Consider the following 121,140-nt stretch of genomic DNA (forward strand, 5'->3'; position numbering starts at 1 on the left):
TGAAAACAGAGGGGATACTCTGTAGTGTGCAAGTCCATCTAAGGAACTCCAGAAGTCTTTGCTCTCCACGCTAAAACTTCACAGAGAAGAACCAGCGCTTCCGCACATCAACACAACTAAGTTAAAGTCTCATCTTGCTTTTAATGGCAGATAATAGGCAACAGTTTTGTCCACATCTAACATGGATCTCCGTGTGGAGTTACGCAGCTCATGTTAGGCCTAGTCTGTGTAGTTTTAAAGCTCATGTTAGGCCTAGTCTGTGTAGTTTTAAAGCTCATGTTAGGCCTAGTCTGTGTAGTTTTAAAGCTCATGTTAGGCCTAGTCTGTGTAGTTTTAAAGCTCATGTTAGGCCTAGTCTGTGTAGTTTTAAAGCTCATGTTAGGCCTAGTCTGTGTAGTTTTAAAGCTCATGTTAGGCCTAGCCTGTGTAGTTTTAAAGCTCATGTTAGGCCTAGTCTGTGTAGTTTTAAAGCTCATGTTAGGCCTAGCCTGTGTAGTTTTAAAGCTCATGTTAGGCCTAGTCTGTGTAGTTTTAAAGCTCATGTTAGGCCTAGCCTGTGTGGAGTTACGCAGCTCATGTTAGGCCTAGTCTGTGTAGTTTTAAAGCTCATGTTAGGCCTAGTCTGTGTAGTTTTAAAGCTCATGTTAGGCCTAGCCTGTGTGGAGTTATGCTGCTCATGTTAGGCCTAGTCTGTGTGGAGTTACACAGCTCATGTTAGGCCTGTGTGCGGCAGGGCCTGTAACAGTGAGTTAGTGAGTGCTGAGGGACAATGTCTCTCAGACAATATATCAAGTGTTCTATGTCTATGGTGTGATTAATTATGTGATGTAACGGTGGGGTGGGGGGTTCTGGATCCACAGCCACCTGGGACCGTGTGCATTACCAGACCTGAGGACACACAGCCCCACAACCCCCAACTTACTGTAATGTAGGGCCCACAGGGTCCTCTTCTCTCACCCCGAGCCTCACCAACAATGCAGCCTCGTATCAAAATCTGACGCTCCCTTATCACATAGGTTCATGTCTGAAATCAGCAGAATGGGCCAAATCATCCGAAGTGTCTGGAAAACAAGTGTCATTGTTGCGGCTCCACTGCTGCTGTCCTTGTTGCCACCGACTGAGGTCTGAGTGGAGGCCATAGAGAATGATAGAGGCCTCTTGTGGCCAAAAGGCCGTATTAGTATGGGAAGCATCCTTGAGGGCTTCCGCCATTTTAATGTAGTCAACTAGGTGTGACTTCCAACTTCATTGGCTGGATCCCTCCTGGTGACCCTGTCGGAGTCATGTCCAACCGTGTCATCAGGAGGGATCAGCCAATTGTGAAGATGAAAACGATGTGAAGATGAAAATGATTACTTTAGAATGGAGATAGCTTCAATGGCGCTGCCCATGCTGTCACAGATGCTATAATTGCACAGATAAATAGATGAGTCCTCTATCTATCTCTATGGTGGAGGCCGGTGTCTGCTGAGGACGTCTCCAGCCTTCTTGGCAGCACAGCGCCATGACAACACTAGCTTCTTCTTTCTTCTTCAGGCATCGTCTTTTCTCTTCCACTCTGTTAGATCACCGCTTTAAGTCGTTTGCTCTCTTGCTTCCTCTCTCTCTTCCTCTCTCTCTCTCTGTTTACTGCAGATGTCCTTGTTTTTGTGTTGCTTGAAGCGTGGCGGCGCCCTCACTGAGGTGGCCGTTTTGTTGCAGTACATTGGGTAAATACTTGGAGACAGATGGGAGGTGGTGGTGGTGGTACACATGGCAGGTTCAGGGAGAGAGGAGGTCTCTCCGCCCTCTGCTAACAGACTGAGGAGTGGCCGTCAGCCCAAACATACTGCTCAGCCCGCAGGCACTCCATCAAACAACCCCAGCTTTATTTTGATCTCCTTATTTATTTTGATATTCATTTGTGCCTGTGGTCATGCTGTGAGCCATATATCCAATGCTAACAAATTGAAGAGATAACACTACATGGCCAAAAGCATATGGACACCTGGTCATTGAACTTCTCATTCCGAGAGGTTGCAAGATCGAATCCCCGAGCTGACAAGGTAAAAATCTGTCTTTCTGCCCCTGAACAAGGCAGTTAACCCACTGTTCTTAGGCCATCATTGAAAATAAGAATTTGTTCTTAACTGACTTGCCTAGTTAAATAAAGTTAAAGGTTAAAAGAATAATAATAATCATGGGCATTAATATGGTGTCGGCCCCCTCTTTGCTGCTCCACTCTTCTGGGAAGGCTTTCCACTAGATGTTGGAACATTGCTGCGGGGACTTGCTTCCATTCATTGAATGCATTCAGTTGTACAACTGACTAGGTATCCCCTTTTCCCTTTCCATTCAGCCACAAGAGCATTAGCGCACTATGCATTGGGACAGGTAGTGTTCTCCTGGCATCCTCCAAACCCTGATTCGTCCATCGGACTGCCAGATGGTGGAGTGTGATTCATCACTCTAGAGGCCGGGTTTCTACTGCTCCAGAGTTCAATGGAGGCGAGCTTTATGCCACTCCAGCTGAAGCTTGGCATTGTGCATGGTGATCTTAGGCTTGTGTGTGGCTGCTTGGCCATGGAAACCTATTTCATGAAGCTCCCGACGAACAGTTATTGTGCTGACGTTGCTTCCAGAGGCAGTTTGGAACTCGGTAGTGAGTGTTGCAGCCGAGGACCAGTGGCGATTTTAGCATGTAAATCTTGGTGGGGCAAACTCCACCCCAAACATTGATTTATGCATGCCAGCAAAGCCACTACACAACACTAAACAATACATTCATTGTTAACAGTATAACAGTATAACATTAGTTGTTAACAATATAACAGTGACAAACTGTGCCTACAGACTTTTAAGGCCTACATAAAGCTGTTCCAACAGCAGAGCTTTCTTTTCAGCACCATGGAGTGAATCCTTACCACTGCTACACCTGGTTATCAGCGGAGCCTTGTCTGGCAGCAAAACAGTTCATTCAGACACATTTACTGCCTTTTTAAAACCATAGCTGATATGGCTGACTTGCTTAAACAAATGTGGTTTCTACTGACAATTGATATGTACAAACTATAGCATAAGGGACCAACGATGAGTGGATAAGTGGCAATCTGTCATTTTAATTAAGACTTTAATGAGCTATCTAGGACGGACGTAGTCAATATAACTATTTATTCAGCACCTTTGAAATGTACAGCAACAGAAATCAGAGCATTGGCCATTCTTACAGTATTCTACCTGTATACCAAGTCAGAACTATAGGATAAATAAAGGGGGAATATAAGCACACAATGAAAGCTCTTACAATATTTGATGATTACGTTTCTCTAAAACAGGTTCTAGGCTACATGTGCACCACCAAGTCAGAACAGTAGGCTAAGTTATGACAGGAAAAGGAACCAAATTATTAGGGTGAGGCACATGGGCTACTAACAGTTTACTACACAACATACACTTAGTACTACTTTCTTATCTACAGTATACATATCTCCCTGGCATATTACATCATTTATGCAGCAGCATACATTATACTTTTGGACTCACCTTGTGCTGTGCTGACTTGAACAGGTCCTTCTTATGGGCAAATTTTGTAATCAAAGTCTGTCATTCTCTGGATTGGACCACGCAGCAGTCATACCGCTCAGGAAGGAGACGTGTTTGGTCTCCTAGAGATGATAGTACTTTTGTGCGAAAAGTGCAAATCAATCCCAGAACAACAGCAAAGGACCTTGTGAAGATGCTGGAGGAAACAGGTACTAAAGTATCTATATCCACGGCAAAACAAGTCCTATATCGACATAACCTGAAAGGCCGCTTAGCAAGGAAGAAGCCACTGCTTCAAAACTGCCATAAAAGAGCCAGACTACGGTTTGCAGCTGCACATGGGTACAAAGATCGTACTTTTTGGAGAAATGTATTCTGGTCTGATGAAACAAAAATAGAACTGTTTATTGGACAATGACCCAAAGCATACTTCCAAAGTTGTGGCAAAATGGCTTAAGGACAACAAAGTCAAGGTATTGGAGTGGCCATCACAAAGCCCTGACATCAATCCTATAGAACATTTGTGGGCAGAACTGAAAAAGCATGTGCGAGCAAGGAGGCCTACAAACCTGACTCAGTTACACCAGCTCTGTCAGGAGGAATGGGCCAAAATTCACCCAACTTATTGTGGGAAGCTTGTGGAAAGCTACCAGAAACGTTTGACCCAAGTTAAACAATTTAAAGGCAATGCTACCAAATACTAATTGAGTATATGTAAACTTTTGACCCACTAGGAATGTGATGAAAGATTAAAAGCTGAAATAAATCATTCTCTCTACTATTATTCTGACATTTCACATTCTTAAAATAAAGTGGTGATCCTAACTGACCTAAGACAGGGAATTTTTACTAGGATTAAGTGTCTGTAATTGTGAAAAACGGAGTTTAAATGTATTTGGCTAAGGTGTATGTAAACTTCTGACTTCAACTGTATATTTTTTACATTGTTTACAAACGGTTATGTGACACGTATTAATGCCAAAATAACATGCAAAACAGCCCAAAAAAGTATAATATACAATATATTAATAAATAAATAAATTGTAGCTAAAGAAGTGGGGCTCAAAACAGGTGGGCCCCACCTGCCCTGAATGACGGGTCGCCACTGCTGAAGACAGATGATTTTTAGGTGCTTCAGCACACAGTGGCCCCATTCTGTGAGCTTGTGTGGCCTACCACTTCGCGGCTGAGCCGTTGTTGCTCCTAGACGTTTCCACTTCACAATAACAGCACTTACAGTGTACTGGGGCGGCTCTAGCAGGGCAGATATTTTACAAACGGACTTATTGGAAAGGTGGCGTTCTATTACGTTGCCACGTTGAAAAATCACTGAGCTCTTCAGTACAGGCCAGTCTACTCCCAATGTTTGTCTACGGAGATTGCATGGACATGTGCTCGATTTTATACACCTGACAGCCGGGGATGTTGCTAAAATAGCTGAATCCACTAATTTGAAGGGTTAGGGGTTGGGTGTATTTTGGCCATGTAGTGTAGCTTATAAATTGGCCTTAATACCAGGCTGTGTCCATATGTCGCAAAACAAGACTATCGATATTACTGGGAAATTGTGTTTTTCTAGATAGCACTTGTGAGTTACGAGCGAAGCTGACATTTCCGCAGTAATAGAGGAGCGAGATTGGAAAACATGAGAGTGATAACCATGATTCTCCTGTGTTATGTGTAGCAGCAGCTGTCTTTGTCTGGGGACTTATTGTAGAGTTCAGTTTTTCAGTCCTGAAAGGGCCATCCCAACAAAACCTGCTCATTCATATTTCACCTAAAATTAGGACAGTCACATAAATTCTTAAACCTCTGAGAAAACCCATTTCATCCTTGAGATCTTCTAATCCCTACCACTTCCTCCTCAAACCCCATATATATATTTTCTCTCTCTCTCTCTCTCTCTCTCTCTCTCTCTCTCTCTCTCTCTCTCTCTCTCTCTCTCTCTCTCTCTCTCTCTCTCTCTCTCTCTCTCTCTCTCTCTCTCTCTCTCTCTCTCTCTCTCTCTCTCTCTGTCTCTCTCTGTCTCTCTCTGTCTCTCTGTCTCTCTCTCTCTCTCTTTCTCTCTCTTTCTCTCTCTTTCTCTCTCTTTCTCTCTCTTTCTCTCTCTCTCTCTCTCTCTCTCTCTGTGTCTCTCTCTCTCTCTCTCTCTCTCTCTCTGTCTCTCTCTCTCTTTCTCTCTCTCTCTCTCTCTCTCACTCACTCACTCACTCACTCACTCACACACACACACACACACACACACACACACACACACACACACACACACACACACACACACACACACAGCAGAGTATAAGCAGTCTACCCCTACAGCATCCATATTATTACACATCACCTAATCCTGTTTCACAAATCCAAGTACCTAAGGTTCCAGAGAGAAAATCCTATTGCCTCTGTACATTTTTCCATCTGTTTACCACAGAACAGTCCTCCACTCCAGACACTCTGTCTTTCTGCAGCTTCCAAATGCTCTCAGAAATCTACCTCATCCATGTTGTCCAACTCTACACCTTATTTGTCCTGCTGTTCAGTGTCTGCCTTGCTCACCCACATAGGCTTTGTGTGAGTCTGTGTGTTTGCTGTAACTAACTTGCCTGTTTTTTTTATTTCTCTGTTCATTTATTGATGCAGGTAGTTAAGTATTTATGCGTCTTTATTCCGACCTGTGTAATATGAGTCCGTCTCCTAATTTGGAAATGGACAGATTTTTCAATAGCCAGATATTGCCATCTTCAGCCTAAGTGGAAGAACAGCTGTGAAAGGACTGCTGTGCCAACACGATTGATTAAGTAGAGTGTGTGTGTGGGTGGGCATGTGACCATGTAATTGTGTCTGCGTGCGCCAGTCATTCTGTCTGCCTGTTTACCTGTGTGTGTGTGTGTGTGTGTGTGTGCTTGCGTGTGTGTGTGTGTGAACTTGAGGACTGTTTTTGGCATAGTCTATAATAGGCATGGTCTTGAAGTGTTACGCTCTTGAAGTGTTACGGTCATGGTCTAGAAGTGTTACGGTCTTGAAGTGTTACAGTCATGGTCTTGAAGTGTTACGGTCTTGAAGTGTTACGGTCTTGAAGTGTTACGGTCTTGAAGTGTTACGGTCTTGAAGTGTTACAGTCATGGTCTTGAAGTGTTACGGTCATGGTCTGGAAGTGTTACGGGCATGATCTTAAAGTGTTACGGTCATGGTCTTGAAGTGTTACAGTCATGGTCTTGAAGTGTTACAGTCATGGTCTTGAAGTGTTAAGGTCATGGTCTTGAAGTGTTACAGTCATGGTCTTGAAGTTTTACGGTCTTGAAGTGTTACGGTCATGGTCTTGAAGTGTTACGGTCATGGTCTTGAAGTGTTATGGTCATGGTCTTGAAGTGTTACGGTCTTGAAGTGTTACGGTTATGGTCTTGAAGTATTACGGTCTTGAAGTGTTACGGTCTTGAAGTGTTACGGTCATGGTCTTGAAGTGTTATGGTCATGGTCTTGAAGTTTTACGGTCATGGTCTTGAAGTGTTACGGTCTTGAAGTGTTATGGTCATGGTCTTGAAGTGTTACGGTCATGGTCTTGTATCAGTATTTCACAGAGGTTATAGCTGTTCCACATTTTCAGTTGTACTCTTCATCTTTGAGAGTTAAGCATAAGAACATGAACATTTCAAGCTTAGCCTATAGTACTAATAATAGACTGTGAATTATGATAAATACATTGCTTCTAAAGTAGCTATATTGTCTGATTAATATTTTTGTGCACCTTGTTGACTTAGTGGATTAAAGAGCTTTGTTGCTGTCGAGCTTCAGTAAGTTAGTTATAGCTTAGCTTGCTCTCTGTGCTGCGGTGGCGATCAGGATAAAATATTTTGCTACCACTAAAAGGACAATCCATTTACCGCAGAAGAGTTGATGGTTCTTTCTATGGTGCTACTGTGCTATGATCCCCTCATAGACATGTCACAATATGATCCCCTCATAGACATGTAATAATATGATCCCCTCATAGACATGTCACAATATGATCCCCTCATAGACATGTCACAATATGATCCCCTCATAGACATGTCACAATATGATCCCCTCATAGACATGTCATAATATGATCCCCTCATAGACATGTCACAATATGATCCCCTCATAGACATGTCACAATATGATCCCCTCATAGACATGTCATAATATGATCCCCTCATAGACATGTCACAATATGATCCCCTCATAGACATGTCACAATATGATCCCCTCATAGACATGTCATAATATGATCCCCTCATAGACATGTCACAATATGATCCCCTCATAGACATGTCACAATATGATCCCCTCATAGACATGTCACAATATGATCCCCTCATAGACATGTCATAATATGATCCCCTCATAGACATGTCACAATATGATCCCCTCATAGACATGTCACAATATGATCCCCTCATAGACATGTCACAATATTTACAGGTTTGGAGTGTGTGTGCGAGACTAGAGCCACACTTCTCTGCTAAATGAGTAGGTCTGGCAATACATACAGTCTGACAATTCATACAGTCTGACAATACATACAGTCTGACAATTCATACAGTCTGACAATTCATACAGTCTGACAATACATACAGTCTGACAATTCATACAGTCTGACAATACATACAGTCTGACAATACATAAAGTCTGACAATTCATACAGTCAGACAATTCATAAAGTCTGACAATTCATAGTCTGACAATTCATAGTTTGACAATTCATACATGGTTCTACACCTGCATTGCTTGCTGTTTGTGGTTTTAGGCTGGGTTTCTGTACAGCACTTTGTGACATCAGCTGATGTAAGAAGGGCTTTATAAATACATTTGATTGATTAATGATACAGTCTGCAGTGCTTACAGTCTGCAGTGCTTACAGTCTGCAGTGCTTACAGTCTGCAGTGATTACAGTTCGCAGTCTGCAGTTTTTACAGTCTGCAGTGTTTACAGTCTGCAGTGTTTACAGTCTGCAGTGTTTACTTTTACATAATTCCATAATGTGCTTGACTGAGGCACGGCAGCTGTGTGAGGTGTGGGAGTAACTTAACGTGCATGGTGGAGAATCATTTTCAGCACACATGATTACGTCTTCTTCAGCCAATATGAATGACCAGTGATACATTCTGTAGCATGCACATGTAGACTAGATGGCTCTAGTCTACATGGTACAGATGGGTCATTTTGATGTAGAATTGTCGAATTGAAATAGAGATAGAGAGAACCAGATTGAGACATATAATGGCAGTGGTGTAAAGTACTTAAGTAAAATTACTTTAACGTACTACTTAAGTAGATTTTTGGGGTATCTGTACTTTACATTTTTGACAACTTTTACTTTTACTTCACTACATTCCTATAGTAAATTATGTACTTTTTACTCCATACATTTTCCCTGACACCCAAAGTACTCGTTATATTTGGAATGTTTAGCAGGACAGAAAATGGTCTAATTCACACTTATCAAGAGAACATCCCTAGTCATCCCTACTGCGTCTGATCTGACGGACTCACTAAACACATGCTTCACATGTGAATGATGTCTGAGAGTTGGAGCATGCCCCTGGCTATCCGTAAATAAATAAAAACTAGAAAATGTGGCCTTCGGCTTTGCCTAATATAAGGAATTTGAAATTATTTATACCTGTACTTTTACTTTTGATACTTAAGTACATTTTAGCAATTCCATTTACTTTTGATACTTAAGTATATTTAAAACCAAATACTTTTAGACTTTTACTTAAGTAGTTTTTTACTGGGTGACTTTCACTTTTACTTGAGTCATTTTCTATTAACGTGTCTTTACTTTTACTCAAGTATGAAAATTGGGTACTTTTCCCACCACTGCATAAAGTGACAAAGATGATAGTCGTACATCATTTTCTATCACAGAAGTATTCAATAACACAATTGTTTTATTTTATATTTAACGAGGCAAGTCAGTTAAGAAAAATATCTTATTTACAATGATGATGAATGGTGGCAGAACAACAGAATTTGACCTTGTCAGCTCCGGGATTCGATCTAGCAACCTTTCGGTTACTGGCCCATCATCAGCACAGTAAACAATCTGAACACTCACACAGGATGGTTCACCTGGACCCGCGTTAGTGCATGGAGAGGAATGTGTTTTCGTCTGACATGTTTATTAAAAAAATCTGAAATTATTTATGAAAAAAAAGTAGTTTATATATGCAACATCTATATGTTATAAATGATTGTTGATTTTTGCTCCCATGATATTTCAGTGTGAGATAGCAACTCATCATGTTATTATATAGCACGATTCCATACCATTATTTTCAACAATAGATTCCTTATAAATCAATGGAATTGCGGTAATAAATCATTCTCCCTGTATCGATCAATGATCTGTCACTTTAATGGGTTGTAAGCAAAAAATTAACAACCCTTAACAGTAATCTCAAAAATAGATGATACCGGTATTAATTTACTGATTATGATCAAGTTTAACACCAGTAATTCACTGTACTGACATGTTCATTGTATCGACGTGCATTATAAAAAGGAGGAAGCGGAGACACTTCAGAAATACCGTTGATATCCTCGGACTGCTTCGAGAAGTTGATTCCATGGATGAAGACATCAATCAATCAATCAAATGTATTTATAAAGAATTTTTGACCATGTTTTTTTCCAATGCACGTCAACATGGAAACAACCAGGAGTCACGTTGCTCATGCTTCATTCATTCATACTGTTTAGTGAAGTTTTCATGTATTTAGTTGTTTTCAGGGGGAAAAGCTTCAGTGCTTCAGCATCTGCAAGGGGAAGGAGGGGCAGATTGACCGCAGGGAGCGTTGATCCAGGCTGGGCTGCAGGGCTGCATCCAAGGCAGCCCTGCAAGGCTGTAAGCCTCACCAGATAGCCCCATTAAAAAGCACCCCTCTGTCGGCACCATCTAGTTAATGCGGAGGAAAGACATAACATTGTCTGGGCGTAGTAGGAGATTTACTGCCAGCCTACCTGCCTGCCTGACCTCGTCATGTATCTGTAGATGTTTGTGGATAGCACCTGATCTCCAGAGGCAGTCAGAGACGGCCCATTACGAGATGATTTTTCCGCTGCTGTGCCATTTTTCAGGTACACTGCTTCACTTCCTGAAGGCCTCGTACCATAAAAGCCCGGTGATAGAGGCTGTGGTGTGTGCTTTTCAGTGGTGGGAGTGGCTTGTGTTGTCAGAATAGTGAATGGCATGCAAATGGTGGCCCTGGCTGAGAACAGATGGGGAGGGGAAAGGGGGATACCTTATTAGATTAATCTGAGAGGTGCGGAGGGCTAATTGACATCCACGTCTTCGGCGCCCGGGGAACAGTGGGTTAACTGCCTTGCTCAGGGACAGAACGACAGATTTTTATCTTGTCAGCTCGGGGATTCGATCCGGAAACCTTTTGGGTACTGGCCCAACGCTCCTCCCTGCTATGCTTCCTGTCGCCCTGAGGAGGGAGATGGGGAAAGAGGTGAGGAGGGAGGAAACCGACCCCCTGGGAGACCACATCTATTAATGAATGATGAGACTGGGACGGTGGGCGAGACCGAACCCTAGATGGCTCACAGTTAGCTCACCAGCTAATGCATGCACTTATCATGTTGTTCATCCAGCCCTCTTCTTCTCTCACACGTCACACATCATCAGCACAGCTAAAATTATTTATGGAAAAAAGTTGTGTATCTATGCAACATCTACAGTTGAAGTCACAAGTTTACATATACCTTAGCCAAATACATTTAAACTCAGTTTTTCAGAATTCCTGACATTTAATCCTAGTAAAAATTCCCTGTTTTAGGTCAGTTAGGATCCCCAATTTATTTTAAGAATGTGAAATGTTAGAATAATAGTAGAGAGAATGGTTTATTTCAGCTTTTATTTCTTTCATCACATTCCCATTGGGTCAGAAGTTTACATACACTCAATTAGTATTTGGTAGCATTGCCTTTAAATTGTTTAACTTGGGTCAAACGTTTCTGGTAGCCTTCCACAAGCTTCCCACAATATGTTGGGTGAATTTTGGCCCATTCCTCCTGACAGAGCTGGTGTAACTGAGTCAGGTTTGAAGGTCTCCTTGCTCGCACATGCTTTTTTTTTCTTTTTTTTCTTTTTTTAAATATTTGTACCCCCTTTTTCTCCCCAATTTCGTGGTATCCAATTGTTAGTAATTACTATCTTGTCTCATCGCTACAACTCCCGTACGGGCTCGGGAGAGACGTAGGTCGAAAGCCATGCGTCCTCCGAAACACAACCCAACCAAGCCGCACTGCTTCTTAACACAGCGCGCATCCATCCCGGAAGCCAGCTGCACCAATGTGTCGGAGCAAACACCGTGCACCTGGCGACCTTGGTTAGCGCACACTGCACCTGGCCCACCACAGGAGTCGCTGGTGCGCGATGGGACAAGGATATCTCTACCGGCCAAACCCTCCCTAACCCGGACGATGCTAGGCCAATTGTGCGTCGCCCCACGGACCTCCCGGTCGCGGCCGGCTGCGACAGAGCCTGGGCGCGAACCCAGAATCTCTGGTGGCACAGCTAGCGCTGCGATGCAGTGCCCTAGACCACTGCGCCACCCGGGAGGCCCCGCGCACATGCTTTTTCAGTTCTGCCCACAAATGTTCTATAGGATTGAGGTCAGGGCTTTGTGATGGCCACTCCAATACCTTGACTTTGTTGTCCTTAAGCCATTTTGCCACAACTTTGGAAGTATGCTTGGGGTCATTGTCCATTTGGAAGACCCATTTGCGACCAAGCTTTAACTTCCTGACTGATGTCTAGAGATGTTGCTTCAATATATATACATAATTTTCCTGCCTCATGATGCCATCTATTTTGTGAAGTGCACCAGTCCCTCCTGCAGCAAAGCACCCCCACAACATGATGCTGCCACCCCGTGCTTCACAGTTGGGATGGTGTTCTTTGACTTGCAAGCCTCCCCTTTTTCCTCCAAACATAACAATGGTCATCATGGCCAAACAGTTCTATTTTTGTTTCATCAGACCAGAGGACATTTCTCCAAAAGTACGATCTTTGTCCCCATGTGCAGTTGCAAACCGTAGTCTGGCTTTTTTTATAGCGGTTTTGGAGCAGTGGCTTCTTCCTTGCTGAGCGGCCTTTCGGGTTATGTCGATATAGGACTCGTTTTGCTGTGGATATAGATACTTTTGTACCTGTTTCCTCCAGCATCTTCACAAGGTCCTTTGCTGTTGTTCTGGGATTGATTTGCACTTTTCGCACAAAAGTACTATCATCTCTAGGAGACAGAATGCGTCTCCTTCCTGAACGGTATGACGGCTGCGTGGTCCCATGTTTATACTTGCGTACTATTGTTTGTACAGATGAACATGGTACCTTCAGGCGTTTGGAAATTGCTCCCAGGGATGAACCAAACTTGTGGAGGTCTACAATTTTTTTCTGAGGTATTGGCTGATTTCTTTAGATTTTCCCATGATGTCAAGCAAAGAGGCCCTGAGTTTGAAGGTAGGCCTTGAAATACATCCACAGGTACACCTCCAATTGACTCAAATTATGTAAATTAGCCTATCAGAAGCCAGGACATCATTTTCTGGATTTTTCCAAGCTGTTTAAAGGCACAGTCAACTTAGTGTATGTAAACTTCTGACCCACTGGACTTGTAATACAGTGAATTATAAGTGAAATAATCTATCTGTAAACAATTGTTGGAAAAATGACTTGTGTCATGCACAATGTTGATGTCCTAACTGACTTGGTTCCCTTCATAGATAAACGTCTCCAATGGGTTTGGTTCCCTTCATAGATAAACGTCTCCAATGGGTTTGGTTCCCTTCATAGATAAACGTCTCCAATGGGTTTGGTTCCCTTCATAGATAAACGTCTCCAATGGATTTGGTTCCCTTCATAGATAAACGTCTCCAATGGGTTTGGTTCCCTTCATAGACTAACATCTCCAATGGGGTTGGTTCCCTTCATAGATAAACATCTCCAATGGTTTTGGTTGTCATCATATTATCATGAGGATGATATCTCACAGGCACCCACTCTCTTCTCTGTAATGTGCCTCAGACCAGGGCTGTGTCCCAAATGTCACCCTTTTCTCTATGTAGGGCACTACTTTTGAACAAGGCCCATAGACTCTGGTCAAAAGTAGTGCACTACATAGGGCCTATAGACTCTTGTCAAAAGTAGTGCACTACATAGGGCTCTGGTCAAAAGTAGTGCACTATATATTGGATAGGGTTCCATTTGGGATGCAGACCAGCTCTCTTTAAAGGGGTCAATAGTTTATAGCTCTCTTTAAAGGGGTCAATAGGTTACAGGTCTCTTTAAAGGGGTCAATATTAAATGTAAAAAGAGTGACTGATGCGCTGTCTGGCCCCTTGACCTCGCCTGTAATGACATGAAATAGATTCGGCACAGAAATTACGTTAAAGACCGGGTACGGTAAATAAACACTCCTTAATATATATACGGTATATAAACGGTCCGAGAATCCCAAGTTAGGCTTAAGAAGTTGATTTTATTAATGAAATCCTTTATTCATGCATGTGCTACAGCAGATTTTTCCATGTTGTCGTTTTCATTGAGCTCTTGAATTTCTGTCATGTGATGATTTGACATTGTCATGTCTCAATATTCAGGGATCAAAATCCTTCCAAAATCATAATGATCCCTAATCTTCTAACAGGTGACTGAGAAGTCTTTCATAGTTCCGGAAACAAACACATTTCATCCATGAATTGCTATCCTGTGTGAAATAAAAGTCACTGGGAATGCTCCATGCTTGTCCACCTCTGGCACATAATCACGACACTGGTGACCTTCAGCTCCTCAGAGCGCTGTCATCCTCCACGAGTGATCTATTCTGCCCTGGGTGAGCCTCACCACAGCTCCTCAGTGCTCTGTGATCCTCTCTTCAGCCTTGGGAGGGCTTGGCCACAGCTCCTCAGTGCTCTGTGATCCTCTCTTCAGCCCTGGGTGAGCCTCACCACAGCTCCTCAGTGCTCTGTTATCCTCTCTTCAGCACTGGGTGAGCCTCACCACAGCTCCTCAGTGCTCTGTGATCCTCTCTTCAGCCTTGGGAGGGCTTGGCCACAGCTCCTCAGTGCTCTGTGATCCTCTCTTCAGCCCTGGGTGAGCCTCACCACAGCTCCTCAGTGCTCTGTTATCCTCTCTTCAGCACTGGGTGAGCCTCACCACAGCTCCTCAGTGCTCTGTGATCCCCTCTTCAGCCTTGGGAGGGCTTGGCCACAGCTCCTCAGTGCTCTGTGATCCTCTCTTCAGCCCTGGGTGAGCCTCACCACAGCTCCTCAGTGCTCTGTGATCCTCTCTTCAGCCTTGGGGAGCTTGGCCACAGCTCCTCAGTGCTCTGTGATCCTCTCTTCAGCCTTGGGGGAGCTTGGCCACAGCTCCTCAGTGCTCTGTGATCCTCTCTTCAGCCTTGGGGGAGCTTGGCCACAGCTCCTCAGTGCTCTGTGATCCTCTCTTCAGCACTGGGTGAGCCTCACCACAGCTCCTCAATGCTCTGTAAACCTCTCTTCAGCCCTGGGAGAGCTTGGCCACAGCTCCTCAGTGCTCTGTGATCCTCTCTTCAGCCCTGGGAGAGCTTGGCCACAGCTCCTCAGTGCTCTGTGATCCTCTCTTCAGCCCTGGGAGAGCTTGGCCACAGCTCCTCAGTGCTCTGTGATCCTCTCTTCAGCCCTGGGAGAGCTTGGCCACAGCTCCTCAGTGCTCTGTGATCCTCTCTTCAGCCCTGGGAGAGCTTGGCCACAGCTCCTCAGTGCTCTGTGATCCTCTCTTCAGCCTTGGGGGAGCTTGGCCACAGCTCCTCAGTGCTCTGTGATCCTCTCTTCAGCCCTGGGTGAGCTTGGCCACAGCTCCTCAGTGCTCTGTTATCCTCTCTTCAGCACTGGGTGAGCCTCGCCACAGCTCCTCAATGCTCTGTGATCCTCTCTTCAGCCCTGGGAGAGCTTGGCCACAGCTCCTCAGTGCTCTGTGATCCTCTCTTCAGCCCTGGGAGAGCTTGGCCACAGCTCCTCAGTGCTCTGTGATCCTCTCTTCAGCCCTGGGTGAGCTTGGCCACAGCTCCTCAGTGCTCTGTGATCCTCTCTTCAGCCCTGGGTGAGCTTGGCCACAGCTCCTCAGTGCTCTGTGATCCTCTCTTCAGCCCTGGGTGAGCTTGGCCACAGCTCCTCAGTGCTCTGTGATCCTCTCTTCAGCCCTGGGTGAGCTTGGCCACAGCTCCTCAGTGCTCTGTGATCCTCTCTTCAGCCCTGGGTGAGCCTCGCCACAGCTGGGCCCCCCTGATTATAGCCCAGAGAGAGAGCGAGAGAGCGTGCTTGTATCTGTGTGGGTGTGCGGGGAGGGGACAGATATGACAGTTGTGACCCATACCCTCAGGATCAGGTGACAGGGGTGGTGGTAGGCAGGGAATGAGGCGGGGTGATGAGCAAGGAGCTTTGTCTCGCTGGGTGTCCAGAGGGGCTGTATTCCAACAGAGGAGAGGGGCCAGATGGCTTGGCTTTAGTTTTTGCTCGTCACACAAAATATGTGATTACCTCCAGGTAATCCCTGGAAGTTGGAATGATGATTAATAATGAGTTGTAATGCGTAGTAAATATTGCACAACAGCACCAGGCAAAGTAAGGTAGGTACCCAGTATAGCTAGCCAGGAAAATATCAGCCTTGGAATTGATGCCAAGTTCAAAATCATTTCCCAACATTGAAAAACAATACGCCTTGACAAATAAGGTTTTTAAAACTTGATGTTGATGAAACTCTTCATACCAATGTTTAATTTCACTTTCTTCTTTCTTCAATCACAAGGTGATTGAATCCAAGGTCAAGGATACAGTATTTTTTCACAATATGCCTATGAGATAAACGTAGTAAACATGGAAACCTTTGGCCATGAAGAGACTGCGGAATCAATTTACAGCGTTGTGCTATGTCAGAGCACACAGCTGCTAAGCTGGTGAATCACTCTAGCCTATGAAAACATGCGGATTCTGGCTAAAAACAAGCTTTCTTCATCGTTTCCCCAGAGAAGGTGTATGATGACCTTGAACGAGGAGACTTTCCGGCCCAGCTCAGTGATAATGTCTGGAGCCCAGTTAGAAGGCGCTGGAGCAGGACTGGGGACAGCCCACACCGGCCCATCTGACAGCCAGGAGTCAAACACCACACACCCACAGCAAGTCTGGGGACAGAGACATCAGACAAGGCCTGATAGCAGAGGGGATGTCATGTGTGAAGATGCAACGAGTGATTCCCATTCATGTGGATCTGTTTATACAGGACTCTGCGACTGAGAGACCTGGACAGATTCCATTTTACAACTAGTTATTTATGACTGCTGTTTGTTGTGTTGAAATGTCTGTCAGTTTGACATAATTACACTTTATGTAAGTGCAAACCACAAGTGTCTGACCATTGGCCATGTTCCCTATTGGGTCTTGTGTAAATTGGGGAGTTTGTTTGTGCCAAATTTGTTTGCAGACAACATTTTTCTATCTAACAATCTAAGGTTTGCAGTAGGCAGTTGTGAATATTTTTATGGTTCCGTCTGATTCAAGGCAAGATGTTTATCTGTGTTTGTGCCAAATCAATCAGACCAGCTCCAACTACGTGTCTGAATCTCAAATGGCATCAATGACCGGCCTTGTTGGTAGGCTTTCGGACAAGACAGATGGATGAATGACCGGTTCTCCTTGACTTTAATAGCATGCCAGCTGATTTTAATAGTCCTTTGTCACACCTTCCATTTCACCTTGTGCTACCGTAGCCTTGAAGGTACCATGCTTGTGACACATTCATTAATAATTTCCATGGGTGTTTGTCAGTGTACCTTACCTTTCTATCTGATGCAACTCTGTGAAAGTGCAAGAGCAGGGCAACACATTGTACCAAATTAATATATAATGATACTTCATATAATCAAAAATAAACCATAGAACAATGAAGACAAAAATAGATCTGGAAATCAGAGAAATGTGTCTGTAGGAAATGGAACTTTGGCAACCAATTTGCAGTTATGTGATAACTTTCACACTTAAATGTGTCACTTTAATCTTGTGTTAGTTGTTCCGTAGAGTTACAGTGAGGGGAGAGTTTCCCCGCATCGCTTATTCGATCTCTCACTCTCCCTCTCTCACTCTCCCTCTTCTATACAACAGGAAAGGAGTCAGTGGCCAAACTGCTTCTTCTAGCCATACTATACAAACCCCTAACAACACCTAACAACATTCAGTCACACTTTATCTGAGTAGTCATCATAATGCCAACTGACATTGGGATGACTGACAATAGTCCCAGTCACGCCAGATGACGCCAGAAATTAGATTTATATCTGACTACAGATACGTTCAAATACACTGTGCACAAAACATTAAGAACACCTGCTCTTTCCATGACATAGACTGACAAGCTGAATCAAATCAAATCAAATTGTTTTTGTCACATGCGCCGAATCTTACAGTGAAATGCTTACGTACAAGCCCTTAACCAGCAATGCAGTTTATAAAATGTACTTTTTTTTTTAAAATACGAAATAAAAGTAACAACTAATTAAAGAGCAGCAGTAAAATAACAATAGCGGGGCTATATACAGAGGGTACTGGTACAGAGTCAATGTGCGGGGGCACCAGTTAGTCAAGGTAATATGTACATGTACAGTAGGTAGAGTTATTAAAGTGACTATACATAGATAACAACAGAGAATAGCAGAGAACAGTCTATGACTAGGGTGGTTGGAGTCTTTGACACTTTTTAGGGCCTTCCTCTGGCACCGCCTGGTATAGAGGTCCTGGATGGCAGGAAGCTTGGCCCTAGTGATGTACTGGGCTGTACACATTACCATCTGTAGGGCCTTACGGTCGGAGGCCGAGAAGTTGCCAAAGGGGGTGATGCAACCAGTCATCATGCTCTCGATGGTGCAGCTGTAGAACCTTTTGAGGATTTGAGTACCCATGCCAAATCTTTTCAGTCTCCTGAGGGGGAATAGGTTTTGTCGTGCCCTTTTCACGACTGTCTTGGTGTGCTTGGACCATAATAGTTTGTTGGTGATGTGGACACCAAGGAACTTGAAGTTCTCAACCTGCACCACTATAGCCCCATCGATGAGAATGGGGGCGTGCTCGGTCCTCCTTTTCCTGTGGTCCACAATCATCTCCTTTGTCTTGATCATGTTGAGGGAGAGGTTGTTGTCCTGGTGTAACATAATAACTTTAGTCCGTCCCCTCGCCCCGGGCGAGAACCAGGGACCCTCTGCACACATCAACAACAGTCACCCACGAAGCATCGTTACCCATCGCTCCACAAAAGCCGCGGCCTTTGCAGAGCAAGGGGAACCACTACTTCAAGGTCTCAGAGCAAGTGACGTCACCGATTGAAAGGCTATTAGCGCGCACCACCACTAACTTGCTAGTCATTTCACATCCGTTACACTCACCCCCCTTTCGACCTCCTCCTTTTCCACAGCAACCAATGATCCGGGTCAACAGCATCAATGTAACAGTATAACTTTACGTCCGTCCCCTCGCGAACCAGGGACCCTTTTCACACATCAACAACAGTCACCCACGAAGTATCGTTACCCATCGCTCCACAAAAGCCGCGGCCCTTGCAGAGCAAGGGGAACCACTACTTCAAGGTCTCAGAGCAAGTGATGTCACCGATTGAAAGGCTATTAGCGTGCACCACCGCTAGCCATTTCACATCCGTTACACTGGCACCACACGGCCAGGTCTCTGACCTCCTCCCTATAGGCTGTCTCATCATTGTCGGTGATCAGGCCTACTACTGTTGTGTCATTGGCAAACTTAATGATGGTGTTAGAGTTGTGCCTGGCCGTGCAGTCATGAGTGAACAGGGAGTACAGGAGGGGACTGAGCACGCACCCCTGAGGGGCCCCCGTGTTGAGGATCAGCATGGCGGATGTGTTGTTACCTAACCTTACCACCTGGGGGCGGCCCGTCAGGAAGTCCAGGATCCAGTTGCAGAGGGAGGTGTTTAGTCCCAGGGTCCTTAGCTTAGTGATGAGTTTGAGGGCACTATGGTGTTGAACGGTGAGCTGTAGTCAATGAATAGCATTCTCAATGAATAGGTGTTCCTTTTGTCCAGGTGGGAAAGGGCAGTGTGGAGTGCAATAGAGATGGCATCATCTGTGGATCTGTTAGGGCGGTATGCAAATTGGAGTGGATTTAGGGTTTCTGGGATAATGGTGTTGATGTGAACCATGACCAGCCTTTCAAAGCACCTCATGGCTACAGACGTGAGTGCTACGGGTTAGTAGTCATATAGGCGGGTTACCTTAGTGTTATTGGGCACAGGGACAATGGTGGTCTGCTTGAAACATGTTGGTATTACAGGCTCAGACAGGGAGAGGTTGAAAAAGTCAGTGAAGACACTTACCAGTTGATCAACGCATGCTCGGAGTACACATCCTGGTAATTCGTCTGACCCTGCGGCCTTATGAATGTTGACCTGTTTAATAAAGGTCTTACTCACATCGGCTGCAGAGAGCGTGATCACACAGTCAACGGAACAGCTGATGCTCTCATGCATGTTTCAGTGTTACTTGCCTCAAAGCGAGCATAGAAGTAATTTAGCCCGTCTGGTAGGCTCGTGTCACCGGGCAGCTCTCGGCTGTGTTTCCCTTTGTAGTCTGTAATAGTTTGCAAGCCCTGCCACATCCAACGAGCATCAGTAGGTGTAGTATGATTCAATCTTTGTCCTGTATTGATGCTTTGCCTGTTTGATGGTTCGTTGGGGGGGCATAGAGGTATTTCTTATAAGCTTCAGGGTTAGAGTCCCGCTCCTTGAAAGCGGCAGCTCTCCCCTTTAGCTCAGTGCGGATGTTGCCTGTAATCCATGGCTTCTGGTTTTGGTATGTACGTACAGTCACTGTGGGATGACGTCATCGATGCACTTGTTGATGAAGCCAGTGACTGATGTGGTGTACTCCTCAATGCCATCGGAGGAATCCCGGAACATATTCCATTCTGTGCTAGCAAAACAGTCCTGTAGCTCTGCTTCATCTGACCACTTTTTTATTGACCGAGTTACCGGTGCTTCCTGCTTAAATTTTTTGCTAGTATGCAGGAATCAGGAGGATAGAATTATGGTCAGATTTGCCAAATGGAGGGCGAGGGAGAGCTTTGTACGCATCTCTGTGTTTGGAGTAAAGGTGGTCTAGAGTTTTTCCCCTCTGGTTGCACATTTAACATGCTGGTATTAACTTGGTAAAACATATTTAAGTTTCCCTGCATTAAAGTCCCCGGCCACTAGGAGTGCCACTCTGGATGAGTGTTTGCTTATGGCGGTATACAGCTCATTGAGTGCGGTCTTAGTGCCAGCATCAGTCTGTGGTGGTATGTAGACAGCTACGAAAAATACAGATGAAAACTCTCTAGGTAGATAGTGTGGTCTACAGCTTATCATGAGATACTTTACCTCAGGCGTGCAAAACCTAGAGACTTAGTTAGATATCGTGCACCAGCTGTTGTTTACAAATATGTATAGACCGCCAACCCTTGTCTTACCAGATGCTGCTGTTCTATCCTGCCGATACAGTGTAAAACCCGCCAGCTGTATGATGTTCATGTCGTCGTTCAGCCACGACTCCGTGAAACATAAGATATTACAGTTGTTAATGTCCCGTTGGTAGTTTAATCTTGCTCGTAGGTCATGGATGTTATTTTCCAATGATTGCACGTTTGCCAATAGAACAGATGGCAGTGGGGGTTTACTCGCTGACCTACGAATTCTCAGAAGGCAGCCCGACCTCCGCCTCTTTTTCTCCGTCTTCTCTTCACGCAAATGACTGGGATTTGGGCTTGTTCCCGGGAAAGCAGTATTACCTTCACGTCGGACTGGTTAAAGGAAAAAGCTTCCACCAGTTATGAACTTGGCGCACACCATACCCATGTTTCCCGTTAAAAAGACCTATCACAAAACTGTGCATGCTTGAACGAGCATTATAACTCCGCCGAAAAAACGCACGTCATTCACCTTTTATGGTGACAATAACACCCTTATTTGCTGTATATTTGGGAAATATTGGAATTAGGCCAAGACAGTATCTAAAGGAAATAGCAATGGCAAACTTGATCAAGATGTTTTTAGAGGTGTTGGCAGAATTTTTTCAGTGACATTTGCTATAGCCTAACTGACCGTTTCTGAAAGACAAAAACAATTGAAATTGTTGTGGACCTGTAAACAGATCGTTTTAATTCAATGTTTTGCTTTTTTGGGGGGAGGGGCAAAATATGCTCCACTACACGCAAATTCTGAAACATTCTAAATGTTTTGTTTTACTACATAAGGCTATGCAAAATATCCGCTGTCTGTTCACATGTTAAGTTCTACTGTATGTTATAAACAACGCTTCCTTTCGGGGAGCAAGGAGAGCAATAACTTAAAATGATAATAGCCTGTCTAATAGGGGTGAACTGTATGTTCTACCATTAATATTCCCATTACCATGCACATCAATCATTTAATGGAACCTAGTAGCCTACTAAATAGATAGGCTATGTATTTCAAGTTTTGCAATATCATAGGCAGCAGGGTTTATAATACCAGTATACGGTCAAATTTAACAGTTGATCTGTTACACCAACCCGGTCTCAGATTATTTCATATTATTCTGTACGTAAATCCGAGACAACGCATTTATTCTGCATTGTTAAGTTTGGTATGGTTACATAGGACAGAAACGAAAGGAGGGTGGTTGATCAGGGTGGATGGGTGTTTCGAGCAATCCAAAGGCGGCAAGTTCGAATCTCATTACGGAGAACTTTAACATTTCATATAATTAGAAACTTGTCAACTACTTACTACTTTTGAGATACTTTGCAACTACATAGCATGCTAGCTAACCATTCACCTAACACTAACCTTAACCCTTTTTGCTAACCCTTCCCCTAAGCTTAACCCTTTAACCTAACTCCTAAAATTAACCCTAACCCCTAGCCTCGCTATTGTTAGCGAGCTAGCTAACGTTAGCCACCTAGCCACCTCTTTGGAATTTGTAACATATCATACATTTAGAAAATTCATAACATTTTGTACGTTTTGCAAATTCTTAACATATTGCACATTTTGCAAATTCAAAACATATAGTATTAATTGTAATTCGTAACATATCTTAAGAAATGGATGAGGGAGACCCACAAATGATTACATACCATACGAAATGTACCATATCATACTGAATGGAGTGACCCCGATTTATGTACAGAATAATACGAAATGCTCTGAGACCAGATTGTTTACATTGAAGTAAGCCTACAGTGCATTCAGAAAGTATTCAGACACCTTCACTTTTTCCACATTTTGTTACGTTCCGGAGTGGCGCAGCCGTCCGCGATCAGGAGACTGCGCACAATTGGCCCAAAGCAAAAACATTTAAAAAAAACTTCACACAAAGCGTCATACAAACCTGTATTTGGGGAGTTTTTCCCATTCTTCTCTGCAGATCCTCTCAAGCTCTGTCAGTTTGGATGGGGAGCATCGCTGCACAGCTATTTTCAGGTCTCTCCAGAGATGTTTGATTGGGTTCAAGTCCGGGCTCTGGCTGGACCACTCAAGGACATTCAGAGACTTGTCCCGAAGCCACTCCTGCATTGTCTTGGCTGTATGCTTAGGGTCGTTGTCTTGTTGGAAGGTGAACCTTGGCCCCAATCTGAGGTCCTGAGCACTCTGGAGCACGTTTTCATCAAGGATCTCTTTGTACTTTGCTCCGTTCATCTTTCTCTCGATCCTGACTAGTCTCCCAGTCCCTGATGCTGAAAAACATACAGTACCAATGGGAGAAACTCCCCAAATACAGGTGTACCAAGCTTGTAGCGTCATACCCAAGAAGACTCGAGGCTGTAATCGCTGCCAAAGGTGCTTCAACAAAGTACTGAGTAAAGGGTCTGAATACTTAATACATTTGCAAAAAAAAAACTTAAATGTACTTTGTCATTACTGGGTATTGTATGTAGATTGATGAGGGAAAAAAACAATTTCATCCATTTTAGAATACGGCTGTAACGTAACAAAATGTAGAAAAATTCAAGGGGTCTGAATACTTTCCGAATGCACTGTAAACTACAGAAAAAGGATCTTCCTTTAATCATGACAGTGTTGCGAGGACATTGTTCTGCTCCCTGTCAGGGTTTACATTCCCAGAGGATTACCCCTGCTCTCTTAGCTTCAGGCAGTCAGTTACTCCCAGTCCCAGGCACTGGCTTTTGAGTGAGGGGAAGGACCATGTCCAAGTCCCCCTGCTCTGCACCACTCTGCTCCCTCACGTCACCCATGGGCTTTGTTTTAATCCCACTGCCATCCATTATGCTCAGTCACCTCTTAAGCCCTCTGTGTCCTCAAGATCTTTCCTCTCCTCTCCTCATTCACACAGCACATTCCCCTCTTCCCACAACCATGACCGCAGAATGATGTCTTTTGGTGGGGGTGCTGTCGAGTAAAGGGGGGGGTTCTCCGCTCATACAGGAGTAATAAAGTTATTTGTATATACAGTACCAGTCAAATGTTTGTGAAGACATCAAAACTATGAAATAACACATATGGAATTATGTAGTTACCAAAAAAGTGTTAAACAAATCAAAATATATATCATATTTGAGATTCTTCAAAGTAGCCACCCTTTTCCTTGATAACAGCTTTGCACACTCTTGGCATTCTCTCAACACACAATACCAATATGATACATAAACGACAACAAACCAATGGTCATGACCATCAAAGGGGCCATTGGTTGTTCATGACTCGATGAACTGTGCTAATTTGGAAGAACAGTCAGAGAGACGTTATTGTACTGTACAGTCTTTTGGCTGAAACCGTGGACCAGTGGCAGGGAGTGTCACACATAGTAAGAGGATGTGGGTCATTATACGACATGTATCAGTAGTGAGAACTGATAGCTGGATGAGAGGTCAAGGATTACTCCACTAAGCTTGTTGTGACCACAGATTGTGGGGCAGCAGCAATCAAAAAGAGCACAGAGCCTTGCCAGTAGGGATTAGAGAGAGATGTGGTGGGGAGGGTGCTGGTACGTTTACTGGCAAACACCGGAGCTATCGAGACGTCCCGTTGCTATGTTACAGTAGATCACTATCCAAACAGAATTCCCATTGATTTTTTTTATAACACACGGCGAATGTCATTACTGTGCCTATTTTTGTTTGTCCATTATCAGAGGAATATACATTATCTTACATTATATTTGGATACATTGTCATTTTGTATCCAGCAATGGGCTGTGAGCACTTTGTGTTGTTTTACGAGGTCCCACTAATACTGACAACACTCTCTCTCTCTCACCGTGTCTGTTACCCAGAAAGCTTTGTTGTCCCTCAACCAACATGTATCTGCTTAACTGGTTTAACAAAGACACGTAGTACATGCACAAGATACTGTTTGCTGTGGCGATATGGAGCTTTCCCTGTCTCTTTTTTAACCTACTACGGAAATGAGCTTAGTCAGTGATCAATGTAAAACTAGCTATATCATGATTGTGGACTTATTCTGCCCTCTAACACTGCCTGTGTTACTATAAGAGCTGTGAAAATGTGACTCAGAAGTACCACAAAGGTGAACAAACAATACATGATTGTGAGAGGACAAGGACCGTTAATGTTAGAATCATATCCTTGTAATCTAATCTCCACACATATCATAAAGGGGATGATTAACGACTCCAACCTGTAAACCAGAGAATGGTTAAGACTGATGCCTATCAGCCTGTTGTTTATTCACGTTGAAATGCCGCAAACAATTCACCAAAGATCTTGGAACAGAAAAGTTGTTTTAAAGTGCTTCCTCTTAAAGGCCTACTTGTCACATTCCTGACCTGTTTTCCTTTTTCTTGTATTTATTTAGTTGGTCAGTGCGTGAGTTGGGTGGGTTTGTCCATGTTTGATTTTCTATGTTGGGAGGTTTTTGTTCGGCCGGGTATGATTCTCAATCAGAGACAGCTGTCAATCGTTGTCCCTGATTGAGAATCATACTTAGGCAGCCTGGGTTTCACGTGTGTTTTGTGGGTGTTTGTTTCCGTGTCTGTGTTTGTTGCACCACACGGTACTGTATCGGCTTATGCACTTTGTTTATTTGTTTTGTTAAGTCAGTTTCAGTTTCGTTATAATAAATCATTATGAACCCTAACCACTCTGCGTATTGGTCCGATCCGTCTCGCCTCTCCTCGTCCGAGGAGGAGGAAGAATATGACGATAGCCGTTACACTACTCTTAGCCTAAATATGATATAAAGCCATAAAACTCTTAATCTTCTAACCATATTGAGGATGTTAGCAGCGTTTGCCCATAAGTTAAAATCATTTTTATCTGTTCAGGTGTACTAATATCAGAGCGAGCATCTTTATTTCAAGAATGTTTTGTTCTTAAATCAAGGAAACGCAACCATCTCCATGACATGAATGTATTTTTTTATTACATTTTGCATTTATTAAAGAGAATTTTTCTCGACAACATACATTAAGCTGTGAATCAGATGTTAAGGAAGGAAGTAGTGTGACATCACAATATCTTACAGTTCAAAGGGAGTTGAGAGTCTCTGATGCATCTGTCAGTGTGTATATATATAGAGCAAGGGTGGAAGACAAAGGCACACACCACAGAGACTCACTGTCCACAGTAACCATGGATACCGCGGCCAGAGATGCAGTCTGCACTATCGGGGTTCAAATGACCTCCCCTTTACTAAGCCTAGTCTCATGATGATGCACTCATTGCAATCGAACCCTATGTGCATCTGTGTACATGTCAGTTCAATTAACACATACTATATATGCCTCTGACGTGGGAATGTTCTACACGTTCCTCCTGCATTGGCTGTGGATGATAAATAGTTGGCTTTTCTCCATTGTAAATCAAAATCTGCTCGAGATCAAGAAACTCCCCTATCTACATAATATACCAAGGGAGTGCTCTGTTCATTTGGGGAGACGTGGTCAATTAAAATGAATATAAAGCAAAAAAAATAAGAAAATAAGTGTCAAACATCAGATTGTTCGGTTAAACTCTCATTCACCTTGATAAAGGGAGTTAGTACAAATTAAATGACTTGAATCCTCCTGGAACATGTGTTTTTAAAAAACTGGTTAAATACATCTCCTAATAGTTATGAAACGCTTCTCTATCACAGGAACCAGCCTGCTTTTCACTGTTTAGAGTGTACACTAGGAACCAGGTGTCATGTCAGCACAGTATGTTGCTGTGTTTCTCGTTCGTTAGTGTTAGATTATTGCTGTGCACCAGCAAGACCCAAAGTGGCCCTCTCAAGAACAAACATGAATCACTCCAATCAAACAGCAAAATAAAAGACAATACCAGGACTTATTGTATGAAGAAGAAAAACCATCACACACACAACATCGTTGACACTGGCAGCACAACAAAAGGGTTGCTTTAAGCGCATCATTGGCACAATCAGAAATGAACCACAAATAAGAATGTGGGGGTCTCCACCCCCGGTATATTTCTAGGGACCAGAATTACAACAAGGACACCTACATTCTATATTTGCCTTTATCAAACCAGGGAAAAGATGACATTAGAAAAATACCACAAAGAAACATAGTTAACAGCTAAAGAAATTGTCACTACTCGGGGTGTAAGGCACAAATGTACATGTGGAAGAGAAGCAGGCTATCAACAGATGTAATCCAGTCAGAGGCCTGCATGACGCGCCTAGAGAAAATGGGACGTTTCAGAACCTGCCAAAATGGCCACTCTCCACACCTGGCAGAGGGCCCAACATCCACACACTTCTCTTTTTCATGTGTGGACTTCCATGTTTTTTTCCCCCTTTGCACTTTACATGCAAGAATGAGGCTTGTTGACACGCAGTGAGCTAGCAGCCAACCCGGGAGAGAGAGAAGTTACTGACTGCAAAGCCACAGTGCAGAACGTATGTAGATAGATGCCCATGTAGGAGTGATTTAGGGAGTGAGTTTCAGGAGTTGTGTGGGTAATTTTTCTGACTGCTATGGGAGGTTCTGCTCCAACATGTAGGTTCCATCTAGCACAGTTAAATAAATATCTCCTCCTCAGACAGAGGTCACATATAACTCAAGCTTCAAAAACCAAAGGACCTAGTGGACCTTTTGTGTCAAGAAAGTGGTACTGGCTCCAGTTGAATGACTTAAAATAATTTCACACGATTAATTCATATTAAAAGATTTTCTCTCTGAGCCTAAAAAGTCAGTATTTTCAAAAGCACTTATTAAAAATAAATACAACAAGCTATTAGTATTAACAGTCATGTGTTATTCAGTAACCAGTGCAGGAGATTCTCAGACCAAGGCTTTTTTAACCAGAACTTGATTGCTGTGTCCAGTTGCTGTAACACTGAGAGGCGTTTCACAGTTTTCCACGTAAACTCAAGCTGTCGTTCCAGTCGGAGCTCACTGTGCCCAAGTGCTTGCTGGGAGAACGCTCCAGTCCTCACTATACAATTGATCCACTTTTCTCCCGCTGTCTGCTTTTGGCAGTCGGTTAAGAAAACAAAACATCAGTCAAGTCATGGTGTTCAAATGTCCAGCACAACCACATCTTGAATGCTACAACGGTGACATGTTGCTCGTCAATGAAATGTTCATGAAAGTCATTTTCTTCTCAGTAGCAAGTGTTCTGTGTTTCTGAGGAACTGGGAGTCAACAGCCTGAGCTCAACAACAACAACAACAACCATTTGTAGAATATTTACATATATATATAAAAGAAAGATCTTTTAAATGTGTGTTGCATTTGCTGTACATAGACCAAAGACTAAAGGAGATGCAATCGTGTTCCCTGTTTTGTTTTCTGAGCGTGCTGATTATGTGCAGGAGTCATTGGACTTGACTTTCGTCGAGAGGGACACTAAAGAGGGTTTAGGCGGGACGTCGGGCTTGAGGTGTTTGACCCCGGTCCGGGGCAACGAACCGTAAGAGCTTATGCTGGGTTGTCGGGAGAGGGACATCCCCTGGGAAGTCATGTGCATGGAGTCCACCCTCTGTGGGGCGGGGGGTGGCATCTCCACGCGGTTAAAACTGGGGTTTCTGGACATGTGGGAGGAGTTGGACGAGTTGGTGTTGTGCTTTTTGAGGGCAGATCCTTTCTGGGCGCTCATCGGGTAGCCTCGCTTGAACTCGTGGCCGTAGACAGAGGAGTGGACCTCCAGCCGCTTGCCCATCTGCGGCACGGCGGGGGGGATGGTGAGGGAGGCCTCCCTCTGGGGCACGCGAGGCGGCAGCCCGTCGCTCTCCACCAGGTTAAGGCCGTGGCAGGGGCTCTTCAGGGCCTTGTACTCCAGCGTGGCCCCCTGGTCGTCCAGGCTCATCTGACTGAGGTCACTGCGGTGGGGCTGCTCCACGTACTCATGCTGGTAGGCCTTCTGGTGCTGGTGCTGGGGGAGCACCACCACACTGGGGATGTGGCCCGGGGAGGCCCTCAGAGCCAGGTCAGGGGAGATGACTGGGGAGCCCATGGGCGGCAGGTCCTTGGTGCAGGCGTTGATCAGGTTCTGGTTCCTCTCCCACTCGCGACTTCCCCAGCTGGGCTTGCGCCTAGGCTGCATGGGGGTGGACTCTGGAGTGGGCATGCCGGCAAGGTCCAGGTGGTGCTGGTCGGCTTTGATCAGCATCTTGCCATTGGTGAGGCGGCCGTTGTGCATGAGCGGGGTGAGGATGGCCTCTGGGTGACCGTCCTTGACCCCGGTCTCAAACAGACCCGTCAGCTTGGTCACGCTGTTCATGGATCCCCTCCTATCGTGAACGTGGTCCTTGTCTTTACGCCTGGTCAGCTCAACATCTCGCCGGCGGTGGTCACACACACAGTACACGAGGATACCCGATAAGATGGCGCCCATGGCGAAGGCCAAGATGACAGCGATGGCCAGCAGTGTGACAGGGACCAGCTGGTCACGCCCCTTCTGGTAACTCTCACGAATAACCCCTGCAAAGACAAGGATTCAATTATTTCAAATATATGAGTGATCAATGACTTAGCTGAAAATCTAAATGGTTAAATTAACTGACGAATGAAGCACAAATAATGAGGAAACATTTGTCACATCCAATTTGTACTATTTGCAGCAATACTGTAGCCTACTGTCAGGAAATGTTATCAGTTTAATTCCAGCCTTACACTTGGCAAAAATGAGCTTATGGTTCCTACAATGAATTCAAAGATTAAACCTTGGCAGTTGAAATGAAAAAGATATATTAGATAAATGAACGTTCAAAAGGAAAGCTTTTTTTCCTCGATGCAAATGGGACTCGTTTCATATGGCTACGATACAATCTCATATCAGAGAATAACAGTAAAAATCTCTGATTAGACCTCCAAATCAAAGGAGTTGTGTCATACATTTCTTAGAGGCCACTTTCCAGCTGTAAAGAAGAAGAAAAAAGAGGGGGTTGGTTTCCGGCCAACTAAAGAGATGATTCAATAAAAGTGCAGCAAAACATGATGACGAGAATCTTGGCAAAGGAAGGGAGAGAGAGAAGATATTGGATGGAATGAAACAACAGTAGGTTGTTTTTAATTAAATGGGCACAGCTCCGGCATTAGGAGTCCTCATCACTGTAAACACAGACAGAAGTGATAACCTCCAGCTCCTTGATAAATGTGTTATCTAATGCCCATCCATGTTCCTAGAGTTACATAGAAAAATACAGTCCTCACCAAGTACAGATGTATTATGCATGTAACACACAAGACCTATGCAGAGGTGGTGATGAGCTACTTTAAAGGGGAGGATGAGGCAGTTGGCTTCCATCAGACCTATGCAGAGGTGGTGATGAGCTACTTTAAAGGGGAGGATGAGGCAGTTGGCTTCCATCAGACCTATGCAGAGGTGGTGATGAGCTACTTTAAAGGGGAGGATGAGGCAGTTGGCTTCCATCAGACCTATGCAGAGGTGGTGATGAGCTACTTTAAAGGGGAGGATGAGGCAGTTGGCTTCCATCAGACCTATGCAGAGGTGGTGATGAGCTACTTTAAAGGGGAGGATGAGGCAGTTGGCTTCCATCAGACCTATGCAGAGGTGGTGATGAGCTACTTTAAAGGGGAGGATGAGGCAGTTGGCTTCCATCAGACCTATGCAGAGGTGGTGATGAGCTACTTTAAAGGGGAGGATGAGGCAGTTGGCTTCCATCAGACCTATGCAGAGGTGGTGATGAGCTACTTTAAAGGGGAGGATTAGGCAGTTGGTTTAAATCGGGTGTGCCGTACTACAGTATACAATACATACACAGTATGTCATACGTCATTAGGAGTACTATAAAGATCTGAATAATGTAATTCCTGTATCCCAAATGGCACCCTATTCCCTATTTAGTGTGCTACGTGTATCTATGGCCCTTGGGGCACTCTTTAGGTAATAGGGTGCCATTCGGGATACAGTCCCAGTTTATGTTTCCAGCTTGGCCACGTCACTGTGGTGCTGGATGGAGAATCACGGTTCCCATAACACAGATAGACACTGATCTTTCGTGGGATGAAAAGGCGAGCCTGTTGAGTGTCTGTAAAACGAACATCTAGAATCCTGCTTCAGTCGTCCTAAAACTGGAATGTAAAAAGAAACAGCATTTTTCCTCATTCCGCCCAAATGAAGTGCTTATCATTGGAGTTGTCTTACTGAATGATTTCTGTGAGGAGTAACAAGTTTTATCTAGTGTGTGGTATTAATTGATGACGTGTGTTATGTGGAGGCCTCTGATGACTAAATGACCTGCCTCCATGTGAAACATCTGTTTCTCATCTGAAGTTGGTAACATCAGAGAGTCTTTCATTTCTTCGACTTCCTTCTTGTTTCACACGCCTCAGCTGCCATTTGTAAGCGTTCAGCTTTCTCTTCTATGCCAGCATGGCACACTGTAATTTAGGCCTGTGTTTTCTGTCAGTTATTGTCTTGTGACTGAAATTACATCCAGCTATAGGTTTTATTTAAAAAGTGTTGAACTGAAACGTTTGACTTTATACATAAATAAAAAGGATTGAATGTGTAACCAAACAGCACTTGAGGTTAGCAGCTCTAAAATCTTTTGTGGAAAGAAATGTGTTCCGTACGTGAATTGTTTTCTGGCAGTACTGGTCCATTCCATTTCAAACCTTCTAAAACATAAATATATCAGTCTCTGTCTCGTTTGTTTTATTATGGGAGATCATGGACAACTTTGGTACAAAATCTTTGTGACATTGAATTTAAGCATATTAATCATCCACAATGGTGCAGTTCAAATACTGTCAGGTGGATTTGAGAACAACACAGTCGGAGGGGTTGAGCATGTCAGAGCTAAGCGTCCATAAAGAAAAGAGAGCTATGGAGCTGGCCGTCTGTCTTCTCCCAGGGTAAGAGGAAGGTTAATGCCTCTGAACCAACAGTGACTGGGTCTCCCTCAAACATAGTTCCCCTGCCTCGAGCACCTGGTGGTGGTGGTGGTGGTGGTGGGGGGGGGTTCAAAACCAACCCAAAAGCCTCCCCAGACCTTTCATGTATGAAGTCAATTTTTTCTCAAATTAACTTCAAAGAGGGTGCAACAAAAGGACAATAGGCCTCAGACAAATCCCAAGACAGCAGGCTTTTAAATCAAGGTGGCTTCCCTCATTTGAAGGGCTCATTCATCAAGTAAACTAATGTTCAACTTTTTAATACTTGGATGTTCTTGGTTGACATTGAGAATCCCAGAGTATCTAGGACAGCGTGTTGAGGCTTAACATTTAAAGAAAGCAATTTTAATTATTTGTTGCCTCATAACGATGTTATCTTGTGTGAGGTAATAAACAGTGATTTATATCGTCCAGTTTTGACTCTTCTCAGACTGCAGAGTGAAAGGCCACCAGAATACATTTAATAGCCAACAATCTAATTTGAATTTCATACCTCCAAAAGCCTTGTCACACCGATATTTAATCCAGATTTCAGATATTCTTCCTACGTGTCAAAACAACCCAGCACTTCCTTGTAAATGAGAAACACTGTCATGAGTGACAGAGATGTGTGAACATTCACACAGACAGTCTTTAATCTGTGAAGTTAGTGGATCCTGTTGTTGCTTGCCTGCTTGGTGACTGAGGCTATAACCTCTGACTGAGGCTAGAACCTCTGACTAGGGCTAGAACCTCTGACTAGGGCTATAACCTCTGACTGGGGCTATAACCTCTGACTGGGGCTATAACCTCTGACTGGGGCTATAACCTCTGACTGGGGCTATAACCTCTGAGTGGGGCTATAACCTCTGCGTGGGGCTATAGCATACACAGGCATAGTCTGAAAATGATAAAATCTCAATCACGTTGAAATGCGTTCAGTGATGTGTCCCTACCACAGTCTTTCAGCATAAGGGCTCTATTCAGTCTGTATCGTCGAAGAGTTACAGATTTTGCGATATAAATGTTTTGGTCATTTTGAATTGAGTCGACATGTGCAGCGTTCACAGTGAATGCTGTCTCTGCCAACATGGGAACATTGCCTTAAATTTCAATTGGGCTTTTTGCGCCGAATTTCCACGATACGGTTTGAATAAAGCCCTAAATGGTGCTAACACAAAACACAATATGGACCCAGCTGACTGGAAGGGAGGATGAATGGAAATGCCTTGAGGTTACATCTACCGTGCCTTGGAGAGAACCCCATTTTTGTGTTCAAAGATTGTGGTCGCCTTTTCAACTTGGAGGACGAGGTAGACCATCACTTAGAGGAAGCTATGTGCCGCAGAGAAAACCAATCTCTGTGTTCAAAGATCATGGTTGTGGTCATGATCATCTTTTCAACTGAGAGGAAGAGGCAGACCATCATTAAATGTAGCTATAGCTACAGTGGGTATCAGAAGTATTTACCCACCTTGGATTTGATCACATTTTGTTGCATTACAAAATAGGATTGAAATAGATTTAACTGTGATTGTTTGTCATTGATCTAGACAAAATACTACATAATGTAAACGTGAAAATGTTTTGACAAATGTAATAACTATAATATAGTTGTTGCATAATATTCACCCCCTTTTGTTTAGGCAAGCCTAAATTAGTACAGGAGTAACATTTGGCTTAACAAATCACATAATAAGTTACATGGACTCACACTGTGTAAAATAATAGGGGTTGACATGATTTTTTATTGACTACCACTTCCTCTGTCCCCCATACATTCAATTCTTGACTGAGGGACATATGTTGATATGTAAGGTCCCTCAGTCAAGTATTGAATTTCAAGCACAGATTCAACTACAAAGACCAGGGAGCTTTTCAAAAGCCTCATAAAGAAGGGCAGTGATTGGTAGATGGGTAACAATAACAAATCAGACATTGAATATGTCTTTAAGCAGGCTCAAGTTAATAATTATGCTGTGGATGATGTATTAAGCCACCCAGACACATTAAAGATGCAGTCGTCCTTCTGAACTGAGATGCAGGACAGGAAGGAAACTGCTTAGGGATGTCACCATGAGGCCATTGGTGATTTTAAAACAGCTACAGAGTCTGTGATGGGAGAAAACAATGTCTAGTTGAGTTGTCAACTCATGTGAAATCAATAAAACATTTCACCATGTCATTGGATTTAGGTTAAAAGTTGGATGAAAAAAATGTGAAATGCCCTGACGTTGATGACTTTGACGACAATTGTTTTCCCCAGTGAGCGTTGTATGTTCATACCATTAGGATCTATTCTGTATCTGCTAGCATTATATGGATGAATCAGTATAGGCTAGTTAATGCCATTATCTATTAACCCAACTCAGGCATGGCTAATTTAATGACCCTTTCCACTTCCATGCATACCCTCAAGACATGCTTTGTTCACCAAGAGTCAATGTCAGAGGGAATGCTTGACAATAAAACGATTAATGAGTTATGGACATATTGGATACTTCACTGAATTTAAACACATTTACTGTACACATCTACAGATATGAATGTATTTGCATAGTCTCTCTGCTCAGTTACAACATGTATATGTTCTGTAACTCTTTAGTCAGAGGCTCTGAGAGAATATTTCTATTTGATTGGGCATATACACCGAGTTATGAGCTATGATCCCTTATTGATGTCACTTGTTAAATCCACTTCAAATCAGTGTAGATGAAGGAGAGGAGACAGGTTAAAGAATAGTTTTTAAGCCTTGAGACAATTTAGACATGGATTGTGTATGTGTGCCATTTAGAGGGTGAATGGGAAAGACAAAATATTTAAGTGCTTTTGAACGGGGTATGGTAGTAGGTGCCAGGCAGGCGCACCGGTTTGAGTGTGTGAAGAACTGCAATGCTGCTGGGTTTTTCATGCTCAACAGTTTCCCGTGTTTATCATGGATGGTTCATCACCCAAAGGACATCCAGGCAATTTGAGACAACTGTGGGAAGCATTGGAGTCAACATGGGCCATGATCCCTGTGGAACGCTTTGGACACCTTGTAGTCCATGCCTTGACAAATTGAGGCTGTTCTGAGGACAAAAGGGGGTGCAACTCAATGATAGGAAGGTGTTCTTAATGTTTTGTCAACTCAGTTTTTTGTACTCTGTTTGAGTCATGGTTACTTAAGAACCTTTTAGGACTCTATTTTAATTTTTTATTATTTACAATTATCGCTTAAAGCCCCACCTATTTAAGATGGAGAACACTGTGCTCAAGCTAAACATGTGGAGATGTACTCAGATCAAACTGTGGAAATTAAAATCACTTATTTTAATTGCTACGCATTTTACGGTGAATGGATTGAATAGAGCACCTTGGGTTTAAAATATATGAACACCTCTGAAAGACACAAAGAGGAAGACCCATGTGGATCCTGTGAAATGCAGACATACTGCACTGTATGTGTTCTCTGAGGCAGAGGAAAAAGACAACCTAGCAGGGCAACACAATGCAAGCTCATGGGGAGGAAGGAAGCCTGTTGCTTGAAGCTCGATATAAATGGCGGAAGTACGCAATAGTAAAAGTAACAGGTCTGATTATTTTTCTGACCTCTGCAAACATTACTACTAAACAGTCTAAATAGATTAAACATACTTAGAATCAATAGGAGAGGACATATCATCGTTTCTCTCGGTTCACCTTAACATTACAGGGTATGTAATCAAAGGCTTCCTGAGTAATCAGATCGTTGTCCTCATTTCTGTTATTCCCTTTATTCAGACTCCCCCACAGACTTTCCAGCCTGATAGTGGTGTATTCAAACTTAAATGACATATTGGCACAGTAATTGTCTCCACTCTGAGGTTGTGCTTCTATCATGCCACACAGGTGCCAGGGAACTGAAGCTGAAAATAACCCTCTAGAGACAATTCCAAGTGTAAAATACCAGCACTGAAGGTAGTGTTTTCTATGACAACCAGAAGGTTGAGTGTTTGCTTTGACAACCAGAAGGTAGAGTGTTTGCTTTGACAACCAGAAGGTAGAGTGTTTGCTTTGACAACCAGAAGGTAGAGTGTTTGCTATGACAACCAGAAGGTAGAGTGTTTGCTATGACAACCAGAAGGTAGAGTGTTTGCTATGACAACCAGAAGGTAGAGTGTTTGCTTTGACAACCAGAAGGTAGAGTGTTTGCTTTGACAACCAGAAGGTAGAGTGTTTGCTTTGACAACCAGAAGGTAGAGTGTTTGCTATGACAACCAGAAGGTAGAGTGTTTGCTATGACAACCAGAAGGTAGAGTGTTTGCTATGACAACCAGAAGGTAGAGTGTTTGCCTTGACAGCCAGGAGGTAATTATAAAAATAAAAATAACTTTATTTAACTACGCAAGTCAGCTAAGAACAAATTCTTATTTTCAATGATGGCCTAGGAACAGTGGGTTAACTGCCTTGTTCAGAGGCAGAACGACAGGTTTTTACCTTGTCCGCTTGGGGATTCAATCTTGCAACATTTCGCTTAAACAATGATGAAATGAAATATACATATGGAATACACATGTAAACATGCAATATTGAAAAGCAAAACTGTCCGGGGAAAACAGACACGTTTGTTGATTTACGTCCATTTCATTAATAGTGGACAAAAGGGAAGAAATTAGAAGAAACACACTGAGAATGGTTTCCAGCATAACAAAATATGTTCCCATGTCCTATACACATCTACCCTTCATAGTACACAACCAGATGATTTATTTTCATAAACACAGATGCCATTCAAACCTGAGCCAGGGAGTAAAGTGAGAGTTAGTTGTGGACATACCGTTCAGGCATTAGAAAAGTGACTCTACGTGGAACAGACGACATAGGCCACAGAGCAACGGGAGAGAAAGCCGCCTTTCCCTCCCTCCCTCCCTCCATCTGGATAGCTTTTGTAATGAACCCATAAATTGAAGAGACACACAGAGATGGCCACAGGTCGGCGGGGTGGAGGAGGGAGAGAGGGGGAGCGCAGGACTCATTCCCTCAGACAGGGCAGGGGACAGATAGATAGGTATAACTCCAGTTGGTAGGGGGTAGGATGCTCCATAAATACGGTTAGTAATTCATTTGCACTACAATAAGGTACAGCCTTGGAACATTCCATCTGGACCAATGAAAGGTCCTGTGGAAGGGAGACTGTTCACAATGGTAACAGACGGTGGTGTGCAGGGAGGGAGGGAGGGTCGTGGGGGAGAGGTGGGATATCACACAGATAGATGAGCCCAGACACAACGGTGCTCAAATGTACTGTGAAAGCCAGAAATGGTCACCAAGCAACAGTGGTGCTCTCATCTGGTAGATGGGGAGTTACTAAATATCCACTGTTTTACCATTCTAATTATTCCAATGTGTTGCCCTAATACATATTGATACTGTCATATTCATTAACAGATAAGGATCCCAAAATGAGTGAGCTGCAAAGAGGAAGTTGGAATGTCATGTAATTTTAATTGCTAGCAGGGATAAATCTGGGGGCTAAGAATTTGGGGAGTTATATGTCTTCAATATTTAAAGCTTAATTTATTTCAAAACATCTTCTGGTGATGCTGAATTCAGATTTCCCTGTACTGTATGTACAGTATTCATATTGATGTGGCTAAGAGGGAGGTTTGATGTCTATGGTTATGCTAAGAGATAGAGGCTGTCAGGACCTATAGCCTTGATGTATTAGATTGGCTCTCCTGTTGTGTTTTCACAGTACATTCGGCACCTAGAGCTAGGAATGAGAAGAGAAGTGCACCTGCACAGGTGAAAGAGGGATAAAGTAGAGGTCTTCACGGTTTCAACAGACACAAAATGCAGAGATCCGACCCGAGACACGAGCGGATCCTGGTCCTAAATTCTGACTTTTGTCTCGAATCTGGGACTGGTCTGATATAATTGCCACGGGTCTCGGGTATGGGCAATTAAAATGTATTTACCGACTGGACCCGATTGGACCTATCCTCTGTTAATTTAGTGTTTGTGTAATGAGAACTGTGCGAGCTTGTTATCTGGGTCAGCTAATTGCAACTCAATAAAACGTATAGCTAATATCCTGCTGAAACTGGAACCTTGGCCTAGGCTACTGTTGATTGTGAAGTTGGAGTCCTTTTTCATTAAAGTAAAATGAAAGTTAGAGGAGAAAGAGTATAGTGAATAGGAGCCGACAAGGGGAATGTCCTCGGGGACAAGTTTTAATATTGTAGTGGACAAAGATTAGAAGAACATTGGTGCAGCCGAATGGACTGTGTGCAACTCGCTATTGAGGTTTGATGCACTTTTCTGGACTGTGTGCAACTCGCTATTGAGGTTTGATGCACTTTTCTGGACTGTGTGCAACTCGCTATTGAGGTTTGATGCACTTTTCTGGACTGTGTGCAACTCGCTATTGAGGTTTGATGCACTTTTCTGGACTGTGTGCAACTCGCTATTGAGGTTTGATGCACTTTTCTGGACTGTGTGCAACTCGCTATTGAGGTTTGATGCACTTTTCTGGACTGTGTGCAACTCGCTATTGAGGTTTGATGCACTTTTCTGGACTGTGTGCAACTCGCTATTGAGGTTTGATGCACTTTTCTGGACTGTGTGCAACTTGCTATTGAGGTTTGATGCACTTTTCTGGACTGTGTGCAACTTGCTATTGAGGTTTGATGGACTTTTATGGACTGTGTGCAACTTGCTATTGAGGTTTGATGCACTTTTCTGGACTGTGTGCAACTTGCTATTGAGGTTTGATGCACTTTTCTGGACTGTGTGCAACTTGCTATTGAGGTTTGATGCACTTTTCTGGACTGTGTGCAACTTGCTATTGAGGTTTGATGCACTTTTCTGGACTGTGTGCAACTTGCTATTGAGGTTTGATGCACTTTTCTGGACTGTGTGCAACTTGCTATTGAGGTTTGATGCAATTTTCTACCTTTGATTTATTTTTTGTATTTATTATCAATTGTTTAGTCATTATTATTATTATTGTAAATTATTATTATTATTATTGTAGGCCAATTTAACCATCTAAACAAGTTATTTAAATAGCCTATGCAAAAAGTGTTGAGTGTTTCAAAAAGTGTTTCATTTTGTTGAGATATTTTTGTTGGCTAAATGAACTTTTGTCTTTAATGTTGTGCTCCATATTTACACTGAACAAAAATATAAACACAACATGCAACAATTTCTAAGATTTTACGGAGTTACAGTTCATATGAGGAAATCAGTCAATTGAAATCAATTCATTAGGCCCTAATCTATGGATTTCACATGGCTGGGAATAGGTATGCATCTGTTGGTCAGAGATACCTTACAAAAATGGCCCTCAGGATCTCAGCATGGTATTTTTGTGCATTCAAATTGCCATCGATAAAATGCAATTGTATCGTAGCTTATGTCTGCCCATACCATAAGCCCACCTCCACCAAGGGCCACTCTGTTCACAGCGTTGACATCAGCAAACCACTTGCCCACACAAAGCCATACACGTGTTCTGCGATTGGTATTTGATATTTTATTAGGATCCCAATTAGCTGTTGCAAAAGCAGCAGCTACTCTTCCTGGGGTCCACACAAAACATGAAACATAACATAATACAGAACATTAATAGACAAGAATAGCTTGTGAGGCCGGTTGGACGTACTGCCAAATTCTCTAAAATGACGTTGGAGGAGGCTTATGGTAGAGAAATGAACATTCAATTCTCTGGCATCAGCTCTGGTGGGCATTCCTGCAGTCAGCATGCCAATTACATGTTCCCTCAAAACTTGAGACATCTGTGGCATTATGTTGTGTGACAAAACTGCACATTTTAGAGTGGCCTTTTATTGTCCCCAGCACAAGGTGCACCTGTGTAATGATCATGCTGTTTAATCATCTTCTTGATATGCCACACCTGTCAGGATAATCTTGGCAAAGGAGAAATGTTCACTAAAAGGGATGTAAACAAATTTGTGCACAACATTTGAGATATGCTTTTTGTGTATATGGAACATTTCTGAGATATTTGATTTCCTCTTATGAAACATGGGACCAACACTTTACATGTTACGTTTATATTTTTGTTCAGTGTATTTTAAGGTTAAAATTAGGCCTGTCGTAAAATAAATAGCATTAGCCTATTGGTGTCATTTGTTGGGTAGGCCCTACGGTAGGCAATCACCTTTGTTCATAATTAATTTAATGACGCAATTTAATAACCTGTTAATATTTTCCATAGAAACAATTACTTTAATTCATTTTTAAAGTTAAGCAACTTTGTGAAGGTTTGGTGTAGCATGGCTATTATTTGTCTAACCTACTGCCGGCCTATGAAGGCAGTATACACCAGCTGGCTATTATTAGGCTTAGCTACTGCCGACCTATGAAGGCAGTATACACCAGCTGGCTATTATTAGGCTTAGCTACTGCCGGCCTATGAAGGCAGTATACACCAGCTGGCTATTATTAGGCTTAGCTACTGCCGGCCTATGAAGGCGGTACGCACCAGCTGGCTATTATCAGGCTTAGCTACTGCCGGCCTATGAAGGCAGTATACACCAGCTGGCTATTATTAGGCTTAGCTACTGCCGGCCTATGAAGGCAGTATACACCAGCTGGCTATTATTAGGCTTAGCTACTGCCGGCCTATGAAGGCGGTACGCACCAGCTGGCTATTATCAGGCTTAGCTACTGCCGGCCTATGAAGGCGGTACGCACCAGCTGGCTATTATTAGGCTTAGCTACTGCCGGCCTATGAAGGCGGTACGCACCAGCTGGCTATTATCAGGCTTAGCTACTGCCGGCCTATGAAGGCAGTATACACCAGCTGGCTATTATTAGGCTTAGCTACTGCCGGCCTATGAAGGCGGTACGCAGCAGCTGGCTATTATTTGTCTTAGCTACTGCCGGCCTATGAAGGCAGTATACACCAGCTGGCTATTATTAGGCTTAGCTACTGCCGGCCTATGAAGGCAGTATACACCAGCTGGCTATTATTAGGCTTAGCTACTGCCGGCCTATGAAGGCGGTACGCACCAGCTGGCTATTATCAGGCTTAGCTACTGCCGGCCTATGAAGGCAGTATACACCAGCTGGCTATTATTAGGCTTAGCTACTGCCGGCCTATGAAGGCAGTATACACCAGCTGGCTATTATCAGGCTTAGCTACTGCCGGCCTATGAAGGCAGTATACACCAGCTGGCTATTATCAGGCTTAGCTACTGCCGGCCTATGAAGGCAGTATACACCAGCTGGCTATTATCAGGCTTAGCTACTGCCGGCCTATGAAGGCAGTATACACCAGCTGGCTATTATCAGGCTTAGCTACTGCCGGCCTATGAAGGCAGTATACACCAGCTGGCTATTATTAGGCTTAGCTACTGCCGGCCTATGAAGGCGGTACGCACCAGCTGGCTATTATTAGGCTTAGCTACTGCCGGCCTATGAAGGCGGTACGCACCAGCTGGCTATTATCAGGCTTAGCTACTGCCGGCCTATGAAGGCGGTACGCACCAGCTGGCTATTATTAGGCTTAGCTACTGCCGGCCTATGAAGGCAGTAAACACCAGCTGGCTATTATTTGTCTTAGCTACTGCCGGCCTATGAAGGCAGTATACACCAGCTGGCTATTATTAGGCTTAGCTACTGCCGGCCTATGAAGGCGGTACGCACCAGCTGGCTATTATCAGGCTTAGCTACTGCCGGCCTATGAAGGCGGTACGCACCAGCTGGCTATTATTAGGCTTAGCTACTGCCGGCCTATGAAGGCGGTACGCACCAGCTGGCTATTATCAGGCTTAGCTACTGCCGGCCTATGAAGGCGGTACGCACCAGCTGGCTATTATTAGGCTTAGCTACTGCCGGCCTATGAAGGCGGTACGCAGCAGCTGGCTATTATTTGTCTTAGCTACTGCCGGCCTATGAAGGCAGTATACACCAGCTGGCTATTATTAGGCTTAGCTACTGCCGGCCTATGAAGGCAGTAAACACCAGCTGGCTATTATTAGGCTTAGCTACTGCCGGCCTATGAAGGCAGTATACACCAGCTGGCTATTATCAGGCTTAGCTACTGCCGGCCTATGAAGGCAGTACGCACCAGCACTCCAACTGACTCCAACAGTTGAGCTTGAGGTGGGAAAGAATGTTTCAGCTCTACCAGAGTTACTCCTTTAATCTAACAATATAATCCTTATCTTTATCAAATATATTCTGATAGAAAATGTACGAATGAGCCTCCTTCTGTATGCCTATATCTGTATTGCAGTAGTAGCCTCTAAGAAATACATGTTGATGTCGGGAACATGGCTAGCTTGTCTCCTTTAATATATGCTTTAATATTCAATGTCATACAGTGGATGACTAGGCCTATATGCATGCAATGCCCTGATGCATTTATTGCTCAGATCTCCGACAACTTAACAGTGAAGTGGACAAGTAAAAACCAATAGACTATGATGTTTGGAATATGCTACACATCGAAACACAATGAATAGGTTTCCTGTAATTTGTTCTAGTCAGTTTTTAAGGACACGTAACTGTGGATCATTTGGCCAATATGGCTTGTTTATTGATGGCGCTAGCAGCGCAAAGTTGGAGGTTTCTTTCTCTCCGTCTTTCTCTCGACTGTCCTCGGGTCCATTCGGAACGGTTCTCCGTTTAAAAAAATATATATTTATGCATATCGCGAGTCGGGTGGAAAAGCCACGGATCCATTTGGGAATGATTCCAACTTTTTGGACCCCTGAAGACCTCTAGGATAAGGACATAAGGAGATGAGTACTGCAGACAGTGGCGCTCAATTTGCCATGCAGGGACGCTTTAAGCTGCATGGAGGCAAAATGGTGCTTTAATACAATCAAAGCAGGGAAATAAATAGTCAAGCAAGAGTTGAAAACAAGCCATGCAAATACAGTCAATCACACAACCAAAACAGGCAATATTAGAGCTCACTTTAAACACAAAAAAGCAACATGAGCTGAAATTGAACTGATAATACTGAGACAAGCTGCAAAATTGTTGTTGAAAAGAAAAACACTGAGAAGCTTGGTTTGAATGTGAGCCCTTGTTGCTGTGAACTGGGTTGCCATGACGGTTGCCATGATGGACGGGGCCAGTCAGGTCCCAGGTAACAGCAACGAGGGTAGCAACACCACAGTGATGCTGTCTAAGCATGCTGTAGTCTCTGCCACCATTGTGTCTGTCTGGTCTGGCTACAGTTGTCTGGTTCCAGCTCCCAGAGAGGAAAGAGCGAGAGGAGAGCAACAGATAGCTCACTGAGATTCATCTAGACTGCATTCCCATTCTCCACCTTTCTCCCACATTAAACTTCCTAGCATAGATTTAGCAAAGCTAGAATTCTGTCCAGTCAATGTTTTCACCAATCCAATGCGTTTAAAATCCACAATGGGAAGTGCTCACTTCTGGAGAAGGGAATGGCAGAGAATTGGGATGCAGCCATAGAGTACCACCCAGGAGACTTCACACACTGCCACGCCCCAGAGAGAGATATGATGACTTCACCCTAACACACACACACACACACACACACACACACACACACACACACACACACACACACACACACACACACACACACACACACACACACACACACACACACACACACACACACACACACACACACACACACACACAGCTGCACTCCTCGTTGGTGTGTGTGTGAGTGTGTAAGTGTGTGTGTGGGAGTGTGTGCGTATGTGTGTGCGAGCGTGTTTTCTATGGATGTCTACGTTCACCTCTAATCATCCTTATTGATTATCAATATCTACTCACGGCAGCCAGTCATCTAATAAGATGACTTCGGTAATGTACCAGGGAGACATTACATTTGATGTAATGGAACTTCTAATGGTTTATCTTTTATTACAGGACAGGGCATTGATCAGTGTAATCACAGCTGTGTTTTCTCTGGTTGTCTTTATGTGTCTGGGCTTAAAGTGACCTTGAGCCAGCTGGGATGTTAACACGGCAAAAAGGGCCGTCCATATCATGCTCCTGCACAAGATAAAGCTGGGGCCATCTTCTTGTGAAAATAAATACATTGCAATCTTAATTTTTTTTCTTCCTGAAGTGTAATGGTGTGTATATTACATCTTCTCAGGGACATTAAACTCTTTGTTTAATAAATCTCTCTACGGGGTGAGGCAATTTGTTCTCTCCTGACACTGTTACAGTTCTGGGCTGGTCAGCTGGAAGCAGACACGGTAAACTTCATCCCTGCCACAGGATAAATGGACTCTTCTATTCCAAGGCTTACCAGTGGCGTCCTGCTGGGTCTGAGAGGGCACCGCCATATAGGGGTCCCTCTTATCTGAGGGCATGGGGGGGTCCGCCTGCTCCACCATGCCGCCCCGACCCAGGGGTCCTCCTGCTTGGGGGTGGGCCGTGGTGGGGAATGGGAGGGTGGGATGGCCTGCCGGACACAACACAGGTTAACTCTCCTCACACTCTCTCTTACACACACATATACGCATGCACACAAACACACTCTTTCGGGGGGCAGATGGGCTGTGCGAAGTTACAAAGCAGTGTGTGTGTCCCTTCCTGCCTTCCTGCCTCCCTGGTGAGGTGATCCTGGGCAGCTCATTACTGGGCCCTGTATCTCCAGAGAGCTGTGACTTGAGAGAGAGAGAGAGAGAGAGAGAGAGAGAGGGGGTATGTGGCTCAGGAGAGGTGAAACTCTCCTGTTCTCACTTACATGTCACGCTGCCGCTGGCTCAGACTAAAAAGCCTCTCACAAAATCACCTCAGGGAGGCTTACCTTTGATATGAAGAGCAAGAAAAAGTCCTCATCCCTCCCTAACAAACCTGTCTTCTGTTTTTGTTCTCTGCTCTCCTCTAACCGCTACATTTCAATGTCAATCCATCAGCTATATTTAGCAGAGTGCTTTGAAAAAGCCCAACAACATGACCAAATTAATCATGAGGGGTAATTAAGATATTAATGTCCTTTAACCTAAATTGCCATACCGATTACACTCATCAATGACACTGGCCTGCTTGCCACATTTACAGCTGGACTAAAACAAAACTAGTCCATACCATACTCTGTTATTTGTCTATGTTGTATCAATATCCAAATTCATTCTCCTTCACTTGGTTCCAGTCTGTATCTTTTTGTGGCTCCTCTATCAAGAATGTCCAAATAAATCCCATTATCAGTGTCCATCCTCACGTCTCTCCTGTTTAGAGCAATAACTTGAGTCTCCTTTCAGGCGACCAGCAGCCATACTGTAATCAACAGCTCGTATGTTAATCAGGCCAGCTCCCAGTAAACCATTTTAACACGCTTTCCCATGAGGGGGTGATGGTTGCTGAGAGGCTGGTGGTGGGGGTAGGGAGAGGAAGGGAGGTGGTAGGGGGCTGGGGGCTGGGATTGTTGCCGTTTGTCTACCATGCACAACAGCCCCCAAGCCTCCGCGTGGCAATCATTAAAATGATTTATTTAACAATGCACCGTGGGCTGAGAGATTAGTGTGACAGGACTATTTTATAATTCATTTTCTTCGGCCAAGGGAAGTGCAATTCAGTCAGATGACACACATACAGAGGCAAAGTACCAGCTCCTTGGAAAAGAAATTCCTAAACTGCCAACTTGTGCAGATTCCTTTTTAAAAAAGTTGAACAGAGGAGGGCTTGTCTAGGGGGAAAGAAAGGGCATTCGTCTTCAGCACTGTATCAACAGTCTGTGTCTGAAACGCTTGGGTTTGACTGCCTCAAATACACAGCAATACCTACAGGGAGAAACAAACACTCACAACTGCAGGGCTGCATTTAAAAACAAATGCTTTGTATTTCACCTGAAATCTGACAGGAACAAATGGGGGAACACAGTAGGGTGAAAAGGGATTATATCTGGAAGGTTATCACCCCCCAAAAATTGCTATTCTTGTCATTCCATATGGGAGTGTGAATGCTTGGTCTTGTATAGATGAAGTGTGACGTGCTATGGAGGACTGTGACATCGTTGCAGGCTAATCAAGAGTGTTTATCATTCTTCTTCATAAGCCTGGAGGGAAAATTGTTTAATCAACCAGCACCAAGAATCGAGCATAAACACATTCAATAGATGTAAGTGTGGAATTGAATTGTGCTGTCTGTCTGTGTGTGTATGCTTGCTGTAAGCTAGTGGTACCGTATAGCAGTGCTGTGGGTTTGTATGGAAAATGTTGGAGCTTCTAGAGCAGTGAGCTTGTGTTAGCCTCTGTCAACAACCTCCATCATTTTCATGCACCTTGATGAGTCTGGTGAACCACAGTGAACCATGGAGGCTTTTCTATTAACAACAAGATCCATCCAATTAGGGAAACAAAGGTTAGGACAAATCAATGCTATTGCATCGCAGTCTAGAGGTCCTTCACAGCAGAGCAGAACAGGGCAGGAGGAGGGGTGGAGGGGAGGGAAGATCTGGACTCGGAACACTGAGGAGTGGATTAGGAAAGGTTCTAGATGCTAGAGAATGACACTATATATGACAAACTGGGGGGAAACAAAAGTAAACTGACCATGGCGAGGCCTTTCATGACTGTGAGGACTGGACTGAACGTCTACAGAAAGAAAAGGAACGGAAAAAATAAAGAAAATGAAACATTTCAATTAAAGCTCAGCTTGTTTGGCTTCTCGTGAAATAGTGGGCGGGGTTTCATTATGATGAGAGCAAAGAATTGATTGAACGGAAGAGCTGAAAATAAATACGTGTGAGGGGAGGTATCATCTCGTTACCTCAGGTTTGGTACTTACCGTTGAGGGCCACGAACGCATCTAAAAAATCAAAGGAAAAATGTGTTAATTCGTTTTTTTCAAGGAGCAAAAGCAAAAAAAATACATTGGCATTATCTAAACGATCTCTTCAAAAGGCGCATTCACAGTGCACCATAGCCACGGGCTGAAGGACATTTTTTCCCTGGGCTAAGCGAATGTTCACCTTACCCCAGGGCTAGCTGGCTCTGCTCAGGAGCAGGGTTAGCATCAACTTTTCAGGGTTAGCCCCAGAAACATTGTGCCAAAATAGCCAGTGTGAATCAGGGTCAAGAACAACGCCTAGAATGCTCACTGTCCAATCACAAAAGCTGCACTGTCACTTAATTTACAAATGCTTGTGATGCCTGTAATGCAGTAAATTAATATTCGACAATGGGTTGGTTAAAACAAGCATTATGATTGGTTGAGACGTGTTCTAAGCAATACAAAAAAAACGATGTTTTGCACGGGTAAGCCTATGAAACAAAAATGGGCATCTTGTTTTCTGTTCCATCTGAGAAATCCCTACTGATCCAGTGTCCCATCAGCCCAGCCAGCCAATTTTTTGTTTTAGTTTTTTACCCCTTTTTTGTGATATCCAATTGGAAGTTACGGTCTTGTTCCATCACTGGAACTCTCATACGGACTCGGGAGAGGCGAATGTCGAGAGCCATGCATCCTCCGAAACACGGCCCTGCCAAGTCGCACTGCATCTTGACACACTGCTCGCTTAACCCGGAAACCAGCCGCACCAATGTGTCGAAGGAAACACCGTCCAGCTGGCAACCGAAAGTCAGCTTGCAGGTGCACGGCCCGCCACAAGGAGAGCGCGATGAGACAAGGAAATCTCGGCCGGCCAAACCCTCCCCTAACCCAGACGATGCTGGGCCAATTGTGCACCACCTCATGGGTCTCCTGGTCACGGCTGGCTGTGGCACAGCCTGGGAACAAACCCGGGGCTGTAGTGAAGCCTCAAGCACTGCGATGCAATGCCCAGACTGCTGCTCCACTCTGGAGGCCCCAGACAGCCAATTCATTAACTTGATCTCCACTGTAAAAAGCATGTAGAAATTGTTTCCCCTTGCATCTAGCCTAACATTTGGTTTGCAACAACGGGGGTTTGTACAAACGTTTCTGTCTGTCAACATCTCCACTGTCCTATTAAGAATTAACGTGTCTGGACATCTTTTCTCAGCCAGTCAATATCATGAATAAGAGAATTTTTTACAAAGAAAGGTAAATAGAAAAACCGGTAAAACCAACGCAAATGCTGCTACTTTTCTGTTATTCTAGTTGCGCGGTTTGTTGTGACTGTGTTAGCCTTAGTTGGCTAGCTAACCCGTTGTAGAAAAGCAACTGTACACTCGAGTTAATTACCTTTTTAGCACGGCTGTGTTTTCATAGCTTTTCCATTGACTATTAATTGGATTTATCCATGATAATAATACTGTTGCATGATTTCGCCTGGATCAGAAAAGTTGACGCAGCATTCTCTGTACAGGGGCGAGATCGAATTTTAAAAGTGCAACATTGCTTCCGAGGTTAGACAGGCAGACAGCAAGGTTTATACAAACCATCACTGTTGGAAATCAAATGCGAGGCTATAAGATAGTCCAGGGCTAAGAACAATGCAATGTGAAAATGCCTAAATAATTGAGAATCGATTGCATGTTCAATATTTATCGACATTCTCATCTATTCTGGTCTATGGTTCTTCTTTAAAGGATATTCTCATCTATTCTGGTCTATTGTGTTTCTCTAAAGAAATGTGAACTGTCTATTCTGGTCTATGGTATTTCTCTAAAGGAATGTGAACTGTCTATTCTGGTCTATGGTATTTCTCTAAAGGAATGTGAACGGTCTATTCTGGTCTATTGTGTTTCTCTAAAGAAATGTGAACTGTCTATTCTGGTCTATGGTATTTCTCTAAAGGAATGTGAACTGTCTATTCTGGTCTATGGTATTTCTCTAAAGGAATGTGAACGGTCTATTCTGGTCTATTGTGTTTCTCTAAAGGAATGTGAACAGGCTTTCCATTCTTGTTTTCTTCTGATTCATTGGTATTCCCCTAATCGGTATTAACCACAAAGCAACACAGAGCTATGTACTCTAGTCTATACAGAGTGGTTGTGGACTCTTTAGGGGAGTATGGGCTGTGTGTGTGTGTGCGTGTGTATGTGCGTGTGTGTGTACAATGTTTGTGTGTGCTGTTTTGTATGGTGGGGTGAGAGACACGTCCCTGTCCTGCAGGACAGAGGAACATTGAGCCCAGATCAACAGAGGGAAGAGGCCTGCTTACTTTGGCAGTCTCCCAGTCCATCTGTGTTGCCATGCTCCACGTCCTGCTCGAAGGCCGATCTGCATAATGAACAGAGACATCATAGTGAATGACTGGACTCACACAGGACTCACACAGGCCTGGACAGATCAGAACTCACACAGGCCTGGACAGATCAGAACTCACACAGGCCTGGACAGATAAGGATGAGCACAGGCCTGGACAGATCAGAACTCACACAGGCCTGGACAGATAAGGATGAGCACAGGCCTGGACAGATCAGGCACCACAGGACCAGCCAGGAGGACAACCCTACTGTCTGCCTTCACTATCGATATGGGTCCACGGTCCAATCACACGCATCAGGGCCAGGGACCAGGCCAATGAAGCGGAAGGAAGGTGGACACTATTTTCTCCCAGCAGCCCACACCCAACTTTCCCGAAGGACCACCAACCATGCAGTGAAACAGAGCGGCCAACTGTCAGGGAGATTACAGTCAAGGATGACAGCCTCTGCTGCCTGGACCACTGCTTGCAATCAGAGCATGGATCTACACGGCCTGGTTTACCAGGCTTCATATCAGAAGTAGAGTATTGATTCAATCATTGAAATGCAGTAAGAGGAATCACACATGCTATGTAGTGGAGGGTGGTGCAAGATGTCACCTGGTAATAAACAGCAGACCCACATCATATATAAGTTGGTCAGAAGAGAGAGAGAGAGAGAGAGAGAGAGAGAGAGAGAGAGAGAGAGAGAGAGAGAGAGAGAGAGAGAGAGAGAGAGAGAGAGAGAGAGAGAGAGAGAGAGAGAGAGAGAGAGAGAGAGAGAGAGAGAGAGAGAGAGAGAGAGAGAGAGAGAGAGAGAGAGAGAGAGAGAGAGAGAGAGAGAGAGAGAGAGAGAGAGAGAGAGAGAGAGAGAGAGAGAGAGAGAGAGGAGAGAGAGAGAGAGAGAGAGAGAGAGAGAGAGAGAGAGAGAGAGAGAGAGAGAGAGAGAGAGAGAGAGAGAGAGAGAGAGAGAGAGACTCAGACTCTCTAGGATCTGTTTTCCCCTCCCCACTCAGACCACTCCCAGACAATTCTTGCTTGAGGAATTGCTCTTTGCTAGGAAGCTATATTAGTTTATTTTTGACCATTTTAATTGAAAACAGGTACTTAATTGTTAAAAAATGATTTGATATTGAGATACAAATGGCTGCATTGGGCCTTTAAACACTGAGACACGTCCGGCCAAATGCTTTCAATCGCTCGCCACAGAACCTACAGATCATAGCGCTCTAATCCTCACTCACTCACTTAGAAATATTGTACAGTAAAACTGAGGTCATCTAACCTCCTAATGCCTCTGTCTACTCAATTTCCAAAGTGGAAACTCAATCAGAACAGTCGAGAGGCCAGGGATTTAGAAATTATAATAGGATATAGTACTGTAGCATGCGAGACCAATCATTTGGCTGGGATCAAATTAATTTAACATCAAAAGCTGTTCCTTTTATTATGACTTCATCTCTTAAATGGGTTTCTCCCACCGAAACTCCATATGCTGTTTCTTTCAAAACACATCTCATTCTGCTTCATAAATATAGCCACAAATGACAGTGACTGCCAAGTCCCCCTCCTCCCAAGCCCCAGCCCCAGGGCAAATATCCCTTTCCTTCCATCAGCCTTTTCAATGGCCCTTTCAGTTGGAAGAAAATACAGAGCACCACAAAAATGTGACTAATCATAGAAACTAAAAATGTATACAGTAGCTAGATTGACGTCATTGGGGACACCAGTCATCGTACGGCACAAATGATGTTATGATTACCGTACGTGAAATAGATAGTATGATAGTGGAGTGAGCAGTAACTTACTTTGGGTCGAGCACCACCTGTCTGCACGCTCCCTCGGACACCCAGCCGCAGTAGGGATCCCTGGAGGCAATACACGATCTGGAGGAAACGCACACAGCACTCTCATCACAACGTGTATCTTCATAGCGTTTTATTTTCCTGAAGACTGATTGGTTAGGACATTACAAACGCACAAATAAAGTCCTGACTAAGAGAATGGATGGATGGAGGGTTTAATTTCTAAACCTACTTTTTGCATTTGCCATGTTTCTCGCAGCGAGAAAGTGGCACCTTGACTACACAGGAGGAAAAGGCCACAAACAGAGAGTGTCCCTGGCTGTCCATCTGCATGCTGACGATCCGCTTGTCGTCCACACCGTCGATGCTGCACCTGGATTTGGGGCAGGGCAGAGAGACAGACAGCAGGAGTTGTCAGCACTAACAGAACACTTCAAACAGCCCCAGTCTCTCTCTGTTGATAGGCGCTCAAAGCCCCACCATAGCATCTTTGTCTGCAGGGCATAAGAGAGAGTCCACGTTAATCCCACCGTGCAGAGCATCCATCTACCCTAGAGGGATTTATCTCCAGCCCGGGCATTACAGCCCTCAATTAGGACTTACAGTCCATCTACACTATGTAATGCGCAGTGGCCAAACCCAGATCCTGATCCCACCCAGCAAAGTCACCTACGCTATCCGCTCCGGCCAGATGGCTGAGGGCCAGAGACTGCTCTGCCCATGCCAGGAAGAAAAGGGGGGGGGGGGGGGGGGGGGGGGGGGGCTTGTCGTTCACACCACACACACCCATGTCACATGATGCTACGTCGTTGAATAACAAACACAAACGCCTGTCACCTTGAAAGCCCTGCCACTCATCCCCTTCTCATTGACTCTACCCTATCATCATGCCTCTCATCTATTTGCTTTGGCAAGGCCCAGGCACATTTTCCCCTCATTTACTTCCTTTCCAAATATTCCAAAAGCCCCTTTATAATGTATTAGGAAGAGATCTCAGGCTGGATTGAATGACTAGCAGTCCCTCTCTGTTTCCTTTAATCGTCCTGCATTTGTAAGAGTAGAGTTGTGTGGTCTGAGCCCCTGTTACTGAAGATCCGGGACCGGCCTCTTTAATTTAGTAGCTGTGGTCAGTGCAGAGTGTAACCTGATCAAACTCTTTAAATGATAGAGTAGCCATCTGGTGGGCTGGTGTAGTGGGGCTGGTGTAGTGGTGCTGGGGTAGTGGGGCTGGTGTAGTGGTGCTGCTGTAGTGGGGTGGGGGTGCTGGGGTGCTGGGTTAGTGGTGCTGGGGTAGTGGTGCTGGTGTAGTGGGGCTGGGGTAGTGGGGCTGGTGTAGTGGTGCTGCTGTAGTGGGGCTGGGGTGGGGGTGCTGGGGTGCTGGGTTAGTGGTGCTGGGTTATTGGTGCTGTGGTGCTGGGTTAGTGGTGCTGTGGTGGGTACCGTGTCTAGGTTATGGAATACATACTTCTCTGGGTTATACACGTTGAGCTCCTCAAGGAAGAGACTGTCATTCAGGAAACCACTGTTCATCTTGGCCAGGAATTTAAGAATGATCCCCTTCTCTGATCCCAGGAAAACGACGGTGTGATTCCGATAGGGTCCCGCTGCATTGTCTACAGCGATCCGGGTCAGCCGGTATCTAGAACAGATATGGAACACCGGGAAGAACACGTTTATGGATTTATACCTAATTTCTTAATTTTAAGACGGAACTCCACTGTGTGTTATCTAGTATTATAAACTGGGTGGTTCGAGCCCTGAAAGCTGATTGGCTGACAGCCATGGTATATCATACCGTATACCACGGGTATGACAAAACATTTATTTTCTACTGCTCTAATGACGTTGTTAACCAGTTTATAATAGCAATAAGGCTCCTAGGGGGTTTGTGGTATATGGCCAATATACCACGGCTAAGGACTGTATCCAGGCACTCTGCGTTGCGCCGTGCTTATGAACAGCTTTTAGCTGTGGTATATTGGCCATATACCACACCCCCTCGGGCATTATTGCTTAAGTATCTCCAATTAGATTTGTACCATGGAGCTCCTACTGTTATCAAACCATGTATAATCTGCAGATCCGTATGCAAATACATTTGCATGGCTATTAATTCAGTGAGATGGAAAGGATTAAAAACAAATATATTACAAATATATTTTTCAGCAATTTAGTGGACCACACATCCTTTTCCATTCTGCCATTGAAAGACTAGATCTCTTCACACAAGGTCATGAGATATAAAACATGTGTATGCCTTCGCTGGAATGAAAGCGCCTACTTAATCGTTTACATTATCTGAGTAAATGCTCACATCACAATCAAATCAGTAAGATAAGGCCTTCTTCTCTCCCACTCAGACTGTCTGGTTTGAAATGACATTGAATGGCTGTATTCACTAAGCCCATGGTTTTGCACCATCAACAATAACAGTAATCTCAAGTATTACAGTATGTCGATGATTCTGTCCCGTTAAGAATAACAGCAACCTCAAGGACAGTGTCCAGAGTAATAGAAAATCTCAAGAGGGATATCCTTGAATCCAGTCTACCTCCATACAGATTGTGCCTGGCTAGCCACTAGAACATATAATGGAATAGGTTTTCATAGTTGATAGGATTTTGATAGTCCAATTTGTAACAAAAGCTCAAATTCTATAATGTCCCTTTGGGGTATATATATGAGATAAGGTCCTGTTACAGATTCAGTTTGCGGGCTGACTTCCTGTGTTAGAGTCGTACTACACACCGAGGCTGTGACATAGATAATAAAACCACCTTCCACCATATGGCCTTATAAAAGTAACTGCTTTTGATGTATATAACCCTTTTAACAACATGTAACGTAACACTTTGCTATGTGCCATGACATTTGTATAAAAATTGTAACTAAGATTTATGTATATAATGATACCACTGGTAATTACAAATATAGTAATGCATAATGCACGTATAACCTTGATAAACACCGCCTATGACCCAGACCTAGCTAGCGTGCTAACTAGAGTAGCATCCTAGCTATTGAGGCTATACTCACCGCACCATGGTCTTGAGAAACCAGGGCCTGTTAGTGATAGAGGGCACAGCTTCATCCATGAGAGGGTGCTGCTTGATGAAGTTCAGGGTGTCGTCAGGGAACTCGTTGGACACCTTGTACTTCTCTAAGGACGGCGTGCCAGCACAACAGCCGGGCCTGAAGTGGATGAAAGTATCAGGGAATCAAACAGTGGGAGTCAGAGAGCAGCCATTTGATCTCTTTACAAGGACAGAGTAGCAGAGGAGAAGGCCCTGTAAAAGTGAAGCTGCCTTTGATAGGAGATCCGTTCGAAGACATCTCACCTCTTGATAGCTTTATTGAAAAGGTTTTGCTGCACTATTACGGTAGAGCGGTACCTTTCTTTTCTTAATGGATAACTTGGGTGGATTCTGTGGCCTGGCATGGAAACCAGCCCTGATTCAATTCTTTTCCATGATAGACATTGCACAATGTAATAAGGTCTACAGTACATGAAAAGCAACAGAGACAGATCAGAGACGAAGACACATCACATGTCTACTGCTGCAGAAGAGGGTGGGGGATAAAAACCTGGGTAACGCTGTGAAAACTCCCTTCTGTTTGTCTGCTGATAACGTCGACAGAAAATAAATTGAATAAACGAGACGTAGATTTCAGATCACATTAACACCTGACCTTGTTTCACACAAACACATAATATTATGCTAATCACCAGGGGTGGTATCCTGTTGCGCTCCACATTATCGCCAGCCATATGGGGAGAGACACCAATTACAGTACCATCCCCCTCCACAGATCTCGGTTTTTAAACGTACGTTTCACAAGAGAAAAGGAGCTGCTCTCTGCCGGGTAATTAGGAACGCAGAGATGGAGATTGATCAGGCTGGTGCATTTGGAGAAGTAGGCAGCCATCTGGAAAATGATCTCATGCTTCATTTGCTGATATCGAACTTCTTTCATGCTGCCGGTGTGTGTGTGTGTGTGTTTTTGAATGTGTGTTTGTTGCTGGTGTGTGTGTGTGTGTGGGGGGGGGCATACCTTGGTTTTGGAACCTTCTCCTCAGGAACAGGTGTCCAGGTGGAATCCGGGGACCTCTGCTCTTTAAAACGTCCCGTGAACGCATTGGCCACATCAGCCATGTCATAGGCGCAGACGGCCGACCCAGGAATGCTGTAGAAACATCACCCCCCACAAAAAAAGAACTTTTCTCAGTCCAATTGATATGATTCCACTGTGTGAAAACTGTGCATAGCATAGCTCTGAATCACTTGTCTATTTCCTGGACATTTCTAAAGGGGCATTTCAGCTGCCTTGGCATTGAGAGACATCATGTACAAGGGCAGGATTGTGACGGTTACAGAGCTGTTATTCTGCTAACCTTGTGGCCCAGACTGTAAATCTCAGTAATCAGCCAGCGTTGGCTATGTTCAGCGCAAAAGGCACGCCATGCTGCCAAAGCACTTGGTTAAATTAATAGCTAATAAATTCAGAATGCTACCTCCAGTCAAAATGTGTTCCCTCTCATTTCACTCACTAACTGCAATTCATGCCCGGATCAAATTCGCTTATAGGAATTCCAAGCCGCTTCATTGACTTTTAATGCCCATTAACCATGCTCAATTGCATTGTCACAAGCAATTGTCTTATTGCCTAAGAAACGCCATAAAATGGGATTTACAATATGTAGCAGTACTACAGCTCCTTTATAATTTATATTTAGATAAAAAACTCCCTGCTTAAATGGTTCTCCATTCTCAATATGCATTATGCAGGAATAACATTATGCACCTGACAAAAGTGCCAAAACTATTGTGACAGTGAATTACGCGCTGCGGTACCCTGGGAAATTGATTTCCTTCTGTGTGGCCGCCGGACAATCGTACCTGTTGTGAGGTGTGGAGAAGGTTGCCATGACGACATCGCGGCCGTTGATGTGGATGACGTCGGTGACGGCCTGCAGGATGTTGAAGTAGAAATGGGAGTCTCCCGGGATGGAGCAGTTGAGACGGGTCTTCAGGAAGGAGGTCCACTGTTTCTCCAGAACTCTCTGGGAGCCGCCCTTGTCATTCTTGCACACCCTGGCCACCCGGGGGAACACCACCTGGACAACACGCACACGTACACGCACACACACACTTAGTGGGTGTTTCCAGAAACACACCTGTTGTCTGGCTGGTTTCCTTACGCGCCAAACCAGCACACTCACAGAAGGTAAAGCTTATTATTATTAGGTCTCTGTAACTAAGCAGGTCTCGCAGACCAGAGCCATGGTCTTAAAAATATTCACCATGCATAAATATACAACAGCCCACATTATTAATGACTGTGGAACTTATTATGTTTCAGATTGTCAAATAAATCAATCAGGGAGTACCATTCCTCTACCCCACAGCACCCACCATACGTCACACCACTCTGCATTCTTTCTTATATAGTGATATTCCTCTCAAAATAACCAGAGAATTTCACTTTGTATTCATGTGCAGTATAACACGTCAGACGGAATTGGGTGTAAATATGTTTTCCCCGGCTCCCACGTTTATTCTTAATAATATAATGTTTATGTAATTCATTTCCATGTCGTATTTTCCTTATAGGATACAATTAAACCTCCATGCAAACTGAAATGAAAGGATGAATCAAAACGTCTTATATCCCTTTGGTCTAAAACCTTGAATGAAAAATCCTCATTTTCCTTTCCTCCCATTCCTGTCTATCTCATTTTGGATTAAAACTTCAAAATCCTTTGAGGAAACAGCCAGAGTAAGCAACAGGTTAACCAGTAGCACGCAGTGCGAGTCAGAGAATATATTTAGACTTCAAAATGGCTTTCCAGGCATCACTGACATGCATTTTCAACTATTTTTAGGCCTACATCCTGCAAATGTTTTTCTATATCGAAAAGGTTTCACCATTTTGGTCATACTGACCGCCTTTACAGATACTTGATACACCCACTTCCTGTTTACTTCACAAAGCACATCCTGTCTCTCCTGTTCAGGAGGATGTAGCCCTCAGCCCCAGTCAGCTTACCTTTCCCATTGTGTTGTACTCCATTCCAATTTCGCGATAGAAGAAGTAGATGAAGTCACCGTAGTTAACTGCCTGTACGAAATACGGCTCTGAAAAACAAAAAGCAGACATATCATCACAAAACAGATCAACACCCATTTTACATCCAATACCTGAAGAATCAATCACAGTATACAGTGAGGCCCAGCCCAAGCACGGCACTGGAAGTAGCTCAATCCATCGTCTCTATTAAGGGGCTATTTACATGTGGGGGATGAGGGATCTATTTATTCAGCTTTGCCAACCTGGTCATGTTGTCATTCTTAGAGGAAGCCAATTTACTTAGTACATAACTGCTATGGGACTGGTTATGAGAGTGACAGCATCAACTCTGATATGTTTTCCAATCCGTCACTCATTGTGATGAGTCTGTGTCTCTACGTCTTTCAACCATCAGGCCTTTGTATCCGATGACTCTCCTCACCTTTGAGACACTTGGAGTCGTGTTTGACAGTGCGCAAAGTTGGGCTGTCTCCAAGGCTACGATAAATGACTGCATCGATCGCTAGGAAATCTGTTACTGTTGCGGAGTAGAGCTTTCCATCTGGAGAGAGAAGAGAGAGGGATAAGGGATAAGAAGTCAGCCACTGTACCAGTCATGGGCAGAACAAACACAAACATGACAAAAGGAATGGCTACGCACAAAAACTAGCCTCATTTAACACACACACACACACACACACACACACACACACACACACACACACACACACACACACACACACACACACACACACACGCTCCTCAATGCAAACAGTATCCGCAATGAGAATGACCTCAGCCCCTTAGCTTCAATTGGATGGCTGCATTGGAAACTTTAACTACATAATTGAAAGGATAGCAAAGAACCTTCTTGATTACTCAGAGATTCCCATTCCAATTCCGCGGCTACAAATTAACTGGTCATCTAAAGGCATTTACTCTGCGTTGACTTTACACAGAGAAACTCACATCCCATAAATCAGTTCACACTGAATATCAGTAAGAGTGAATCACTATAACAGCTCTTCGGCTGGAGGAGCTGTAACCCACGAACGGAAAGCTGACTCATTCGGGGTTTCGTCTTTTTTATTGATTTTTAATCCCCAGATTCGGGAGAATATTCCAGTTTGGGGTGGGGGGGGGGACGGGGGTGTAAAACCACAATAGCTTCATGTGTTTCCAAGCTGCCCACAAACTTACATCTGCCAAGTAGCAGATTCCTCCCAGAAACACAGAACAAATTGGCCCAGAGTTCAACAATTTGTTCAACAACATGTAACAGACTGCTCCTTATTCCTGACCTACTGCTAGTGTATTGCTATTAAAATAGGCCACAGAGTATTAAATTCACCCTAGTGTTCCTAATGCAACCTTACGCTCAAAAAGAGAAAGACTTTCCTATCCAGCTAATGTTTAATGACTATGACTAAAGGAAAAGGCTAATCTTTTGAAGTGATATGCCTTGTATAATGACATGATTACTGAGAGATACAGTGGAATTTAAAATGATCTTGACATATCATTCATACAACTAGTTTAATGTCCTTGGTTGAATATGATAAGGTTAACTGTAATTTCCCAGAGGGGGATATTGTCTTAGACACACAGTACTGCTGTACATAAAATAGACACTGTACATCAAACACTTAAAGTAATGCATACCTTTCACTCATGTTGATGTGGTAATACTAAGATTCTTTAGGTTACTTCTTTAGACTAAAAAAAAGGGTAACCTATATTTTCCCAGACCACATCCACATTCCAGTAATACATTAGTTAAGGTCTCTCACCAGCAAACAGGGCGACGTTGGAGTGCTTGGCATCATATGGGCACCGCGCCATCCCACTGATGTCCTCCCCTACAGCATCCATGGTGTCCATCTACAGTGGAGAAAGAAAAAGGGTCAGAGGAAAATCCACCCAAAAGCTAGCAGTCACCCCATCCCAACCCCACCCCATCCCAACCCAACCCCACCCCATCCCAGACCCACCCCACCCCATCCCACAACCCATTGAAATCCCAACCCAACCCATTGAAATCCCAACCCATTGAAATCCCAACCCAACCCATTGAAATCCCAACCCAACCCATTGAAATCCCAACCCATTGAAATCCCAACCCATTGAAATCCCAAACCAACCCAACCCCACCCCATCCCAACCCACCACACCCCAACCCACCCCATTCCATCCCATCCCAACCCAACCCACCCCAACCCACCCCATCCCAAACCCACCACATCCCAACCCCACCCCATCCCATCCCACCCCATCCCAGACCCACCCCATCCCACAACCCATTGAAATCCCAACCCAATCCATTGAAATCCCAACCCATTGAAATCCCAAACCAATCCATTGAAATCCCAACCCAAACCATTGAAATCCCAACCCAACCCTATCCTCATTGGAAATAAAGCATCTTCCATGGAACCATATTTAACACAACAGTGGAGTGGTAGTGGCTGAGGATCATATCCGGGTGAAAGGTCAGTTACCTCCCCCATGGGTGCCGTGTCATCCCCAGTGGGCACGACTACAGTCTTTCATACGAAGCTCGGGCTGAGGTCAAGACCATTGGGCTGGGGTCAAGGTCACTGGGCTGAGGTCAAGACCACTGGGCTGAGGTCAGGGACACTGGGCTGAGGTCAAGACCACTGGGCTGAGGTCAAGACCACTGGGCTGAGGTCAAGACCACTGGGCTGAGGTCAAGACCACTGGGCTGAGGTCAAGACCACTGGGCTGAGGTCAGGGACACTGGGCTGAGGTCAAGACCACTGGGCTGAGGTCAGGGACACTGGGCTGAGGTCAGGGACACTGGGCTGAGGTCAGGGACACTGGGCTGAGGTCAAGATCACTGTACGCTAACAGAGTTACATAGAGGCGTTGTCTCTCTCACAAAGACTGCAGTTTTCTAAGAAAGGTGACGCGCTTACACAGCACTTTTTGGTCTCTAAAGAGGCCATTTTGTTTTCTATTCCTGTTTCTGTGGAAACACCTATCATCTGCCCACTAAAACACATATCATCTGCCCACTCTCACTGAGTGCTGAGAGAGCTGCCAGAGAAATAGTTGAAGCTGATTTGGCAGTGAAAATTACTTTTGACCTTACATTACGACAACCAACACCAGCATTGGATTTTTCTCTCAGCTATCAAGATATGAATAATTGTATAAACAGAGGCCCTTTTAAAAGATACACATTTTCGAGACAGGGAAAGTTGTTCTATTACTAATATGACGTCACTAGTCTGAGGGCACTAATTTCAACTGTTTCACTGTGGTTGTTGAGGCACTATGCTATCCCTGTGGTTGTTGAGGCATTATGCTATGACTGTGGGGGTTGAGGCACTATGCTATCACTGTGGGGGTTGAGGCACTATGCTATCACTGTGGGTGTTAAGACACTATGCTATCACTGTGGGGATTGAGGCAGTATGCTATCACTGTGGGTGTTAAGACACTATGCTATCACTGTGGGGATTGAGGCAGTATGCTATGACTGTGGGTGTTAAGACACTATGCTATCCCTGTGGGGGTTGAGGCGAGGTTGAGGCACTATGCTATGACTGTGGGTGTTTAGACACTATGCTATCACTGTGGGGGTTGAGGCAGTATGCTATCACTGTGGGGATTGAGGCAGTATGCTATCACTGTGGGGGTTGAGGTGAGGTTGAGACACTATGCTTTCACTGTGGGGGTTGAGGTGAGATTGAGGCACTATGCTATCCCTGTGGTTGTTGAGGCACTATGCTATCACTGTGGGTATTGAGGCACTATGCTATGACTGTGGGGGTTGAGGCAGTATGCTATCACTGTAGGGGGTTGAGGCACTATGCTATCACTGTGGAGGTTGAAGCAAGGTTGAGGCACGATGCTATCACTGTGGGAGTTGAGGCACTATACTATCACTGTGGGTATTGAGGCACAATGCTATGACTGTGGGGGTTGAGGCAGTATGCTATCACTGTAGGGGGTTGAGGCACTATGCTATCACTGTGGGGGTTGAGGCATTATGCTATGACTGTAGGGGGTTGAGGCAGTATGCTATCACTGTAGGGGGTTGAGGCACTATGCTATCACTGTGGGGGTTGAGGCCCTATGCTATCACTGTGGGGGTTGAGGCATTATGCTATGACTGTAGGGGGTTGAGGCAGTATGCTATCACTGTGGAGGTTGAGGCCCTATGCTATCACTGTGGGGGTTGAGGCATTATGCTATGACTGTAGGGGGTTGAGGCAGTATGCTATCACTGTAGGGGGTTGAGGCACTATGCTATCACTGTGGTTGAGGCACTATGCTATCACTGTGGAGGTTGAGGCACTATGCTATCACTGTCGGGGGTTGAGGCATTATGCTATCACTGTGGAGGTTGAGGCACTATGCTATGACTGTGGGGGTTGAGGCAGTATGGTATCACTGTAGGGGGTTGAGTTACTATGCTATCACTGTGGAGGTTGAGGTACTATGCTATCACTGTCGGGGGTCGAGGCACTATGCTATCACTGTCGGGGGTTGAGGCATTATGCTATAACTGTGGAGGTTGAGGTACTATGCTATCACTGTGGAGGTTGAGGCACTATGCTATCACTGTCGGGGGTTGAGGCATTATGCTATCACTGTGGAGGTTGAGGCACTATGCTATCACTGTGGAGGTTGAGGCACTATGCTATCACTGTGGGGGTTGAGGCAGTATGGTATCACTGTAGGGGGTTGAGTTACTATGCTATCACTGTGGAGGTTGAGGCATTATGCTATCACTGTGGAGGTTGAGGCACTATGCTATCACTGTGGAGGTTGAGGCACTATGCTATCACTGTGGAGGTTGAGGCACTATCACTGAGGTGGGGTGGAGGGAGGGGGGAGGGGGAGGGAGCCCCACTCTTGCCTGTTTAATTTCACCATGGCAATGACCTCTGTCTACTGTGTGCTTGGCTCTCTGTCAGTGATCTATTCCTGCCATTTGAACAGAAGGAAGAGACTCCCAGGCAATCGTGAGATGTTTATGAGGTCAGTCTACTATCAAGCAGCAAAGAGGAAAGGGATACACAGTTATGTTGTCACTCCTGAAAAAATGATTGTATTTTTCCATAAACAATTAAACACATGGGAAGCTACACCTATCCTTGAGGATGTAAATTAATTTTATTAACTCAAGGATTAAGGCCCTGTCTGCAAATTAATAATACAAATAGAAAATAAACACATCTCTAGCATGGCCCTCAAATGCATTTTAATTGGTTGCTTCCACACTGGAAAGGGGCCTTGTCATTACATGTCTATGTTGTTATTGTACAGGGTTTCTCACTGCTATGGTAAATCAGAGTGTGCACATATTCAGTGCACTGACTCTCCCACTGAGACAGCCATGCTCCATCTCTCAGCTACCTGTCAGGCTCAGGCTGGGGCAGGGGTTGGGGCTGAGGCAGGGGCTGAGGCAGGGGTTGGGGCTGAGGCAGGGGCTGAGGCAGGGGTTGGGGCTGAGGCAGGGGGTGAGACTGAGGCAGGGGCTGAGGCAGGGTTTGGGGTTGAGGCAGGGGGTGAGGCTGAGGCAGGCGGTGAGGGTGAGGCAGGAGTGAGGCAGGGGGTGAGACTGAGGCAGGGGCTGAGGCAGGGGGTGAGACTGAGGCAGGGGCTGAGGCAGGGGTTGGGGCTGGGGCAAGGGTTGAGGCAGGGGGTGAGGCTGAGGCAGGCAGGGGGTGAGACTGAGGCAGGGGCCGAGGCAGGGGTTGGGGCTGAGGCAGGGGGTGAGGCAAGGGGTGAGGGTGAGGCGAAGCTGATGCAGAGCCAGGAGCTGAGGCGGGGGTGAGGCTGAGGCAGGGGCTGAGGCATGGGGTGAGGCTGAGGCAGGGGATGAGGCAGGGGGTGAGGCTGAGGCAGTGGATGAGGCAGGAGCTGAGGCAGGGGCTGGGGCTATTCAGGAGGTAGGGGGGGGGGGGGGCTATACACCACGGCTGATCAATATCAACTGGGCCTCTCAGCAGCACTCCCCTGCTCCGCCCGGCAACAGGTGATGTAATGGACACAAGTCGTACATCAGGCAGCTGGGGAGGGAGGCTTTATTACACAAAGCGAGCTGTGCTTCGGCTCTGGGGAGCGGCCCACGGCTGCCAAGGTGTCTGTCTGAACGGCCCGGGTACACAAGTGTCGGCGCCGACAGAGGAGCTGGCTTGCAGATGGACCCTCGGGAGGGGGGAGGAGGGAAGCGAGGGAGTGGGGGGGGTTGTGTAGCTGCTGTCGACAGTAACATTTATATATCTTCCCCCCTCCTCATGGCTCTGATTAATGTGGGATGAGTTTGGCTCTAAATCAAAAGCTCTTTTCAGGCCTGTCAGGCCGGCGAGATGGAAAGGCAAACTGTGGCCAAGGTGGATGCATGCGCACACATACCCCTCCCCCTCGACCAGAACCAGGCTGACTGGATGCAGCCAGCGGCACCTCAAAAGCCTGAAATCGGTCGTTTGGGAGAGCCTGCCAATGGCCAACAGCCTGTTTATTTCACCTCTTCGCCATAACGTTTACACATTTTACAGCACCTCTCGTTACGTGTTACGGTATGTCAGTGAGGATGTCAGCTTTCTGCAGACAATATAACACTTATAACAATGAGAAGCACCTGAAATGAGAGCAGAGAAACTGTAAAACTAACCATGCCTACAAAATGTGGGCATAAATTCTGTATTCTCTAAAGAATACTTGAGTGAGAACACAAGCCCTTTTCTGTGCTTCGCTGAACCAAAAAGTCAATGAAGCAAAGAGTCTCGTTCGGCAGTAAACATACCTCGCGATAAACAACAACCCCCTGATGTCTCACGACAGCACCTTCAAATCAACTTCACTGTGGCGTCAATTCATTTCCTAACATGTCAACAAAGCCAGCCTTCTAGAGTTTTCTTTCCTAAGGATGACAGTAGATATCTTAATAAGATGGTGTTCATGTTTAAAGACGCTTAATAACTCTGCCAAAGTCTGGATATCTTGAATCTATTCCAAAAATGCCTTGACAACCGAGGCGGCCGTCTGCCTTGATCATATTTCAACAGAACTGCTGTGCCTACACTATCTGTCAGTGTAGATGTCCCTGATTTTAAATGAAATGTGTCAAACTACACCTGGAAAAAAGGACACATCTGACCATGGGCTTTTGAAAGTAATCCATCAATGTCCATCTCTCCACACCTCTTCTTCCTTTTGTCGTCCCCATATGGTTGAAATACAGCACTGTGTATGCAGCAAATTCTTAGCAGGTGAAGTCAGAGCATGGATAGAGCGCAATGTGAGCTGTACCTTGTAAGTTCGACAGGAGGGGTTGAAAGCATTTGTTCCACACACAAACAAGGAGTCATCGTTTTGCTGCAGGAGGACCTTGATGAAATTGTGACATTCATCCTTAGGGAGAGAAGAGGGGTGGGGGAATGTATATTGTGAATGATTCATTGTTGTGCTGGAACTAGAGCAAAACCACATGGACAGCCACGTTCAAAGGAATGAACGATGGCGACTGACTCGTCCATGTCCCTGGAATGCTACTACCTGTAGAGTGTATTCTTTGAACAGAATGTCGAATGCACAGAAAACAAAAACACGCACAATAACATTAATTATACAATAAAGACAACTGGTGGATTTTTTCCCATCCCATTATAAAATAAAATAAAATACATTTAAATATTAATTTCACAAATTCATTCAGAAGAATGTGAGACAGCAAGGCATTCAAAGATGACAATATTTCAATGAATATGAATATGCACATACATTTTACTGGTGAGGTCCCCGTGGTCAGGAAAACCTCCTAGCTTTAGTTTATTATTATGTATGGTATGACCTGGGGTACGGCGAGCAGGAGGAAAGAGTAGTCTTTCTACCTTGTGCTTCCCCTTCATTCGGCAGGTGTCCACGTCTGCCTGTCTGGACTTCCATGTCAGTTTCTGTGGAGAGGAAATTGATGGGGAATCAATGAAGATCTGTTTAGTTACCCTGGCGATCATTCCTCAAGAGAGAGAGAGCCTGGAGCACCAGTTAGCCCGCTTGATTGGCTCAACTCTGCCTCTGTCCTATTGGTCAGCCTCTATACTACACTACAGCATGTTTGGCGCCTGGCCAGTGATTAAAGACTAAACAGGGTCTCAGTGATCAATCTCTCTGTCTCAGTCTCTTTGATCCAGCTTGCTCTGATTATACTAGGTGGAACAAACAGATACTGCGGAGGAGGTGGAGGCGGGGGTTGGGGGTGGTTACATATGTACATAAATCTCTGGTTTCTCCCTTGGCCCCATCCCTGTGAGCAGAGATGACGCATGCGGTTTGATGCCTGATGGGATAATGTGCTTAGTGGGGTCATGGCGCTGCAGTGTCTCACGCCAGACGGCCGCTGGAGCGGGGCTGGACAGGATGACCTGCCAGGTGATTATGCCAACGTACGGGACAGCCACCCGCAGGACGGTGCAGGACAACACATCCTCAAAAAGAACACTCACCTTGCTGAAAAAGATCTCCTCGGAGTTGGCGGTGTCTGTATCCACCGTGTATATGTGATCCCTGAAACAGAGGAGATAGACAGGCTCTCATCAACAACCATTCAACCACCCCACCCCCTCACCCCCGCCCCCCACCCGTACACCCCCCAGCGAATCTGAAACCGCAGGCGTCTTTGTCTAAACTTTGTTCAAACTGGAAGAATATAACAATATACAAAGGGGCTATTTGCTCTGTCAGACAGAAACAGTCAACAATGGTTGAGAGTGCTGCTTCTGCTGCCCAGACAAAAACCTTTTTGTTCCTGGGAAAGGGAGTGCAAAGTTACTCTGCTGTTCAGGTCAATTAAGCATAGTGTTCAGCCACAGGAAATCTATACTAACACTCATTAAAGCACAGACAAGACCTATGTGGGAAAAGAGGCTTTCTTTCTCACATATGGAACCCATAAACTCAAGGGTTAACTGCCTTTCAGCCAGACTGTGTTTGACTGACCGTGGCTCTGAGAGACTGGCATGCTCGTTTGAGAAGGGAAAGGTGACCGTGCTCAACACTGTAACCACTTTTGGCATTCATTTGTTAGAGATGACTGTGTGAATGTGGTTTTAATCAAAGTGTGAAACAACAGCCGCTGTCTGGCTTTAATTATAACTACCAACCTGCACAGTAGCTTCATCTCTCATTAACGAAATTGAATAAAGTCTGAAGGAACAGCATTTCAGAAATGAATCCACTTATATAGGTTTCCTGGGGCTCCGCACATCTCCTAGAGGAGAAGACCTTAGGTATGTTATCAGTGCTGCAGCCTAAATTGAATAATTCATCTAGAGAGCGTAACATTAGGAGGAGCTCCACCCTCTCTCGGTGCTAATCTCCTTTTCTCCGAGAACATTCCCAATGTCAAACCAGTTGAATTTTCCTAGAACATTACCAAAATTGAAATTAAATGTAACCATGTTTGAACTTTTAGGAAACATTCTGTTAAACTAATGAAATACAGATAAAAATGTTTTTTGTCAAGTTCCTTAAATGTGCTGAGAACATTCCAAAGCACCATTCCCGGAATGTTGTGGGGAGGTTGTACGCAAAAATAACCATAGGACAACCACGCTCTCACCAAGCTCGAAGAAACATGGTTCTCAGAACATTATGTGCTAGCTGGGAAGTGATTCCAGCAGAGTGCCAGCAGAGCCAGAAGAGCTCCAGCTGAGATAAGACAGAGCCAAGCCATGCGTCATGCAGACATCCTGGCAGGACAATGCTGGAGCTGTCTCTGTGTCAACACCAGCAGTCAAACACTGTCTGCACCTGGGCTCATGTCAGAGCAAGTCCCCATTAGTTTCCTGCTGGCCTACCTCCATTTCCCCACTAAAAGAGAGCCACACTAGTCCCATCAGATGTGGGAGAGCTCTTAAATATACAGCAGGCCGACTCTCATCTTCACTGCACTCTATGTGGCACTGCAACTTCTAAAAAACATATTGAAACTCCCCACAGAGAGAACCCTCACACTGCCATGAACAAACATGGAGTCCAAGATGAGAGTAAACACACTCCCCACTGGGCACACCATGTCATTTCAACGTGGATCATTTGGTAATATTTGGTTGAGACGTTGTTAGAACCTATGAGATTAGAACCTATATTCACCCACTCAAAAAGACAGCCAAAAGTTAGTTACATTTCCAATGTGTTCTCACTACGCTTTAACCATCTAAAAGCACAACCAAATTCCAATGTGTTCTCACTACGCTTTAACCATCTAAAAGCACAACCAAATTCCAATGGAAAAACCATGTCTGAATTTCGGTTTAGTTGTCACCCAAATGTCTATCACTGCACTTTCAACCATTTTAAACAGAAAAGTTAAAATGGGTATACAATGTCAGATATTTTATTTATTTAAACAACAGATTAATGTGATATCACTGTACTTCGTCTAATAAAAGAACCAAATTACCTGGATAAGATTATATTGAATGTGAATGGTACTACTAAAGTTTGATTTGATTTAGTCGTATTCTTTAACTTAGATTTTCGGTTGAGATGGAGAAGTGAATCCAACATATGATGTTTGTATTGGTGGACAAACTGGAATTAAAGCCAGACCAACTCAGTGGCACAGATGGAACTATCCAAGCAGAAGATAAATATCCTTCAAATATTGATATTTGGTTGCGTTGACAACCAACCCTAATTCAATATCACTAAATATCATTACATTTGAAACCAACCAGAGCTTGAAACCCTAGGCCTAATGTATTGTCTATTTATAGTTGACATCTGGATTGAATTCAAACTATTTCTGTTGATGACTTTGCAAATGCTATATAGGCCTAAATAGCATTATTGATGATTGATAAAGTACGGTCACATTTCATTTGCTCTGTTAAACCTACCCTTGGAATGTTTTCGATAGCAACAGTGAATCTATTTAGTTTTTAAGTGGAAATCTCTCACCAATCATTCTCAGGAGATAGCACACTGGTAATAGTAAATTACAAATATCATAGCTAAGCAGGGCTGGGCTTGGTTAAAACAAAGGGGTAGCTGTAGATAGATCAATTCTCCAGTAGGAGGTGCAGCCCAGCGTAACGTTTTTATTTTCTGATAGTGGATATAACATTGAAAATTTGACGTTGTTTTAAAGATACAAATTCAACATATTTTATACAAGGTTTGTCTATGTTGAAATTTGGTTATGATGATGACATAATCCTGTGGTTGAAATTTCACCTCAAAACAACAGTTTACATTGATGACTTACATTTTTTTTTAAATGCATTTTACATGTAGATTGCACATCACAATACGTTGTCCAATTATTTTGAAACAATGTTGATTCAACCAGTTTGTGCCCAGAGGTTCAGTACTGTGGGCCTGACCCACTGGGCTACAGACGTCAATTCAACCTCTATCCATGTTGAAAACAACGGGTTAAGAATGTGAGTGGGATGGAAGGTACGACTGTAAATATGGGCGTAGAAAGTGTGCTTTAGTGGGTCAAGGGGAAAGAGGAAAGACTATGGGCTCTATTCAATCTGTATGGCGGAAGTTCAGCGTTGCAACGTGATTGAAATTTAAAGGAAATGTTCCCGCGCTAGCGGAGACTACATTCACGGTAAACGCTGCATATGTCGGTTCAATCAGAAATTACCTTTACATTTCCATCACACAATCTGTAACGCTTCAGCGATACACACTGAATAGAGCCCTTGGACATCCAACCATGAGAACAGTGGGCCTTTGTGCTGGGGAATGTCGTTTTCATAACACCCCATTTCTTCTGGGGGAATTGCGGGCCAGTGGGGGCCATCTGGTGGCCCTTTGTCAAACAATCTCGCGCTCGGATGGCAGAAAGGGGGCCATGATTAGTATGCATCCCACACCTATCGTCTCAGAAATGGGACACCACCATCCCCATATTCCACCCTCTTCATAACTAGATCATCTGTGGTAGGGGGGCATTGTATATTGTTTCACTCACATCCCCACACAAGTGAATGGGAGGGTAGAGAGGCAAAATGGCCACCATTACACTGAGGAGTGGATCAAAGAGGGGCCTCGCTGACTGTTCTCTGACTGTCCTTTTGGCCGAGTCTCATTGACTTTTTTGTACAGGCAAAAACACTGCAGTGGACAAAACTGTCCGCCTGGTTTTGAGAGGCAGAGGAAGTGTAATCCGCGTCATTAGATGTCTTTAACAGGATTTAACGGCGACTAGAATAATTTAGACCAACGTGACCTCCAGTGGGGCGGCCCAAAGAGACACAGGGTTTTCAGGAGGACCGGGGAGGCGTGTTCACGTGGGCTACTCTCCTAATGGCAGACTTTCCCATTCCCACCCTTATTGAGGGGTGGAAGCAGTGGGTGGGTGCCGTTGCCATGGTTAGCCGGAATTGAGGACAGGGAATGGCGACAATGCCCTGCATGCGGAGTGACCTGGGGGTATCCACTACCCACTACCCGATGGCTGCTACCTATTGGCAGGCTGGCAGTGGTCGGCTGATTATCCCAGCGGGCAGACACCAGGACAGAGCTTAAGTACGGGCTAAGCCTCAGTGTCTGCTCTACATCTGATCACAGAGTCGGCTCTGGACAGGCCGAGCAAACACACACCCACACACAGCAGCACTGCAAGAACACACTCAACATACAGCAGGGAGTAGGCCTCTGACAACCCCTGCCAGGCTGAGTATGGGCAGTGCACAGAAGGAGCACAAGATGTTGCAAATACGTAGAAAATAAGTTGAAAAGACGTTTGGATTAAAAATACATATTTTCAATGTCTTGTGCTGCTCACTGGGTGTTGACATGAATTCCCATTAGAATTCATGTCATTATTGTTGTATTCCGACATTAACTCAGAAATATGGTAAAGTACAGCAGACAAACCTACAGAATATTACAGCCATCTCATAATCTCATTGTTCATAACCATAGACCATATATTACTTAATAGAAAACGATTTGATTTTCTTATCCCACAGGAAAAAATACTATAGCATATATATACTATATTCTGCAAAAACCCTACAGTGAATACTGTAGTGTTTACTGTAGTATACTGTAGTATTTACATTTAACTATAGTATAAATACCCTAGTAAAAGAAAACGGTAGTATATACTATAGTAATTCATGTAGTGTTTTTGTGGATTGTATACTGTAGTATTTATGCAGACATTACTGTAGTATTTACTATGGTCTTTCTTCTTCTATGATCTGTAGGTAGGTAGGACTGGGGTCTGAACAGACAGTTCAGAGCTTCTGATCTTTTCTATCACCTGAAGGGAAGACAATATATGGTCTATACTTGGCATGTAGGTTCCTCACTTATGGGTGGCACAAATTGGGATATGGGGGAGGGGAAGGGGCAGAGTATATGCAAATTCAATACTGCAGTATATACTATAGTTTAAAAAGTTTTGTGTTTTTGTGGACATTACTGTATTATTTATTGCAGTGTTTTTTTGTGTAGATAATAATGTAGTACTTACTATAGTATTATACAGTACACTACACCATTCTATACTAAGTACTATGTTAGCGGGATACTACAGCGTGTAGTATAGAATTCTACAGAATACTACAGTTTACTACAGAATTCTATAGTAAGTACTGTAGTATTCCATAGTAAGTACTGTAGTATTCTATAGCAGTGGTGGAAAAAGTATCCAATTGTCATACTTTAGTAAAAGTAAAGATACCTCAACAGAAAATGACTCAAGTTAAAGTAACCCAGTAAAATACTACTTGAGTAAAAGTCTAAAACTATTTGGTTTTAAATATACTTAAATATCAAAAGTAAATGTAATTACAAAAATATACTTAAGTATCAAAAGTAAAAGCATAAATAATTTCAAAATTGTCTATATTAGGCAAAATTAAGCACAATTTATTTTTAAATTTACGGATAGCCAGGGGCACACGCCAACACTCTGACATAATTTACAAATGAAGCATTTGCGTTTAGTGAGTCTGCCACGGATATTCTCTTGATAAGTGCATGAATTGGACCATTTTCCTTTCCTGCTAAGCATTCAAAATGTAATGAGTACTTTTCGGTGTCAAGGAAAATGTATGGAGTAAAAAGTACATTATACAGATACTTAAGTAGTACTTTGAAGTATTTATACACCACTGTTCTATAGTAAACCTGTAGTATTTTTTCATGTGAGATTAAGAATTGCTCAACAGCTAGTCAAAGAAAATCACTGACTCTTAGGAGATGAAAGTGTAATATCCTGGCATATGAATAATGTCCTTAATAAAAATAAAGAGCAGAGAAAAATGTACAGAATATTAAAACAATCCACAACAGACATTAACTGAATTGCATAATTAAAATTAAATATTAAATCTTTGTGGAAGAATTAACATGTTAGAAGCTACAAATAACGGAAGAGAATGACTTAATCAAGGTAACTGTTTTACTCCCACAAATAACCGCATTTACGGCATCTGCTGGAGCGCCACCATTGCCAAAGATTACGTAAAAAAATAATAATTAAGCCACTTATTTACAATTTTGTCAGTGAATATGTTTGTTTGTCCTACTGCTAAAATATTGTGTGGTGTTATTGCCAGTGTAAAACAGGAGACAAAAGGATGTATACCATTCACAAAATGGCATTTGATTTTGGAAACAATTTCCACTGACCATCTGCAGGCAGCACACTTGGAGATGATTGGTCATCAGGCATGGAATCATGACCCTACCTACGACTGGCCCCACAACACTGGCACCACAACACTGGCACCACAACACTGGCACCACAACACTGGCCCCACAACACTGGCCCCACAACACTGGCACCACAACACTGGCACCACAACACTGGCACCACAACACTGGCCCCACAACACTGGCCCCACAACACTGGCCCCACAACACTGGCACCACAACACTGGCCCCACAACACTGGCCCCACAACACTGGCACCACAACACTGGCACCACAACACTGGCACCACAACACTGGCACCACAACACTGACAACACAACACTGGCACCACAACACTGACAACACTGTTGGCCAATGGACTGTTTTTACTCGTATTATTATCTATCCTGATGCCTAGTCACTTTACCCTGCCTTCATGTACATGTCTACCTCAAATACCTGGTACCTCTGCACATTGACCTGTATATAGCTCCATTCTTGTTTATTTTATTCCTCTTATGATACTATTTTATTATTATTAAACTGCATCGTTGGGAAGGGCTCGCATGCACGCCTTTCACGGTAAAGTCTACACCAGTATTCGGTGCATGTGACAAATAAAATGTGATTTGATTATGATTTGATTTGACTTACTCTGAATGACCTTCTAACTATTTGCGTTATACTGTTAGTCATCTAGTTGTATGCATCTATATCTATTTGTATTCAGAAATCTCGGTATCCACTTGGCTTTGGTGGCAGCATTCCATCGATTCAAACGTTTCTCCCAGTTAAAATCAATCTACTCTTCACAACGACAGCAATTCCAACAATTCCTGCGTCACATTCCCTCCTCACCATCTGTCCGTTGGCATTCGCGTCTGCTTTAAATATGCTGGAGTGAAACACACCGTGTTGTCTTTCCACCACACCCCACTAATAAACCCCTCACTTTCCCATTTCCCCCAGGCCCGACCAGGAGCAGGTAGCAGTCAGACCAAAGGCTGGGACTCCAAAGCTCCCAACACCTCCTTAATGACCACAGATGTGTTAAACAGGCCTGCTACTTAGGAACCACGCTTCAATGGCCACTTATTTAGTAGCGCTCTCAAAAAACAAAGTGACTCATTGTTGCTTTCAACAGCATCCAATCAACCTACTATGTAATTAGGCCAATACAGAAGCCAACACAGATACAGAGCCATTTGATCTGAATTCCCCATGCTGTGGCTTTGTTAAATTTGTAACCTCTATAGTCAATTGTTTCAAGCAAGCTAGGTAAGTTTAAAAAAAACGATGATACAAAATGAAATGAAATCAATATGCTTCCCCATGGAGAAAACTATTGATGCGGACTCCCCCGTTTCCTTCAGACAACCTCAGTTCCTGTCCAGAACCAAGCATCTAGTTTATCCAGTGTCTGCCCCGAGATCAAATCAAATCAAATTGTATTTGTCACATACACATGGTTAGCAGATGTTAATGCGAGTGTAGTGAAATGCTTGTGCTTCTAGTTCGAACAATGCAGTAATAACCAACGAGTAATCTAACCTAACAATTCCACAACTACTACCTCATACACACAAGTGTAAAGGGATAAAGAATATGTACATAAAGATATATGAATGAGTGATGGTACAGAGCGGCATAGGCAAAATGCAGTAGATGGTATAGAGTACAGTATATACATCTGAGATGAGTACTGTAGGGTATATAAACATAAAGTGGCATAGTTTAAAGTGGCTAGTGATACATGTAATACATAAAGATGGCAAGATGCAGTAGATGATAGAGAGTACAGTATATACATATTAGTCTGCCCAAGTCATCGGCTGTGTCCGAATACCCATACTAGCGTTCTACATACTTAAACCCCATACTCATTACGCCGTTTGATCTAGTAGAATTCACTCATCTTTTTCCAACTAATGTGTTTGAGAACGGCTGATACTCAGATAAATTGATGCGCTGTACCAAAATGAACGAATGGTGGGCATCAACAATAGCGCATTCGATGATGCATTTTCGAAATTTCACATACTATAAAACTACATTTTTTTCGCATATTATTTAATTCACTAGTATGGATATTCAGACACATCCAATGTCTTCTTTTAAGTCTCTTAATATGTTTTTTTTGTAATTGGTAATAATTTATTGATTGTATTTGATTTGTAAATGTATTCAGTGGATCATCTGACATGACTCTGTGGGGTATCATCTGACATGACTCTGTGGGGTATCATCTGACATGACTCTGTGGGGTATCATCTGACATGACTCTGTGGGGTATCATCTGACATGACTCTGTGGGGTATCATCTGACATGACTCTGTGGGGTATCATCTGACATGACTCTGTGGGGTATCATCTGACATGACTCTGTGGGGTATCATCTGACATGACTCTGTGGGGTATCATCTGACATGACTCTGTGGGGTATCATCTGACATGACTCTGTGGGGTATCATCTGACATGACTCTGTGGGGTATCATCTGACATGACTCTGTGGGGTATCATCTGACATGACTCTGTGGGGTATCATCTGACATGACTCTGTGGGGTATCATCTGACATGACTCTGTGGGGTATCATCTGACATGACTCTGTGGGGTATCATCTGACATGACTCTGTGGGGTATCATCTGACATGACTCTGTGGGGTATCATCTGACATGACTCTGTGGAGTATCATCTGACATGACTCTATGGAGTATCATCTGACATGACTCTATGGAGTACCATCTGGCATGACTCTGGGGTATCATCTGAAATGACTCTGGGGTATCATCTGACATGACTCTGTGGGGTATCATCTGACATGACTCTGTGGGGTATCATTTGACATGACTATGTGGACTATCCAAAACTGGAACTAATATGAGAGCTAGTGACCTGAGAGAAAAGGGGCGGGAACTGACCTGGCAGCGATATACAACGTTCGGTTCATAATCATGACCAGCTGGATGTCCAGTTTGTGCCGTTGTGTATTGTTTCTTCCAGGTTTGTGTCCAACAAAAGCCGGATACTGCTTTGTATCTGTGGAGAGGGAGGAACAAAAACAATAAATATAGGAAGCAATCCCCCCTGTTGCAAGGCAATGTTTAAAAAGAAAAAGCCTGACAGAGAGAAAGGTCTCTCTGAGGTTGCTGGAGGATGCTCCAACACTGTATGGCTGGGAGGAATATAGGGTCTACCCATACAGAGAGAAAGAACAATGAGCCTCACGTGGTATTTACACTATCACACACTGCATTAAAGCCCCAACAGGAAAATACAGGATTACCCTTTGATGTAGGGTGGGCTCCATTTCAAATGCAGCTTTAACTCCTCCATTTTTTATGTTTCCCTGGGCACCAAATTACATTCTACCTTCCAAAAGCACTCAGAGGGGAGAGGGGAGAGACGAGAAGGTAGTGGGAGGCGGTGGTTGGAAAACAGGGTGTTGGGGGAGTAGGAAATAGCTGGGTGTACTCACAGTTGCCATGTGAAATACTGATTGGCTCTGAGTCTTCTGGGAAGCCAGCCCCAGCAATCTGCAGTAGCGTGAAATACAGCAACAAGGCCTCAGACCTCATTGTAGCTCTGCTGGTTCCTTCCTCGATTACTTATTTACTTAAGCCTGTGAGGAGAAGACCAAGAAGAAAAAAATGTATTAAACAAATAAAGTCCAACTGAATTAGCTGTTTCTGTTTTTCATAGCCGATGCAATCTGTCAGATATGTATGTATATATATATATATTGTGATGACTCAATAGCTGTATTGCAAGCAAAACAAATTAATTGGGTAATATGAGTCTTAGATCGATGGCAGGCCAGGTCTTGTTGAAGTAGGCATGTTGTGATTAACCGAGCAGCATCAGGAGTGGGAGTTCTACTGGACTGCAGGTTGAATTAATAGGAGAGCTTCCATGATATGATCCTGGTGTCTGGGCAGAGTTAATAGGCCAGCACTTTTCTCTGTACGTAATAATCAACATCTAAGAGTTGGCGCCTGATTGCTGACTGGATTTACGGCAGCCCGTGACCATGCTGATGTTTCTATTCTCCTTCTTGTGCGTTGTGGAAACAAATGACTTCTATAAATCATCCAGACAATTATTGCAGGCATAATCTAATCAAGTATAAGCATTTAATTCACAGACCTTTTATCCTGGGCCAAACGGTAAACACTGGGCACAGGCGTCAATTCAACGTCTATTCCATGTTGGTCCAGAGTCATTTCATTGAAATGACGTGGAAACAACATTGATGTACATAGCCTCGTTATTGTTATTTTATTGTTGCTCTTTTATTTTGGACACATTTTTTACTCTGCATTGTTGTTTAAGGCCTTGTAAGTAAGCATTTCATGGTAAGGTCTACACTTGTATTCGGCGCATGTGACAAATACAAATTGATTTGATTCAACCAATGTGTGCCCAATGGGTAGACAGTTTTGTGTGGGGGGTGAATTACATTTCTATGGTATGTTAACAGTTGTTTAAACCCAGCACTTTTGTTCACTGGCTCTGTATTGTGTCTCGGAGAAGAACGAGAGGGAGAGAGAGAGGAGAGAGGGTGGAATGCGAGAGAGGGAGATAGAAGGGGGTCTCTCTCCATGCTCCCGTGAATCTCATTCAGAAAGAGAATGAAAACACTATTCACTGGGAGATTCACTTTAACAGTGAGGAGAATAGAAATAAAACCTGGGGAATGACCTTGGTCGTTGAATTTCCTCCTCGCGGGGGTTATTTTCTCCCTCACTTCACCTGTTTTATTCACATACTGGCACAATAACAGACAGGAGACCTGGGTATAGGCCCTCAGAATCTCTGTCAGCCCTGTGCATTTTCATTTTCCAAGCCAAAATAAGATTCTGCACATACACCACTATGGGGGCTGTTTTGTTTCATGAACCTTGACCAGGAAGTCGTGCAGTAATTGATGGATTGATGAGCAGGATGGGGCGGAGACATACCAGTGTTCATGTGGGACTGTCTATTGTAAATGACACATGTGGGACTGTCTATTGTAAATGACAAATGGAGCTAGGGAGAGAGGCAACAAACACAGAAAAGTAACACAGAATTGCTAACTCAATACTGTATCACAAAATTATCCATGGGAGCGGAATCGATAATGATGTTCCAAAATATAGCTTTATAATTTCTAATTTAGACACTACAGGCCACAATGCAGCATTATTGTACCTTCTAACTGCAGACAGTTATTTTTAACAAATTTATGTTTAATAGTTAACCTCAGTTTTCAAAACTCATGCAACAGTACAGAGGAACTCAATTCACAATTGATCTCTTCATCACTTCCAAATCAACGCAAAATCAACAGAAAATGTCACCATGTCATTGGATTTAGGTTAAAAGTTGGGTGAAAAAAATACTACATTCCTTTACGTTGATGACATTTTGCAAATCCAATCAGTTTTCCACTTTGATTCACAATGTCATCACCTTTAATTTTTGGGGGTTGAAATGGAGAGGATACAACGTTGATTCAACCAGTTTTTGCCCAGTGGGAATAACTGCAGCTCCCACAGTCCTAAACTCCATTAACTTTATTCATAAACACATTACCAGCCTAACAATAGTATCTTTGCTGTTGCATCAACATGTAATCTGAGGGCATGTGGCCACCACACACTATAAGACATATTTCATTCTGTAATCTAGGGGCATGTGGCCACCACACACAGTAATGTACATATTTCATTCTGTAATCTAGGGGCATGTGGCCACCACACACAGTAATGTACATATTTCATTCTGTAATCTAGGGGACATGTGGCCACCACACACAGTAATGTACATATTTCATTCTGTAATCTAGGGGCATGTGGCCACCACACACAGTAATGTACATATTTCATTCTGTAATCTATGGGGCATGTGGCCACCACACACAGTAATGTACATATTTCATTCTGTAATCTAGGGGCATGTGGCCACCACACACAGTAATGTACATATTTCATTCTGTAATCTAGGGGCATGTGGCCACCACACACAGTAATGTACATATTTCATTCTGTAATCTAGGGGACATGTGGCCACCACACACAGTAATGTACATATTTCATTCTGTAATCTATGGGGCATGTGGCCACCACACACAGTGATGTACATATTTCATTCTGTAATCTAGGGGCATGTGGCCACCACACACAGTAATGTACATATTTCATTCTGTAATCTAGGGGGCATGTGGCCACCACACACAGTAATGTACATATTTCATTCTGTAATCTAGGGGCATGTGGCCACCACACACAGTAATGTACATATTTAATTCTGTAATCTAGGGGACATGTGGCCACCACACACAGTAATGTACATATTTCATTCTGTAATCTATGGGGCATGTGGCCACCACACACAGTAATGTACATATTTCATTCTGTAATCTATGGGGCATGTGGCCACCACACACAGTAATGTACATATTTCATTCTTTAATCTAGGGGGCATGTGGCCACCACACACTATAAGACATATTTCATTCACAAGGTGAAGCCCAGTGGGCTAGTTCAGAAGGGATACCATGAAAATACAACACAACTCCTGCGTCGATGTTCATCTTGATCAGAGACCTGGGGTTTGGTGTGTCTATCATTAGATGACTACCCAGTCATCATCAGCATAACCTACGCTAGCCATCAGCATACACTACCCATCAGCATACCCTACGCTACCCATCAGCATACCCTACGCTAACCATCAGCATAACCTACGCTAGCCATCAGCATACACTACCCATCAGCATACCCTACGCTACCCATCAGCATACCCTATGCTACCCATCAGCATACCCTACGCTAACCATCAGCATACCCTACGCTAGCCATCAGCATACACTACCCATCAGCATACCCTACGCTACCCATCAACATACTCTACGCATCAGCATACCCTACGCTACCCATCAGCATACCCTACGCTAACCATCAGCATAACCTACGCTAGCCGTCAGCATACACTACCCATCAGCATACCCTACGCTACCCATCAACATACTCTACGCATCAGCATACCCTACGCTACCCATCAGCATACCCTACGCTAGCCATCAGCATACCCTACGCTAACCATCAGCATACCCTATGCTAGCCATCAGCATACACTACCCATCAGCATACCCTACGCTACCCATCAACATACCCTACGCTAACCATCAACATACCCTATGTTACCCATCAACATACCCTATGTTACCCATTAAGTTGTGTAATGGGCTGGGATTTAATGAAATAGGTCCATATGTGCAGTAGTCTTTATGGGGGTATTTGAAGCTCCCGTGAGAGTCCAACAGATAAACAGCTCAGCGGTGACTGACTGACTGACAGTTAGTTCATTTACACCAGCCTCTGCAGCTCCTGCAGTGTGGGAATAGCTCTGACATCAGCCTGGCAGGATCAGACATGGACTCCTTTCACAGGGGTGTGAACACAGGAACAAACCACACTAACAACACCCAGCAGTAAGTAGAACGAGAGAGAGAGAGAGAGAGAGCGAGAGCGAGAGAGAGAGAGAGAGAGACAAAGACAAAGACTTTTGGACTGAGCAGCTCCACTCCACTCCGGGTGAGAACCCGTTGATTTGAAATAATAGGCCTGTGTTCTGAGTTCCCATGCAAGAAAACTTCACAGGATGGCTGCCACATCACTTGTTTTCACATATCAAAGCACACAGATAGATCAGTGAAGAATAAATGAGATGTTTGATTGAACCCACGGAGCCTGATAGGAGAAGGAGAGGCCTGTTTCTGAAGAAGATCAGACCAGAAGAAATGCATTACGTAATCGGATTACTTTTTATGAGTAACTAGTAATGTAACGCGTTGGTTATTTAGTTACTTTGTCAAGTAAGGCGAGCGTTATTTTCGGAATCTCTGTCGGGCGCATGTTTCCATGATCCAATCTCTGCGTGTTTCCTCATTTAGTTCTTGATCAAGAGGAGAAAGGCTGTTTGGAGAAATGTCATGACAGCTGCTGTCCATAAAAATGTATAGAGGGCGTACTTCTGATCTTTGCCATTGATCGCTTCTGTGATAGCAAAGCCCATAGAGGGTTTGCACTTCCATCTAGTGGCAAGTGTTCACTCTATACATCTCTATGGGTTCGTGTACGCGCGGTCTAATCAGAACTGAGATTTTGAATAAAAAGATAGGGAAATTTGTACAGATGTTCGGCTTACAGTATATATGGTTAATGAAGCAGCCCATATATAGCACAGCACTTGTAGACCAGCACCACAGGAATGGAGCGCCACAGATGAAAGGAAAAACTGGTGATACAAACCTGAGTAAGTAGCAGAGCGCGGTTCGCCTCGACAGCTGCTTACTGTTGCCCACAGAGGGTAAATTAACTCTGAAGATGATCAAAAACAACAATTATGCGATCCTTTGCTGAGTAAACACTTTGTAGGCTCTCTTTCATGTCCAGTAGCACTTATCTGAATATTTACAGATGAGGAGAATTTAGAGACAGCCTACTGTGTGCAAACTGAAACAAAATTTAATTTTCCTGATCTGACAGTTGTACCAGGCCTTTCAACACATCCTGGTGTGGATGTCTTGAACTGAACAAAGCAGGCTGGGCGTCTTCCACAGGAGCATCACCTAAGTAAAGACGATCACTGACAACACAGGGAGCTTCAGCACTGCCCTCCACAGCAGCACAGCAAACATCATGAAATGCCATGTGCCGTATAACCCACTACTCTGGTGTTTCCTGCTCTCTTCATCTCCCCATGCTGTGCGGTAGAAAGCAGTCTGTGGTGCAAGCTGCTTCTTCGTTTTGTCTGGAAAACCATTTATGAAGTCCCCCGACTGGTGCTTAACAGGTTGACCCCAAAAAGAATGAGGTTACACATTTAAATATCAGAACCTTTCCCAGTGCTGCCAATCACGCAAGATGATACAGGCCATGCAACTTAATCAATCTGGAGCAGGCTGAGACGGCTGGCAGAAGGGGAAATTATTACAGATAAGGCAGGCTTGGCTTTAGATGCCGTGTCCCTTTTGAACCAGTATTATCTACTATACCCTCCTCTGATGGAGCTCTGTCTTCTTCTGCATTCCATTCTTGTAACCGTGCTGTTTTCCCATTTATTTCCAATACGTCTTTTTACGGCACTGGACAGTGAGTGTGTTGGCACAACCAGGATCATCAGCCCTCTCTGATATTTCGTTTAACCGAAGGATATGAACGAATGCACCAGTCAGAAGGGCAGGGTGAAAACATAGCCCCCTACTGAGCCACAACACAATGGCAAAATGTCACAAAAGCTAAATGTCAAATTACCGGAGGAAAACAAGATGCCACCATGACAGGATAGCACATATTGTGTAAATGCGATAGGGCTCTGAATTGTCACATTGTATAATGATGATTTTCTGGTAAACTATTTGCTGCTAACTGTTACTGCTGTGTGCCTGTGGCTAAACCTGAGCACTTCTGTGAGTTTTTCACATCACACTCAAACGTACATCCAAAAACAATACAATGGGCCGTGAACAAACTAGGTTACGACATCACTCAACAATATCAAACTAGGCTACGACATCACTCAACAATATCAAACTAGGCTACGACATCACTCAACAATATCAAACTAGGCTACGACATCACTCAACAATATCAAAATAGGCTACGACATCACTCAACAATATCAAACTAGGTTACAACATCACTCAACAATATCAAACTAGGCTACGACATCACTCAACAATATCAAACTAGACTACGACATCAATCAACAATATCAAACTAGGCTACGACATCACTCAACAATATCAAACTAGGTTACGACATCACTCAACAATATCAAACTAGGTTACGACATCACTCAACAATATCAAACTAGGTTACGACATCACTCAACAATATCAAACTAGGTTACGACATCACTCAACAATATCAAACACAGTACATCGTTTGAACGGCTGCTTTTGAAAGCTTTCATCGGAGTAAATATGCAACAGGAATCAATAGAGCAACTGAGACAAGCTGTGTGGTTGAGACAAGCTGTGTGGTTGAGACAATCTGTGTGGTTGAGACAATCTGTGTGGTTAAGACAAGCTGTGTGGTTGAGACAATCTGTGTGGTTGAGACAAGCTGTGTGGTTCAGACAAGCTGTGTGGTTGAGACAAGCTGTGTGGTTGAGACAAGCTGTGTGGTTGAGACAAGCTGTGTGGTTGAGACAAACTGTGTGGTTGAGACAAGCTGTGTGGTTGAGACAAGCTGTGTGGTTGAGACAAGCTGTGTGGTTGAGACAAGCTGTGTGGTTGAGACAAGCTGTGTGGTTGAGACAAGCTGTGTGGTTGAGACAAGCTGTGTGGTTGAGACAAGCTGTGTGGTTGAGACAAGCTGTGTGGTTGAGTGCAAAATAAATAATCACTGCTGTGGGTCTCATCGAAAGTGTTGGGTCTACGAAGTATGGAATTCAAAACGAGTTTAGGTATGGAGAGTATCTGAGGGATGGGATACTGCTGTAGGGAGCTCTCGCAGTAGATACATTGTAATGAGTAATCAATAAAACAATGGCATTTTCAGTGGGAATTAGATATTCACAGGCCTTTTTCCTCAAAGGCAAAAGTCTAAATGAGAAAAGTCTTCACATCAATAAAGTTGCAGGATCACATGTATCCATTTGACTGGTATAAATGCATGAATGATTTGTAGAGTGGAAAGGAGTGATTTTATGCCATCCCCTTCAGCCCTCGACCACAAAGTAACACAGTTGGAGAGGAAATAACTCTTCAACTACATGTACAACTCCTGCAAGAAAAACCTTGATGACAAAAAATCTTCAGAGTGATTCAAGCAAATTACATTAACCCTATACATGTCCTTAACCCTCTACATGTCCTTAACCTCGTCCTTAACCTCGTCCTTAACCCTCTACATGTCCTTAACCCTATACATGTCCTTAACCCTTCTACATGTCCTTAACCCTCTACATGTCCTTAACCCTCTACATGTCCTTAACCCTCTACATGTCCTTAACCCTCTACATGTCCTTAACCCTCTACATGTCCTTAACCCTCTACATGTCCTTAACCCTCTACATGTCCTTAACCCTCTACATGTCCTTAACCCTCTACATGTCCTTAACCCTTTCACATGTCCTTAACCCTTTACATGTCCTTAACCCTTTACATGTCCTTAACCCTCTACATGTCCTTAACCCTCTACATGTCCTTAACCCTTTACATGTCCTTAACCCTCTACATGTCCTTAACCCTCTACATGTCCTTAACCCTCTACATGTCCTTAACCCTCTCCATGTCCTTAACCCTTTACATGTCCTTAACCCTCTACATGTCCTTAACCCTCTACATGTCCTTAACCCTTTCACATGTCCTTAACCCTCTACATGTCCTTAACCCTCTACATGTCCTTAACCCTCTACATGTCCTTAACCCTCTACATGTCCTTAACCCTCTACCTGTCCTTAACCCTTCCACATGTCCTTAACCCTCTACATGTCCTTAACCCTCTACATGTCCTTAACCCTCTACATGTCCTTAACCCTCTACATGTCCTTAACCCTCTACATGTCCTTAACCCTTCTACATGTCCTTAACCCTCTACATGTCCTTAACCCTCTACATGTCCTTAACCCTCTACATGTCCTTAACCCTCTACATGTCCTTAACCCTTCTACATGTCCTTAACCCTCTACATGTCCTTAACCCTCTACATGTCCTTAACCCTCTACATGTCCTTAACCCTCTACATGTCCTTAACCCTCTACATGTCCTTAACCCTCTACATGTCCTTAACCCTCTACATGTCCTTAACCCTTCCACATGTCCTTAACCCTCTACATGTCCTTAACCCTCTACATGTCCTTAACCCTTCTACCTGTCCTTAACCCTTCTACCTGTCCTTAACCCTCTACATGTCCTTAACCCTCCTACCTGTCCTTAACCCTCTACATGTCCTTAACCCTTTACATGTCCTTAACATGTCCTTAACCCTCTACATGTCCTTAACCCTCTACATGTCCTTAACCCTCTACATGTCCTTAACCCTCTACATGTCCTTAACCCTCTACATGTCCTTAACCCTCTACATGTCCTTAACCCTCTACATGTCCTTAACCCTCTACATGTCCTTAACCCTCTACATGTCCTTAACCCTCTACATGTCCTTAACCCTTTCACATGTCCTTAACCCTTTACATGTCCTTAACCCTCTACATGTCCTTAACCCTCTACATGTCCTTAACCCTCTACATGTCCTTAACCCTCTACATGTCCTTAACCCTTCCACATGTCCTTAACCCTTCCACATGTCCTTAACCCTCTACATGTCCTTAACCCTTCTACCTGTCCTTAACCCTTCTACCTGTCCTTAACCCTCTACATGTCCTTAACCCTCCTACCTGTCCTTAACCCTCTACATGTCCTTAACCCTTTACATGTCCTTAACCCTTTACATGTCCTTAACCCTCTACATGTCCTTAACCCTCTACATGTCCTTAACCCTCTACATGTCCTTAACCCTCTACATGTCCTTAACCCTCTACATGTCCTTAACCCTCTACATGTCCTTAACCCTCTACATGTCCTTAACCCTCTACATGTCCTTAACCCTTTCACATGTCCTTAACCCTTTACATGTCCTTAACCCTTTACATGTCCTTAACCCTTTACATGTCCTTAACCCTCTACATGTCCTTAACCCTCTACATGTCCTTAACCCTCTACATGTCCTTAACCCTCTACATGTCCTTAACCCTTCCACATGTCCTTAACCCTCTACATGTCCTTAACCCTCTACATGTCCTTAACCCTTTACATGTCCTTAACCCTCTACATGTCCTTAACCCTTTCACATGTCCTTAACCCTTCCACATGTCCTTAACCCTATACATGTCCTTAACCCCTCTACATGTCCTTAACCCTCTACATGTCCTTAACCCTTTACATGTCCTTAACCCTCTACATGTCCTTAACCCTCTACATGTCCTTAACCCTCTACATGTCCTTAACCCTCTACATGTCCTTAACCCTCTACATGTCCTTAACCCTCTACATGTCCTTAACCCTCTACCTGTCCTTAACCCTCTACATGTCCTTAACCCTTCCACATGTCCTTAACCCTTCTACATGTCCTTAACCCTTCTACATGTCCTTAACCCTTCTACATGTCCTTAACCCTGTCATATGACCATGTTTACAAGTACACTTCCACATCCACACGCTCAATGTCATTTTGTGCACAAGGTTTCATTCACTTGTCTTGCTAACAAACTGGTTGCTACAGTGCTCAGTATGGATGTGTGAGTGAGCAGTTGTTCCATCCATCTGTGTGTGAGGAGAAACTGGAGAACACACATTTAGCACACTCCCTCTTGTTTATCCCTCGTGTTATATTGGCTTTTGTCTGTGATTCTCAACCTTGGATTATTCCTTTTCTACATGAGCACTCCCACAGACCAGGGTAAATGGCTGGCTTGCTCACGCAGAGCCAATCTGATCTGAACAAGCATGATGCTAATCTCCTCAAGCTAACAGGCTGGCCAGGAGAAATTAGATAGCATGGCGGCTAAAAGCCACTCTGGACTACTGGACATCCAATCTGAACAATAAAAACAACAGAACCTAATGGAATTCTGTTGTCTGTTAGCTACGTGCCTTTATCCAATTCCATTATGAATCATCATTTACTACACAAGGCAACAGGTAACATGTTGAATGCCAACATTCCCTGTGGAGTCATCACCACCAAAATGGTTTCATAGAGAATCAGGGTTGCCCGACCCTTGTGCAAAGTTAAATATTGGTGTGTCTATATCTGAGGAAACCGTACAGTACAGAGGGAATAGTGCAGCCTAGCCTGTTGTACTGGTACAGGTTGCCCTGACCCTCACCTGCTCTGTGACTTAGCCATGCTCCACCTAATTGGATATCATGCTTTAGACACCTTTAGAACTGATTAGACCCAAGCCAAGCCAATCACAGCACAGAGCTCACTGGTCATGTCAACATCCTCAGACGCAACCGTAGTGTACCATTAGCCATTAGCAATACAGCGAAAAGCCATTTAAGATTCCGTATATGGGGCTGAACTTATTGGTTCCTATTGGTTAAGACCATTTAATGGTTACAGTTAGGACTGTTATGCGACCATATTACCGCTACACCGACCGTCATGAGTCATGATCGCAGTAAAATTCCACGTGACCCTTGAGTCAAGTTAATGTCCTTATATGCACTCTGGACATGCTTTGTTTGTACCCAACTCACTAACTACCATCAGGTCCTAATGGCCTGGTACTCAGGGCTCTATTGTCCCTCCATCAGGTCCTAATGGCATGGTACTCAGGGTTCTATTGTCCCTCCATCAGGTCCTAATGGCATGGTACTCAGGGCTCTATTGTCCCTCCATCAGGTCCTAATGGCCTGGTACTCAGGGTGGTTCTATTGTCCCTCCATCAGGTCCTAATGGCCTGGTACTCAGGACTCTATTGTCCCTCCATCAGGTCCTAGTGGCATGGTACTCAGGGCTCTATTGTCCCTCCATCAGGTACTCAGGGCTCTATTGTCCCTCCATCAGGTCCTAATGGCATGGTACTCAGGGTTCTATTGTCCCTCCTTCAGGTCCTAATGGCCTGGTACTCAGGGCTCTATTGTCCCTTCATCAGGTCCTAATGGCCTGGTACTCAGGGCTCTATTGTCCCTCCATCAGGTCCTAATGGCATGGTACTCTGGGCTCTATTGTCCCTCCATCAGGTGCTAATGGCATGGTACTCGGGGCTCTATTGTCCCTCCATCAGGTCCTAATGGCCTGGTACTCAGGGCTCTATTGTCCCTCCATCAGGTCCTAATGGCCTGGTACTCAGGGCTCTATTGTCCCTCCATCAGGTCCTAATGGCATGGTACTCAGGGCTCTATTGTCCCTCCATCAGGTACTCAGGGCTCTATTGTCCCTCCATCAGGTCCTAATGGCATGGTACTCAGGGTTCTATTGTCCCTCCTTCAGGTCCTAATGGCCTGGTACTCAGGGCTCTATTGTCCCTCCATCAGGTCCTAATGGCCTGGTACTCAGGGCTCTATTGTCCCTCCATCAGGTCCTAATGGCATGGTACTCTGGGCTCTATTGTCCCTCCATGGTACTCGGGGCTCTATTGTCCCTCCATCAGGTCCTAATGGCCTGGTACTCAGGGCTCTATTGTCCCTCCATCAGGTCCTAATGGCCTGGTACTCAGGGCTCTATTGTCCCTCCATCAGGTCCTAATGGCATGGTACTCAGGGCTCTATTGTCCCTCCATCAGGTACTCAGGGCTCTATTGTCCCTCCATCAGGTCCTAATGGCATGGTACTCGGGGCTCTACTGTCCCTCCATCAGGTACTCAGGGCTCTATTGTCCCTCCATCAGGTACGCAGGGCTCTATTGTCCCTCCATCAGGTCCTAATAGTCTGGTACTCAGGTCTCCATTGTCCCTCTAACCGCTCTAACATCAATGCAAATGCAATCAAAAATGATATCAAACACTTATCATCAAAACAGCAGGCCTATCATACTTTTAAAACTCACCTCACTGTTTTGATCAACTTGAAGAAAGAAGTTCAACAGTAGTTTGAAACAAAGTAAAACATGGTTGTTGTGGATGTTGTTTCAAAGCCTAACACAACAAAATGGACAGCATGATGATTCATTCAAAACACCCATAGAGTTTATGAGCCCAAGCCCGAAAACTCCCCCAGAATTAAAATTATGTTTGTGCCTTTATACAATACATAGCCTACCGTATATTACACATGGCAGAAAAACATAAAACAAAACTGATTGAAGATGTCTTTGGTACATGATTGGTCTAGCCTATACTCCAAAACTAAACAATTTCCAGTAACCACCTTTGATAGTGGACTGCATTATTAGTCATACTGAATGGACTGGTTACCTTATGCTGTGCTCCACAATTTGTCTGGGAGATAAAGTATAGCCCTAGGCAATGCTGTTGGTTTATTGGTTGTGCAGGGCGGCTTACAGAGTTAGCCTACAATTATATTTCATTTGTATTTGAGTTTGAATAACCTAGTAATAGGGCATGTTTTTATATGTTCATAATGAATTGGGTGACACATTACCTTTAGCAATACAGAATATCTCACCACCGTGCGTTTCCATCTCCTCCTCTATCCTTTATTCGAGCAGAGGGGCTGTCAGCAGTTTAGTGAAATATGTTTTGTTTACGAAAACATGTTACTATCAATGTTCCCGAACATATTTCACTTGGTATCCCAACTTAAGCACTGGGTAGTTCCAGGAACAAGGATGGAGTGCCCATGGCATGCGAGAGCATGCTCCACCCACTGAGACAATTGGAAGTTAGGGATGTTAGGGACCATGATGGTATGAAGACCAGATTGTGAATTTAGCCAGGACACTAGGGTTAACACCACTACTCTTACAATAAGTGCCATGGGATCTTCAGTGACTACAGAGAGTCAGGACACCCGTTTAATATTCTATCCGAAAGACAGCACACGTACACAGGGCAATGTCCCCAATCACTGCCATGGGGAATTGGGATATTTCCCCAGAGGGAAAGAGTGCCACCTACTGGCCTTCCAACACCATCTGGTTTCCCATCCATTCGGTTCAGAGGCAAGACAGCAGTGGATTTAAAAAAAAATGTGTTTAACTAGGCCAGTCAGTTAACAACAAATTGTTATTTTCAATGACGGCCTAGGAACAGTGGGCAGCCATGTTCAGGGCAGAACAACAGATTTTTACCTTGTCAGCTCTGGGATTCAATCTAGCAAACCTTTCGGTTACAGGCCCAGCGCTCTAACCACTAGGCTACCTGCCGCCCCAGGGTGGTATGCTGCTGGCAAAGTATATGCTACACTGCAAAACAGCCAGAGGAGGAAAGCAGACAAAGTAAAGATTTCAAAAACAGAAACTCCTTCAGACATTCTACAGGATTGTAGACAAACTGATGCAATGCAAGTGCAAGTCCAGAGGCACATAGCCTAATTGCATGCTTGGTTGCTTAGCCCACTACTAACTACACCAGCTAGCTGTAAACTTAACAGTGTGTGACACTAATAATACATGTTGTTGACTGACATGACACTTCAGCAGCCCATATCGGACCTCAGCCTCTGGCTTGAATCTCAATTCTTAAGATGTGAACAGTTTCATCGCATGAACTAAACAGCACCGAGCAACCAGAGAGAGCAGTGGTTTGGACCAGTGAATACTGCACGGCATACGAGCTCCCCTCACATCATCTCAATCACACGGATGGTTTAGTGGGATGAACCGATACACTACATCTCCCTCCCGTCACAGATTCAACCAAAGGACGGATGACGTTTCTTCAATAAGTCATTTTCCTTGCTGTGTCACAGGACATTTTTGATTGCTAACTTCCTATATCAGCTGTGTCATGCAATTTTTCCAATGGAAATGTTTCATTAATTCAGTCACCACAACAATAGATCATGGCTATATACAGTATCCCCCTGCAGAGGCTGAAAAGGGTGTGTCTGATGGCTTTACATTCAAGGACCACACAAGGGTGCAAGTACTATGTAAATGACTGGAACAGTACAGAAATAATGTGCGGGGGGGAGATCGGTAAACTGACAGAAAAACTACTGGTTGTAGTTTACAATCACTCTGTATAATTGGCAATCACGACATCTTCATAACACCATACGCAACACTTTTTGCTCTCGTCGTATCATTTAACATATTGCCTTCATGTGAGAAGTTTTACAGGAACACCATCACTTTTTACAGTTACATTCATTAAAAACCTGATTATTTATTTTTTTAACAAAAAAAAAGGATTTTAACTGCCGATTAAACCTACAGGCTCCCACTCTGAATTCAACAGCTTCCTGACGCTTTCAGGTTGACTTTTTAACCTTTACCATTCCCTCCCTCTCCCGCTAGATTTAAACATCCCTTTTACGAGTTCCTGCCTGCTCAGACTGTATGGTAGGGAGTGAAGGTAGAGCGAGAGAAAGAGAAAGAGAAAGAGAAAGAAAGAGAAAGAGAAAGAGAAAGAAAGAGAAAGAGAAAGAAAGAGAAAGAAAGAAAGAAAGAGAGCGAGAGAGAGAAAGAAAGAAAGAGAGCGAGAGAGAGAGAGAGAGAGAGGTTCTGTGCTGTGGGTTCACACAAGTCTATGTGAGTGAGGATGAAAGATGGAGATCCTCCTTGGATAAAGAGACTATTCCTGCAGGTGGGGATTGTCAGCGTTCTACCTGCAGCTTCCAGCCTTAAGTCTGAAGACGCGGAGGAGACTCTGAACCTGTCAGCCCCACTCTATGATGTTTGCCTAATACCAGGATTACCGCTCCTTTCAGCCGGAAACCCAGCCTGCTAGCAAATAAACACCAGGCAGCTTAAACCAACTTCTGTAAACTGTACTCTGATATCGCAAACAGAGAAAGAGGAAGAGAAGCTTAAAAATTATTCCCCTATGGAAACCAAACACATACTGGACATCAAATGTGCTTACTTAGTAGATATAGACAGATACTGTGGTCCAGCAATTTTCTCAAGAGTTTGTTCAATCATTAGACACATAGGGGAAAGCTCAGTGATTAAATTACCTCAGTAGATGTCAGGAGAACAGTGGTGAATGAATATGATGTTGCCCTGTGTAGGTAATCATACCAGCATTCAGCTCATTCAGCTCAAGGATACAGACAATGGAACTGCTGTGTAGTATCATGTCAATAATGTTGTAAATATGTGTTAACATATAGCTGTTTCCTTTGTAACAGGTACAGTGTATTACACTTCACACCTCACTGGTGTGCACTGAGTATATAAAACATTAAGAACACCTGCTCTTTCCATGACATAGACTGACCATGTGAATCCAGGTGAAAGCTACAGTATGATCCCTTATTGATGTGACTTGTTAAATCCACTTCAATCAGTGGAGATGAAGAGGAGGAGACAGGTTAAAGAAGTATTTTAAACCTTGAGACAATTGAGACATGGATTGTGTATGTGTACCATTCAGACGGTGAATTGGCAAGACAAAATATTTAAGTGCCTTTGAACGGGGTATGGTAGTAGGCGCCAGGTGCACCGGTTTATGTCAAGAACTGCAACGCTGCTGGGTTTTTCATGCTCAACAGTTTCCTGTGTGTATCAAGAACCATCCACAACCCAAAGGACATCCAGCCATCTTGACACAACTGTGGTATGCATTGTATATACTCAGTGTATACTCAATGTATACTCAGTGTATACTCAGTGTATATCATTAACCGATAAATCTCCACCATGAACCGACAGCCAACAAACAAAATGCAAATTCCAATTTCTGTATAAATTGTTTTCCCTGTGGAATGCATCCTCATCTTTTTCCATAGGGAGCTAAATCCACTAGCAGACTTCCATTAACATTTAATCCTGATTCCCTCTGTCAATGTGATTCATCATCACTGGCTGACTGCTGGCTAACCTATCTGGGCCTTGAGATAAACACACTGGCTTGGGCCCTGGGTTTGTTCATGCAGATAAAATATCCACAAAGATGAGCACAATCTGAGTGAACTGCACCCGGCCCCGGCTATTTTGTCTAAGGCTCTCTGGCGGAAGAGTTTCCATCTGTCTCTCTCTCTCTCTCCCTTTCTTTTTGCATGTTTCAGGTTGACGGGGAGCTTAAATCCAGGGGAAATGTTGATTAATGAGTTAGCTGAATAATGTAAATCAACTTAATGGAAATGAAGACACACAGTGTATATCCCTTTGAGACTGATTAGGTTCAAATATCCACTCAACTAATGGCAACACCAACCATGCCCCTGCTATCATTGATATCTGCTGCTATCATTGCTGTCATTGCTATCTGTTGCTATCTGCTGCAATGCTGGCTTTGGAAAGATGACATCCTTTCTTTCCCCCAATGAGTCTGTGGGTAATACAGCCACCACCTACACCTATACAACAACCACCTACAGTATACAACCACCGCCTATACAACCACCGCCTATACAACCACCGCCTATACAACCACCACCTATACAACCACTACCTATACAACCACCACCTATACAACAACCACCTACAGTATACAACCACCGCCTATACAACCACCGCCTATACAACCACTACCTATACAGCCACCACCTATACAACCACTACCTATACAGCCACCACCTATACAACCACTACCTATACAACCACCACCTATACAACAACCACCTATACAACAACCACCTACAGTATACAACCACCGCCTATACAACCACCGCCTATACAACCACTACCTATACAGCCACCACCTATACAACCACCACCTATACAACCACTACCTATACAACCACCGCCTATACAACCACTACCTATACAACCACTACCTATACAACCACTACCTATACAACCACTACCTATACAACCACTACCTATACAACCACTACCTATACAACCACTACCTATACAACCACTACCTATACAACCACCACCTATACAACCACTACCTATACAACCACCACCTACAGTATACAACCATCACCTATATAACCAATCAATCAATCAATCAAATGTATTTATGAAGCCCTTCTTACATCAGCCGATATCTCAAAGTGCTGTACAGAAACCCAGCCTAAAACCCCAAACAGCAAGCAATGCAGGTGTAGAAGCACGGTGGCGAGGAAAAACTCCCTAGAAAGGCCAGAACCTAGGAAGAAACCTAGAGAGGAACCAGGCTATGAGGGGTGGCAAGTCCTCTTCTGGCTGTGCCGGGTGGAGATTATAACAGAAAATGGCCACCACCTATACAACCACCACCTACATAACCACCACCTACACAACCACAACCTACAGTATACAACCACCACATATACAATCACCACCTACATAACCACCACCTACAGTATACAACCACCACCAATATAACCACCACCTATACAACCACCACCAATACAACCACCACATATACAACCACCAGCAATACAGCCACCAACTATACAGCCATCAACTATACAACCACTACCTATACAGCCACCAACTATACAGCCATCATCTATACAACAACTACCACCTACAGTATACAACCACCACCTATACAACCACCGCCTATACAACCACCACCTATACAACCACTACCTATACAACCACTACCTATACAACCACCACCTATACAACCACTACCTATACAACCACCACCTATACAACCACCACCAATATAACCACCACATATACAATCACCACCTACATAACCACCACCTACAGTATACAACCACCACCAATATAACCACCACCTATACAACCACCAGCAATACAGCCACCAACTATACAGCCATCAACTATACAACCACCACCTATACAACCACTACCTATACAACCACTACCTATATAACCACCACCTATACAACCACCACCTATACAACCACCACCTATACAACCACCACCTATACAACCACTACCTATACAACCACCACCTATACAACCACCACCTATACAACCACCACCTATACAACCACCACCTATACAACCACTACCTATACAACCACCACCTATACAGCCACCAACTATACAGCCATCATCTATACAACAACTACCACCTACAGTATACAACCACTACCTATACAACCACCGCCTATACAACCACCACCTATACAACCACTACCTATACAACCACCACCTATACAACCACTACCTATACAACCACCACCTATACAACCACCACCTATACAACCACCACCTATACAACCACCACCTATACAACCACCACCTATACAACCACCACCTATACAACCACTACCTATACAGCCACCACCTATACAACCACTACCTATACAACCACTACCTATACAACCACTACCTATACAACCACCACCTATACAGCCACCACCTATATAACCACCACCTATACAGCCACCACCTATACAGCCACCACCTATACAACCACCACCTACAGTCTACAACCACCACCTATACAACCACTACCTATACAACCACTACCTATACAACCACCACCTATACAGCCACCACCTACACAACCAACCTCTACATAACTACCACCTATACAACCACCACCTACAGTATACACTAGAGGTCGACCGAGTAATCGGAATGGCCGATTAATTAGGGCCGATTTCAAGTTTTCATAACAATCGGAAATCTGTAATTTTGGACGCCGATTTTGCCGATTGAAATATATATTTTTTTACACCTTTATTTAACTAGGCAAGTCAGTTAAGAACACATTCTTATTTTCAATGACGACCTAGGAACGGTGGGTTAACTGCCTTGTTCAAGGGCAGAGCGACAGATTTTTACCTTGTCAGCTCAGGGATTCAATCTTGCAACCTTACGGTTAACTAGTCCAACTAGTCCAACGCTCTAACCACCTGCCTCACGAGGAGCCCGCCTGTTACGCGAATGCAGTAAGAAGCCAAGGTAAGTTGATACCTAGCATTAAACTTATCTTATAAAAACAATCAATCAATCAATCATAATCACTAGTTATAACTACACATGGTTGATGATATTACTAGTTTATCTAGCGTGTCCTGCGTTGCATATAATCGATGCAGTGTGCAGTCGCGAAAAAGGACTGTCGTTACTCCAACGTGTACCTAACCATAAACATCAATGCCTTTCTTAAAATCAATACACAGAAGTATATATTTTTAAACCTGCATATTTAGCTAAAAGAAATCCAGGTTAGCAGGCAATATTAACCAGGTGAAATTGTGTCACTTCTCTTGCGTTCATTGCACGCAGAGTCAGGGTATATGCAACAGTTTGGGCCGCCTGGCTCATTGCGAACTAATTTGCCAGAATTTTACGTAAATATGACATAACATTGAAGGTTGTGCAATGTAACAGGAATATTTATACTGATGGATGCCACCCGTTAGATAAAATACGGAACGGTTCCGTATTTCACTGAAAGAATAAATGTTTTGTTTTCGAGATGATAGTTTCCGCATATTAATGACCTAAGGCTCGTATTTCTGTGTGTTATTATGTTATAATTAAGTCTATGATTTGATGAGCAGTCTGGCTGAGCGATGATGGGCACCAGCAGGCTCGTAAGCATTCATTCAAACAGCACTTTCGTGCGTTTTGCCAGCAGATCTGCTGTTTACGAATTCAAGCCTATCAACTCCCGAGATTAGGCTGGTGTAACCGATGTGAAATGGCTAGCTAGTTAGCGGGGTGCGCGCTAATAGCGTTTCAAACGTCACTCGCTCTGAGACTTGGAGCGGTTGTTCCCCTTACTCTGCATGGGTAACGCTGCTTCGAGGGTGGCTGTTGTCGATGTGTTCCTGGTTCGAGCCCAGGTAGGAGCGAGGAGAGGGACGGAAGCTATACTGTTACACTGGCAATACTAAAGTGCCTTTAAGAACATCCAATAGTCAAAGGTATATGAAATACAAATGGAATAGAGAGAAATAGTCCTATAATTCCTATAACAACAACCTAAAACTTCTTACCTGGGAATATTGAAGACTCATGTTAAAAGGAACCACCAGCTTTCATATGTTCTCATGTTCTGAGCAAGGAGCTTAAACGTTAGCTTTCTTACATGGCACATATTGCACTTTTACTTTCTTCTCCGATACTTTGTTTTTGCATTATTTAAACCAAATAGAACATGTTTCATTATTTATTTGACGCTAAATTGATTTTATTTATGTATTATATTAAGTTAAAATAAGTGTTCATTCAGTATTGTTGTAATTGTCAATATTACAAATACATTTTTAAAAAATCGGCCGATTAATCGGTATCTGCTTTTTTTGTCCTCCAATAATCGATATCGGTATCGGCGTTGAAAAATCATAATCGGTCGACCTCTAGTATACACCACTACCTGCACAACCACCACCTACAGTATACACCAATACCTGCACAACCACTACCTATACAGCCACCACCTTTACAATCACTACCAATACAACCACCACCTACACTATACAACCACTACAGTATACATCATATACCTATACAACCACAACCTATACAACCATCACTTATACAGACACCACCTACAGTATATAACCATGACCTATACAACCACTATAGTTTACAACCACCTACACTATACAACCACCACTTACAGTCTTCAACCACCACCTACCTATACAACCACCACCTACACAACCTGTACCTATATAACCACCACCTATAACAGCACCACCTACAGTATACAACCACCACAGTTTACAACCACTACCTATACAACCACTACCTATACAACCACTACCTATACAACCACCAACTTTACAACCGCCACCTATACAACCACCACCTTTACAACCACTACCTATACAACCACTACCTATACAACCACTACCTATACAACCACTACCTATACAACCACTACCTATACAACCACTACAGTTTACAACCACTACCTATACAACCACTACCTATACAACCACTACCTATACAACCACTACCTATACAACCACCACCTTTACAACCACTACCTATACAACCACTACCTATACAACCACTACATATACAACCACTACAGTATACAACCACCACCAATACAACCACCACCTATACAACCACCACCTATACAACCACTACAGTATACAACCACCACCAATATAACCACCACCTTTACAACCACCACCAATATAACCACCACCTTTACAACCACTACCTATACAACCACCACCTATATAACCACTACCTATACAACCACCACCTATACAACCACTACCTATACAACCACTACCTATACAACCACCAACTTTACAACCGCCACCTATACAACCACCACCTATACAACCACTACAGTATACAACCACCACCAATATAACCACCACCTTTACAACCACCACCAATATAACCACCACCTTTACAACCACTACCTATACAACCACCACCTATATAACCACTACCTATACAACCACCACCTATACAACCACTACCTATACAACCACTACCTATACAACCACCACCTATACAACCACTACCTATACAACCACCAATATAACCACCACCTTTACAACCACCACCAATATAACCACCGCCTATACAACCACTACCTATACAACCACTACCTATATAACCACTACCTATATAACCACTACCTATACAACCACCACCAATATAACCACCAACTTTACAACCACCACCTACAGTCTACAACCACTACCTACACAACCACCACCTACACAACCTGTACCTATATAACCACTACCTACAGTCTACAACCACCACCTATACAACCACTACAGTTTACAACCACTACACTATACAACCACTACAGTATACATTATCTACCTATACAACCACCACCTACACAACCTGTACCTATATAACCACTACCTACACAACCACTACAGTATAAAACCACTACCTACACTATACAACCACTATAGTTTACATTATCTACCTATACAACCACCACCTACACAACCTGTACCTATATAAGCACTACCTACAATCTACAACCACCACCTATATAACCACTACCTATACAACCACCACCTATATAACCACTACCTATATAACCACTACCTATACAACCACCACCTACAGTCTACAACCACTACCTATACAACCACTACCTATACAACCACCACCCACACCACACCACCATCACGCTTAACCCAAGGACAAGTCTCGTATCCAGGAGTTCAGATAGCAATTACTTGCAGTAACAATGAAATCTGTCTGCTTTACTGGCGGTGTCAGGCACTAAGACTTAAGACCATAAGCCTGCTCATCCTCTGCCTTAAACCATTTAACTGTTTCTGCATTTAATACTGGAGACAATCAGACCCCATGGCAGACAATACTAAGGCCTAATACCCTGCCCAAGTCTTTTACTCACGCTGGCTTTGAGCACTCCTTTGGAGTTACCAGGCTATTTTCTTTCTGGGGCTTTGAACATACTGAGCAATAGTGAAGGGGTATTTGCATAGCAATGCATATCTTTTGTCAACATGACTTATTTTACTTGTCAGCTTTAGAAACACACTATTCTTGTACTATTCAAATATTATGACTGCTTCAAGGCCAAACTAAATACACTTCATTCGATTTAATGTAGGAGATATCCTACTCCACTTTGATTGACGTGAATTACTTTCCTATTAAAGAGGGTGATGTTGAAAGAGAGGCAGACAACAATTTGGGAGACAGTGAAAACTAATTCCAATAAGACAGTTTTTTTTGGGGGGGGGGGGGGGGGGGGGAGTAATCACTGCATGAAAATGTTAAGCAATGCAGAACCATAGTTCAGTATTGAGCATTTCAGGTGAATCCTCCTTGGAGTGGCTCATTGAGGGGATTAGTGAAAGCTTTACTCTAGATGTGTCTCTATCTGGTGGGAACAGAAGCCCCCCTCTAGCCAGCACTGAAAATCAAAGCAGCTGCTCTTTATTCAACTGTACGAGATTAGGTCACCTCCGTAAAGTCGGAATTAATTAACATTTCCCATTTAGAACTAACACTCTGCCACTCTCTAGGTGATAATTGTAAGTTTTATACAAACTCATTCAGAGCGGCATTCCCGAACATTTCATACCTTCATGAAGACAAGCTTTCGAAATGATGCCTCTGTAAAGTCTGTCGTGGCATATTGACGTGATGCATTCTAATGGCATGGTGTAGCGACTGAGAGAAAATAACGACGGTGGAGAAATCCTCCAGTCTAGGAGTGGATTTGCAACATATGGTTATGTCTTATGGCCCTATTAGATGGCCGTATCAAAGGAAATGGAAACAGTAGCCACTGTGATGAGAGGCAGCAAGGAGTGGACAACAGAAAAGAATCTATCGGGCGGGCCTCAGCAGTCAACTACTGCGGAGGGGTGGGCGGGAAACAGATGAACTATTTTAGCTGCCCGGCAAGCTCGCCATCTAATCAAGGTCTGACATAAGCTCATTGAGAGCAGCTCCAATCAAAATGCCCGCACAACCATGCCAAAAGTGTAATGAAATACAGCCAGCGGGGCTTCTGCTGTTTACAACTCATTACACTGCTCCAATGGCATGAACGAACGAGATCACTGGGAATGTGCTTCTGTCACTGGGAGGAGGAGGGGGACACATGGGACATACAGTCTATACACTCATGTTTACTTAACGCCAAACAAAGAGACACACTGAAACATGGAAGCGTGGAAGTGCATGGAAATAAATACCAGAAAAGTCTGAGTTCAATTAACACAAGTAGGTACAACGTTGTGCATGTTACTGTCATTTACTCAGAGGAATGGAAAATCATATTCCAATGCAGATTTGGTTCAATATCTTGGTTTAATGTCTGTAATAGAATACATTATAAACACATCTCACACAGGAGGCTCATAGAAAGTGTTACCCTAACCTGTAAAGACAACCTTTCTAAACGCCCCATTGAGAGGACACATTCCTTACATCCTGCTACCCTCTACCACACAGGAACTCCCTGAGAGCTCCACTACCCCCGTCACCCCGTTCATAATCAGGCCATGGAGAGAGAGCGAGGACAGAGTTAACATGCAGCCATTCATTGGACAAGGCTTGTGGTGTCTCCAGGACCCAGCTATCTGGCATTCGCCCCACAGTGGTGAGGATGGCTGCCAGTGCATTCAGGGTGGGCCCCACGGGATGGCCCCTATGGCATGACCTCAGAGCACTCCCTGCTCCAGTCAGCGCCACCTCCCTGCTGGATTCCCATTTGCCTTTATCCTGCCATGATATACAGTAGCTCTGAACAGCACTGCCAGTGAACCTTCCCAGGATCTGTCCACTACTGATGATGTCATTCTAACGCTTGGCGGCAACGTCTGAGTGTCAGAGCTTGAGAAATACTATATTTTTTCCCTTACACTGTTCAGTATAGAACTGACTAACTTGTATAGCAAGTGCTCAAGGCAATAAGAAAATGACATAATATGAATTTGCCAAGAGATATAGAGAATGTTGCATAATTCATAGACATTACAAAACATCATCAGAATAAATCAAATATTAGAACACGGAAAATAAACTTTTGAGTCAACAAACAGCTCAGTTAGCTCGCCATAAAAAAGGTAATTGATGATAAAAAAACAACATTCATCTATAAGCTCCTTCTCCACAAAATGGACAGACTTCAGAATATTCACTTAATTGTGTTAGGAAGGACATGAACCTTCAATGGCTTATTTCCACTAGCAACCTTGTAATTACAAGATTATGAAGCTTAGCCAGCTTTTCGTACAGGGTAAAGAGGAATAGCACAGTCAATTCCTCTAGTTTACATCCCTCGCCCTGAAGACGAGGTAAGGAATTGTTAGCAAATGTTAGAAACTGTATCCCTCTCGGAGGGTTTAGCGATTTTGTTGAATTAGCATTTTAACAACCTTTCTGAGTAATTTGAAAAAGCGATGTCAGACCAGTCTTGATCTCTGATATGGTAATGATATGGTAATTTATGCTCGAGTTTCAGTCAGGTCTGGAAACGGCAGCTGGTTTTGAGGGTCTGTAATGACCTGCATATGGCTCTGGCTTCTTGTGTGATATCAAAAAGCATTTTGTTGGGCATTTCATCTGGGCCTAACATCACTGATTATAAGATCCAGTAAAGTTGTCTAATCTTATAATGGCTGCCGAGTAGGAGTGGGAGGGCTCAGGCTGTTTCATGTGGTTTCCTCCCCAAAAATGGTCTCCAGTGAAGGGGAAGCAGCATACACACAGCTTAATTCTAAGCCTTTGATGACATGCTACTGTGTGTGTGTGTGTGTGTGTGTGTGTGTGTGTGTGTGTGTGTGTGTGTGTGTGTGTGTGTGTGTGTGTGTGTGTGTGTGTGTGTGTGTGTGTGTGTGTGTGTGTGTGAATATGTGTGCGCTCTATGTGAGTGTGTTTTGGGAAAGGAACAGTAGGGCAAGATCCTCCTAGATGAAAAAGTGTTTGTGATGATAGCCTGTTTTTTTATACCTCCTTTTTTCACTGAAAACAAATGTCTTTTAAAAAGAAAAAAGGCCCTTCTATGCTTCTTTGCGATAAGAGTGATACCATCTCTTTACTGTCCTTTATAAATGATTTGATCTTCACATAACCCCCAAAAAACATAACCACCAAAAAACATAACCCCCAAAAACATTTAGACTATTGTAGAAATCAAACAGCCTTTATCATTTAATTTACACTTTTATCTGTCTGTCAATGTTTTGCAACATCAAAAGAGTGACTGACTTCTTCAAGGAGTCAGCCCACAGATGTACAGCCAGAGGGGAACCCGCACATTTTCTTGCAGTGTTGTCCAGTGCGCGTGTGTGTGTGTGTGTGTGTGTGTGTGTGTGTGTGTGTGTGTGTGTGTGTGTGTGTGTGTGTGTGTGTGTGTGTGTGTGTGTGTGTGTGTGTGTGTGTGTGTGTGTGTGTGTGTGTGTGTGTGTGTGTGTGTCTGTGTGTGTGTGTGTGTGTGTGTGTGTGTGTCTGTGTGTCTGTGTGCGTGTGTGGTGAGGCGGTTGAGGGGGTATATGTTGACACTTGAATTACTAGAGTCGTTCACAAATGATATGTTTTCAGACCGTTCAGATTGAACACTAATCATGGCCAAATGGAGAAGAGGGAAATTCTAAATGATCCATGACCTACTCATTGCTCACATTTCACTCATTCATAGTCTTTATGCCTTTAAGATAAAGTATCAAGACTACTTCATCAGCTTCTTCACACAAAACAAGCAATGACTCCTAAACGGATGAAAAAGCATAAGGCATAAAATCAGCAGTAGTAACATTAACCTTTTTCTCATTCAATGTTTCCCTTCTTGGAGCTGCTAGCGTTGCAATACCCAGCAGCGCAATGTCTCTAAATGTGCTTTCAGACACCAGGTGCTAATTAACACATTATCCTCAGAAAACATGCTATTCTTCTCCCAGTGTAATCAATATAGAGTATGTTAAAGACCCACTAATGTCTACGATCCATGATTCATCAGCAATAACGACTTCTCCCTGTATCCTAGCGCAGCTGAAGACATTCAGCGTATAGAATAATCAATACGCTCTCCCTGAGTGAAGCACTCTTCTGCTTGGCGGAGCCAAATAGTTCATTGTCCATGGTTCGGGGGGAGCAATGTCAGCCTACATGGGGCCTCCTCTGGCTCCCAGTGGAGAAACAAGGAGGGAGATTCAGGAACACCCATAATTCAATTTCAAGAGAGAGGAGCTCTGTAAAGAAACGGCTCACACATGGGTGGCTATGTGGGTCAGGGATAACTTGTGGAGGCCAACAACTGTCAGGATCTGTTCCCCCAAACCGGCAAGACCCCCTTCGGCTCGGGCTATTCCCAGCAGAGCTTTGTATGGGAAACCTGCTTCCCTCTTCCCCCATGTGGCCCTTCTCTAACTCCCTCCACCGCCACGGATGGGGCCCGACGCCTTTGTGAACAAAAAGGAGCTAGCCGGGGCGACCAATTAGCCAACCCCCATGGGGTGACATGGCCAATGAATAGAGGGACCCCCAAACAGTCCACGCATATAACCTCCGTCACGCCTATGGAGCCTAACTGTCATCCGCTAGTGATATCAAACAGTGCATCCTGAGGTTTTCTAGTCTACGACATGGTCAGCATATGTCTGGTTACCATAGTTACACTTGGTTATGAAATGCTATACCTTGTTTGTGTTGCCATGTCTCACAGCATGTTGGCTTTCCAGGTCCGTTAAAGAAGATTTCCCCACCAATCACCAAGTCACACTAACAACAACAACACTGTCTTAAAATCATGATCTGAATAAGCAACGCCACAAGTGTTGGTGGACGTAACATGCAGATGGACAACATGGACGAGACAAATAATGTGATGTGTAGAATGAGTAAAACTGATGTGGTCTTTCATCAACAGCTTTTATGGCCATTTGACATCAAACCTAGACCCTCTGATAACCACTTCGACCAAGCCATCTAGGCTGCAGGCTCCAGAGAGAAGTGGTATCACAACACGCACCGTGATATGTTTGGAGTTTGCTCAATTGAATAGAAAAAGAATGGGAAGGTGTGCCTAATTATATGACACGTGCATGTCTGGTTTTGTGGTTTGACACATGTAACAAATGGAATCCCAAATTAATTGTTTAACTGTTACTGGGGCTTCTACCTTGTAAAAGGACAGGGGGAATTTGTTCATTTCAGTGTCATGCTTACATGCTTGTTATGCTTATTAAATGTGGAACATGAATTGCCTCATTCAAGTCACGAGTGTTTCCCGACGTTGAACGGTTTATTGATCCCCTCGCCACTCTCTGGAAGTCACCCTCAGAGTTTCCATCAGCAACACGTGACAACGGAGGGCCCTCCGAGCGAGTTGGTAGGGGCAAGCGGATGGTTTGGGATTCACTGAATGTCTTACTAGCCGTTACTCTGCATTCAAGCTGTTGTGCTGCATCCTTCTAATTGGTATTGTACATTTCAGACATCATTTTGCTACAATGCAGCAGTCTCATTTATCTCTGTAGATTCTCCAGATCCTCCCACCAACAGTCCTACTACAATATCCAAAATAGCCTCATGAGCAGTTTATCATCAGTCTGTTCCCCATAAAACTCCAGAGAATTTCCTCAATATGCATATCCACTATAGCAATATCTACAACCCCACAGGATTGACCTTGAAATATGGTCCTTCTATCTCATATAGATTACTTTTATACAGGCGTCATGCACAGCCACCCACACCCACATGCTAACTGACCCAAGGACTAACCTTGATTCATTCCCTCGCTTCTTTAACCTCTGGCCAGATAGTTCAGACTGACCATTGGCTTAAACTGGAGTGTCTGGAATGCAGGCCAAATCTGGACATGAGGTCTCTTCCACCAGAGCTGGCTTCCCACTGTAGAAATGTTGCTGGTAGTGTTGCTAGGCTAACTCTCCTGCCAGTGGAATCACCCAAAACGATACCACACTCCAGGCATTTGTGTACCACTCTGAGGGAAATAAACCTCTGTAAAAGTCATTACAGAAACAGTCTCCTCTCCCTTCCAAATCACTGACAAGTAAAAACCCTCTGTGAGAAGGAGTTTTCTTCACGGTAAGTGATGCACATACGGTTTAGTTATTCATAATCAACAGTGCTCAGGCAGGCTATTTAATAGACCATTGGTCAGTCAGTGAGCATTTTAAACCTAGTTTTAGTCAACATGCCAGAGAAATACCATCCTGAATATAAAGAGAAAGAGTTATGTAGATTCAGATTGCATACAATTCAACATTATCAAATGATCAAACTCAACAGAGTTCTTGAGTAAAAAAGTTGAGAAGGCCACATGAAGTTGAGGGTGTAATTTAAACGTTTTGGCCATGATTCACATGTAATATGAAGGTGAAACCGCTACTTTGTGGGTCCCCACAGTCAGAGCTGGCTGCCATACATCAATGACTTAATGTTCCCACAGCATAGGAAGTTCATGGGTGCCTTAAAATAGCTACAGAGATTGGGTGCCGCTAACCCAAATAATGGAAAACCTGGTATCACTGGTCGCCATCTTTGATTACAGGCCACCTCCTGGTTGAGACAGATGGAAGGAGGAGGACTGCCAGTCTTCCTCTGGCCTTGCACCTTGCATTTTAGTTGGTCTCTGCAGCCATTACAGAATAGCTTTAATCTGACATAGACATCTCTCATATACACCTATGACAACCATCCACTTTGGACTCAGTGTTATAAACAAAACCTAATGTGGTCACTCAGTGTTCTCGGTTTCAGGAAAATATGACTTAATAACATTGATTAGGAAATCTCACATAAACAGCTGTCTCCCTTGATGAAGAACACACACTCATTTACAACGCTTTTATAAATGGCACAAAAAAAGGCATTCTCAAATGTTCCTCAACCCCGTCATTGTAATGGCTACTGTGTACAGTAAATAGGAACTCAACAGAAATGTAATTATAATGATGATAATTCTTGACATGTTCCTCATTAAAAGAGGGAAGTTCAGTGGAAGCCATCTCTTGTTCTGTGTTTACCAATAAAATAATGGGTTTTATATGAACTAGAAATGTCAGTGAAGCGTGGGCTATAATGAAATATCCTCGTCCTTTCTCCTCTCTACCCTTCAAACTCTATGGTCAATTAAGCCACCTACAGATGTAGGATCTTAATTTGATCACCCTGTTGCAGGATAACTTTCCTACAATGCAGGACATTTAAAACGTGTAGTGTATTTGAGGTTCAAAAAATGCTTCTGAAGTTTGTCATTTCCAATTTGTAATTTTCAGACTTGATTTTCCTTTATGAAAAATGTATCAACCCCTACAAAATGTCCATTAAATATTATTTTCCTGCAAACTGGCTCAAATTAAGATCCTACCTCTGTAAACAGTACAGGCTGTCACATTCCATCCAGAAGCAGACAATGAATGACTACTTTATTCATTAAAACAACTCTGTTTGAAAAACAAGTTCGGAAACGATTACCATATGAAAACTGCAGAATAATGTATAACCTTGACAAATCTCCACTGGGCCAAAACTGTCAGTACTCAAACCCTGTTATTTGAAGTGTACAATGAGTGCCCTGCCTCTGTATGAGCAGGATGCAAGCACAATTACTTCACAGGGGGCACACACACAGACACACACACAGAGATATGCACACGCGCATAGGTACACTCAGGAGCCTCATACACACACACACACAATTAACTACCTACCATACAGCACACTGAGAGGCCAGGCAACAGCAAAGAGAGAAATGTCTCTTTATGTAACAATGCCATTCCTTTTCCTCACTAGAAGACATAGAGGTGAATGCAATACCACAACCTATTTCAGATTCTCTATCATATCAGTTCTCTGACACAATGATCCACCACATTACATCAAACAGCATCCATATTGACTGAAACTGAACACAGGAAATATCATATGGTTGGCCCTATACATAACACAGGTCTATTTGTCTTATCTATTCATTTGATCTGTTTTGTGCAGAAGTTTGCTGAAGGTTATTGTGATCAACTTCTAGTTTACATCCCGGCCTATGAAACACTAACCATAACTCTAACTCTAACCCAAACTCTAATCTTAATCCTAACTCTAATCTTAATCCTAACTCTAATCTTAATCCTAACTCTAATCGTAATCCTAACTCTAATATTAATCCTAACTCTAATCTTAATCCTAACTCTAATCTTAATCCTAACTCTAATCTTAATCCTAACTCTAATCCTAACTCCAATCCTAATCCCAACTCCAATCCTAATCCTAACTCCAATCCTAATCCTAACTCCAATCCTAACTCTAATCCTAACCCTAATCCTAACCCTAACTCTATCTCTAACCCAAACTCTAACCCAAACTCTAACCCAAACTCTAACCCTAACTCTAACCCTAACTCTAACCCTAACTCTAATCCTAATCCTAATCCTAACCCTAACTCTAACCCTAACCCTATGGGGCAGGTGGAAACACAATCTGTTGACAACTGTAATCAGCTCTAGTCCCATTGACAAAAACATGTTCATCATGTCCCATATATGGATACACCATTTCCGATACTGCATGCATGTGATAGTCCAGCAGCGTTTTCGGACGTCATGAGGCCTGAGGTCTAGCAGACATATGACCCCAACAACACAAAGGAAACATGACCGCTCTGTCTTCCACAGGATCAGACACGTTTCTGACCACTAGGATATCTGGCCCCCAGCACATGTCCCAGCAGATCATTTATTATACCCCATGCCCTACCCCTTAGATACCAGAGCCCTGGCTCACAAACCCAGCCCTTGCCCTACCCTTTAGATACCAGAGCCCTGGCTCACAAACCCAGCCCATGCCCTACCCCTTAGATACCAGAGCCCTGGCTCACAAACCCAGCCCTTGCCCTATCCATTAGATACAAGAGCCCTGGCCCACAAACCCAGCCCATGCCCTACCCCTTAGATATCAGAGCCCTGGCTCACAAACCCAGCTCATGCCCTACCCCTTAGATACCAGAGCCCTGGCTCACAAACCCAGCCCTTGCCCTACCCCTTAGATACCAGAGCCCTGGCTCACAAACCCAGCCCATGCCCTACCCCTTAGATACCAGAGCCCTGGCCCACAAACCCAGCCCATGCCCTACCCCTTAGATACCAGAGCCCTGGCTCACAAACCCAGCCCATGCCCTACCCCTTAGATACCAGAGCCCTGGCCCACAAACCCAGCCCATGCCCTACCCCTTAGATACCAGAGCCCTGGCCCACAAACCCAGCCCATGCCCTACCCCTTAGATACCAGAGCCCTGGCCCACAAACCCAGCCCATGCCCTACCCCTTAGATACCAGAGCCCTGGCTCACAAACCCAGCCCATGCCCTACCCCTTAGATACCAGAGCCCTGGCCCACAAACCCAGCCCATGCCCTACCCCTTAGATACCAGAGCCCTGGCCCACAAACCCAGCCCATGCCCTACCCCTTAGATACCAGAGCCCTGGCTCACAAACCCAGCCCATGCCCTACCCCTTAGATACCAGAGCCCTGGCCCACAAACCCAGCCCATGCCCTACCCCTTAGATACCAGAGCCCTGGCCCACAAACCCAGCCCATGCCCTACCCCTTAGATACCAGAGCCCTGGCTCACAAACCCAGCCCATGCCCTACACCACCCAGAGGGCAATTTAACACAACAGCAACAAGGACTGTTCTATAACTGGGTTCGTCATCTTAAGTTTCAACCATCACAATGCCATAAAAGCCTTGTGTTGTCACTGGCTTTATTTGGCATCTAGTTGAACTTGAGAGCCCAACTCTAGAAACTAAGGATGGAGTTCTTTATCCATGTAATCCAATACAAAGATACAGGTATATTTATTTTTTTTGTGAGTATTTTCAAGTAAAACTTGAAGTTGCTTTTTCAATTGTATGTTAGGCTTTATTTTCCTAACTCAAGTCTTCTGTATAATGATCTGCTCTTGGGCCTATTTCAATGTTATAGTCTTCTAGGGCAAGGCCGTTCTCATGACAACCCACATGACGATGAAAAAACATAATTGTCCATTTGAACAACTCATGAGTTCCTAGGTCAAAGCTTTTGGCTCTGGGGGAGTGAGAAGGCACAGGACAAACAGGGATATTAATGCTTTCATTGATTAGTATCTCAGTGGCAGCTCAATAACCTACCAGATGTAATACAATGCATCCAAGTGAATAAATAATCATTACTAATGGCTATAAAAAGCACCCTGGATTCTACTAACATTCTATTGGGAACAATCAATATTCCTCCAACCGCAGTACATATGCCTCCTACCTACACAAATTACTCATCATACAAAAGAAATGTGCAAGACTAGCCACCTCCTCTAATTACCTGGCTCCATCTGCACCTTTGTTTAAGAAACTTAATATCGTGTCTATTTACGACGTTAATGTACGGCAATTATGAACTTTCATCTACAAATACTCCTGCCTCTCAGATAGTTTACCTAAACCCTTCAATGGATTCTTCCAGCTTAATTCTGAAATCAATCTACACTACCGGTCAAAGGTTTTAGAACACCTACTCAAAGGGTTTTTCTTTATTTGTACTATTTTCTACATTGAAGAATAATAGTGAAACATCAACACTATGAAATAACACATATGGAATCATGTAGTAACCAAAAAAGTGTTAAATATATTTTATATTTGAGATTCTTCAAATAGCCACCCTTTGCCTTGAGGACAGCTTTGCACACTCTTGGCATTCTCTCAACCAGCTTCACCTGGAATGCTTTTCCAACCATCTTGAAGGAGTTCCCACATATGCTGAGCACTTGTTGACTACTTTTCCTTCACTCTGCGGTCCAACTCATCCCAAACCATCTCAATTTGGTTGAGGTCGGGGGATTGTGGAGGCCAGGACCCCTGATGCAGCACTCCATCACTCTCCTTCTTTGTAAAATAGCCCTTACACAACCTGGAGGTGTGTTGGGTCATTGTCCTGTTGAAAAACAAATTATATTCACACTAAGCCCTAAAACAGATGGGATGGCGTATGGCTGCAGAATGCTGTGGTACAGTAGCCATGCTGGTTAAGTGTGTCTTGAATTCTAAATAAATCACAGACAGTATCCCCAGCAAAGCACCCCCACACCATAACACCTCCTCCTCCATGCTTTACGGTGGGAAATACACATGCGGACATCCATTCACCCACGCGGCGTCTCACAAAGACACGGTGGTTGGAACCAAAAAACTCAAATTTGGACTCCAGACTAAAGAACAAATTTCCAATGGTCTAATGTCAATTGCTGGTGTTTCTTGGTCCAAGCAAGTTTCTTATTATTGGTGTCCTTTATTAGTGGTTTCTTTACAGCAATTCGACCATGAAGGCCTGATTCACACAGTCTCCTCTGAACAGTTGATGTTGAGATGTGTCTGTTACTTGAACTCTGTGAAGCATTTACTTGGGCTGCAATTTGAGGCTGGTAACTCTAATGAACTTATTCTCTGCAGCAGAGGTAACTCTGGGTCATCCATTCCTGTGGCGGTCCTCATGAGAGCCAGTTTCATCATAGCGCTTGATGGTTTTTGCAACTGCACTTAAAGAAACTTAAAAAGTTTGTGGAATTTTCCATATTGACTGACCTTCATGTCTTAAAGTAATGATGGACTGTCATTTCTCTTTGCTTACTTGAGCTGTTCTTACCATAATATGGACTTGGTCTTTTACCAAATAGGGCTATCTTCTGTATACCACCCCTACCTTGTCACAACACAACTGATTGGCTCAAACGCGTTAAGGAAAGAAATTCCACAAATTAACTTTTAAGAAGGCACACCTGTTAATTGAAATGCATTTCAGGTGACTACCTCATGAAGCTGGTTGAGAGAATGCCAAGAGTGTGCAAAGCTGTCATCAAGGCAAAGGGTGGCTTGTAACGTTAGCTCTCCTCCTCTTCGTCTGAAGAGGAGGAGTAGGGATCGGACCAAAATGCAGCGTTGTATGAAGACATAAGGAATTTCTTAAACAAGACGAACACTGACACGAAATACACTAGAATAACTACAAAACAACAAAACGACGTAGACAGACCTGAACATGTGAACTTACAATATAACACGAAGAATGCACGAACAGGAACAGACTAACCAAACGAAAACAGTCCCGTGTGGTACATAAACAGACACGGAAGACAATCACCCACAAACAAACAGTGAGAACAGCCTACCTTAATATGGTTCTCAATCAGAGGAAACGTAAAACACCTGTCCCTGATTGAGAACCATATCAGGCCAATAGACAATGAACCTAAACATAGAAACACATAACCTAGAATGCCCACCCCAACTCACGCCCTGACCAACTAAACACATACAAAAACAAGGAAAACAGGTCAGGAACGTGACATGGCTCCTTTGAAGAATCTCACATTTAAAATATATTTTGATTTGTTTAACACTTTTTTTGGTTACTACATGATTCCATGTGTGTTATTTTATCGTTTTCATTTCTTCACTATTATTCTACAATGTAGAAAATAGTAAAAATAAATAAAATCCCTTGAGGCTGGGCTTTCTGTACAGCACTTTGAGATATCAGCTGATGTACGAAGGGCTATATAAATACATGTGAGTTGATTTGATTTTGATTTGATTTTGAATGAGTAGGTGTTCTAAAACATTTGACCGGTAGTGTATATAACACACTGTGACAACCTTCACCCTCCCCACTGCTGCACCTCACATAGTCAATTATCTATCAGATACAGAGGTACCATACTCTTGAATTCTTATCTTCACATTGGCAAAACATCATCATCCCTAAATAACTTAAAGTGAAGACTGAGGGTCAGACTGTCAGTAATGTCCTCCATGAAGACTAACTCTCCCACACACATATGCACACACACATTTAAACTAAACACATACTTTGTGATTATTGATCAATTCATTTCTACATTTATAATTAGTAGGTTTTGTTATCTGTTTTAACAAACCTTTTCTATTTTTGTACTGATTGTAAAGCCAGCCCTTGGGCTTCCAACCTCCTTTTTTTCGATCTGTATTGTTGTTTATCACTTGTTTACTTTGTTGAAAATAAATGTAACTAAACAAAACTAAATTACACTTAAACAAGCTCTCTTCAATGTTAATATGGTGGCAAGGAGAATTCGAGACTAAAACTGTGGGGAAAGACTAGAGGCACGCGCCGTTCACACTTCCATTCAGGAAATATTGTAGACCGATGCAGAGGTAGTATTTACTCTAGCAATTAGTCCAGCATTACAGCCATGGAAATTACCGTGATGCAGTAATAACTGTCTACACTGCCTTAGGGGAAAGCAATGAGCACTCGAATAGAAAGTCACGTCTTATTATACTCATGGTGGAGGTGAGACATATGGGGTCCTGTAATTAGACTGGTGGTTGGCTGTTACTCTCCAACAAACACAACCATTCCTAAGAGATACTGTAGCTGATTTTCCTGAGATACAGTAGCTACATCTAGGTGAGACTTCTAGGATGATATTAGTTGTAAAGCAGATGACTTCCAGAAAATAATGAGAAGGAGCATCAAACTACTGGAAATCAGTAACTCAATTCATCTCCGCTTTCATGGAATGACATGGAGTGACAACATGGCCAACTCTTACACCAATCATTGGCTAATTACTTCAATGATCAAAACAATATGTTGGAAGTGGAAACGTTGATTCAACATCACGTCACCTTAAAGACAGTGTCCGTTATCTTAGACCATTTACCAATGTCTCAGCCACAGACATGAGCAGCCAGCCTGTGGAACACAAGGCCACATTAAGACATTCACCTGTTAGCGTGAGAAATTACTGACTGCACAACGGCGCCACTACTTAACAGCAACGACCCATCTTATCTGCAGAGGCTGCATGAAATGATGTTTGCTTTAGATAACATATGAACCATGCAGGGGAATTTAGCTAGCTAGCACTGGGACACAAACCCAGTATGGACGCAGGCAGGCTGCACCTCAGAGGGACATAAACCCACACAGCACCCTGAAGGGAGTGGTAGAGAGAGGTACTGTTCTCCAGAAACAACAATCTTCTCTTATGTAGGTCAGATGATGAACGGGAGCTGTGCTGCCTGGAGATCATCTCCTCCCTTCCTCTCTGGTTACCTTGAATTAGCTCAACATGCAATAATCAGCTGACAGGGGAGCCCACCGTAACCTAAGAGAGGGTGACTAATGAATTGCTGATGGTAATTTTTCCTAATTCACTAGCTACTTAAAATGGACTGTCGTTGAGGAACCCGTTTCAACTGTTATTTAAACAGCATGGGGAAGAAAACAAATGACAGAATGCTCGGTCTACCAGATTATCTGACCGTTTCGGAAGTCAAACCATATTCCCTCTGACTGCTACATCAGTAGACTACCCACAGGGCCATGCATCTTAATACTGTCTCAATTAAATCAAACCCAATTAAATCAGCTAGCGTTGAATTGTCTTAGCAGCATTATCAATAAAGAGCAGATTTTGTCGGTTGTACACAGGATGTAAAGACATGAATGAAACGTGCAGCGCGACTAATAAAATTAGAATTGAGACAATGAACACATCACTATGCATGAAGCAATACAGCATCCGCTGCCATATATTTAATCAGGGCTGGCCAAGGAACCTAGCTGTTCCTCTCTTGGATGAGTGAAACGTGAGCAAGGGGGCATTGTGTGGCCTCTGTGAGAGTGATGATAAGTGTTCCCAGCCCACCGCTCCACATGAGATGACGGACAGGCAGGAACTAGTGCTGAAACACTGGGGGCCTTGTGGTCGTGCGCTTCTACTATCAGTCACATGACCACGCCACATGGCTGCAATTTGTTCACTAGATATGTCATAAATGTACACACAGAGGTATTACTGTTCACTTTTTTGTCCTGATTGGAGGGGGGTTCAGGCGGTTCTCTTAATGTAGTCTACCAACAACTGTGCCCTAGTAGTAAGACCTGTTTTTCCCCCAGATTTGAAGGATGGTGAATAAAAAAAATGGGGGTGTATATTTTTTCTTGTATGTCTTTAGTAACAGTCTTTAGAGTTAATGAAAAATCTATTTGTCAATTAGTTTTACAAATGTATCTTTACATAAGGACAGGCTGCTGTAGAACCATGTAGTCCAATTGTACAACTGGTAAATTGCTGAGATTGCTTTCGTATGGGTAAACTTAGAAATGTGTAAATACCTCATAAAGCACTATTGCAAATACTCTGTCATCGTCTGAAAGTTGACATGACTTGGGAGGGCATTACAAATGACATCTGATGTATTAAATAACACTTACTAACCACGGGTGTGCTTTGATAAGCTTTTGAGATAGACCTGGCCTTTGGGAGTAACATCAATCACATATCACTTTACACAAGGTGCATTTCTCCACACAAATATCAATACCTACAATAGACGGGTGGGTTATTTAACCGTGGAGCAGAACTGGCGGTTTGGCTTAGAATCAAAGGATTAATGACAACATGTAAACTGTATTTCTTTTCCAAATTGTATTGAAAACATAAATACATTTGAACAATGAGCACTTGTTGACTCTTAAATACATCATTGCAGTTGTTGGTTAGCTAGCTATCAAATTTTTTGCAATATTAGCATTGACATGTCATCAGTTAAAACACCTCAAAACAAGACATGATATCAATAACAAGATCCAACGGGCTGAAATGAGCCACCTGCGATTCCCAACATGGCAGCTTCATGTCATTGTTGGTACCTATGTGATCGTCCAGAATGATAACACACTTCTGCCCCATCCACACGTCAACCTCCTTTTCATTATGTTGTCAGTTAACCCTTCTAGAGCCCAGCAGCCCTGCACCCACACCAGTCACCTGCACTGGGGAATGAGAACAAGATGATGTCACTGAGTCTACAATCATATCACTTCAAAACCATAAAACATCTACATGGGTAAGTTGAGCAAACAGCCCATTTCTCCATTGTAAACCCATGGTATGATTCCCTCCAGAAAGGTCACCCAGATGAGAGAATTTCAGCGTCTAAATCACCATAGGCTTGGATTTCAGCCCAATGGCACTGACAATGACAAGGTCCTTTCTTCTTAATGTGGCCCACATGAAAGGCCATGAAGAAAGTCCCATGATTAGAGACTGATTTTCCCACTAGGCACTAGTTCCACTGAAAAGACCCACTGGCAAGGTGTAATGTGATGAAGCACAGCAACAATATGGCCACATTAAATCATTACAAGACAGCAGAGATTACAGACTCCTTTGGGAGGTATAACATGACCAAGAAAGTCCATCTTAGAGGAGTTCAAAAATAAATGTTCAACACTGATCATCTCAACATACTGATAGAAAAAATACATTTTATAATGCAAAGTGGTCTCCTCGAAATTCCCCAACATCCACTTTTTAAAAAAAATAACAAGACAACAACATCAATCTCTCCAAACACATTCTGTGTAATAGTGGAAGCCAATTCTATCTCTGAGTCACCTATTGTAAACAAAGGACAATAAGGCTTGTTTGGTTTACAGTAGACATAGTTTCAGCCTCTTCAGTGAAGGACACATGATTCCAGGTGTGAACTCTACTGGGAAAGCCTCCTTAAATTTGATTCATCCTTCTATAGAGGGAGCATACTGCTTTGAGATGAAATTGCAAACCATTTTGCCTCTTCAAGCACACACCCAGGTAGAGAGGCTGCTCCGAGTGCTGCAATCTCTCCTGGCCTTCTCCAGGCACCCCAACACCATCTCAGACCCTGAAACTATGGCAACCGAACAAGAGAGCAGCCTCCATGATTAATAGATGAGAAATGCTGTGCCAATCGCGGTGGGCCTGGGGAGGGGGACAGATGTACGCCCCTCTCTGTGATTCACCGGCACACACCGCGGCACGGAAGGAGGAAAGAGGGCCTTGCGACGCAGGCAACACGCACCCCCGCAACACAGGGTCATGGAACACCCCCTCAATACAGGGTCATGGAGCACCCCCTCAACACAGGGTCATTGAAACACCCCCTCAACACAGGGTCATTGAAACACCCCCTCAACACAGGGTCATGGAAACACCCCCTCAACACAGGGTCATGGAACACCCCCTCAACACAGGGTCATGGAACACCCCCTCAACAAAGAGTCATGGAACGCCCCCTCAACACAGGGTCATTGAAACACCCCCTCAACACAGGGTCATTGAAACACCCCCTCAACACAGGGTCATTGAAACACCCCCTCAACACAGGGTCATGGAAACACCCCCTCAACACAGGGTCATGGAACACCCCCTCAACACAGGGTCATGGAACACCCCCTCAACACAGGGTCATGGAACACCCCCTCAACACAGAGTCATGGAACACCCCCTCAACAAAGAGTCATGGAACACCCCCTCAACAAAGAGTCATGGAACACCCCCTCAACACAGGGTCATTGAAACACCCCCTCAACACAGGGTCATTGAAACACCCCCTCAACACAGGGTCATTGAAACACCCCCTCAACACAGGGTCATTGAAACACCCCCTCAACACAGGGTCATTGAAACACCCCCTCAACACAGGGTCATTGAAACACCCCCTCAACACAGGGTCATTGAAACACCCCCTCAACACAGGGTCATTGAAACACCCCCTCAACACAGGGTCATGGAACACCCCCTCAACACAGGATCATGGAACACCCCCTCAACACAGGATCATGGAACACCCCCTCAACACAAGGTCATGGAACACCCCCTCAACATAGGATCATGGAACACCCCCTCAACAAAGAGTCATGGAACACCCCCTCAACAAAGAGTCATGGAACACCCCCTCAACATAGGATCATGGAACACCCCCTCAACAAAGAGTCATGGAACACCCCCTCAACACAGGATCATGGAACACCCGCAGGACAGGCTGCTGTAGAACCATGTAGTCCTACATGAGCATTAATGCATACTTCATGGGCAGCCAATGAGAGCTGACCACAACCGGAAGCAGCCAATGAGCTAACCATAACCGGAAGCCACAGTTGTTCATAATGAGTGTTCACAGCGAGCAGCGTTTGTGACTCATGGCCATTTACCTGTATAAGTACAGTAAACATTCAAAACATTTAACTATTTACATACCAAATGCTATGTGATGTCTGGCATCATATTAGACCCTTATCAACACTTGTCTATCTAAGACTAGTTTGTTTGCAGACAATAAAACCTCATTGTAGAGACAGGTGGATCATCTCTGATAACATCTATGATGCAAGCAGTTTGGCTACGTCAACTCTCCTCTCATCACAATTTAATTTAATACATTTCCATAAACAAAGTCTTGCCAAAGAGCAACAGTGAACATGCCAACAGACAGTCTGCCAATTCAGCCATTGACTTTAGAGGTTCTGTCCAAAAGCTTCATACTGTAAGCCTTTGGCTTTTCTGGCGCTAAAAATGCCCTCAATTATGTTAATTTAATGAGTCTAAGGTAAGGGAATTTTACACGAGGCCTACTAATTAAAAAAAATATATAGTGTATTGAGAGCCTGGGGTGTTAATGCAAGGTGAGAAACAGAGGCTAAGCTACAACAGCAATGATGTTAACAAATCAGTACACTTGAATCGAGGCGTAATGTACAGAACAGAATGAACCATATCTCCCACAACCAAATACATTTAATTTATTTCATTATTGTCAGATCAATGGTCAGGTTTTTAATATAACGGGATGCGATTTCACCTTAGAGTGGAGCTTTCCCACAAAACATGATGTCATGATATTTGCAGTAAGGGGACTGATGAGCGGAAGAACACCTTCTCTGAATGTCATGCAGCTTCTGAACACCAGCACGGTATTGGTTTCATCTGAGTATGACACCATTCTATTGTGGGGGTGGTTGGAGGATGCTAGGTGTTTATCATTTTCTATCAGCAGGAGGCACACAGAGAGACGCTCATGGAAAATTAGTTTTTGAAGAAAATATCCCCACAGACACACAAAATTAGAATTTTCCATTTGGCAAAAAGGTGAAAGGCGCTAGAGCGAAAACCGGTTAATGTTCACATTGAAACATAGCCTATATCCTATATATGAGATGTAATTTCCCCACAGGATTATGGTATTAAAATGTATATGATTCTGCTATCAGTGGACTGCTAATGGAGCCTGAATAAAATGCAATGAAAGCTGTTTTTTTAAATGATTGAAGCATAATTTACAACTATAATTTTCAATGCTCTAATATACTGTGTGTACATATATATATATATATATATATATATATATATATATATATATATATATATATATATATATATATATTTATAAATAAATCACATTTTGATGAGTGTGAGGATTGTAATGCTCTCATACACTCTTAATTGATTACAATAAATTCTAAATCACACTGGATAAACATGAATTAAACATGCAATCATAAAATATGCATAAATACACAATTCTACTCGACCTACCATATTGACACTGAATTTGAATCAATGATTAATATGGCCTCGCTTTGCGTAATTGAGTGCAATTCATTTCACATAGGCACGCCATTTATCAATTATTCAATACCAAGCACATCTATCTGTCCTTGACTGACAAATGTAAATACCAACTTACACCCCTGCACAGCGTATACAAGCACACCAGTGTGACAAATCCACATCAGTCACACACAATGCCAACCTCATTGCTATTGTTAGGAACCTGCAGATCAAATGCTCCACAGAGCATTGCTCCAAACAGTGGTTACCCACAATGCATGCTGATGTTTTGTATTTCCCCTTTTTACTGCGTGACAAAAAAAACTATGCTTTCTCCAAAGGTAGTTAGTCACACAGTGACAGGCACACATGTACACATACATCAATGGCAGCATGATCTGCTTTTCGTGTATATCTTGTAAACAGTCTAGCATTTATGGCAGGTGTTTCAAAATGGCTCCAGGATTATTGCGCACCACTGTAGCAATACTGGATTGTATTCCACACACGGATAGCCTACCTACAGTACATATCTTCTCTAGTATTTCATCTCAACTTAACTGTTAGACCTTATCTCCATGGGCTAGTGAAGAGGATGGAAACACATCAAATATTTTTTTGAGTGATTTCATGAAATAATGGATTATATACTTTTTTCCTATCAATGTGTTTTTACAAGACCCTCTCATCTTAAAAGTAATTCTCTCAAATATCACATATTACTGTAAAAAAAAAAAAGATATATATTTTTTTGTTCACAGGCATTTAGCCCTATTCCTCATTGTTATGATGTTATCAACACACAGGCCATGGAGCATCTATACACATTGAGAAACATCCCTTGACTAGAGTCCCTTTGCAAATACAGCAAGCCAGACGTCTTCAAACTGGTTGAAGAGAGGGAGAAATGGCTGAGAGAGCCGAGGTGTTAGCAGCCCTGGGTGTTGCAGGGGGCCTCTACTGCACCTAAACACAGCTAGCTTCCAGTATGTCACTGTAAAAAGTGAGATGGCGCTGTTGTTCATCTGTAGTGCTTTTATTGAATGGTGTAATTAAACGTTATGTTTTGGTAAAAAATAAATAATTAATGAATGCTTCTAAATTGCTTTTGACACCTAATGCGCATGCTCATTGTATAGCGGTTGGGGCAATGTAGCATTGGGGGCAATCAGAAGAGTTAGAGGCATGGCTTATTGGGGGCGTGGCTTTCAGTTTGTTCTTTTTGGCCATCCGTGAGAGTGAATGTCATTCCAGTTAATGTGTTCTGTTGTATTCATTATACAAGTTTAAACTTAAGGTTTCCATTGATACAATGATTGTCATGTGGTTACAATATTGTGGTCAATAAATGTGACTGACTGGCTCAAATTGGTCTTGTAGAGCAAAATTTGAAATGACTAAGCTTGTAATTTATGTGAAGTAGTGACCTGTAACATATGCCTAGTTCCCTAAATGCTTCACAAATGTGAATATTTTTTTGTAAAGATTGTGTTTAAAGGTATTATTTAATGTTAATGAACAAACTTTTTTGATTTACAGGCGATTTATTTATTTGCTTCTAACCCAATTTAAGAATTTTTGAAAAGTCAAAGAGAAATTTCAACATGGAGCAAAATGAAAAAAAAATGTTATATTAACATGAAATATTCTGTTATATTTATGTTATATATTAGGTTGAACAAAGGGGGAAAAGTCATTATGTTGCACCAGCCATATCCCTTTCGAAAGGAAATACATTACATGTAAAACATATTTGATAACACGTGTGCCCAATGGAGCAATTACAACAGTGACCCGCCCTGAAATGGCCTTTAAAGCCCGCCCTGAAATGGCCTTTAAAGTCACTCAACAAACCCTGTGTGGACAATGCTTCACTCCCCTCTCTCTCTCTCTAGTGTGTGTGTGTGTGTGTGTGTGTGTGTGTGTGTGTGTGTGTGTGTGTGTGTGTGTGTGTGTGTGTGTGTGTGTGTGTGTGTGTGTGTGTGTGTGTGTGTGTGTGTGTGTGTGTGTGTGTGTGTGTGTGTGTGTGTGTGTGTGAGTGAGTGAGTGAGAGAGAGAAGTGATGTAACTACAACCACATTACACCAGTTAAGACATTTCAGTCTGAATTGTGGGTAGATAAAAGTGAAACGAAATTAATGAAATAGCTACAATTAACTCCACAACCATAAATAATGTATGATTCGTGTTGAAGACAGATAAAGGCCTATACATTGAAATACCGTATTTCCACCTGGAAAGACACAGGTGATATATTCGTTTTACCAACACTGAACATTGAAATGCCTGTCTGTCTTCTCACACATGAGCATTGCATCTCTACATTACGCTACCATGGAGGGGCCAACAACGAAGGGCAGAGCAAATTATCCAAGTAGTTTATAATGCTGAGTCCTGTAGCCTATCAGTTCACAGCACACTAAAAGCAACGGAGAGTTAGTCTCCATTAAATGACAGGCGTTGAAATTATAAACGCTTTCATCACCTGGCGAAATTGTCGCAGAGTTGTCTATAATAACATATAGGCTAATTTCTGAAGGTTGGCAAGCACGCAGTAATTCTAAATGCAATGGAAGGGACCTGAAACAGCTTGGATAAATACGCGTGAATACGTATTTACGCACAAACATCACATATTTAAATTGCCAAAATAACTATTATCTTTACGAAATAATTATACATTTTCCCAATGAATTGTTATTCATTAACTGCAACAGAAATAAATAATTATAAAGTTACTGAAGTGACGTATAGTTAGTTACCTTGTTGCAGGCGCCTAGTTGTGCACTTGTCCTAGTAGTGATTGGCAAAACATTATAGCCATAGGTTCCAAATAAATAGGCTACTATTATGCACATAAAGTTAGAGAATAAAAATACAATACCTTCAGCTCATGAATGGAAATGCCTTGGGGTAAATGTATCGTTCGTCCTTTTATTAATCCATTCAAAAATAATGTTCATAAAACAGCTCAGACAATGATCATTTCGAAAAAAACAATGCGAAACGCTACTTTTCTAAACCTCTTGAGATTTTTTTTTTGTTACATGCGGCGCTTGTAGCCTACACAACTCTTCAAATCGGAATATCCATCGGAAATCCACTTGAAACCCAGCGGTTTTAAAAACTCCTTTGAGAAAACTGAGCAAGACAACCTGGCATCCAATAACTAACAATTGAGGGTTCCGAACCATTCGTGGAAAGCGAACTCAGTCCCGCTACAAAAGCTGCAGGTCATCCTATTTCGAGATGAAGCCTTCTTACTAGTGCACAGCGATCCCAGCTGTCACCAGCTACACACAGGGAGGAGCTATACGCCCTAGACTGGAGTGTGCTAGTGAAACGAGATCTTTTGTTTCACGGGTGCCACTTTATGGACGACTGTATTTTTAGAATTTACATTGGTATTCAACGAAAATACACAATTCAAAAAATAAACCACTATAGGCTAAATGGCAAAATATAATGATTGTGTAGGCTGTATTATTAGTTTAAAAGAGAAACAACAACATTACAACAAACTGTATTTATTCCATATGGAAAAGTGAACCCTTTCTGGCTCGCACACAAAGTGTCAGAAACAATATTGGGGTGACAATGATGATGCCCACAGTTACGCATTGGTACCCCTATTGCTTTGAGATTTCTGTGCCCAGCCAATGCGAGAGGGAATGAATGCAACCAGGTTCAAAGCCTCTCTTGTCTTCATCAATGGGAGACCCCACTCCGGTGGTCCCATCCTCTCCAGCCACTGCACAGTGTTTATAATCGCCCTTCAGTCGGTTCCACATAACATAGAAGCCGATCCGTTTTGGGCCCTTTATCAGAATAACAGCAAAACCTGCTGAAGTTGCAGCTACTTTTGTTTGTAGTCTTCTACACCTAAAAAAAACATGTTATACTCTGGATGGAAGCAAGGCACATTGAAATCAGGCTGACCATCTGCAACCAGGGGCTTACACTCTAAGAAGGCCAAGGATTCATAATGGCTCATGCTCAGCTTGGGAGTGTTTGCTTTATGTAGGCTAATAACAGACCACCTGTGATGGCAATGTTAATTGTGTCCCAGATAGCCACTAGTCCAGATGCTTGCTGCAACAAATTGTATTATAGGCGTGCTATAATAATTCATAAACTGGGTGCTTTGAACCCTGAATGCTGACAGCCGTGATATATCGTATGACAAAACATCAGTTTTTACTGTTTTAATTACGTCGGTAACCAGTTTATAATAGCAATAAGCCACCTGAGGGGTTTGTGGTATGGCCAATATTTGTAAACTATTTTGTACATAATGTTGCTGCTACCGTCTCTATGACAGAAAATAACTGTTTGACATCAAAACAGCGATTACTCACC

At 43.6% G+C, this 121,140-nt stretch overlaps 1 protein-coding gene across 6 annotated transcripts; it reads right to left on the minus strand.

Annotated features, from left to right (window-relative positions):
• Nucleotides 1-25,938: 25,938 nt before the first annotated feature.
• On the minus strand, nt 25,939-120,093 carry LOC129853078 (semaphorin-6A-like). 6 transcript variants are annotated; one of them, XM_055918749.1, is made up of 20 exons: nt 119,666-120,093; nt 74,927-75,070; nt 74,370-74,487; nt 65,285-65,345; nt 64,673-64,735; nt 64,092-64,193; nt 58,595-58,685; nt 57,247-57,366; nt 56,784-56,872; nt 55,634-55,851; nt 54,789-54,920; nt 53,772-53,927; nt 52,201-52,374; nt 50,968-51,108; nt 50,739-50,816; nt 48,907-48,965; nt 46,608-46,628; nt 46,373-46,414; nt 44,125-44,280; nt 25,939-29,465 (listed from the first exon to the last, which is right to left on the minus strand). In XM_055918749.1, exons 2-20 carry the CDS (start codon nt 75,024-75,026, stop codon nt 28,348-28,350), a joined length of 3,039 nt encoding a protein of 1,012 aa, XP_055774724.1. In that variant the 5' UTR covers nt 75,027-75,070; nt 119,666-120,093; the 3' UTR covers nt 25,939-28,347. The 6 variants fall into 6 exon arrangements, with proteins under 6 accessions (XP_055774724.1, XP_055774725.1, XP_055774727.1 ...); XM_055918750.1 differs by lacking the exon at nt 46,373-46,414 and having other exon boundaries at nt 119,666-120,092; XM_055918752.1 differs by lacking the exon at nt 44,125-44,280 and having other exon boundaries at nt 119,666-120,092.
• Nucleotides 120,094-121,140: the final 1,047 nt, after the last annotated feature.

This window comes from Salvelinus fontinalis, chromosome 4 (assembly GCF_029448725.1).
Source record: "Salvelinus fontinalis isolate EN_2023a chromosome 4, ASM2944872v1, whole genome shotgun sequence".
Classification (NCBI taxonomy): domain Eukaryota; kingdom Metazoa; phylum Chordata; class Actinopteri; order Salmoniformes; family Salmonidae; genus Salvelinus; species Salvelinus fontinalis.

Bases quoted from the DNA above. Each gene is read 5' to 3' on its own strand.
- LOC129853078 (XM_055918749.1), bottom strand. From the start codon at position 75,026: ATGAGGTCTGAGGCCTTGTTGCTGTATTTCACGCTACTGCAGATTGCT. The intron at 54,921-55,633 runs GTACGATTGTCC...ATGTTTCTACAG, and splicing joins TTCTCCACACCTCACAACAG to CATTCCTGGGTCGGCCGTCT. The intron at 48,966-50,738 runs GTAAGTTACTGC...TTCATTATGCAG, and splicing joins CAGGTGGTGCTCGACCCAAA to ATCGGCCTTCGAGCAGGACG.